Source organism: Mobula birostris, chromosome 25, assembly GCF_030028105.1.
Source record: "Mobula birostris isolate sMobBir1 chromosome 25, sMobBir1.hap1, whole genome shotgun sequence".
NCBI lineage: Eukaryota > Metazoa > Chordata > Chondrichthyes > Myliobatiformes > Myliobatidae > Mobula > Mobula birostris.
The window spans coordinates 15,529,779-15,673,957 of record NC_092394.1 but is presented as its reverse complement, the minus strand read 5'-3'; the positions used below and the strand labels follow the sequence as shown (position 1 = coordinate 15,673,957).

Below are 144,179 nucleotides of genomic sequence, written 5' to 3'. Positions count from 1 at the left end.
CCACAGCCATCCATGAATGAATTCCACAGATTTACCATTCTCTGGCTAAAGAAGTTCCTCCTCATCTGTTCTAATGGGACATCTTCCTTTTCTGAGGCAGTACCCATTGGTTCTTAGACTCTCACACTATTGGAAACGTCTTCTCCATGTCCACTCTATCCAGGCCTTTCAATATTCACTAGGTTTCAATGAGCTCCCCCTCGGTCGTCTAAACTCCAGCGAGTACAGGCCCAAAACCATCAAATGCTCATGTTAATCCTTTCATTCCTGGGATCATTCTTGTAAGCCTCAGGACCCTCTCCAATGCCAGCACATCCTTTCTTAGATATGGGGCTGAAAACAGCTCATAATATCCAAATACTCCACCTTTTAAAGCCTCAGTATCACTTTCTTTCTTTTCTATGCTAGAACTCTCCAAACGAATGCTAACATGGTATTTGTTTTCCTTACTACCAACTCAACCTTTAGGGAATCCTGCACTTGGACTCCTTTGTACGTCAGATTTGAATTCGCTCCCCGTTTAGAAAATAGTCTACACCTTTATTCCTTCTACCAAAGTACACTTCCCGACACTGTATTCCATCGGCCTTTTCTCTAACCATTCTCCCAATCTTCAAATCTTTCTGCAGATCCCCTGCTCCCTCACCAGTATTTGCCCCTCTACTTATCTATATCACTCACAAACTTAATCACAAAGCCAGCGATTTCATCATCCAGATCATTAACATAAAAGTGAAAAGTAGCATACCCAACACCATTGGTGGTCCCCGGCAGCCAACCAGAGAGAAAAGGCCCCTGCATTCCCCACTCTGCCTTCTATCAATCCATTTTCTGTCCATGCTAGCATCTTTCCTGTAATACCACAGGCTCCTATCTTGTTTAGCATCCTTATGTGCGGCACTTTGTCAAAGTCAATATTACTCTGCCCCTTCCAATTGTCCCAAAGCCTGTAACTGAACATTTAAGCCCTCAGAGTTCAAGAAATCTCTATCCCAAATCCCTAGGGCAGCACTGTAGCATCATAGCTGTTGGCACAATGCATTACAGTGCCCTCCAGTTCTTGCCACTGTCTGTAAGGAGCTTATACATTCTCCCCATGATGGCATCGTTTTCTTCCAGGCACTCTGGTTTCCTCCCACGTTCCAAAGATGTGCATGTTAGGGCTAGTAAGTTGTGGGCATGCTATGTTAGTGCCAGAAACATGACGACATTTGGGACTGAGCAGCACAATCCTCACTCATTTGATGCAATCAACACTTTTCACTGTATGGCTTGATGTGCATGTGGCAGATAAAGTTATCTTTGTTTTTAAATCTTATCCTGAGGACCTGTACCTCCAGTGTTTGATACTTCAGGTTTATGAAACAGACCACTCATCTGCAGAGTCACCCCTTTTACAAGTGGCTTCAATAGGATCATTCAATACACTGAAGAGGTCTGAATCAGTGCATTAAACCTGTGCCTTACAATAACTAGTACATCCTCAGATGTTGAAAGGACAACTAAATAAATCTGAAGATATCTAAATTCTGTCCACTTGTGTCAAGAGAATCCTCCTCTTGCATTTGACCCCTTTAAAGATCAGCTTGTTATGCATCTCGTTTCATGAGCAGCACATCCAGCTACCTTTGGGTCTCCTGAGGGTAGGTCAGTAGATGTTGCAGGCATGGACTTTAGTAGAACTTTTGAAAAGGTTCCTCATGAAAGATTCAAGCATAGGGGATCCTGGGAGACCAGATAGATTAAAAATACACTTGGCTGTAGGAAAGTGTAGTGGTTATTCTGACAGGAGGTCTGTGACCATGGTTGTTCTGCAAGCATATAGGTGAATTGATCAGCAAAATTGCAGACAAAAAAACCCATCAGTTCTGCATAGTAAGCATAGTTGCCAAAGGATTCATCAGGCTTTAAATAAATTGGAAATGTGGGCAGAGAAGTGGCAGATGGAGTTTAGTGCAGACAAGTTATCAAAAAATGTGTATGTTATTCAAAAGGCTACTGGCTAGGAATCAGGAACAGGACTCTTCTCCCTGCACTGGGCACTGTTTAATCAAGGAACATGGAAGCTAAATAAGCACAACTCCCCCAGTGCTCAAGGGGCAGCAAATTAAAAGGGAATGTGGGGGTGGGGAGAAAAATACAAGTAGAAAGCATGAAAGACAGTATTAAAAGTAGGGCCAGTGACAAAAATTCTTGCGTAACTGATTAGGTGAAGGCACAGGATCCCGGTACAGGCTCAGACCGAAGCTGTTGGTTTCACATGCCTGCTCACTCAACGGGATGTTGCAAGTGGGAGTTTAAACTTCCTAAACAGAAGGGGTTCTGCAGATGCTGGAAATGCAGAACAATGAGGAACTCATCACACTTGGCAGCATCTATGGGGTTTGGGGGGGTTGGGGTGGGAGAGGGAGTGTCAATGACCATTTACTGTATTCCCCTCCACAGATGCTGCCCAGCCTGAATTCCTCCCAACACTTTGTGCTGGACTGACTAACCTTATTTGTCTAATTTTCTAAGTGTTCATGCAGATGAGGTTAACTTAATGTGACCAGGGCAACTTATTAACCAAGATTAATGCCAAGTAACCTTTTTCTGAGAAATGCTAAGTGGCAGGTGGAAAAATTCCATTTCGTTTCTCTCATCCAGTGTTGCAGGGTCTGATTCAATGTGATGTGGCACCATCTTGTGGCAGTAAGTGTGATTGCAGCCAGTGAACCAGAGTCAGTAACACACATCAAAGTTGCTGGTGAACGCAGCAGGCCAGGCAGCATCTCTAGGAAGAGGTACGGTCGACGTTTCAGGCGGAGACCCTTCGTCAGGACTAACTGAAGGAAGAGCTAGTAAGAGATTTGAAAGTGGGAGGGGAAGGGGAGATCCAAAATGATAGGAGAAGACAGGAGGGGGAGGGATGGAGCCAAGAGCTGGACAGGTGATTGGCAAAAGGGATATGAGAGGATCATGGGACAGGAGGCCTAGGGAGAAAGAAAATTGGTGGGGGGGAACCCAGAGGATGGGTAAGGGGTATAGTGAGAGGGACAGAGGGAGAAAAAGGAGAGAGAGAAAGAATGTATGTATATAAATAAATAACGGATGGGGTACGAGGGGGAGGTGGGGCATTAGCAGAAGTTAGAGAAATCAATGTTCATGCTATCAGGTTGGAGGCTACCCAGACGGAATATAAGGTGTTGTTCCTCCAACCTGAGTGTGGCTTCATCTTTACAGTAGAGGAGGCCGTGGATAGACATATCAGAATGGGAATAGGATGTGGAATTAAAATGTGTGACCACTGGGAGATCCTGCTTTCTCTGGTGGGCAGAGCATAGGTGTTCAGCAAAGCGATCTCCCAGTCTGCGTCAGGTCTCGCCAATATATAGAAGGCCATATCGGGAGCACCGAACGCAGTATATCACCCCAGCCGACTCACAGGTGAAGTTTCGCCTCACCTGGAAGGACTGTCTGGGGCCCTGAATGGTGGTAAGGGAGGAAGTGTAAGGGCATGTGTAGCACTTGTTCCGCTTACAAGGATAAGTGCCAGGAGGGAGATGAGTGGGGAGGGATGAGGGGAGGAAACAAATAGACAAGGGAGTCATGTAGGGAGCGATCCCTGCTGAATGTAGAGAGAGGAGGGGGAGGGAAAGATGTGCTTATTGGTGGGATCCCATTGGAGGTGGTGGAAGTTACAGAGAATAATATGTCAGAGTCAGTAGACCAGGCCCTTCAGCCTGAATTTTACACCCGCCCTACATCAATTCCATCACCATTCTGCACTACACAAACAGGAATTCTGCAGATGCTGGAAATTCAAGCAACACACATTAAAGTTGCTGAACGCAGTAGGCCAGGCAGCATCTCTAGGAAGAAGTACGGTCGATGTTTCAGGCCGAGACCCTTCGTCAGGACTAACCGAAGGAAGAGACTCTTCAGTTAGTCCTGACGAAGGGTCTCGGCCTGAAACATCGACTGCACCTCTTCCTAGAGATGCTGCCTGGCCTGCTGCGTTCACCAGCAACTTTTATGTGTGTTGCTACCATCCTGAACTATATCATTTCTATTGCTCTACTAGGAGCGATCCATAAATAACCAAGCCACATCTGTATTGGTGCTCATTGGAGTTTAGAAGACTGGTGGGGAGGAGGATAATCTCATTGAAACCTATTGAATATCGAAAGGGCCAGATAGAGTAGATGCGGAAGGGCTGTTTCCTGTAGCCGGGGGAGTCCAAGACCAGAAGGCACAGCCTCAGAGCACAAGGACATCTCTTTAGAACAGATGAGAATTTCTTTAGCCAGAGAACGGTGAATCTGTGGAATTTATTGCCATAGATGGTTGTGGAGGCCACGTTACAAGTATATTTAAAGCAGAGGTTGACAGGTTCTTGATTAATAAGGGCATCAAACATTTATAGAGAGAATGATGTTGACAAGGACAAGTCAGCCACAACCAAATGGTAGCACAGACTCTAAAAGGCTGATTGGCCTAATTATGCTCTCGTTATGGTTTTGTGTCTGAGAGGAGCCTGGACAGATGGCAGAATCTCTGAAGTCACAGGCAAATCATGGAAACAGGATTAGATGTCAGGACTGGACAATGGTGGTATGTAGCAGTGGTACCACTAAGTGTGTGTGGTTACATCACCTTGTAATAAGCTTCAAGTTGTCTGATCAAGTGGGTGGGTAACTTAGCAACCAGTGGTAGAGGCAAGAGCTCCTATTCAGTTGCAATGCCCAGGTGTACAAGTCAGACCTAGCTAGTAACCTCAAAGTATTATTTTGTATGACAGTAGTTACACTTAGTGGCTACTTGATTAAGGAGAGAATGTACCTAACCTAGTGACCACTGAGTGCATGTTCATGGTCTTCTGCTGCTGTAGCCCATCCACTTGTGCATTCACAGATGCTCTCTACACTCCACTTGTAATGGAGTGGTTATTTGAGTTACTGTTACTCCTGGCAGCTGGAAGCTGTTCAGCCATTCTCCCATCACTTCTCTCAAAATGTTTTTGCCCATAGCTGCCATTCACTGGATATTTTATGCACCATTCTGCAAACTTTAGAGACTGTTCTGTGTGGAAAATCCCAGGTTAGCAATTTGAGATATTCAGACTACCCCATCTTGACCCAACAGTCAAAGTCACTTAGATCACATTTCTTCCCCAGTCTGATGTTGGTCTGAGCAACTGAACCTCTTGACAATGCCTGCATGCTTTTATGCATGGAGTTGCTGCCACATGATTGATTGAATACTTGCATTAACAAGCAGGCATACCTAATAAAGTGGCCACTGATGGTATTACTAGTTAAATACATTGGAGGAACTCTATTAAAACAGCTTTGAAATAAAGTACCTACACTCCAATTAATCCTACTGTAATTGAGGAAGCTAGCTGGCACACATGAACAGCTGCAGTCCATCTTTCCACCACCTGTCTCAAGCTTCTACCAATACAAGTTAGTGGAAAGTCAGCATAGCACATTTCAAAACAGTGCTTAATAAGACAAAGTGGAAAACTTGCCCTTTTGTAACAAATTCTGATGTACAACCAAATTCACCCCCACCAAGATTTAAATATCAAGCCAAACAAGAATTGAGTTATGAATTTATTTGTTCTTGGTAACACAGTAAACACAAATCCAAAATACCAGAAGTATACTTCTTAGGTAACAATATAAAATGTACAAGTCCCAGAGGATATCACCTTGTAGTTACAGAACAAGTTAGCACTGGCATTTGATCTTGGCAAAGCCAGTCAAGGCAGTGTCCGTCCATTGTGAAGAAAGCAACACCATATTTAGGAACTGAAGAGCCTCAACTTGCATATTAGAACACAAGCTCCAATTAAACTACGATTTGTGGAGTTGTTTACAATTCCAACACACAGCAAGTCCAGTTATCAAGGACAATACAAGCAATGTCACAGCCACTGCAAGCAGGATACTGTCACCTACAGGCTCTGCAAAGAAATAAGAGGTTTCAGTATCTACACCCAAACTTGAACAATTGCCTTTATCTATCCTTGAGGAATTGTGAATGTCATATCTTCAGAAATAATTCAATTGAATGAGTTCTGAATCAGCTTACCATGCAACTCCATTTCAGGTGACCAGTGATGTACATATGGCCGTGTTGCAGACGATTACAAAGTACAACTAGAGCATTTGCAGCATACTGCCATCTAATAATTGGCTCATTTAGTATGGAGGCAGATAGGGCTTAACTAGCCATAATTTAAGTTGTCAGAAAGTGCAGTTATGCACCCACTGATGACCTCATTAGCTTGGCATTTGTAATTAACTGTCTCCCAGCAAACTTTAAACAATCAAGATTTCAACTATTGCAACAATATTTTTAGACTGGTAATTGCAACACCAGTTTAGGATCTTCTTGTAAGCCTGCTATACTTTAATACAGAGGAAAGCCTTAAAACTGAAAAATACTTCAATTTTAGTTAAGCATTCTAGGCTACAATGTGCTTGCTTAGGAAGAGATAATATTTCTTACTATTTTCCTGGTAAGAGTCTGCAACATCACTTTCCTCAGGAGTGAAGATTATGGGTCTCTCCAGTGTCACCAGTCCTTGGTCGAGGGCTTCAATAGACCCACGAACATCTGAATTTCTGATCATTCCTGGCAAATGAGAAAAGGTTTGACAGCAGGGTAAAGTTCGCTGGTTTGTGAAGAGTTTGACAATTTTTGTGGAAAAAGAGATCCCTTCACAAGCTTAAAAAAGGAAACTAGGAGAGCCAGAAGGGGCCATGAGAAGGCCTTGGCAGGCAGGATTAAGGACCCCCCCCCCCCCAAGGCATTCTACAAGTATGTGAAGAGCAAGAGGACAAGACATGAAAGAATAGGACCCATCAAATGTGTGGGAAAGTGTGTATGGAACCAGAGGAAACAGCAGAGGTACTTAATGAATACTTTAAGTCAGTATTTACTATGGAAAAGGATCTTGGTGATTGTAGTGATGACTTGCAGCATTCTGAAAAGCTTGAGCATGTAGATATTAAGAAAGAGGATGTGCTGGAGCTTTTGGAAAGCATCAAGTGGGATAAGTTGCTGGGACCAGATGAGATGTACCCCAGGCTACTGTGGGAGGCGGGGAAGGAGACTGCTGAGCCTCTGGCGATGATCTTTGAATCATCAATGGGGACAGGAGAGATTCTGGAGGATTGGAGGGTTGTGGATGTTGTTCCATTGTTCAAGAAAGGGAGTAGAGATAGCTGAGGAAATTATAGATCAGCGAGTCTTACTTCAGTAGTTGGTAAATTGATCCTGAGAGGCAGGATTTATGAACATTTGGAGAGGCATAATATGATTAGGAATAGTCAGCAGGGTTTTGTCAAAGGCAGGTCAAGCCTTACGAGCCCGATTGAACTTTTTGAGGATGTGACTAAACATTGATGAAGGTAGAGCAGTAGATGTAGTGTATATGGATTTCAGCAAGGCATTTGATAAGGTACCCCATGCAAGGCCTTCAGAGAAAGTAAGGAGGCATGGGATCCAAGGGGACATGGTGTTGTGGATCCAGAACTGGCCTGCTCACAGAAGGCAAGAGTGGTTGTAGACAGGTCATATTCTGCACAGAGGTCAGTGACCAGTGGTGTACCTCAGGGATCTGTTCTGGGAGCCCTACTCTTCGTGATTTTTATAAATGACCTGGACGAGGAAGTGGAGGGATAGGTTAGTAAGTTTGCTGATGACACAAAGGTTGGGGATGTTGAGAATAGTGTGGAGGGCTGTCAGAGATTACAGTGGGACATTGATAGGATGCAAAACTGGGCTGAGAAGTGGCAGATGGAGTTCAACCCAGATAAGTGTGAAGTGGTTCATTTTGGTAGGTCCAATTTGAAGACAGAATATAGTACTAATGGCAGGACTCTTGGCAGTGTGGAGAATCAGAGGGATCTCGGGGTCCAAGTCCATAGGACACTCGAAGCAGCTGAGCAGGTTGACTCTGGTTAAGGCGGCATATGGTGTATTGGCCTTCATTAATGGTGGAATTGAATTTAGGAGCTGAGAGGTAATGTTGCAGGTAGTAGGACCCTAGTCAGACCCCACTTGAAGCACTATGCTCAGTTCTAGTCACTTCACTACAGGAAGGATGTGGAAACCATAGAAAGGGTGCCAAGGAGATTTACAAAGATGTTGCCTGGATTGGGGAGCAAGCCTTATGAGAATAGGTTGAGAGAACTTGGCCTTTTCTCCTTGGAGCGACAGAGGATGAGAGGTGACCTGATAGAGGTGTATAAGATGATGAGAGGCATTGATTGTGTGGATAATCAGAGGCTTCTTCCCAGGGCTGAAATGGCTGCCACAAGAGGACACAGGTTTAAGGTGCTGGAGAGTAGGTACAGAGGTGATGTCAGGGGTTAAAGTTCTTTTACTCAGAGTGGTGAGTGTGTGGAATGGTGAGTGCGTGGAATGGGCTGCCAGCAACAGTGGTGGAGGCGGATACGATAGGGTCTTTTAAGAGACTTTTGGATAGGTACATGTTTGGCACAACTTTGAGGGCCAAAGGGCCTGTATTGTGCTGTAGGTTTTCTATGTTTAAGTAGCATTCTGGCCATCTCTCAGGTATTGAGAGCAGCTTGTGAGGCTGCACGAGGGGGAACTAACTGACTAGAGCCATAGGCAAAACAGGTTCTGAGAAAGGATACCTTGATTACTGATTAGATACTTACTTCTCCCAGCATTGCAAGTTGTAACACACTCCATATCAGACAAGGGGCACACGGTTGCACTACAGTGGAAGTAAACCTACAAAAGATAAATTACTAAGTAACATGCCTTGTACTGTGTAATGAATAGTGTACACAAAAACCAGCCCCAACCTTGCCACTCAAAAACACTTGAGCCTTCCGATTCCAAAACTGGAATGTTTTCACTTCAAACCGTTTGTGATGTGTTGGGAATGGCACACTGGAGGTTGCATTGACCACATGCAGCTGGGTCAGATAGTTGTCCCCATAAAATGGACACCTACAGGAATGGAAAACAGCTTTGATCTTCATGCTCCAAGTATGATGTTGATGCTATTAGTTCACACTGCAAGATGACTGAACCAAAAGCAATACATCCCAAACTTTGACAGACTTATTAACAGAAGCCCAAGCTCAGCATGTGGCAAGTAGATGTAAACAAGCCCCTCCAGGGAAATGCAATGGAAAGAATGGAATTATACTTGCCCATTCACAAGAATGCTCCATTGTTTGCCAAGATGAGGGTCTTGTGTTTGAGTTGCCCAACAGTCATGCAGCACTAACGCAATATTGGCATCCAGTCTGTGGAGAAGACGGACTTCCACATACACTGGCTCTCTGAGATATTTCACCAGTGGGTAGTCTCCATCAACAAACCAAGCACTGTACGACTGGTCTGCAGAAATAAGACTCCAGTCAGAACAGGTATACCAGAATGAGATTACACGTGCAAGGTTTGCATTGTTGAATTACCTTTAGCTATCCTCATTTCTAAATTAAGGATGCCATCACCCATCACAGGAGATGGGGGTGAAGGAGTGTTCACCCTCAGCGTTAAGGAAGTGTCCCTGTTGCTGCTCAAGAAGCATTTCACACGCAACCTGTAAGGCACAATGAAGGTTTCAGCTAAAATGAGGAAGTAACTCGAGGCTAGTAACTAGCAGCCCTTAGTAATGGACCAATAAGAATTTAATGAAAATTGAGACAAGGAGGGGGCAAACTTCTGCTGGCAGATGTTTTGGCTGGATAGGTCAGGTAGCTGTGTATTCTGATTGTGTTAATAGCAGTACAAGTAGACAACTGTTATGAGAGGTCCTGCAGAAGCTAAATCCAGAAAATAGGACACTCAGTGCTGGATGTGCTGAGCAGGTCAGGCAGCACCTATGGAGAGGAATAAACAGTCGATGTTTCAGGCCAAGTCCCTCCATTGGGACTGGAAAGGAAGGGGGCAAGGGAAAGATGCCAGAATTAGGTGGTGGGAGAGGGGAAGGAATACAGGCTGGCGGGTGATTGGTGAAGCCAGGTGAGGGGGAAGGTGGGCAAGGTGAGGAGAGATGAAGTTGGATGCTGAGATAGGATAGCAAAGGGCTGAAGCATTCTGATAGAAAGGACCATGGAGGAAAGCAGAGGGGAACTGAGGAAGGTGATAGGCAGGTTAAGAGAAGTGGTCTCCATCTTCTTATTCTGGCTTCTTTACCCTTCTTTTTCCCCAGTCTTGAAGGGTCTTGGGCCAAAACACTACCCGTTTAATCCCCTTCACAGTTGCCATCTGCTCTGATGAGTTCCTCCAGTATTTAGTCTGTTACATCGTCGGAATATGTTTGGTAATTGTGTTAGCACAGGGTTGGGAGCAATGAGGAATGGTTTATGGAGCTCAAAATTTTTGAGATGCTGGTGATGACAATATGGTATTCAGTCAGCACAAGTCTCCACACGTAGAATCTGGCTCCAAACTCACATCAGCTTTGTGTTCAGAGTTGAAGTTGATTTGGTACTGTGCAAACCCAAGAGATTGGGCAGATACTATAAATCCAGAGTTACATAGTGTTGGAGGAACTCAGCAGGTCAGGTGACATCTATGGAGGGAAATAAACAGTTGACATTTCAGGCTAAGGCCCCTCATCAGGACTGGAAAGGACGGTAAGTCAGAATAAAGTGGGAGAGGGGAACGAGTATAGGCTGGCAGCTGATGGATGAAGCCAAGTGAGACGAGTGATTGGGGGGGGGGGGGGGAGGAGGTGATAAGTGGAAAGGGTAAAGGGCTAAAGGAAAGGTCTCTGCCTGAAACAACTGTTTATTCCCTGATGCCGCCTGACCTGTCGAGTTCCTCCAGCATTTTGTGGCTGTTACTCTGGTCCACCGCAGGCTGCCAGTCCAGGATTCACAAGCTCACCTGAAAGTACTGTCCCTGGTTATGGAGCCACGAGCACCTTTCAGGGTTCTCCTGTGAGACGCTACATCCACTTGGTAAGTTACATTCGGCCCAGCCACCTACAAACACACAGAAACCGTGAGTGCCTGCCGTGTGTGATCTAACCCAACCACCACCTCAGGAGAAGAGAGACTTACTGTTTGCACACTCCCACAGGCATTAAGTGGAAAGCTGAAGACAACAAATTCAGCTGTCCTGATTACAGGGACACACTCAGAACCTGTGCTGTTCACCAGGATGACAGAGTCCAGCTCAAGGGAGGGCACTGTGGCAACCTTGGGGACTACAATTGTAAATAGTCCTTTGCTTGTGCAATCAATGTAAGCTGGGAATAGAGTTGTGGACAGTTAGCAAGTGTTCACCTCTGAACGAAGCCATCAGTCTAGTTCATCACATTAAAAAAATCTACCCCTCATCTTAATGCAGGAAGTTTTTAAAAACACCCACCCAAAAAAAAAATCCTACAACCACTGTTTGCAACTTTGATCACACAAACCAATCTTCCGTCCTTGGACTCACTTTACACGGCACGCTGTCAGAGCAGTGCTGCCAGGATAATCAAGGACACGACCCACCCAGCCAACACACTTTTCATCCCTCTTCCCTCCGGGAGAAGGCTCAGGAGCTTGAAGATTTGGGAACAGCTTCTTTCCAACTGTGCTAAGACTGCTGAACGGATCCTGACCCGGATCTGGGCCGTACCCTTCAAATATCCAGACCTGCCTCTCGGGTTTTCTTTTTTTTTTTTTTTTTGCACTACCTTACTTTCCATTTTCTATTTATGATTTATAATTTAAATTTTTAATATTTACTATCAATTTGTACTCCCGGGGCAGGAAGCGCAGAAATAAATATCGCTGTGATGATTGTACATTCTAGTATCAATTGTTTGGCGACAATAAAGTATATAGAAACACCAAAGTTTAAAAACTAACCAGTTTTTCCATAAAAGCAAGGGGTTTCCTTGTTATCTGGATCATAACAGCATCCTTTAGCTTTACATGCCTTCTCACCCAATGGGATATCAGCACAGCACACACGATCCTCTGCACGGACAGCACAGAACGGCGTTCTGTCTGCAATAGAGTCAACGATAAACATACACACACACACACAAAATGCTGGAGCAACTCAGCAGCATCTATGGAAATGTTTACTAACAGTCCCAGACGTTTCGGGCCGAGACTCCTCATGAGGACCGGAAAGGTGGGGAGAAGTCAGAATAAGGTAGGTGTCTGTGTAGAGAAGAGAAGTAAAGGTGATAGGTGGAACTAGCAGGGGCAATGAAGTAGAGAGTTGGGAATTTGATTGCTGGAAGAGATAAAGGGCTGGAGAAGGTGCCAATCTGATAGGAGAGGACAGAAGACCATGGAAGAAAGGGAAGGAGGAGGAACACCAGAGGGAGGTGATGGCCAGGTAGGGAGACAAGTTGAGGGGAAAAACAGGAATGGGGAATGGTCAAGGGTCAAGGGATGAGGGTCAAAGACAATTACTGGATGTTTGAGAAACCGGTGTTATTGCCAGCAGGTTGTATGTTACTCAGACGGAACAGAAAGTGTTGCTCCTCCAGTCCGAGTATGGCCCCCCCCGGAGCAGTAGAGGAGGCCACAAACAACAACAAACACCACACATAGATAGCGAACAAGGCAAGTCAGCTGAGGCATTAATCCTGCTGTACTTTCAGTTAATTTTACTGCTGAGAAATTAGAAACACAAACTTTAGACATTACGATGCCAGTAACTTGGCCGTGAAGTTCGGAAGAATCCATGCAGTTATCATACACCGGCACTCGCTTAGAAAGACATTTCAAGCTAGATGAAGCATGCTGGAAGCCCAACAATGAATATGCAGAGTATGGAGTGAGATGACGTGAAGGATTAGACACAATGTGAAGGGTTAGTTTAGTAGGCTTTTAATTAGTTCAACACAACATCACAGGCCGATGGACCTATCCATGTTCTAGTTCACAAAGTACCCAAATGGAGACAGTACTTTATTTCAAGACATTATAAGAACTTGGATGTAGTTTTTCTCTCTCCAGTGTACACTAGCCCATTGTTACTGGTGGCAGAACAGAACCAGCTGTTCCAGAGTCTGCACTGGAGCAGATTTTATTGATTCTAATGTCAAGACATATTATACCTTCAACAGATCTTTGGTTTGGGAGAGTGGCGTTGGCTGGCTTCACAGGTGCTGATGTGACGGGTCCGGGAGCAGTGCTGGGTTTGGCTGGCTGAGTGACAGGTCCGGGTGTGGTGGTATCTTTGGCCGGCTTCGCAGGCACTGGTGTGATGGGTCCGGGAAAGGTGGTGCCTTTGGCTGGCTTCACAGGCACTGGTGTGATGGGTCCGGGAGCAGTGCTGGGTTTGGCTGGCTGAGTGACAGGTCCGGGTGTGGTGGTATCTTTGGCCAGCTTCACAGGCACCTGGCTGACTGGTCCGGGAGCGGTGGTGCCTTTGTCTGGCTTCACTGGTGCCTGGGTGTCAGGTCCAGGAGCTGTTGTGGCTTCAGCCAGCTTCACGGGCGCCTGACTGACTAGTCCAGGAGCCGTGGTGGCTTTGGCTGGCTGAGTGACAGGTCCGGGTGTGGTGGTATATTTGGCCGGCTTCAGGGGTGTCTGACTGACAGGTCCAGAAGCTGTGGAGGGTTTGTCCGACTTCACAGGTACCTGGGTGACGGGTCCAGGAGCTGTCGTTGCTTTTTCTGGTTTCCTGGGCACCTGGGTGACAGGTTCAGGAGCAGTGGTGTCCTTGTCCGGCCTCACGGGAGCCTGGGTGACAGGTCTGGGAGCAGTGGTGGGTTTGGCTGGCTGAGAGACAGGTCCAGAAGTGGTGGTGCCCTTGTCCGGCCTCACGGACTCCTGGGTGACAGGTCCGAGAGCAGTGGTGCCCTTGTTTGGCTTTACAGGCACCTGGGTGACGGGTCCGGGAGCGGTGGTGGGTTTGTCCGGCCTCACGGGAGCCTGGGTGACGGGTCCGGGAGCGGTGGTGGGTTTGTCCGGCCTCACGGGAGCCTGGGTGACGGGTCCGGGAGCGGTGGTGGGTTTGTCCGGCCTCACGGGAGCCTGGGTGACGGGTCCGGGAGCGGTGGTGGGTTTGTCCGGCCTCACGGGAGCCTGGGTGACGGGTCCGGGAGCGGTGGTGGGTTTGTCCGGCCTCACGGGAGCCTGGGTGACGGGTCCGGGAGCGGTGGTGGGTTTGTCCGGCCTCACGGGAGCCTGGGTGACGGGTCCGGGAGCGGTGGTGGGTTTGTCCGGCCTCACGGGAGCCTGGGTGACGGGTCCGGGAGCGGTGGTGGGTTTGTCCGGCCTCACGGGAGCCTGGGTGACGGGTCCGGGAGCGGTGGTGGGTTTGTCCGGCCTCACGGGAGCCTGGGTGACGGGTCCGGGAGCGGTGGTGGGTTTGTCCGGCCTCACGGGAGCCTGGGTGACGGGTCCGGGAGCGGTGGTGGGTTTGTCCGGCCTCACGGGAGCCTGGGTGACGGGTCCGGGAGCGGTGGTGGGTTTGTCCGGCCTCACGGGAGCCTGGGTGACGGGTCCGGGAGCGGTGGTGGGTTTGTCCGGCCTCACGGGAGCCTGGGTGACGGGTCCGGGAGCGGTGGTGGGTTTGTCCGGCCTCACGGGAGCCTGGGTGACGGGTCCGGGAGCGGTGGTGGGTTTGTCCGGCCTCACGGGAGCCTGGGTGACGGGTCCGGGAGCGGTGGTGGGTTTGTCCGGCCTCACGGGAGCCTGGGTGACAGGTCCGGGAGCGGTGGTGGGTTTGTCCGGCCTCACGGGAGCCTGGGTGACAGGTCCGGGAGCGGTGGTGGGTTTGACCGGCTGAGAGACAGGTCCAGAAGTGGTGGTGCCCTTGTCCGGCCTCACGGACTCCTGGGTGACAGGTCCGAGAGCAGTGGTGCCCTTGTTTGGCTTTACAGGCACCTGGGTGACGGGTCCAGGAGCGGTGGTGGGTTTGTCCGGCCTCACGGGAGCCTGGGTGACGGGTCCAGGAGCGGTGGTGGGTTTGTCCGGCCTCACGGGAGCCTGGGTGACAGGTCCGGGAGTGGTGGTGCCCTTGACCGGCCTCACGGGAGCCTGAGTGACAGGTCCGGGAGCGGTGGTGCCCTTGACCGGCTGAGAGACAGGTCCAGAAGTGGTGGTGCCCTTGACTGGCCTCACGGACTCCCGGGTGACGGGTCTGGGAGCGGTGGTGCCCTTGTCCGGCCTCACGGGAGCCTGGGTGACAGGTCCGGGAGCGGTGGTGCCCTTGTCCGGCCTCACGGGAGCCTGGGTGACAGGTCTGGGAGCGGTGGTGCCCTTGTCCGGCTGAGACACAGGTCCAGAAGTGGTGGTGCCCTTGTCCGGCCTCACGGACTCCCGGGTGACGGGTCCGGGAGCAGTGGTGGGTTTGTCCGGCCTCACGGGAGCCTGGGTGACAGGTCCGGGAGCAGTGGTGCCCTTGTCCGGCCTCACGGGAGCCTGGGTGACAGGTCCGGGAGCAGTGGTGCCCTTGTCCGGCCTCACGGGAGCCTGGGTGACAGGTCCGGGAGCAGTGGTGCCCTTGTCCGGCCTCACGGGAGCCTGGGTGACAGGTCCAGGAGCAGTGGTGGGTTTGATCGGCTTCACATTGGCAGAAACAGTAACATTGATTGGCTGTTTCTCCTCTGTGATTGACTGGGCTGTTGACAAAGATGAGACAGATTAAATGCACTGTTACAGGAGCAGGTAAAGCAGCAGCAACAACAGGTACAGAATTGTTATGCTATACTCATGTTGTAGCTTTGACCAAATGGAACATTTTCTGGTTGTTTCTCATTCAGAAACATTAGCACCATCTAAAGTATAAACACAAAATGCAGGAGACCTCAGCAGGCTAAACAGCATCTATGGACAAGAGTAAACAGTTGATGTTTTGTGCCAAAACCTTCATCAGGAGCCTTGTTAGCACCATCTAGATGAGTTTGTAGAGTACTACAGCACAGAAACAGTCCCTTCAGCCCATCTAGTCCACGCTGGACTGTTATTCTGCCTAGTCCTATCCGCCTGTACCTTGACCATAGTCCTCTGTACCCCTTCCATCCAAGCTCCTCTTAAATGTTGTAATCCGACCTGCATTCACCACTTCAGCTGGCAGCTCACTTCACCTCAGTGTGAAATTCAACTCAACACCCTTAATCCACGAGCTCTAGTTCTCTGTCTCACCCAACCCCAGTGGAAAAGTTTACATTTACCTTATCTATAAAGTACAAGACTCAGCTGGCACCATTTCATATTCTATTGTTGCTGTGCCTTCTACTACCTCAATGCAATGAGGAAACAAATATAATCAGTTTGGATCACATCCAGAACAGCTTTTCAGTGTTCTTCAGTACAAATGACAAAAAGGCCTCCATCGGTATCCTAGTTGTCTATGTGATATGCAAGCTGGGGTAGTAGGACAAGGTGATCAAGCTGTTGCGCCTTCTCTGCGCAGCTGACAAATCCAAAGGAACGACAGACACCAATACAGTCTGGCACCAGCAGTGTCCCTCGAGTTGCCAGTCAGCATTAAACTCAACGTGGACCGCTTTAGACTCCAGCTCTGGATTGTCCCCTTTGTTTACTCCCAAAAGCCTCACCCACAAGTGGATAAAGCCACAAGGCAGTGGAAGTTTGAGATCAAAGTTTTCCTTCTCCTTGATGAGCTGCTAGTCTTAGCTGATGAGCAGCGACTGGTTTTATGGCACCAGTAACCCACCTTTAGCCCTTCCCCTGTCAATAGGAACAGTTCAGCCAGGCTTAATAGCTAAGCCACATGTGAAGGCTAGGAGCTTTGGTTGGTCAGATACACACAATTTAATAATAGGTCAGCTTATCCTCACTGTGGGCACATGGCCAAGTGGTTAAGGCATTGGACTAGCTACCTGAAGCTCGTGAGTTCGAGCCCCAGCCGAAGGAACGTATTGTGTCCTTGAACAAGGCACTTAATCACACATTGCTCTGCGACGGCACCGGTGCCAAGCTGTATGGGTCCTAATGCCCTTCCCTTGGACAACATTGGTGTCGTGGAGAGGGGAGACTTGCAGCATGGGCAACTGCTGGTCTTCCATACAACCTTGCCCAGGCCTGCGCCCTGGAGAGTGAAGACTTTCCAGGCGCAGATCCATGGTCTTGCAAGACTAACGGAGGCCTTTATTTATCCTCACTACCTCTCCTGGCCATGACAATCTTAAGGAACCAAATTATAAGTGACAATAAGAAACCAAGTTACAAGTTTTGGCTTAAAAAGTGCAATGTAGTTTGATGTTTAAGACTACCCAAATTATAAAGCAAATGAGATTTCATTAACATGAAATGATTTCTCCAACCACCCCACCTACAGGTGTGTGTGTGTGTGTGTGTGTGTGTGTGTGTGTGTGTGTGTGTGTGTGTATTTATCTATTTTTAAAAACATACAAGATCCCACATCATATTAAAGTGTCAAGCTGAATGATCAGCCAGCATTCTTCTGGTGGTATTCATAAGTATTTAAATACTTACCAGTCACTGGAGTCAGTTTAGCTGGCAAAGAGCAGTTAACTGGGATGCGTTCTATAACAGTGATCCTCTTTGATTCATCAATCCCATCGATCCGCAGTTCCATGCTCACTACGTTATTCTGGGTGGGGTTAACAACAGATAAAGTTGATGGGTGGCAAGTGTTCTTGCGTGAATGAAATCACCGGACAGAGTTACTGGTAGATACAAAGCAGCTTCTTTATTCAACTAAACAAGCTACAGCGAGCATCATACTGAGATGCTTTCAGTGGAAAGATCTCCTAGCCCAATGTGGGGCTCAGTATTTATTTGCTAAACACAAAGGACAAGTCCATATTTACAAGTATAGACAATGCTTTCTTTTGAAGTTACTTACAAACTTCACACTTTTTGGTTCACATCCATTCCACAGGCGCCAACAGTGTCTGGACTGGGCTTTCAGGAATCCATTGTTCCAAACTGAATCCACAATACATTTATTTGGTATTTTACATGCTTAACATGAAGGACAATCCATATTTACAAAGTATAGATAATGCTGTCTTTGAAACTACATACAAACTTCACACCTTCTGGTTCACGTCCATCCCACAGGCACCAGTGTCTGGACTGGTATTTACAGCTTTTAGGAAATGCATTGTTACAAACTAAATCCATAGTACATTATCAAGGAGCAGAAGACTGGTAGCCAAACCCATTTGCCAAGTGTAAATGACCTAAACCCAAAAATCACTAACAGCAAGATTGACAGACAGCTGATAGCAGCCAGTCCATAGTTACTATACACATCAACGACCATACTCACCACTACATTTACAAAGCAGCCATCATACGGAGTAATGAAGAGCAAGGACCCATTTGCTTCTGGAATAGTTTCAAAGGTACAACGGTGATACAGTGACTGCAGGTCCCTTGGCTCACCAAAGTCATCTGTAAAAGATGGTGCGAAGAAATGCACTCTTATTTCAGCCATTAACAAAAAAAAACAGTAGAAAATGACTACACATCACACCAGAAGGGTTTCAGCCCAAAACGTCAGCTGTACTCTTTTCCATAGATGCTGCCTGGCCTGCTGAGGTGGGGGGGGGGGGGGGGGTGTCTGTGTTTGTTTTGCTCGGATTTCCAGCATCTGCAGATTTTCCCTTGTATGTCACATCAGGTTCTTTAATTTATTGAGATAAAGCACAGAACAGGCCCCTCCAGCCCTTTGTGCTGCACCACCCAGCAATCCTCTGATTTAACCCCAGCCCTTAAAAAAAAAGGGACTATTTACAATGACCTATCAACTGTTACATCTTTGGAATGCGGTAGGAAACCTGAGCACCTGGAGGAAATCTACACAGTCCTGGGAGAATGTACAAACTCCTTACAAGCAGCAGCAGGAATTGAACCCAGGTCGCTGTTACTGTAAAGCATAGTGCTAATGGTGCCACCCCACAGTTCTAGTGGGTAGCTGGTTCATTAGGTGCCTTGTCCTATGATGTGGGTGATCATGGTCTTTCGAAGGCTGTGATTATTCTTGGCAATTTCCACCCCCCTACAGAAGTAGTTTGCCATTGCCTTCTTCTGGGCAGTGTGTCTTTAAAGCATAGATTTACAAAGGGGAAATCGTGCTTGACTAATCTTCTGGAATTTTTTTTTTTTTTTTTTTTTTTTTTTTTTTTTGAGGATGTAACTATGAAAATGGACAAGGGAGAGCCAGTGGATATAGTGTACCTGGACTTTCAGAAAGCCTTTGATAAAGTCCCACATAGGAGATTAGTGGGCAAAATTAGGGCACATGGTATTGGGGGCAGAGTATTGATATAAATTGAAAATTGGCTGGCTGACAGAAAACAGTAGCGATTAACGGGTCCCTTTCAGAATGGCAGGCGGTGACCAGTGGGGTACTGCAGGGTTCAGTGCTCAGTCCGCAGCTGTTTACAATATATATTAATGATCTAGATGAGGGAATTAAAAGTAACATTAGCAAATTTGCCGATGACACAAAGCTGGGAGGCAGTGTGAAATGTGAGGAGGATGTTATGAGAATGCAGGGTAACTTGGACAGGCTGGGTGAGTGGGCAGATGCAGTTTAATGTGGATAAATGTGAGGTTATCCACTTTGGTGGTAAGAACAGGAAGGCAGATTATTATCTAAATGGAGTCAAGTGAGGAAAAGGGGATCTGGGTGTTCTTGTACATCAGTCACTGAAAGCAAGCATGCAAGTACAACAGACAGTGAAGAAAGCTAATGGCATGCTGGCCTTCATAACAAGGGGAGTTGAGTATAAGAGCAAAGAGGTCCTTCTGCAGCTGTACAGGGCCCTGGTGAGACCACACCTGGAGTACTATGTGCAGCTTTGGTCTCCAAATTTGAGGAAGGACATTCTTGCTATTGAGGGAGTGCAGCATAGGTTCACAAGGTTAATTCCCGGGATGGCGGGACTGTCATATGTCAAAAGATTGGAGCGACTGGGCTTGTATACGCTGGAATTTAGAAGGCTAAGAGGGGATCTTATCGAAACACATATTATTAAGGGATTGGACACGCTGCAGGCAGGAAACATGTTCCTGCTGATGGGCGAGTCCAGAACCAGAGGCCACAGTTTAAGCATTAGGGGTAGGCCATTTAGAATGGAGTTGAGGAAAAACTTTTTCCACAGAGAGTGGTGGATATATGGAATGCTCTGCCCCAGAAGGCTGTGGAGGCCAAGTCTCTGGATGCTTTCCAAAAAAAAAAAAAATGGATAGAGCTCTTGAAGATAGTGGAATCAAAGGTTATGGGGATAAGGCAGGAACTGGATACTGATAGTGGATGATCAGCCATGATCACAGTGAATGGCAGTGCTGGCTCAAAGGGCTGAATGGCCTACTCATGCACCTATTGTCTATTGTTTACAAGATGGGTGACCTCAGCCATTATCACTACTCTTCAGAGATTGTCTGTCTGGCGTCAGCAGTCGCATAACCAGGACTTGTGGTATGCACCAGCTGCTCATACGACCATCACTGCTTAGTCCCATTGCTTCACGTGACCCTGATCGGGGTGGGCAAAGCAGGTGCTACACCTTGCCCAAGGGTGACCAGCAGGTTACTATCTCCTTTGGAAGGTGGGCATCTCCACCCCTTCACCCAGAGATCAAATTAGTGGCATCCTGTTTATTGAAAAGGCTAGCAAAATTTAGCACATTCTCATCATAAATAAAGTGCACCTTAGCATCCTAGCTAGCTTGGCAAGGCAACCCCTCACAGACCTGAAGAAACTGCATTGAGTCATGGACAAGGCTCAGCACGTCACAGAAACCAACCTCTCCTCCGTGGACCGTCTACTTCTGTCAGAACACAGCTAACAATCAAAGACTCTATCCACCCCCAGATATTCTTTCCCCCCACCCCCATCAGTGAAAGGTACATAAAACTGAAAGCATATACCACCAAGCTCAAGGATAGCTTTTCTCCCATCGTGAATGGTCCCCATGGTACAATAAAATGGCTCCTTGACCTCAGTCCACTTTGTCATGGTCTTGCCCTTTTGTCTGCCTTCACCCTCTCCTCTGCCACTCTAAGTGCAATTATTCCCCTTTATACTCATTGCACTAGGGGATAATGAGGTGTATGGGTGGCATACAAAATTAAGTCTCCCCCCCCCCCATTGTTCCTCAGGCCTAGAGATAACTATTAACCAATTTAACCAAGCAGAAATATTTTATAATTTTTAGAAACACGGCAGATCTATGACTTGATCAATAAAGTACACTATTAATTGACAGCTGGTTAAAAGCACAACATTCAGTGAATATTAAGTGCTTTTCACTAATCCATTTAACTCCACCCTGGACGGTCCCAAGCCCGGATACAAAAGGAGGGTTGGGCACAGGGCTAGCAACCCCATCCTGTTAAAGTAAAAGCCAAAGCCATAGAAACACCAACAGAAGATCCTAAGACCTCATCCCTGAGAGTGGAAAGATCAGTAGTGGAGACATCTGGTCAAAATAGGCCCAGACAGGTACCAGAAGTACACTGCCTCATGGCAGGCATTGAACTCATGGCTGCAGGGGAACAAAATAATGGATAAAGCTCTATCTACCACAGGCAAAGCCCTCCCCAACATTGAGTGCATTTACAAGGAGCACTGCCACAAGAGAGGATTATCCTTCTAATACTCTCCACCATCCAGGCTATGCCCTCTTCTCACTACCACCGTCAGACAGGAGGTACAGGAGCCTGAGGTCCCAAACCACCAGGTATTACCCAATGATCTTCACACTCCCAGATACCCTCACTCACCACTACTCTCAACCCAATTTGTGACCCACAGACTCACTTTCAAAGTCTCCTTCTCAGTATTATCTTTATTTGGACAATTTGTCTTCTTTCATACATTGGTTGTTTATCAGTCTTTGCTCATGTATAACTTTTCATAAAATCGTATTGCATCTCTTTTCTGTAAATGCCAGCAAGAAAATGAATCTCAGGGTAAGGTACAATACATCCACTTTGAAATTGGAAGTTAAGGCCCTTGCTGAGAACGAACATTCCACCACGGGGCGGGCAAGAGTTCAGAGGAGCAGGCAGTGGGGTGGTGGATTTAGGAGGGGGTGGGAGCTGGGGTCGGGGGAGGATAGAGGGGTCAGAGGAGAAAGGAGTGGCATATTCAGGGAAAGTGGGGTCAGAAGAGTGAAGGAGGGGAGAGTGGGGGGGGGGGGAAGAAACCTTAGGAAACCAGGACTAGAAGGGCGGCAGGGACGAACGAAGTGCAGTTGGACCCAACTGCAGAGAGGAGCCGCGACCTGAGACAGACACGGCTGAGAAAGGGAAGGGCGGGGCGGGGCGGACAGTCGTCTGGCGGCCGGGGGCCGAGGTCAGAGCCGGAGGCGGCGGGATGGGAACGTCCTGGCCTTGTATTACGTTCAAAGGAATCACAACTAATCCACTTGAGGAGCCAGATTTTAATTATATTTAGAGTAAAGGTTAACTACTACCCAAGTTACTTTCCCTCAGTCACGTCGCTCATCATGCCTTACCCACGATTGAGAGTCTAACGGACATTCCTTGAAAGGAATCATTCCGAATCCGCACCATAAGGCCAGTCGGCGAGCAATTAATCTCCTCGGGATAGTCGTAGTATTGTACGTGGCTCCGATTCTGGAGCGATTGATCCGAAGTTGCTACCCTGAAGACCTGTCCCCAAAGGAACAGGAGCATTACTAAGAACCCCATCTCGAATGGTCAGCCTACTCCCCGAGCAGCACCGTTGGGCTTTTGAAGGGAGCACGTCTCCCTTTTTCAGTGGCTCTCCCGATAATGGATTGGATATCGTTAACAAGCGAGACGCGTCGACCACGCACACATACAGAGTGCAATTAATTTTCGGCGGCTGATAACAAATCCACGAGGAAAGCGTTTAATAAAATGACGTTTCTTGGTGAGACTGCATATCCTCAGATGAGGCTTGTAGGTGTGAATACAGGCGAATCGACATTCTAGATTTAACCCGCCCGTTTAAGGTGGTCAAATCAGCATTTACGATTAACATTTAACAATTAAGTTTAAAATTATTCGAATAACACAATCACAGTGCTACCTGCAATTTTCACCGTGTACATCAGGATAGGGTGTTACTGAATTGTTGGTGACGTTGTCACGCTGGAGAGTTAATATGGGATAGTTGATGTTTACTAAAACAAAAACACGAGTGTAAGAGACCTTGGGATGGCTGGAGTTCCTTGGAAGCAGCAAGAAAGATGATCAAAGCAACCCAGTCAGAAAGCCTTGAACACGGGAATGGACACTGCGCGGTAATGTGCCTGGGCCTCCCAAGTTCAGACCAGACAGTGGACACTGTGGGCTCTATTGCCAGGGCTCCCTGCGTGTGGACAGAACAAAAGGCAGCGTTGGTGATGTGTGCTGTGATTATTTGAGGTTATCTGGTTTTCTTATTGATACCATTAGTGTAATTTGTTATCATTTATGTGTAGGCACCTGGGAGAAATAGAGTGACCTGCCAATCCTTGCACTCTAGGCCTTTTTGTTTTGCGTTGCCTTTGGACTGTCAACTTGTACTAGTTGACGGGGAGTGAGATCTCTTTCTATGTTGACTTTCATTACAGAGATTTTGAGTGCAGGAGGTCTTGTTACACCTGTACAGGGACCATGCCTGGAGCATTCTGCGTAATTGTAGACTCCTTATCTAACGAAGGACTTGCCAGACTAGATGCTGGGACTGTTGTATGAAAAGAGAATGTGTTAACTCTTCTGTTCTAAAAGAATGAGAGATTGCATTGAAATATGAAATTTTGACTGGGCTTGAGAATTTTTTTTTTACTTGGAGCATAGCAGGCTGAGGGGTGACCGTATGGAAGTTTATAAAGTCATTTAGGTGAATAACCAAAGGTTTTTCCTCAGGATAGTGAAGTCCAGAACTAGAAGGCACAGGGTTAAAGTGAAGAGGAAAAGATACAAAAGGGACCTGAGGGGCAACTTTTTCTTAGAGATCGGGGAGAATATGGAACACGTTGTAAAACGCGTTTGGACAGGTACATGAATAGGAAAGTATTAGAGGGATATAGAAACATAGAAAACCTACAGCACAATACAGGCCCTTCGGCCCACAATGCTGTGCCGAACATGTACTTTAGAAATTACCTAGGGTTACCCATAGCCCTCTATTTTTCTAAGCTCCATGTACCTATCCAGGAGTCTCTTAAAACACCTTATCGTATCCACCTCCACTACCGTCACCGGCAGCCATTCCACGCCCTCACTACTCTCTGTGTTTTAAAAAAAAACTTACCCTTCACATTTCCTCTGTACTTATTTCCAAGCACCTTAAAACTGTGCCCTCTCATGTTAGCCATTTCAACCCTGGGAAAAAGCCTCTGACTATCCACACAATCAATGCCTCTCATCACCTTATACACCTCTATCAGGTCACCTCTGATCCTCCGCTGCTCCAAGGAGAAAAGACTGAATTCACTCAACCGATTCTCATAAGGCATGCTCCCCAATCCAGGCAACGTAAATCTCCTCTGCACCCCTTCTATAGTTTCCACATCCTTCCTGTGGTGAGGCGACCAGAACTGAACACAGCCTCCAAGTGGGGTCTGACCAGGGTTCTATATAGCTGCAACATTACCTCTGAGCTCTTAAACTCAGTCCCATGGTTGATGAAGGCCAATGCACCATATGCCTTCTTAACCACAGAGTCAAACTGCGCAGCAGCTTCATTGAGTGTCCTGTGGACTTGGACCCTAAGATCCCTCTGATCCTTCACACTGCCAAGAGACTTACCATTAATACAATATTCTGCCATCATATTTGACCTACCAAAATGAACCACCTCACACTTATCTGGGTTGAAATCTATCTGTCACTTCTCAGCCCAGTTTTGCATCCTATCGATGTCCTGCTGTAACCTCTGACAGCCTTTCACACTATCCACAACACCCCCAACCTTTGTGTCATCAGCAAATTTACTAACCCATCACTCCACTTCCTCATCCAGGCCATTTATAAAAATCACGAAGAGAAGGGGTCCTAGAACAGATCCCTGAGGTACACCACTGGTCATCGGCCTCCATGCAGAAAATAACCTGTCTACAACCACTCTGTCTTCTGTGGGCAAGCCAATTCTGGATACACAAAGCAATGTCCCCTTGGATCCCATGCCTCTTTACTTTCTCAATAAGCCTTGCATGGGGTACCTTATCAAATGTCTTGTGCTGAAATCCATATACACTACATCTACTGCTCCACCTTCATCAATGTGTTTAGTCACATCCTCAAAAAATTCAATCAGGCTCATAAGGCACAACTTGCCTTTGACAAAGCCATGCTGACTATTCCTAATCATATTATGCCTCTCCAAATGTTCATAAATCCTGCCTCTCAGGATCTTCTCCATCAACTTACCAACCACTGAAGTAAGACTCACCAGTTTATAATTTCCTGGACTATCTCTACTTCCTTTCTTGGATAAGGGAACAACATCGGCAACCCTCCAAACCTCTGGAACCTCTCCTGTCCCCATTGATGATGCAAAGATCATTGCCAGAGGCTCAGCAATCTCCTCCCTTGCCTCCTACAGTAACCTGGGGTACATCTCGTCAAAAGCTCCAGCACATCCTCTTAATGTCTCAAGCTTTTCAATCCACTGTCAGTCATCCCTACAATCGCCAAGATTCTTTTCTGTAGTGAATACTGAAGTGAATTCTGTAGTGAATACTTAAGTATTCATTAAGTACCTCTGCTACCTCCTCCGGTTCCATACACAATTTTCCACTGTCACACTTGATTGGTCCTATTCTCTCACGTCTTATCCTCTTGCTCTTCACGTACTTGTAGAATGCCTTGGAATTTTCCTTAATCCTGCCCACCAAGGCCTTCTCATGGCCCGTTCTGGCTCTCCTAATTTCATTCTTAAGCTCCTTCCTGCTAGCCTTATAATCTTCTAGATCTCTATCATTACCTAGTTTCTTGGACCTTTTGTAAGCTTTTCTTTTCTTCTTGATTAGATTTCAACAGCCTTTGTACACTACAGTTCCTGTACCCTACCATCCTTTCCCTGTCTCATTGGAACTTACCTATGCAGAACGCCACGCAAATATCCCCTAAACATTCGCCAGATTTCTGCCGTACATTTCCCTGAGAACATCTGTTCCTAATTTATGCTTCCAAGTTCATGCCTGATAGCCTCATATTTCCCCTTACTTCAATTAAACACTTTCCTAACTTGTCTGTTCCTATCCCTCTCCAATGCTATGGTAAAGGAGATAGATTTGTCATCACTATCTCCAAAATGCTCTCCCACTAAGAGAACTGATACCTGACCAGGTTCATTTCCCAATACCAGATCAAGTACAGCCTCTCCTACTGTAGGCTTATTTACATACTGTGTCAGGAATCCTTCCTGAACACACCTAGCACATATGTAGGCAAATGGGACAACACACACAAAATGCTGGATTAACTCAGCAGGTCAGGCAGCATTTATAGAGAGGAATAAACAGATGATGTTTTGGGCCAAGACCCTTCATCAGGACTGGAAAGGAAAGGGCCATAATCCAGAATAAGAAGGTAGGGGGAGATGTAGAAATAGAAGCTAGCGGGTGATAGGGGAAACCAGGTGAAGGAAAAGATAGGTAGGTGGGTGAGGGGAGGGAATGGTGAGAAGCTGGAAGGTAATAGGTGGAGGAAGTAAAGGGCTGAAGAAGCTGGAATTTAATAGGAGAGGAGAGAAGAGGGAAACCAGGGGGAGGTGATGAGCACTTGAGGAGAAGAGAAGGGGAAATGGAAAAGAAGGAAGCAGGGCTGGCTCACTTAGGCTCACAGCCAAATTGGGGCCAAGGTGCATAGCTGTATGACTCTTATGTTTCTAAGTTACAAATTTGAGAACTGAGAGCCGTGAGAAAATTTGTTGGATTCTGTCTGCAGAATCTCAAGTGTGAAGAAACATGAACAGCCATTTTGGGATTTGTGTATCCAACTGGGTGCATGGACACACTCCTGATGTTGCTGTTAGGTCTCTCATTACGGTGGAGGTGCCTTATTCCTCTCTGTTCTCCTCACTGTAATGCATCACTAGTACGGAAGGCAGAAAAGGACGTCTTGACGGAACGTTAGCAGCAGTCAGTCAGTATCATACAGGCCGTGTTGCTCAACTGGTACATGACATGATATGCCTGGATACATGGTGCCCAGAACACCCCCTCTTCTCATTGCTACCATCAAGGAACAGGAACATGAAGAAACACACTTAATGTTCTAGGAACAGCTTCTTTCCCTCCATCATCAGTTTTCTGAATGGTCCGTGAACCCATGTATGCTACCTCATTTTGTTTCCTTTTTTTTTTGTTCTCTTTTTGCACAACTTATTTAATTTATATAATCTAGACACTATATATTCTTATTGTAACTTATAGTTACTATTATATAATGCATTGTGTGATGGTTCCCTGACAATGACAGGAAACCTGTGCAGGAGGATTGTTAAAGTGGAAAAGACATTCCACTGGGGCAGTTCCACTCTCTCGACCTGGGGTCTTCCTTGGTTGCAGTGGATGACCATGATGTCTTCTGTGCCTTGTCATGCCCTCGGCTCTGCATGAGGCGTTGCAGTACTGCCTTCTTGGCCGTTGGACCTCACTGTAGATCTTATCCACCCAGTCCTCTGGAGCTGACATTGAATGCTTGGACGGGCATGTCCATATCTCACCGGGGTATGAGGCCGCCGGCCACCCTCACCGGGTTTAGTCTGCCTGCCGCAGCGGTGTACCGGGGTGTGGCTGTTGTCGCATGCAGACAGCTACTCAGAGCCACGGGTGAGAGCTGAGTGTCCGGTGGGGACCAAAGGTGGGTGAGCTTCCTCAGACTGGACTGGACACAACAAGCCCCTTGATCAGAGGCGCTACCCCTCTCTGGAGCGAAACAACAAATTTCACAACATGTACCAGTGATATTTACGGATCTTGGTTCTGAATCTGATTCTGATTCAGGTAGTTTGTAGCATTGGTAAATCCCCACATAGCAGCTATTTGTATTACTGCCAACCCAGTAAGGTCAATATGCTGCAGGCACAAGTAATTAGTCAAAAAACCAGCTCATGGCAGATGCAGACCTCCATTATTATCGATGTTAGACCTAAATGCAGAGAATTCAAATAATGCTGTATGTGGGCCATGTTCAAGATTCAAGTTTATTTATTATGCTTACATCGAAACATACAGTAGAATGTGTCGTTTATGCAATAAAACCTTAAGACGTAGGAGCAGAATTATGACATTCTGCCCATTGAGCATGCTCTGCCATTCCATCATGGTTGATTTATTATCCCTCCCACCACATTCTCCCCGTCTTTACTAATCAAGAACCTATCAGCCTCTATATACAAGAGAAAATCTGCAGATGCTGGAAATCAAAACAACACACACAAAATGCTGGAGGAACTCAGCAGGCCAGGCAGCATCTGTGGAAAAAAGTACAGTCGACGTTTCAGGCCGAGACCCTTTGACAGGACTGGAGAAAAAAAGGTGAGTAGATTTAAAAGGTTGGGGGGTGCAGAGAGGTTGATAGGTTCATATATATATCTGTTTTAAAGGGACATCTTCTATTTTGCATCTGTGCCCTCTGGTTCTAGCCTCCCCCACTGTAGGAAAGATCCTCTCCATGTCCACATTATTTAGGCCTTTTAATATTCGATAAGTTTCAATGAGATCCCCACTCATTCTTCTAAACTCCAGTGAGTACAGGCTCCGAGCTATCAAACATTCCTCATGCTTAAGTGTTTATACATTTTTGGGGTTTTGCCAGCACTGTTAGCATTTATTGCCTATCCGTAATTGCCCTTGGGAAGATGATGATGAATCACTCCCTTGAATTACTCCTGTCCTTCCAGTGAAGGTACTCCCATTAAACCATTGCAGAGGACTATGGATGTACTGACAACTATAAAACCAAGTAATCTGAAGGCCAAAGCAAATTGTGACAATCTATAACCTTGACTCATTGGCTACCCTCTGAAATAACCATATTAGCCAAGGGCAATGAATGATAGCCTCTGTATACATCACAGTTGTCATCAGCTTCGTTTGGACCTGTCTGAATGAGTGTGTGCCTTTGAGAACATAGCAAAACCAAAAACCAGAAGATTCAAAGTCTGCTGAGGGCTAGATCTGTGGCATTCAAGACCAGTGATCAAAAACTATACCATAAGTCTAGGTACAACCTACAGAAGTCTATTATAAGAGCAAAATAATATAATTCTGATTGAAGTTAGAGGCAGAATGGATGCACATCAGCTCTGCAAAGGTTTGCAGGTCATTATATTCTGCAGGCTCTGATGCTTCACTCCCAGATAAGCTAAATGCATTCTGAGCACACTTTGAAAGGGAGAATAAAATACACCCATGTGAACCCCTGCAATATCTCGTGACCCTGTGATCTCTGTCCTGGAGGCCGATGTCAGAACATCGTCCATGAGGGTGAACCCTCGCAAGGCGTCAGGCCATGATGGTGTACCTGGTAGGCCACTGAAAGTCCATGGCAACCAACGGGCGGGAGTGTTCAAGGACATCTTCAATCTCTCACTGCCGCAGTCAGAGGTCCCCACCTGCTTCAAAAGGGCAACAATCGTACCAGTGCCCACCAAGAGCAGGGTGAGCTGCCTCAATGACCATCGCCCAGATGCATTCATATTTACTGTGAGGAATTGCTTTGAGGGATTGGTCACGGCCAGGATCAACTCCTGTCTAAGCAAGGATTTGGGCCCGCTGCAGTTTGCCTGATGCGACAATAGATCTACAGCAGATGCAATCTCACTGGCTCTCTACTCGGCCTTGAATCATCTAGAGAATAGCAATACCTATGTCAGGCTGCTGTTTATTGATCACAGCTCAATGCTCAACACCATCCTTCCCTCTGTACTAATCAACAAACACCAAAACCTGGGCCTCAGTACCTCCCTCTACAACTGGATCCTTGACTTCCTCATCTGGAGGCCACAGTCAGTGTGGATCAGAATTACCATCTCCTCCTCCTCTCTGACAATCAACACTGGCACACCTCAACGATGTGTGCTTAGCCCACTGCTGTACTCTCTCTACACCCACGACAGTGTGGCTAGGCGCAGCTCAAACGCCATCTATAAATTTGCCAGTGCCACAAGTATTGCTGACATGGTGACGAGGCATATAGGAGTGAGATAGATCAGGTGGTTGGGTGGTGTCACAATAACAGCCTCGCATTCAATGTCAGTAAGACCAAGGGATTGATTGTGGACTTTAGGAAGGAGAAGTCGAGGGAATATACACCAATCCTGATCAAGTGATCAGCAGCGGAAAGGGTGAGCAGTTTCAAATTCCTGGGTGTCAACATCTCCGAAAATGTATCCGGGGCCCAACATTTTGATGCAATTACAAAGAAGGCACGACAGTGTCTGTATCTTATCAGAAGCTTAAGGAGATTTGTTAAGTCACCAAAGACTCTCACGAATTTCTACACATGTACCGTGGAGAGCATTCTAACTGGCTGCATCACCGTCTGGTACGGAGGGGCCACTGCACAGGATCGGAATAAGCTGCAGAAAGTTGCAAACTCAGCCAGCTCCATCATGGAAACTAGCCTCCCCAGCAGCGAGGACACCCTCAAAAGGTGATGCCTCAAAAAGGGTAAATATAAATCCATCATTAAGGATCCCCATTACCCAGGACATGCCCTCTTCTCACTGCTACCATCGAGGAGGAGGTACATGAGCCTGCAGACACATTAGATTATGAGGATATGCAGTCCTCTTTTATTGTCATTTAGTAATGTATGCATTAAGAAATGATACAATATTCCTCCGGTGTGATATGACAGAAACACAGGACAGACCAAGACTGGAAAACTGACAAAAACCACATAATTATGACATATAGTTACAACAGTGCAAGCAATACTGTAACTTGTTGAAGAACAGGCCACGGGCACGGTAAAAAAAGTTCAAAGTCCTTTGAAAGTCCCACATCTCATGCAGATGGGAGAAGGAAGAAAACTCTCCCTGCCATGCCCAACCACAGTTCGACTCTGAGTTGTCCGAAAACTTCGAGCCTCCGACACCGAGCACCATCTCTGCCGAGCGTTTCGACCCCGGCCCCGGCCACCAGCAGCAGGCAAAGCCGAGGACTCGGGGCCTTCCCTCCGGAGATTCTCGATCGCACAGCGGCAGCGAACTGGGCATTTCAGAAGTTTCTCCAGATGTTCCTCCATGCTTCTTATGGCTGTCTCCATCAAATCAGAATTGTGCACGGCCCTTATTTAACAGATGCGATATCACTTCACCAGAGAGGTTGTGCGCGCTGCGTCATTCTCAACATTTTAGGAACAGCTTCTTCTCCACCATCAGATTTCTGAATGGACAATGAACGCATGTACACTACCTCACTATCTTTCTTACCCTCTTTTTGAACGACCTATCTAACCTAAATTTTTAATATATACAGTATATTTCTTATTGTAATTTATAGTGTTTTTATTATGTTCTACCATGGACTGCTGCTGCAAAACAACATATTTCATGACGTATTTATTATTTAGAAATACAACACAGAACGGCCCCTTCCTGCCCAACGAGCCGCAGCGCCCAGCAGCTCACCTATTTAACACCAGACTAATCGCAGGACAGTTTACAGTCACCGATTAACCTACTAACCAGTACTCCTTTGGACTAGGGGAGGAAACCAGAGCACTCGGAGGAAACCCAAGCGTTCATGGGGAGGACGTACAAGTTCCTTACAGAGGATCCTGCAGGTGTTGTCTATCTACGCTGCACTTTCTCTGTGACCGCTACCCTCTATTCTGCAACGTTTTACTGGGAGGTGTTCTGGATGCTAGAGGCAGGGGTGGGTTGAGTTCTTCGGATGGCCCAAGAACCATCTGATGGGAAGGAGGCCTAAAATTGGGCTAGGGAGTCGACTGTTTCTCCTAGTTTGGAATATGGAGCCCCCCCCCCCAAATAAAATCTATTTTAGCATCGGAAAAGTTCGGAATTCATTGAGGTGGGCTTCATTTCCGTAGACACGGGCGATGGTGACTGTTTGAATCGGTACAAGTTAGAAGTGATATTAAACCTGATTCTGATCCTTTTGAAATGTGAAAACATTGTCTCACTTTTCTTTCCTCGTCAATAGATCCTGAGGTAAATACAGGAGGGGAGAAAGACTCACAACACGCTGGAGGAACTCAGCAGGTCGAGCAGCATCCGTGGAAACAATCAATCGACGTTTCGGGCCGGAACCCTTTGTCAGGACTGTAGGAGGAAGGGACAGGGGCCCTATAAAGGAGGTGGGGGGAGGGTGGGAAGGAGAAGGCTGGTAGGTTCCAGGTGAAAAACCAGTAAGGGGAAAGATAAAGGGGTGGGGGAGGGGAAGCAGGGAGGTGATAGGCAGGAAAGGTGAAGAAGGAATAGGGGAAAACACAATGGGTAGTAGAAGGAGGCGGAACCATGAGGGAGGTGATAGGCAGCTGGAGGAGGGGGCAGAGTGAAATAGAGATAGGGGAAGGGAGGGGGAGGGAATTACTGAAGTTGAAGAATTCTATGTTCATACCAAGGGGCTGGAGACTACCTGGACGGTATATGAGGTGTTTGTTCCTCCAACCTGAGTTTAGCCTCATCATGGCAGTAGAGGAGGCCATGTATGGACATATCTGAATGGGAGTGGGAAGCAGAGTTGAAGTGGGTAGCTACTGGGAGATCCTGTCTGTTGTGGCGGACGGAGCGGAAGTGGTCCCCCAATCTGCGGTGGGTTTCACTGACGTAGCGGAGGTCGCACAGGGAGCACCGGATGCAATAGATGACCCTAACAGACTCACAAGTGAAGTGTTGCCTCACTTGGAAGGACTGTTTGGGGCCCTGAATGGTGGCAAGAGAGGAGGTGTAGGGACAGATGTAGCACTTGCACTTACAGGGATAAGTGCCGGGTGGGAGATCCGTGGGGAGGGACGTGTGGACCAGGGAGTCGCGGAGGGACCGATCGCTGCAGAAAGCGGAGAGGGCTGGAGAGGGAAAGATGTGCTTAGTGGTGGGGTCCTGTTGAAGGTGGCGGAAGTTGCGGAGGATAACGTGCTGGATCCGGAGGCTGATGGGGTGGTAGGTGAGGACAAGGGGAACTCTGTCCCTGTTGTGGTGGCGGGAGGGTGGGGTGAGAGCCGAAGCGCGGGAAATGGAGGAGATGCGGGTGAGGGCATCATTGATGACGGCAGAGGGGAAACCACAATCCTTAAAGAAAGAGGACATTTGAGATGTCCTGGAACGGAAAACCTCATCCTCGGAGCAGATGCAGCGGAGACGGAGGAACTGGGAATAGGGAATGGCAGTTTTGCATGTGGCGGGGTGGGAAGAGGCATAGTCGAGGTAGTTATGAGAGTCAGTGGACAGTCTGTCTCCAGAGATGGAGACCGAGAGATCGAGAAAGGGGAGAGAAGTGTCCAAGATAGACCAAGTGAATTTGAGGGCTGGGTGGAAGTTAGAAGTGAAGTGAATGAAATTGACGAGCTCAGCATGGGTGCAGGAAGCAGCACCAATGTAGTCGTCAATGTACAGAAGGAAAAGCATCTGCAGATTATTCTCTGTAAATACAGGAGGGGGGTGCCACCCGGGCAACTTTAAGCCAGTCCTCCTCCACATCGAAGTGTTTCTTTGGAACCTGTCAGGGGTGGGAGAGAAGTAAAGATGAAAGATTAGTAGCTTTATTTGTCACATGTACACGGAAACATCTAAACATACAGTGAAATGTGTCTAGTGTCAACGACCAACACAATCCAGGGGTGTGCACCAACACAGCATGCCAACAACCTACTGACCCTAACTCATATGTCTTTTGGAATGTGGGAGGAAATCAAAGTTCAAAGGTGAGTTTATTATCAAAGTACATATATGTCACCATATAGAGTCTTGACATTCATTTTCTTGCGGGCATACTCAATAACTCTATAGAATACTAACCATTACAGAATCAATGAAATCCATACATTCATGGTGAGAACATACAGACAGCAGTGGGAATTGAATCCTCATCACAGCCACTGTAAATCATTGCACTAAGGTGCCACCCTTAAATTCTTCTGTGTTCCTGCTGTGCTTCAAATATTCTTAATATGTTTACTTATTACTATATTTGTTACATGTGGGAATGTGCATAAACACATCCTGGCCATTGCATTTGCCTGATGTATAGTTGGCTAACAGTGGAACTCAGTGACAAGACAAATAAGAGACTGTATGAAGGCAAGAATTAGTGGCAATAAATTCACTAGTGATGATTATTAGAGAACTCAAGGGTGAATACGCTGAGGTTGAGTTACAGTCAAACTAATAAATGGAAATATATATCACTACGGCACGACATCTTGTTCAACTAAAAACATGTTTTCAACTGCAAAATATATAATTTTAGCAAGTTTATTCAGCCACCAGAAAATCAGCTAATTTTCATGCAGATAATATTCCATCACTTGAATTATTAATTTCAAAATCCCCTTAGGGATTTCATAATAGAAACTCTAAATATACGGCCATTAATCCTCTGAAATAATGAAGACAAAACAGAGTTAAATTCCCATAAATCAGGCAGTACCTGGCTGCCAGTCTACCAGGGATTAAATATGTTGGCACTGCTCTGCGGAGTTGGGGAGTCCTCAATTCCTGCAGCGAAGGCTTGGCCACTGAGCACATCCAAGAGCTGGGGGCAATTAATTTTCGGATATTGAGGAAATCAAAAGATAGAGAAAAAGCGTGGTCTCAGTATAAGATTGGTCATGATCAGACATAGTGACAGCATGTGCTGCAGGATTGAATTGTCTAATTATGTTTTAATTTGATGTATCAATGGGCCCACATAGGCATTGTGGGGTGAATTGAAATTGGTTTATTGTTATATGTAGTAAGGTACAGTGATAAGCTTATCTTGTGTACTGTTCATATGCACTTTATTCTGCATACTGTTAACAACAGAATGCAAAATATAGTATAAAAGCTACCAAAAGAGTGTGGTGCAGGCAGACGATAACCTGTAATTTCATAACGAGGTCGACCGTGAAGTCAAGGGTCCATCTCATTGGCTGTGTGCTTAGTCCCCTGAGCTGCTCACTTTACATTTATCACTGTGCGGCTCAGCACAGCTCCAGTGCTACATTCAAGTTTACTGATGAATCAGAATCAGGTTTAATATCACCGGCATATGTCATGAAATTTGTTAACTTAGCAGCCGTATAATGCAATACATGATAAATATAGAAAAAATAAATTACAGTAAGCATATATGCATATTGGTTACATTTAAAATAGTTCCAAAACAGACATAGTAAAAATAAGTGAGGTAGTGTTTATGGTTCAATGTCCATTTAGAAATCGGATGGCAAAGGGGTAGAAGCTGTTCCTGAATCACTGAATGTGTGCCTTCAGGCTTCTGTACCTCCTTCCTGACAGTAACAATGAGAAGAGGGCGTGTTCTGGGAGATGGGGGTCCTTAATAATGAACACCGCCTTTCTGCAGCAGCACTCCTTGAAGATGTCTTGGATACTATGGAGGCTAGTACCCATGATGGAGCTGACTAATTTTAAACTTTCTGTAGCTTCGTTTGAACCTGTGCAATAGTTTCCCACCCCATACCAGACAGTGATGTAGCCAGTCTGAATGCTTTCCATGGTATATCTGTAGAAGTTTTTGAGTGTTTTAGGTGACAAACCAAATCTCTTCAAGCTCCTAATGAAATATAACTGCTGTCTTGCCTTCTTTATAGCTGCATTGATATGTTGGGACCAGGTTAGATCCTCAGATATATTGACACGCAGGAATTTGAAATTGCTCACTCTCTCCACTTCTGATCCCTCTGAGAACTGATATGCTAAAGAAAGCTTTTGTCACATTGGCCTCCATAAATTTTGAGTACAGGAAATGGGATGTTATGTTGAACTTGTACAAGACATTGGTGAGGCCGAATTTGGAGTATTGTGTGCCGTGTTAGTCACCTACCTACAAGAAAGATGTAAACAATGTTGAAAGAGGACAGAGAAAATTTACAAGGATGTTGCCGGGTTGGAGGACCTGAGTTATAAGGAAAGATCGGATAGGTTCGAACTGTATTCCTTGGAATTTAGAAGATTGAGAGGATATTTAAATGTAGTATATCAAATCATGAGCGGTATAGATAGGGTAAATGCAAGCAGGCTTTTTCCACTGAGGTTGAGTGGGACTACAACCAGAGTCGTGGGTTAAAGGTGAAAGGTGAAAAGTTTAAGGGGAACATGAGGGGAAACTTCTTCATTCAGGGGGTTGTGAGGATTTGGAATGAACTGCAAGTGGTGCATGCAAGTTCGATTTCAATGCTTAAGAGAAGTTTGGACAGGTACATAGATGGTAGGGGTATGGAGGTCTATGGTCTGGGTGCAAGTCGATGGGAGTAGGCAGTTTAAACGGTTTCAGTGTGGACTAAATGGGCCAAAGGGGCTGTTTCTGTGCCATACTGTTCTATGACTAAGCAGGACATAATTCCAAGTAGTGATTTATCAACGTTTTTATGATGCCCCCCCCCCCTTATCACGGAGCTAGATACACTCAGTTGCCACTTTAATAGATACCTCCTGTTATACCTAATGAAGTGGCCACTGAGTGTATGTTCATGGTCTTCTGCTGTTGTTTACCATCGACTTCAAGGTCTGATGTGTTGTGCAGTCAGAGATGCTCTTCTGCACACCACCGTTGTAAAGCACGGTCACGAGTTACTGTCGGCTTGGCTATTCCCCGACCAAAAATCAAAGCTTTTTTTACCCACAGAACTGCAACTCACTGTTTTTTTTCTCTGTGTAAGGGGTTTCTTCTTTTATGTCACTGTGTATGTTAATCAAAATGGCTTCCTTGTTATGTTAATCTTTTATGTTACTGCATATGTTAATTAAAATGGCTTCTTTGTTATGTTAAATGCTGATAAAGTCTCTAACTTGCAGTTTGCTTGGGTTATATTATTGATAACAGAGCGAATGAACCAATGGGTGTCCGTGTTACTCTTTCTCGGGGTGATATGCTGTCTCATATGGCTGGGAAACGGGGGTTTTGGCAGGGAGTTGGAGGAGAGACCGAGAGGACGACCGACATGCTGGGAGTGCTCTGGTCCATCACTTTGGGTGGTCACGAGCTGCGAGTCGAAGGGGTCAGAGTGGATCGCAGAGGAAAGAAAGGAGGTCCTGAGCTCCAACGTGTGCATGAAGAAATTGAACTTTGGTAAGTCTGGCGTCTTTTCCATTACTTTTTGTATTGTACCTCTATTAATCTCCTAGACCTAGTAATATCTATAAAGTGTAATTGGTAAAATGTACATTGTGTGCTGGCTGATGATTGATGTTTGAAGCCAAATCAGGTGGCATTTGTACAGCAACCGACCTAACCGGGAGACAGGGTGGATGGTGGACAGGGTTTCCCCTAGATAAATACAAGCCAATATAGCTGAGCGTTACCTCTGTTTTCAGCACCATTCTCTGTAAACTCTAGAGCAGAGGTTCCCAACCTTTTTTTTTAAATGCTGTGGACCCCTACTATTAACCAAGGGATCTGTAGACCCCAGGTTGGGAACCCCTGCTCTGGAGACTGCTGTGTGTGAAAATCCCAGGAAATCAGCAGTTTCTGAGATGCTTAAATCATTCCACGGTCATAGTCACTTAGATCACATTTCTTCCCCATTCTGAATTTTGGTCCCAACAATTCAGCCACTTGACCATGTCTGCATGCTTTTATGCATCGAGTTGCTGCCACATGACTGGCTGATTAGATATTTGCATTGATGAGGTGTACAGGTGTACCTAATAAAGTAGACACTGAATGTACATACATTGTGTCTCCTATTACCTACAATATGGGAAAGGTACGTCTCTTTAGTGAATTTTAGTTAATTTTTGCAGATGTCTGGTTACCGGCTTTATAATAAAAAAACATCAAGCAACTACAGGACACTGCAGAAGTTGTCAGTAGTTGTGGAAACACTGAATGAAGTAAATCAATCTTGTTTTGTTAATTTGGCCTCAAAGTGTCCCATAGTACTTCATAAACAATAGGTTCTGAGGAACTTTAAGAAAGATGTGAAGATTCCAGAGAGTGCAGAAGAAATTTATTGGAATGGTTGCATCTTAGTGAAAACTGGTCGAGTGTCTTCTTACTGCCCAAACTGTTTGTTTTAAAACACAACTGATTATCTCTTAAAAACTAAACTAAAACAGTGCTGACGCTGGAGAGGGTTCAAAGGAGGTTCACGAAAATGATCCCAGAATTGAACGCCTGGTCATATGAAGAGCGTTTGATGGCTTTGGAAGAATGAGGGGTGACCTCATTGAAACCTATCAAACGGTGAAAGGCCTCGATTGCATGGATGTGGAGAGGATGTTTTCTATGGTGGGAGAGCCAAGGACCAGAGGACACAGCCTCTGAATAGAGGGATGTCTTTTTAGAACTGAGATGAAGAGGAATTTAGCCAGAGAGTGATGATTCTGTGGAATTCATTACCACAGGCAGCTGTGGGGGCTGATAGATTCTTGATTGCTCAGGGCATGAAGGGATACAGGAAGGAGGCAGGAGATTGGGTCTGAGAGGAAAAATGGATCAGCCATGATGAAATGGCAGAGCAGACTCAATGGGCCAAATGGCCTAATTCTGCTCCTCTATCTTATGGTTTTAAAAACATTTAAGTTTTGAATACTGTACAATAGCTCAGCATCAGCAATAGTCTGTTCAATTTTGGCGACAATTGTTTTTTCCTGAAGGAAATGAAAGGTAGGTGACTTAAAGAGAATTGCTGTAGATTGGCAATTGTTAAGAAAGTCTAAAGGAATTCAATTTCATGCTGTAATATGATTGTGAACAACAGAATCAGTCACTCTCAGGAAGAAAGTGAAACCAGTGAATTGAAGACTAATTCAATCAAGGAATTACAACCAGAAATTGCTTTTGATTTACTCGATTTCAAGATTCACTGTTTCTTATCCTCGGATATAATTATATTTTGTCAAATGCTATGGCATTTGTGAAACATTTGCTGGTATGTCTTAAAATAAAGGATTTAATACTAAATCATCTCAAACACTGATCAACGAGTGACCGCCACAAGAGGGCGCTCACAGCACAGAATATTTTCATCAAGAACTAATGAACTCACTTGAAAAACAGGTCAGACATTTTAATTAATTTTGTGCTGGAGGCAGCTGGAATAATAAGTGTCTTGACTTGTTTGCTCTTCTTTTTCCTCTTCTAATTTTCTTCGTTGTCACTGGGGTATGGAGGGCACGTTTCTGTGAGTAGCAACTCTCTCAAAGTTTCAAGGCAAAAAAAAATGCAGAGGCTGCATGCCCGAAATAAAACAGAAATTGATTTTTAACGTGTGAAATTCTGCAGATGATGGAAATCCAGAGCAACACACAAAAATGCTGGAGGAATGCAGCAGGTCAGGCGGCATCTATGGAAATGAATAAACAGTCGACATTTTGGGCCGAGACCCTTCTTCAGGACTTCTCATGATTAAAAACTACCTTCCCTTGAACAATATTAACAACATTATCATCTAAATTTTCTTGGCCTCCACCCCATCTTTCACATACTTTTGTTCTCTCACCCCTCCCGCTTCTCTGGATCATTACAACTTGTTTTCTCATTTTTCCAGTTCAACCAACCCAAAACGCAACACACATCAAAGTTGCTGGTGAACGCAGCAGGCCAGGCAGCATCTCTAGGAAGAGGTACAGTCGACGTTTCAGGCTGAGACCCTTCGTCAGGACTAACTGAAGGAAGAGTTAGTAAGAGATTTGAAAGTTGGAGGGGGAGGGGGAGATCCAAAATGATAGGAGAAGACAGGAGGGGGAGGGATGGAACCAACAGCTGGACAGGTGATAGGCAAAAGGGATACGAGAGGATCGTGGGACAGGAGGTCCGGGAAGAAAGACAAGGGGGGGTGGGGAGACCCAGAGGATGGGTAAGGGGTATATTCAGAGGGACAGAGGGAGAAAAAGGAGAGTGAGAGAAAGAATGTGTGTATAAAAATAAATAACAGATGGAGTACGAGGGGGAGGTGGGGCATTAGCGGAAGTTAGAGAAGTCGATGTTCATGCCATCAGATTGGAGGCTACCCAGACAGAATATAAGGTGTTGTTCCTCCAACCTGAGTCTGGCTTCATCTTTACAGTAGAGGAGGCCGTGGATAGACATGTCAGAATGGTAATGGGATGTGGAATTAAAATGTGTGGCCACTGGGAGACCCTGCTTTCTCTGGCAGACAGAGCGTAGGTGTTCAGCAAAGCGGTCTCCCAGTCTGCGTCGGGTCTCGCCAATATATAAAAGGCCACATCGGGAGCACCTGACGCAGTATATCACCCCAGCCGACTCACAGGTGAAGTGTCGCCTCACCTGGAAGGACTGTTTGGGGCCCTGAATGGTGGTAAGGGAGGAAGTGTAAGGGCATGTGTAGCACTTGTTCCACTTACATGGATAAGTGCCAGGAGGGAGATCAGTGGGGAGGGATGGGGGGGACGAATGGACAAGGGAGTCGCATAGGGAGCGATCCCTGTGGAAAGCAGAGGGGGGAAGGGAAAGATGTGCTTAGTGGTGGGATCCCGTTGGAGATGGCGGAAGTTACGGAGAATAATATGTTGGACCCAGAGGCTGGTGGGGTGGTAGGTGAGGACCAGGGGAACCCTATTCCTAGTGGGGTGGCGGGAGGATGGAGTGAGAGCAGATGTACGTGAAATGGGGGAGATGCATTTAGGAGCAGAGTTGATAGTGGAGGAAGGGAAGCCCCTTTCTTTAAAAGAGGAGGACATCTCCCTTGTCCTAGAATGAAAAGCCTCATCCTGAGAGCAGATGCGGCGGAGACGGAGGAATTGTGAGAAGGGGATGGCGTTTTTGCAAGAGACAGGGTGAGAAGAGGAATAGTCCAGATAGCTGTGAGAGTCAGTAGGCTTATAGTAGACATCAGTGGATAAGCTGTCTCCAGAGACAGAGACATTAACATTAACTCTATTTTTCACTCTACGGATGCTGCCTGACCTGCTGTGTACTTCTAGCATTTTCTACTTTCTATTCTAAACTCGGCCTAAACTCTTGAATGGGAAATCTTGCCAGACAAATCTGTTCGGAGTGCCAGATGCAATAATGACTCCAACAGACTTGCAGGTGAAGTGTTGCCTTACCTGGTAAGACTGTTTAGGGCCCTGTTAGGCTCTTTACCTCATCTACCTATCATCTCCTACCTTCCCTCATCATTCCCTTTCATCTCCCCTCACCCACCTACCTACCTTCCCCCTCCTCCCACCTTTATATTCAGGTTTCTAGTCCTGACGAAGGGTCTCAGCCTAAAATGTCATCTGTGCCTCTATAGACGCCACTTGACTTGTTGAGTTCCTCTAACATTTTGTGTACGTTTGTCAAAATTTCCAGCGTCTGCAGAGTCTCTTGTGTCTCAAGGAATTGAGTGTTTTTCACTCCATTTAAGAACAGTAAAATCCTGGGTAGCAAAGAAAGTGTTTTAACTCACTGAAATGGATGTTTGGGGACCAAAACCATGTAATAGAAAAGTAGAAAAAAAGTTGCCATTAACAATTCTCCACAAGGCAAATTTCACCATTATTCCCTACAAAGAGCGCTGCCACAGGAAAACAGCATCCACCATCCAGGCCATGATGTCTCTTCACTGCTTCATCACGAAGGTGGTCCAAGAGCCTTGTGCCCCACATCACCAGGTTCAGGAACAGTTATTACCCTCCAACCGTCAGGCTCCTGAACCTCACAACACTGAACTGATAATTGTACACAACCTTTGGACTCACTCTCAAGGACTCTGCAGCTCTTTCTGTTTTATTTATTATTTTGTTTCTTTATATACTGTATTTGCACAATTTATCACTATGTGTAGTTTTTGTTGATTCTACTGTAATTCTTTGTTCTGTGAATGCCTGCAAGAAAATAAATTTTCAGGGTAGTATTTGGTGACATATACATATTTTAATAATAAATTTACTTTGATGGTCTGTCCATTATTCTATCTTGATGCCTTGTTTTGAAAAGACACTATATCAATGATAATTATTCAAAACAATTTTGGACTAAAGGCAACCTTTTAATCCTATATTGGTTTTCTTGCCAGGTTATAGTAGTGGCTGTCACTGTACCCTACTGTGGCATTTGTCAGCAATGTCAGATATATTATTGAAGAAGAAAACCTGGATGATCTTTAAGACCATAAGTTATAAGAGCTAAATCAGTCCATTCAGCCCATCAAGTTTGTTCCTTCAATCGTAACTGATTTTATTCAACCCCATTCTCCCCATAGCTGTTAATCTCCTTACCAATCAAGAACCTTCCGATCTCTGCCTTAAGTGCACCAAATAACTTGGTCTCCACGGCCTCAGAATAAAGGGACACATATTCACCACCATCTTCCAGCTGAAGAAATTCTCCTCATCTCAGTTTCAAAGTACGTTTAATATCAGAATACATATTCAGTACACAACCTAAAATTCGTCCTCTTCACAGTTCATGAAACAGAAACCCCACTGAACGATAGAAATATCAAAGCCCCGAAGACCCCTCTTCCCCCTCCCACTGCACAACAGAAAAAGCATTGGCCCCCCACCCCCCATCTCCATCTGTGCCAGCAGAAGCACTGACCTCCCCTCCCCACTGTGAGAGCAGCAGCAGCAGCTTTATAGGAACAGCCCTTTATTCTGAGCCCATGCTCCTCAGATTCTAGACTATCCAACCAATGCAAACATCCTCTCCATGTCCATTCTATCCAGTCCTCTCAGTATCTGGTAGGTTTTAATAACTTTCATTCTGTACAGCCCAAGAGAATTCAAGTGCTCCTCATATGTTAAGCATTTCAATCCTGAGATTGTTTGTGTGAACCTCTGCTGGGCCCTCTCCTGGGAGATAAGCGGTCCAAAATTCCTCAATGTACCAAATATGGTCAGACCAATGCCTTATAAATCCTCAGCAGTACATCTTTGCTTTTTCATTCTTGTGAAAGGAATAGTGCATTTTCTTTAGCACCAACTCAGCCTGCAAGTTAACCTTGAGGAAATCCTTTACATGGACTCCAAAAACCCTATGCAGCTCTGACTTCTGAGGTTTCTGCCCAGTTAGAAAATAGTCTACACCTTTATTCTTACTGAAGTGCATAACCGCACACCTTGCTATGCTGCATTCCGTCTATTGCTTTGCCTATTCTCCCTCTTATCTATAAACCTGCCTTAAGAACTTCACATTGTGACCATTTTAGTTGCAACCAACCAGTTACTCTCATTGTTGCTTTTATGTTCCAGCAGTGCAGATTCCTCCACTGAATTAGTCTTGTCCAATGACAATATAAATGACTATATTAGTGAACTTCAATAGTTTTGTCTAAGTTTTATTTTGGTTTAAAGATTAGCTTTACTTGTCATGTGTACATTGAAACATACAGTGAAATGCATTATTTGTGTCAAATCAAATGTGAGGATTGTATTGGGCACCCTGCAAGTGTTGCCATGTACTTGGCACCAACAATAGCATGCTTACAATTTACTAACCCTAACCAGAGATTTTTGGAATGTGGGAGGAAACCAGAGCACCTGGAGGAAACCCACGAGGTCACGAGCAGAATTTACAAACTCCTTACAGGAAGTGGCAGGAATTGAACTCCAGTCAGTGATTGCTAGGCTACAGTGCCACACTTTTAGTTAAAGAATCTTAATTGCAAATTCTGCAGATAACCAAGGTCCTCCTGTATTTATTATGCTTCCAGGTGCACACCAAACCTGTAGTATTGCACTCTGATGGGCACTAAATGCATTCTGGTGCACACTTAAGATGTTTTCAGCTCCACTGGATTTGCCAGATTGATATCGTTAATCAGAATTAAATCTTTTAAGCTGCCAAATTCAGAGGGAGCTCTTTGTTTTCAAGTAAACTGTTTCTGTACCAGTTTCACGTTGACAATGTGTTTCAGAAAAGTCTTAAGGTCATTGATGCCATACTGTTTGTGCAGAGATCAAATTCCCACGATGAAAATATTGTTTGTCTCTTCCTGTGCTGCTGACTTCCCACTGCCATTGTGTACTCCAGTTTACACCTCCCCTTATGGGCTCACTTTCAAGCACTCTACAACTCACCTTCTTGGTATTATTTATTTTGCATTTGCAGTTTGCCTTCTTTTGCACATTGGTTGCTTTTCATTGATTTTATTGTATCTGTTTGGTGTATTTAGTGTATCTGTTTAGTTTGTATTTGCACAGTTTGTCTTGCCAGTCTGTGTGCAGTTTTTCGTTGCTTCTGCTGTATTCTTTTGTTCCACTGTGAATGCCTGCATGAAAATGCCCGCCACTACCTGTAAGAAGCTTGTTACGTTCACCCCGTGGGTTTCCTCCGGGTGCTCCAGTTTCTCCCACAGTCCAAAGATGTACCAGTTGGTGTGGGTTAATTGGTCATTGTAAATTGTCTCGTGATCAGGCTCGGGTTAAATAGGGGGTTACTGGGCGGCATGGCTCGAAGGGCGGGAGGGGCCTATTCCGCGCTGTCTCTCATTAAAATAAGAAAACATAAAAATGAATCTCAGGTAGTATATGGTGACATACATGTACTGTGATAACAAATCTACTTTAGATGAGTGTTTCTCTGCACTCATTTTTCTTTCTGCCTCAGGTTATTTGCATCATACACTTCACTCAGTAACATTCCGTATTTGAATACAGAACAGCCTTGATGTTAACAAAGAGAAAATGCTGAAAACGCTCAGCAGTTCAGGCACTGTCAGTGAAGAGAAACTGGGTCAACCGTTCAGTCTTGTAGACGGAAGGGAGAGAATAGAGTCTGTATATTAATATTTCACATCAGAATATTTTTCAAACTTTTATTATCAAAGTACATATATGTCACCATATACAACCCTGAGATTTATTTTCTTGTGGGTATACTCAACAAATCTATAGAACAACAACTATAACAGAATCAATGAAAGACTGCCGACCAGGGCATTCAACCAGAGTGCAGAAGACAACAAACTGTGCAAATGCAAAAAGAAAAAACAAACAATAATATAAATAAGTAAGCAATCCCCTTTGGTTCAAAAGCCTGATGGTTCAGGGGTAGTAACTGTTCCCAAAAATGGTGGTGTGAGTCCTGAGGCTATGTACCTTCTTCCCGATGGCAGCAGTGAGAAGAGAGTGTCCTAGGTGGTTGGGGTCCCTAAAGATGGATGTTGCTTTCTGCAAGAGTGTTTCATGTAGATATGCTCATCCCATGGTGAGCTTTACCCGTGGTAGACTTGGCCGTATCCATTACATTTTGTAGGATTTTACGTTCAAGGGCACTGGTGTTTCCAGACCAGGCTGTGATGCAGCCAGTCTATATACTCTCCACTACACATCTACAGAAGTTTGCCAAAGCTTTGAATGTCATGCCGAATCTCTGTAGACCCCTTAAGGAAGTAGAGGCACTACCCTGATGGGGTAAATTAAATGCCTTAGAGTAAAATCAGTATTTTTAAGAACCAGGAAAACACTTTTACATAATATAGGGATTATTAACACTTTGGTTGATCAATATATTTTTGTATACTACCGGTATCCTGTCACAGGGGATTATTCTATTGATCTGTCACTCACTTCTTCTTGGTCTCCGCCCAGCCCAAATAAGACATCAGACACAAGAGATGGCCGCTGCTTGGATGCGGAGTATAAAACAATCTCCTGGAAGAACTCAGCAGGTCAGGTAGCATCTGTGGGGGCAGAAGGTTGGTTAACATTTCAGGTCAAGACCCTGCATCAGGACGCAAGACACTGCTCACTTAATAGGGTAAAACCATCAGGGCTCCTGAACCAGCGTGGATAACTTCACTCACATCAACACACTGAACTGACTCCACAACCTATGGACTCACTTTCAAGGATTCTATGACTCAAGTTCTCAGTACTATTTATTTATTTATTTGCACTGTTTACCTTCTTTTGCTCATTGTTTGTTTCACAGTCTGAGTAGTTTTTCATTAAATCTATTACATTTCTTTGTTCTGTGAATGCCTGCAAAAAAAATAAATCTCTGGCTATCATATGGTGACATACATGTACTTCCATAATAAATTTAATTTGAACTTCAAAAATATCCTAGCAGCTTGAGATAAACATTTTTGTAACCCATTGTTACCAACATCTAACACATTGAATTGTGAGATTAACCAATTTCTCAAATTAAACAACTTCACTTACTCAAAACTGAAGTTACTGGTATCTTTACATGTTGTGTGCAGGACAGTTGCAATGGCCAATGGGAGATGCTTTTATAGTCCTTTTACACTTACATGGCTTTAATACAATAAACACCAGAGTATCCCAGCGACAGAATGCACAAGTTTTAAAAGACATTTTGGAAACTAAGATGAAGAATGGGGGTGTTGGGGAAACTTAGAAGAGCTGTCAGAACAGGACAGCAGCTGGAGGACCTACGGGCACACTGGGCAAATGGGAGAATCTGGTGTGGGGTACAGTATACTGAAATATCCAAGCTTTTGGATCAAGATTTGAAGAGATTCAGAAGTCCTTGTCCTCAAGCATGGGGAGCTTGGAACACAGTCACGATAGATATAGAAAGCTCAGGTTTGGAAGTAATGAGAACAAGACATTTTTTCTTCCCTTATTCCATCAGCTGCTGAAAAAGTGGCCGATGTGATCAAGGGACAGACTCTCGGGCAATGCGCATATTGTGTTTGAAGTTTAGATCTGTGCCCACCCAATGAGCCAATAAGGTTGTAGGACAGCAGAGAATTAGGATTTTGATAAGAACTACAATTTTCAAAGCCACTGAATAAACCAATTTGCATTGTCTAATGTTTAGTACAGTTCCGGTTCACTAATCACACTTACTTTGTTGTTTGTCTATGGTAATATTTTAATTATTGCCAAGAAAAGAGGCCTTACTGAGCCATTCCACTACATTTGTGGAGGAACTGGTGAAACTGCTGCCCACACAGTTCCAGCAGGGTTGATCCTGACCTCCTATTTTGTCTGCATGGAGTTTGTGTGTTGACCCTGTAGACACAAGGTTTCTCTGGGAGCTCTGGTCCCCCCTCATATCCCAAAGACATGTGGGTTGTTAGGTAAGTGGCCACTATAAATTAACCCCAGCGTGTAGGTGAGTGATAGAAATGTGGAGAAGATAAAATGGGTTCCGGTAGAGATAGTGTAAGTGGGTAATTGATGGTCGCTCTAGACGGGATACTCAGAAATGCATGAGGAAATGCAACTCATCTGAGTTGATCAAGATGCCCATCTATTCTAGTCCTATTTGCCTAAATTTAATCTACACTCAGTGGCCACATTAATCAGTCCACCTGCTCGTTAATGCAAATATCTAATCAGTCAATCATGTGGTTGCAACTCAGTGAATAAAAGTTTCTCAGAAACTGCCGCTCTCCTGGGATTTTCACGTGCAGTCTCTTAGAGTTTACAGAGAATGGTGTGAAAGACAAATAAAAACATCCAGTGAGTGAAAGGTGAAAGCCTATGGATGAAAATGCCTTGAGGAAACAAGAGACTGGACAGAAAGGTTCAAGCTGACAGGAAGGTGACAGCAACTCAAATAACCTCACGATATGACATTGCTGTGCAGAAGAGCATCTCTGAATGCTCAACACTTCGAACCTTGATGTGGGTGGGCTACAGCAGCTGAAGACCATACTGGGTTCCACTCCTGTTCCCAATGAACTAGCCACTTTGTAATCTCTCTAAACATTTCCCACCCATGTAACTCTTCAATTGTGTTTTAAATGTTAGTATTGTACCTGTCTCAGTCACTTTCTCTGGCAGCTCATTCCATGTACTCACCACCCTCTGTGTGAAGTAGCTGCCCCTTGTGTCCCTTTTAAATCTTTCCCCTCTCACCTTAAACCCACATTCTCTACTTTGTGATTCCATTTTGCATGGAAAAAGACTTTATACACTCACGTGACTGAGCTGAAGAGCCTGCATACATAAACACAACCTCTATTCACTAAGTCTCCCTTCCAACTGATTGAAGACCACAGAATAAGTGTGTGAAAAAGTGAGATGAGAAGCAAGAAAATAAGTGAGAATGAGAAAGATGTTCCAAATAATAAGACCATAAGAAATAGGAGCAGATTTAGGCCATTTGGCACAGAGTAGGCTCCACCATTTTATCATGGCTGATCCAATTTTCCTCTCAGCTCCAGTCTCCTGCCTTCTCCCTGTATCCCTTCATGCCCTGAGCAATCAAGAATCTATCAACCTCTGCCTTAAATATGCATAAGGACTTGGCCTCCACAGCTGCCTGTGGCAAGGAATTTCTCAGATTCATCACTCTCTGGCTAAAGAAATTCCTCTTTACCTCTGTCCTAAAAGGATGCCCCTCTATTCTGAGGTTTCGTCCTCTGGTCTTAGACTCTTCCATCACAGGAGACATTCTCTCCACACCCACTCTATCTAAGCCCTTCAACATTCGATAGGTTACCCCTCATTCTTCTGAATTCCAGAACGTACAGGCCCGGAGCCATCAAATGTTCTTCATATGACAAGCCAGTCATTCCTGGAATCATTTCCATGAACTTACTTCGAACCCTCTCCAGTTTCAGCACATCCTTTCTAAAATATGTGCCCAAAACTGCTCACAATACTCCAAGTGAGGTCTCACCAGTGCTTTATAAGGTCTCAGCATTACATCCTTTCTAGTCCTCTTGAAGTGAATGCTAACATTGCATTTGCCATCTCACCACAGAGTTGACCAGCAAATTAACATTTAGGGAATCCTGAACAAGGACTCCCAAGTCCCTTTGTGCCTCAGTTTTTTTTTTGTATTTTCACTCCATTTAGAAAATAGTCTACCCTTTCATTTCTTCTACCAATGTGCATGACCATATACTTCCCAACACTGTATTCCATCTGCCAGTAGTTTGCCCATTCTCCTAATCCAAGTCTTCTGTAGCTTCTCTACTTTCTCAAAACTACCTGCCCCTCCACCTATCATGTATTGTCTGCAAACTTTGTCACAAAATCTATCAATTCCATCATCTAAATCATTGACATATAACGTAAAAAGAATCAGTCCCTACAGACCACTAATCAACTAGAAAAGGCTCTCTTTATTCCCACTCTTTGCCTCCTGCCAATCTGCCACTGCCTTATCCATGCTAGAATGTTTCCTGTAATACCATGGGCTTGTAGCTTATTAAGCAGTCTCATGTGTGGCACCTTTCAAAGGCCTTATGAAAATCCAAGTACACAACATCGATTGATTCTCCTTTGTCTATCTTGCTTATTCTTTGAATTCTTCAAAGAATTCCAACAAATTTGTCAGGCAAGATTTTCCCTTGAGGAAACTAGGGTGACTACAGCCTATTTTATCATGTTGCTCCAAGAACCCTGAGACCTCATCCATTAATAATAAACTCCAACATCTTCCCAACCACTGAGGTCAGACTAACTGACCTATAATTTCCTTTCTTCTGTCTTTCTCCCTTCTTGAAGAGTGGAGTGACATTTGTAATTTTCCAGTATCTAGTGAGTCTTGAAAGAACATTACTAATGCCTCCACAATCACTTCAGCCCCCCTTTAAGAACCCTGAACCCTGGGGTATATACCATCTGGTCCAGGTGACTTATCTATCTTCAGACCTTTTAGTTTCCCAAGAACCTTCTCTTTAGTATTGGTAACTTTACACACAATTCATGAGCTCTGATACCTGGAACACTTCCCACTAAGCTTTGCTCTATTATATGCCCTCCCTTTGGCTTTAACTTCTCTTCTTAGCCAAGGTTGTATCATCTTGCTTTTAGAATACTTCCTCTTTGGGATGTATATATCCTGTGCCTTCCGAATTGCATCCAGAAATTCCAGCCGTTGCTGCTCTTCCATCATTCCTGCTATTGTTCTTTTCCAATCAATTCTGACTAACTCCTCTTTCATGCTCTGTAATTCTCTTTACTCCACTGTACAACAAATACATCTGACTTTAGCTCCTCTTTCTCAAATTTCAGGGTGAGTTTGATCATATCATGATCACTTGTTCCTAAGGGTTATTTTACTTTAAGCTCTCTAATCAATTCAAGTTCATTGCACAATACCCAATCCAGAATAACTGATTACCTAGTGGGCTCAACCACACGCTGCTCTAAAAAGACATCTCGTAGGCATTCTAGAAATTCCCCCTCTTGGAATCCAGTACCAACCTGATTTTCCCAACCTACCTGCATATTGAGATCCCCCATGACTACTGTAACATTGCCTTTTTGGCATGCATTTTCCATCTCCCGTTGTAATTTGTAGACCACATCCTTACTACTGTTTGGGGGACTTTATACAACTCCCATCAGTGTCTTTTTCCTCTTGCAGTTCCTTAGCTCTACCCAAAATGATTCAACACCTTCCCTAACCCTATGTCATCTCTTTCTAATGATTTGATTTCATTTTTTACCAACAGAGCAACGCTGCCCCCTCTGCCTTCCTGCCCTTTCAATACAATGTGTATCCTTGGACATAAGGCTCCCAGCCATGACTGAGTGATGCCGACAATGTCATACATGCCAATACGTAACTATGCTACAAGTTCATCTACCTCATTCGGTATACTATGTGCATTCAAATATAACACCTTCAGTCCTGAAACTCATCCTGTTGACTGCAATTTTCCCTATCAACAGCCTCTCCTCACTATACATTGCCTCTGTGTGTAAACCAGTTACCTCATCTTCAGCACTATCATCTGTCTTTCCTACAATAACATGAAGAAAGGTTGAAAGTTTTTTTTAAATTGCAAAAGAAATGTGGAACACTAGTGGTGATCACTGGTACCACTAGGAAGGAAAGGAACTTTTAAAAGTTACAGGTTACTCTGCACAAGAAACTCGCCAGGTCACTGTGAACTTGAGCAAGACTTTAGTGGCTCCACCAGTTTCTCACCACTTGCAAGGACTCAAGAAAACAGAACAGAAACAATATAAATAACACCATTCTCAATAATATGTATTTTAAATCAAACACAATTAAATAGGTACGATTTTAGATTAAGTACAGGAATACTTATGCATCTGAAAACATAGAAATGGTACATAGTACCAAAACTTAGACACAGCCTTAATTTGTTTGTTTCTGTAATAAATCTCAATCTCAACACAATTAGGTAACATCTGAGGACCTAATCACCACTTATCAAATACTATACAGAAACACAAGATTTCCAATCCTTTTACAAAAGTCATATTTATATATAGATTTTTTCCCCCACCTTGTGTCACATTTTTAAACAAAAATCCTGAAGTTACCTAGAGGCTGGACAATGAAACAGACAGCGACAAACCAATGGAGTGGTGTTTAGAGCACAGCACAGCTCGATGATAAGTCACTGCAAATGTACTAAATCCATACACCCAGAACCCAGATTTAAAGAGCGCTTTGAAATCCTTTCAGTGCAGAAACTTCATGAGAAAACCCTTCATAGTACCCTGTCTTCTAGAGCCATTGAAACGTGTGCGCATCTTGAGGCCGAAGATCCTGGAGTGCACAGTTTTCTTCTTACAATTAACGGAGTAACATCAGACTGTGTAATTCACGGCACTGCATCACGGCTGTGTCAACAGAAGGGAGTCCTTTTCTGGATGTGGAGGGAAGCCACTTGAACAGGAGAACACATGAACCACGTTTTCCTTTCACTAGTCATAGCTACAATTAATAGAAAAAAGAACATGAATTAACGTTGAAGCTTGCAAAGAAATAAACTGATCTTTCTTTAGGGAAAAAGTAAAAATCCTGAATACAGCAATGGCTAATACAAGAAGGCATGTTTTTAAAGTAATTGAAGTATGGGGTGGGGAATATGACAGAACCCATCTTTTTATGCAGAGAGTGCTATGTATGTGGAAGGCTCTGCCAGGGATAGTGATTTAAGAAACTCTTAGATAGGCACGTGGATGCTGAAAATGGAGGGTTACATAGGAGGAAAGGGTTAAATTGATCTTAGAGTAGGTTAAAAGGTCAGCACAACATCATGGGCCAAACAGCCTTTACTGAGCTGTAATGTTCTATATTGTACCTGTGTATTAGCGTGTACAAGATATACAAAGAATTACCTAAATTTTACTTAATACAGTCATAACAGATTATTATATTTTTTATTTAGAGATACAGCATGGCAACAGGCCCTTTTGGCCCAATGAGCCCATGGCACTCAATTACGCCCATGTTACTAATTAACCGACTAACCAGTACATCTTTGAAGTGTGGGACGAAACCAGAGCACCTGGAGGAAACCCACACCATCTCAGGGAGAACGAACTCCTTACAGATGCAGTGGGAAATGAGCCCAGGCCGCTGGCACTGTAAAGCATTACACTAACTGTTACACTAAGGTGCCGCCCTGTGCTGCTGTTTAGTCTGTCCATATCTTACGCTCTCAAAGTTAGTGAAGCCAACTCTCAGAGAAGGCCATATCAGATGGACAAATAAAACTTCTCCCTTTCAGTTCCTTCTGTTTTGTGCATCAATTGTCCACCACTTTGACTCCAAGACCAGCAAAGCACCTGTTCAGCTGGCCCCGAAGGTTAAGGTAATCAGACTCAAAGGGAGTTGCCTAACTGGATCCAACAATGGCTTGGTGATAAGTGGCAAAGGGCAGTGGTCGGAGAAACTTTTCTGACTGGAAGTCTCAAACCTATGTTGTACTGTGGGGAACAGTGCTAGGACCCTTGTTTGTGATATCAATAATTTGGACATGAACCCAAGAGATATGATGCATACAATTGTGGATGACGTGAAGATTGGTGGTGCTGTGGACAGTGAAGGTTGTCTAAGGGTAAAGCAGGATGTTGATCAGATGGAAAGTTGGGCTGAGTGTAGGCAGATGAAATTTAACCCCAACTAGTGTCAGGTTAGGAAATAAGATGGGAAAGAGCATATATTGTAAATGATAGGGCATTAAAAATAAGGTGAAACGTGTTCCTTGAGGGATTAAGTCATTTGTTCCCTGAAAGTAGCACAGAGGTAGATAGGGTGTTGAAAAAAATACTTTGACCCATGAAGGCAAGAATATAAAAGTACAGATGTAACTTTGCAAATTTCTATAACACTGGTTAGACCACACATGGAGTATTGCCACAAGTTGCAACACTACAGGGAGGATGTGGTGATAATAAGGAAAATGCAGAAGAGATGCACCAGATTCTTGTCTGGACTGGGGTAGAGATTGGCAGAAAGTCTCTCTCAGTGACTCCAAGCTTGGCAGGTTCCCTTTAAATGCATCAACTGCTTTAAGCACTACCTGTGGGGCAGAGTTCCACGCTCTTATTACTCTTTTGAGTACAGTAATTCCTGCTAAATTCCTCAAATGCATTTCTTGTTGATTTTCTTATAAAGACAGCTTTTAGTTATGTTCCACCCAAGTGGAAATATTATTTCTGCCTCCAATCCATCAAAACATTCCATAATTTTAAACACATTATTTGGTCACCTTTCAACAGATAAAGAACCCAGCCTTCCATCTTTTCCCACTGTGGATACCCTTGTACCCCTAGCATGGTCTGTATAAATTTATCCAGTCCATCTCTGTATCCATGATTTATATATATGCAAATATACAAGTTAAAAGCAGCAGTAGGCTCTGTTTCCCCTCAGGTTTGCTCCAACATTTAGTAAGACCATTGCTAATCTATTTGTATCCATAACTCTGCAGTCTCACTGGGTATATTTGAAGCAGAGGTCGATAGGTTCTTGATTAGTAAGGGTGTCAAAGGTTATGAGGAGAAGGCAGGATAATGAGGTTGAGAGGGATAATAAATCAGCCATGATGGAATAATGGAGCAGACTCGATGGGCAGAATGTCCTAATTCTGCTCCACTCTAACATATGGCTTTCTGGTTTCATCTAGCAATCTTTCACCCCGTGTTTATCAACACCATATCTACTTCTGCCTTAAAAATATTCAGTGCTTCTGTCACCTAAGGTTTCCCACTACAGAAAATGATTTCTTCACATTTATCCTGTCAAAACACTTCTGGATCTTTTGTTTCAGTCAACTCCTCACTCCAAGCTCCAGCAGATACAAACAGAGCAGAAGATAAAACATTTCTCATAAAACAACTTGCCTGTTCCAAGTATTAGCCCAGGTATTACATAGATTAGGAAGTTGCTGTGGTGTGTTGGTCAGTGCACGACATGCAAAAATAATCAACATTCAACAATTTTAAAGAATAAAGAATAACATAGAAAATAAAGTTAAGAGTTTAAAGTTCTTCTTTGAATTACTTCCAACACACTAATCACAATCAGTATATTATTCATGCATCTTAATATCAGTTCCTTTGCACCTTAAGATTAATGTCAGAGCTCAAGGTGTTTCACTGCAACTGTTGCTGACCCCACTCATTCACTGATACCTTGCACTAGACAACCGAGCACGTGTACTAGCAAGGTATGCTTGAGAAAACCGATCATGGTTAAAAAGAAAACGGCACTGAATTTTTGAGTTACAATATAATCCATGTACATCAGAGAACTCCTGTGAGTGCTTAAGATTTGCATGAAGCTCTCAGAATGTGTTGCAGTCATCAAACTCATTATGTTCTTGTTTACAAAGGTGTTACCAAGATGGTGGAGCATTAAATAGCTGAGGGTGTGATATTAAAAGAGCAGATGCATAGAAAATCTTAACTTGCTTAACAGCCATAAAACAAAAGACCAAAAATCATTTAGTCTGACTTTCCTGCTTTTTATTGTTGCTTTCATTCCGCACAATTTAAAAGCAAAATATGAAGACAATAACTATTTTGTTCATTCGTACGGAGTGTACTGAAAAAGTCACGAACAGTTCAATCAGCTCTCACTATATAATTATGAATTTACAATTGTTAGAATCACTTTCAACTGTTTTTACACATGGTGCACACGCTAATGGCAAGGATCAAGGATCAACTATATTCACCGTGTACACTTACATTTATGAGGAACTTGCAGTGCTGTGTTGGTCAGGGCACAATATGTAAAACTAAACAACAACATTCAATAATTTTAAAGAATAAAGAATTATATAGAAAATAAATTTAGAGGCTAAAGTATGTATATGGAGTAACAATTGCATAAGTACCAGCATGTATTTACAATGTAAACAGTATTATAAAAAGATGTTTAAAGTATTTACAGTGCTATGGCTGGGGTTCTAGATAGATGGGAGTGTGAGGCTAACTAGAATGGATGACTAGATTAACTGCCCGGGGAAAGAAATTTTTAAAATGGCGTGAAGATTTTGCTTTCAGAAGGGAGCTTTTGGAAAAGGCAGTTTACTCAGTGGGTAGTGTCCACAATGATTTTTGCTGCCTGCTTCTTTGTCCTGGATACATTAGAGACCTGCAGAAATGGAAGACTGCAGCCAATGACCTTTCCTGCTGACCTGATTTAACAAGAACATTCTTGTACATCATTATTCCAAGCCCCATGCAAGGACAGTCCCTAAAGAAAAAAGGATATTAAAACACACTGGAAGCCTTTTAAATCATCAAGTGTGTAGATTACAAAAGGGAAGCAAATTTACTAATACTAAAGACTCCTTCCACTGTCACAGCACCTTAATTCACTTTAACAAAGTGGTAGCCTCCTTAGAACAAATTGATGAAGTCACTGGATCTTTGAATGGTAAAAAAAGTTATTAGTTATGAGAAACTATTTGCAAATTTAAAAATGTCTACTCGTCTGCATTGACATCACTGACCTTACAAATTAATAATTCACTTAACTATAGAATACTAATCAACATTTCTATAACCAGTTCACATTAAAAACATCTCCAGACAAAAGACATCTGAGAAACATACAAGAACAAGCAGGATAGAAAAAGGAGAGTCAGTAGATGTTTACTTGAATTTTCAGAAGGCCTTTGACAAGGTGCCGCACATGAGGCTGCTGAACAAAATAAAAGCCCATGGTATTACAGGAAAGATACTAGCGTGGATAGAAGATTGGCTGGTGGTGACTACTAGTGTTCCACAGCGGTTCACATTGAGACCATGTCTTTTCACTTTATATGTCAATGACTTGGAGGACAGATTTGATGGCTTTGTGGCCAGGTTTATGGAGATAGGTGAAGGGGCAGGTAGTGTTGAAGTAAACAGATTAGGAAAAAGTGGCAGGTGGAATATGGTGTAGGGAAGTATATAGAAGGAATAAAGGTGTAGACTATTTTCTAAATGGAGAGAAAATTCAAAAATCAGAAGTGCAAAGAGACTTGGGAGTTCTCGTGCAGGATTCCCTAAAAATTAACTTAAAGATGGAGTTGGTGGTAAGGGAGGCAAATGCATTGTTAGTATTCATTTCAAGAGGATTAGAATATAAAAGCAAGGATCTGATGCTGAGGCTTTATAAGGCATTGGTCAGACTGCACCTGGAATATTGTGAGCAGTTTTGGGCCTCTTATCTAAGAAACGATGTGCTGGCATTGGAGAGAGTGCAGAGGAGGTTCAAGAGAATGATTCCAAGAATGAAGGGTTAAAATATGAAGAGCATTTGATGGCTCTGGGCCTGTACTCGCAACAAGATAGAGTGGATGTTGAGAAGATGTTTCCTTTGGTGGATGAGTCTAGATTCAGAAGGCACAGTCTCAGAATAGAGGAATGTTCCTTTAGTACAGAGATGAGGAGGAATTTCTTAAGCCATAGTCTGGCAAATCTGGAATTCATTGCCAGAGATGGCTGTGGAGGCCAAGTTATTCGGTATTTTTAAGCAGCAGTTGTTAAGTTCTTGATTAGTAATGGTGTCAAATATTATGCAGAGAAGAAAGGAGAATGGAGTTGAGAGGGATAATAAATCAGCCATGATTGACTGGTGGAGCAGATCCAATTTGCCAAATGGTCTAATTCTGCTCCTATGTCTTATAGACAATAGGAGCAGGAGTAGGCTATTCAGCCCTTCAAGCCATATGGTTGAAGATTTGGGTGGTGAGGGTCATAAACTGAAGTCATCTGCTCTGCTGACATCTCTCCCTTAAGTATGTGCTTTAATTCCTTCTGCATAGAATATAGATATTGGAAGCAATGAACAAAAAAATGTACAGTGGTAACAGATTAGGGTGTACGAAGCTTGATCATCAGGCTCAGTGTGGTTGAAGATGGAGGTGAAAAGTAGTTTAAAAAAAAACAATGAAAGACATGTCCTGGAAAGTAAGTGGGAGATGAATAAATGATTTGATACATATTTATTATATTTCTTAATTCATACTGCAGTGACCAAATATTGACACTTTAGTAAAAATGAATGGAATTAGAATCAGACATTTGCCGTATAGGAGATCAGCTCACTGTTTATGTCAGTTAATAAAGATCTACTGCCTTCAGTCTGTAATCAAGTGATCAAGCCAGCCACCCCTCTGGTCACTTACTAAAAAATATTATTAGGGCTCCTGCCTTCTCTACCCATCAGATGGTGCAATTGAGGCCTCCACCACCCACACTTTGTAAAGATCTCCCAATTCCCTTTAAATCTTTTGACCAATTTAAAATTTATAATCTCTGGCTATTGCAATACCTAATGGAAATAGATCCTTCTTATTCATTGTATATACAGTACATGGTTGCATCTGAACTGCAAGGTTTCAAGTATTCATTTGTTTGCAAACAAGGTTACAAAGAAAATTTGAACTCACTCACTTTGTTCTGTGCAAGTTTTGAGTAGACTAAAATTTATTGCCAACAACAATTGTACGCTCAATTGAATGGGTGTTCCAGAGAAACTACAAATCTTGAGGTTGGCATTTTGAAAACGCTGACCTGCATTATTGCAATCATCTTTCCAAACTGGTCAGTCTTTTGAAAACATCAAATTCCAGCTTAATTATCAATCACTAGGCTTAGAAGCATTAATCAGCCTCAGTCAAGCTTTGGTGGGTGGGTAGGAAAGTTTACACTGCATGACAGACTGGGTTTAACTTTCATATCCAGGCAGCCAAACACCCATCAGTCACTGTCAAGGTCACAAATTATAAATAGGATGCTATGAGTGCAAATATGAAAGACAGAGAGAATGAGCAAGATCAAATGAGATATTATATGACAGAATGGGGGAACAAATTCATGAGGTTATGATACCTGAGCAAGGGAGAGTAGAGAACTCCCAAATACTAAGTTAAAATTGTGATGTGATCTGTGGACAGGATTTGTAAAAGGACCATTCCATTACCATCACATAGCTCTCACAACTGTATGAAGTTCAGCAATCATTCAGTTATTTTCCATTTGTTGTAATTTTCAATTATCATATTCTCTTGATTGGCGAAAAATAATCACTTACCCAAGACACAAATGTTTCCTTTACATTCTGGTCCACTGCGAACAACACAATACATTATTTCAGGAGTTCTTAAATGGTAAAACTGTTAAAGATACAGTGATTTAACACGACCAGTTCATTACCTTTGTGGACTTCACAATGTGAGGCTCACTTTGTGCTTGTTGTATGACATCATTGACAATCATTTTGGCAATCTTCCATGCCATCTCTTCCTGGGCCTAAAAAAGAAACAACCTTAGACAATCAACAACACCAGCCTTTGAAAAGGTGGAGAATCTAGTGCAGAGTAACTTCCTTGCCAACCTCTCCAAATGGCAAATTCCTCAAACCCAGACGAGTCTGAAGCATCTCTCAGTAAAGGGAACTAGGGGGTGCTGCAGACTAGAACGGGGTGGAATAAAGGGAGCATCTCACATCCTGTGTTTGTCCTGGTAGCAGAACTTTACTCTGCTTTGAAAACATGGGGTATCACATTGTTAAATAATTAATTGGATGCCAAGTGCTTTGGAAAATTTGTTAAGTTATCTGGATGCAAATCTTTGCATAAAAGGCTACTTAATATATCCTCTCTACCATCTACCATGTCAGCAGCTTTCAGCTGGATAGAATTGCTTCTCTACATACTATACAAGTATTCAGGACATCAAACCATGCGGCTAGTTTATCCTTCCTCCTCAAAATAACAACAAAAATAAAATCAGCAGCTTATACAATCTAAATTATATTTTATCCACATTTGGCTGTGGACATTTTCAATTATGTCAGATAAAAGCAATCAGGAGGAACAAATTAATTGTTTCAGAACTCTAGAAGCTGGGGCAGGATTTGTGGAGAGGCAAGTCAGAACCCAATAGAAAAGTAACATTGCACTTTTATGATATCCTTTTATTTAGATTGTTTCAATAAGCCTGGGGATGGAAAGGGTACAGAACTATATAGGATGGTTTAATAAAAGTGGAAAGAACATTGACTTGATATTAAGAATAAATAATGGATTTATTTCAATGCTCATGATTATAAATAAAGTTGCCATTGGCCTTTCCAGATACTGCTCTTTAGGTATGCTACTAAAATTTGTGTGAGATCTCCATCTACTCCAGGAGACTGAGATTTTTAAATCCACACTTCAAATGCCAGTGAAAAGAAACAACTAATTTGCCTCTTAGGTTCATTGCCAACATCGGGAAGAGGGTATGGGAGCCTTAGGTTCCACAACACCATGATCAGGAATAGTTATTACTCCTCAATTATAAGGCTGCATGGATAACGTCACTCACCTCAACACCGAACTGATTTCACTATCTACAGACATGAAAATTTTCAAGGACTCTATAACCCATGTTTTCAGTATTCATGTATTTATTTGTATTTGCAGTTTGTCTTTTGCACGCTGATTGTCAGTCTTTGTACGTGGATTTTCATTGATTCTATTATATTTTTTCATGCTACTGTGAATGCCTGTGAAAAATCGATGTCACCGTATGTGCGTACTTTGATAATAAATAAACTTAGAACTAAATGCAAAATCCCATGTTTTTCAAGTCATGATATATACTTATCCCTTTAACCTTAAGAGATTATTTGACATTACTATCCTGGGGAAAAGTTTCTGATGGTCTAATTTATTCAAACTTCTTGTAATTTTACAAACCCCTAGAATGTTTTTTTAAAACCCTCACCCCATAGTTTCGACACTCTAAGGAGAATGACCCAATTTGTCCAATCATTCCTTATAGCTGATTTCAATTTGACATTATTTTCCATTTCCAAATCTACAATAGCGATGGAGCTCAGTGACTTTCCCCAAGTTTTAATGTGAGAAAAGCAGAAAGAAAGTAAGCAACTCAGTGACTGTAGTAGTGCCAATGATCAGTAACTGTGAAGATTAAATTGTTGACCTCCAGAACTTGAGGAATTACAGTTGTGTACATTAAAGAAAGCAGTGATTAACTGAATCGATAAATGCTATGATTTTGGGACACTTCACACTTATCACCTGAAGCAGTCCAACAGAGCTGAGGATTGCTTAGCAAAATTGCAGGTCGATGATGTTTCTGGGTAGTAAATGGGTCAATTTAAAATTATAATTGTTTTTAAGTTTAGGTTTAATATTTACCTCATCAGTGTTCCCCTGTACCCATTTCTTCATGGCCTGTGAAAACATGGAACCTGTTTGAAATAATTTAAAAATAAGTTTAATACATGTATTTGTTGTCTCTGTGAGCTGAACATCTTTGTTTCAAAAATATGTAAACTTCAACTGAGTAAATTGCCATTTTAAGAAAGCCTGGATACAATTTTGTGTCCTCTTTGGCACAGTTGCTGATTCAATAACTGCTTCACCGACTGCTCATTGCAGTGAACATCTGGCATCACTGACTGCATCACCACCGCATGGTATGGCATCTTCATGTACAGGATTACAAGAGGCTGCAGAGGGTTGCACTTTCAGTCAGTTCTAACACAAGACACAACACTATGCCAACAAGGACATCTTCAAGAGGATGTTCCTGAAAAAAATAGTGTCCATCATTAAGGACCCCCATCATTCTGGACATGATCTCTTCACATTACCAGTATCAGGGAGGAGGTACAGGAGCCTAAATATGTTCAATGTTTTAGGAGCAGTTTCTTCTCCTCCGATTATACCACCGATCCATGAAGAATGCTTCATTATTCGTCTCTTGCATTACTTATTTACTTTGTGACTTTTAGTATTTTTATGCTGCAAAACAACCAATTTCACAACATATTTCAGTAATAATAAACCTGATAGTGATTCTGAACACAAGGCATCACTCAAGTGAAATTCAGCTGGTTTCAGGGATGTGATCATTGGCAAACAATATTTTTGACATTGTCCCTGTTAATTCATTTATTTCATTTTAGGATTTTTGCAAAATACATAGAACGGGCTATTTATCAGGTCTTTTATTTGCATTTCTAAAATGGAAAGCCCGTTCTGCTGGACTGTAAATCTGAACACTATTTTCTCAGAACACATCTATGGAATGCTAATAATAACAATTTTTATTTATACAGTGCCTTTTATGAAGTAAAAATATCTCCAAGCACTTCCCTGGAGCACAATTAGACAAAGACAGACACTAAGTCAATGACTGAATAATAAACTGGGCAGGTCTTTTCTCAAGTGAAAACAACCAGGGTGGATATTTACCTTTTGATTTTTTCACATCTGGCTCTGGTTCAGACTCTCTTATAAACTGGCCAAGTTCATTTATCTTCCCAAATGTCATACGCCTACAAAAATAAATCAAGAAGAATTCTGAACTTGTAATAACAATTGACTGCTTGCAGTCCATATTCATTTATGGTTGGGACCAATGATACAAGAGTCTGTATTACACAGTTCATTACTGGAACTGAGAGTCTCTGCAGTATAACAAGTTGGAGTCAACGCAAACTGAAAGATTGAATACATACGAAAAATATATGATATTGTACAACAATTAGGATAGTTAAATGGGACCTAATTCAATAAATATTTAGAATTCAAGAAAGCAAGACTAAAACTAATGAAACACAACTTAACACCCAACTACTCTGATCATCATCATTATGTGCTGTGTTGTGTGATGTGGGCAGTAATGGTCTCATGACCACGATCGTTCTTGCCAAATTTTTCTACAGATGTGATTTGCTATTTTTCTGGGCAGTATCTTTACAAAACAGGTGACCCCAGCCATTAATAGTCTTTAGAGATTGTCTGCTACCTGGCATCAGTGGTCACGTAACCAGGACTTGAGAAATGCATCAGCTGCTCATGTGACCATCCACCACCTGCTCCTATTGCTGCATCTGACCCTGATCTGAGGGGGTAAGCCGGTACTACACCTTGCCCAAGGGTAACCTGCAGGCAAGCAGAGAGAAGGAGTGCCTTATACATCTCCACCCTGCCACCCTAACTACACTTGCACCCAATTTGTACCCAACTACACTAAATGACTTACACCCAGCTACACTTTGGCCATACATTAGTTAAATAACTCAGTTATAACAGAAGAACTATGGTAACTTTGAGTAAATTACATACAAAGTTCCTGCAATGTCCAGTAAAACATCGATATCTATCCTCAGCTCATTCCCCAAGAGATTATGTTTCTCTGAAGGTGTGAGAAAACAAGCCTGACTTGGAAACTAAATGAGAAACTTCCACTTGACCCAGATTTGAAATTAGTCTAGAAAATGATTCCGGCCTGATCAATCACACCATACACAGTTTTTCCTTGCATCCTGTTTTAGCCTGAGTATTTGGTGACAAGACAGCTTCAAGTTGTCATAAGTTGTTCAGCTTCAATATCTGCAGCAGTGACTCACTCTGCAAAAGCACAGTGATATAAAAACCAGCAAGTCACCCAGCAAGAGTGCTGTGATAACAGACTTCAGTTCTCTGCGACCACCATTGGTCACCGTTGCTCATCAGATAATATCATTTCTCACGAATGGACGGAAAGTGGAAAAGCCAGAAGAAGATTGACAGCCTGTGGACAGCTATAACAAGCACAGGTGTTGCACTGCTGTCAAGGCCATATATGGCTCAAGCACCCAGGAGCCCATCACAATGAAAGCAAAGAATGAAGGCAGTCTCATCAAGGACAGGAAGGTAAGTCAATATTGGAAGAAATAATTCAAATACCTCCTCAACCATGATTGGACTTTGCCAATTGCACTACCCTCTGAGTGAAGAAGATTCCCCTTAAATTTATTTATTTAAGGAGATACGGCACAGAGTAGGCCCTACCAGCCCTATGAGCCAACAATTCTCTAATTTAACCCCAGCCTGACCACAGGATAATTTACCATAACCCATTAGCCTACCAACTGGTAGATCTTTGGACTGTGGGAGGAAATCCACATGGTCAGGGGGAGAAGGTCATTACAGGGAGCAGTGGAAATTGAACCCGGGTCACTGGTACTGTAAAGCTTTGTGCTAACTGCTATGCTACCATGCTGCCCCAAATAACTTCAGCTTTCTCCCTAAAACCATCACCTCTGGTTCAAGTCTCACACAACTCCTGCAGGGGAAAGAACCTGCATACCACTCAATTTTGTATACCTCTATAAATCTCCCCTCATTCTTCTATCCTCTAAGGAATAAAGTCCTAACCTTTTCAACTTTTTCCTATAACTCAGTCAAGTCCTGGCATCATTCTTTTAAATTTTCTCTGCATTCTTTCAAGCTTATTGATCTCTTTCCTGTAGGTAGACCAGAATTGCATACAATACCTTAAATTTGGCATCTCCAGTGTCTTATACAACTTTAGCATAACATCTCAAATCCTGTACTTAATGCCCTGATTTATGAAAGCCAATATACTTGATACAACCCTTCTGCGGACCTTGTCATTTTCATATTTGAAATGAAATTCCTGAATCTAAGATGAGTCATAGTAAGACGTGTCATCAGGTGACAGAAGAAAAGATCGGAGGATGTTCTCACAGCCTCCTTTGGAACAAAAAATTATCCACACCTTCATGTACTGCCTGATCCACAAATGCTCAAACTTGAAGGAGCATTCAGGATGGCCCCAAGACCCTCAGATCTGTGTGTGGCAGTACACCGAAGCCCACCATGAGGGCATCAGAATTACAAATCACCCACCACCATCAGACCCATCTATGGAAGAGAATGCAATTCCCACAATGACTAATCACTTCAGTACCCACAGGTCCAGACTAAAAGCTCAATCCTGACAGAATACCCAAGATGATGAAACATCTTCCTCATCTTAATTTCACTAAATATTTAGCATTAAGACAGCAGAACATAATCTACTCAGCCTCAATATTTGCAGCAGTGACTCACCCTGCAAAAGTCCTGTGATATAAAGACTCTGGTTCCAAGCTTGCAGCGTCAACTACTATTGCTTCATCAAAGTTTTTTAGGATCTTTATTGCTGTCTTTCTGACACCATGCTGATTAAAAAATCAAAAAAAATACAAAATTAGTACCAATATTTTAAAGTTACATCACTTGGCATTGCTGTTGGTTGATGCGGTCAGTGTGGAAATTAAATATTACACTTGACAAAAGAAGTTTAAAATATCTGAGTAAAATAAACTTGCCTGTGCAGTATAAATTCTGCTTGACCAATATTCAAAAATAGCAAAATAACAAATTATTCTTTGTTTTGAACCTGATTGCCCATGTGGGTTGGGTAAACAAGATGACTGGCAGGAAACAATTGTGTTAAACGACCCATTTCTATTAACTATCTAGTAATTAAAATTTGATTCCAAACAGAATTAGAAATTCCAACTCTAATTAGAATTAGACCATACGATATAGGAGCAGAATTACGCCATTTGAAAATCCAAAAATCTGAGATGCAAAAGGACTTGTGCAGAACACCCTAAAGGTTAACTTGCAGGTAGAGTCTGTGGTGAGGAAAGCAAATGCAATGTTAGCATTCATTTCAAGAGGTCTTGAATATAACAGCAGGGATGTGATGCTGAGGCATTATAAGGCACTGGTGAGGCCTCACCTGGAGTATTGTGAACAGCTTTGGGCTCCTCATCCCAGAAAAGATGTGCTGGCATTGGAGAGGGTCCAGAGGCAGTTCACAAGGATGAAGCCGAGAATTAAAAGGGTTATCATACGAGGAATGTTTAAAACAGAGATGAACTTGTGGAATTTATTGCCACAGGCAGCTGTGAAGGCCAGGTCGTTGGGTGTATTTAAAGCAGAGCTGGGTAGGATCTCGATTGGACACGGCATCAAAGGTTACGGGGACAAGGCTGGGGAGTGGGGCTGAGGAGCGAAGAAAAGGATCAACCATGACTGAATAGCAGAGCAGACTTGATGGGCGAAATGGTCTAGTTCTGCTCCTATGTCTTATTGTCTATTGGGTCCATCAAATCTGATCTGCAATTCTACCAAATCAGTCAGGCATTAGGCTTAAATCTTAAATTAAATGACTTCCTAATTCAAGTTCTATTAGCTTTTACAGTGGGCCTTGCTTATCAATGCTCATTTTGCTCATTTCTCAAGCAACTTTGTGCAGTCCATGATAAAGCTATTAACATTAGCACAAGCATTCCTCCTTCACACAACAGCAACAAAGATGAACTGGTCATTCATTTCATTTGCTGCTTATTGTAAGGTGTGCACAATAGGCTGATGCAGTTGGCTTTAAAACCTTAGTATATAAGGACATGCTAACATTAGTGAGGGTTCAAAGGAGGTTTACAAAAATGATTCCTAGATTGATGGCTCTGAGCCTGTACTCACTGGAATTCAGAAGGATAAGGGGTGACCTCATCGAAACCTATCGAAAGTTGAAGGGCCTTGATAGAGTGTATGTTTCCTATGGTGGAGGAGTCTTGGACCAGAGGACACAACCTCAGAATAGAGGGGCATTCTTTTAGAACGGAGATGAGGAGGAATTTCTTTAGCCAGAGAGTAGTGAATCTGTAGAATTTGTTGCTGCAGGTAGCTGTGGAGGCCAAGTCATTGGGTATACCCAAGACAGAGGTTGATAGATTCTTGATTAGTAGGGTCTGAAGGGTTACAGGGAAAAGGCAGGAGATTGGGGCTGAGAAGGAAAATGGATCAGCCATGATGAAATGGCCTAATTCTTCTCCTACATCTTGTAATATTATTTCAAAATTCATTGGCAGTGATGCATTTGAGATACAATAAAGATTTTTAGCAGATTATGATCAAGTTTGTCATTTTATATTATATCTGCAATGGCGTTCATTGGATTTTTACCCCTAGATTTTTAAATATGGAGTAGATATTCTAAACAACTGAACTATTAATGCTGATACATGCCAACATGTTCTTTCTTACCTGTGGTGTACTACTATCAGGGGTGCCCGTGTTTGACTCATGTTCGTGAGGGCTGTTTGGTCCTTGGCCAGGAAACGAAGTGAAGGCTTTTGCAATATCATTGCTTCGTACTGAATGGATGAGATCATTCAAGTATTTGTAGTACAAATTACTAGATAAGAAACCAGGTAAGTAAACCTGAAATATATAAAATGTCAGGCTATTTAATACTACAATGGAAATCTTAAATGCATCAATATCAATGTTTTCAAATACAGTAAAGAGGCTCCCTCAACCCGAAACATCGACTGTTTATTCACCTCCGTAGATGATACCTGAACTGCTGAGCTCCTTCAGCACTTTGTGTGTGTTGCTTGAAAACCAGCTGATCAGTTAATAATATTTCTAACAATGAGCCCCATTGGACTCATTACATCATTTAGGCTTTCATAATTCTTACTTCCTGCTTCTATGTGCTCAAATGCAGACAAGCCCTTCTGCTCAGATAATAAATCTACATATACAAGTTAATCTGCAGGGATGAGTTTCATCAGGATAGTCCTCTCACATTTTGCTGGACAAATTGGTCAGGGCATGTTATCACTAGTGTTTAGTGGGACTCAAAAATGGGCTAAAAGAAAGAATGTGCTTAACTGGGTGCTTGACAGTCAGCACCGACCCAGAGCGCTAAAGGCCTGCTTGCTTGTTGTATGACTGTGAAGTTCATCACTAAGCCAGGTTCTGCAAAAGTTATGAGTCTGAACTAAAAATAAATATGCACATGGTGCAAAAAGAACTAATTTATATTTTAATTTTCTTTTCAATTCTCAAATGATCTGATACCTATTTAATAACATTTGAAACATGTATTTAAAATCAATAGTGCTCAATGGAAGTCAAGAACAGCTTGCTCACTTTTTCCATTGTTGTCCAGGCTTGCCTTAATGGAGTGGTGAAGCAGTTGGGAAGTGGTCCACCTTCTCTGCAGATATTTGACTCGATTTCTAATCGAACAGAATCATCAAATCCTAAAGGGTGTGTAGCTTGCAAAGAAAAGTACCTGAAGACAAACAAGTGGTATGAAATGACCACTTCAGTTCAAAATGCATCATAGAATTGCTACAAAAAGACTGTAGGGATAGAGATTCTGGGGAAATAGTGTGCAGGTGAAACCTCATTACTGCCAGGATGCAATAGAAGTTACAGATACAAATGCCATGGAATTATTATACTGGTTCACCATATCCACCATTAATTGCCTTGAAATCTGAAGACAAAGAGGGTTGAATAGAAACACCTATTGAGACCACTTTCTGCATACACTCGACCAAAATGTTTTCTCTTACTAAATGAGAAGTAACATGTTACACGTATATTGCAAGGCTTCTTATGATCATCCTTGATATCACTGCTTTAGCCTAGAAATTTGGAGATGAAAGATTCAGTTTCATAAACTTTCCAAATGAAATGTAATGCCCCATCGAACACTGGCCTATACACCATAAGTAGCATAACTCACTTGTCATACAAGATCATGGCATCATTCTGTGCTTCTTGACCATCATACTGCCCGTTTTTAGCAGCAAGGTGAGCCTGGAAATTATCTGCAGCTAACCAAAACTGCAGGATATTTATAGCCTCTTCTTTCTCCATGTACTAGAAGGGAAAAAGAAAGCAGAATTCTTAAAGGCTTTCCAATACAAATCCTATGGTTGTGTAAAAATTGTTGTTATTAAATGGAGGAAAGCAGGAACCATATATGCACAAAAGAAAAATCATTGCAGTAAAGAATTAACTAATTTCCTACCAGGGTGTAGAAATCTAGAACAACAGGAATTCTGCAGATGCTGGAAATTCAAGCAACACACATAAAAGTTGCTGGTGAACGCAGCAGGCCAGGCAGCATCTCTAGGAAGAGGTGCAGTCGACGTTTCAGGCCGAGACCCTTCGTCAGGAAGGGTCTCGGCCTGAAACGTCGACTGCGCCTCTTCCTAGAGATGCTGCCTGGCCTGCTGCGTTCACCAGCAACTTTTATGTGTGTTGTAGAAATCTAGAACTTGAACTTCATGCCATTTTATTTGGTAAAATTAATTTACAGTACCTTCTGTAAGGTGGCACCTTGAAAACTGCATTTTCTTAGTACTATATTAAAGTCTCTTCCATAAGATGTACAATACCCATACAGTAGGTTATCTACAACTTTTAAAACCTGATGCGAGGATCAACCCTTCTTCTCATTTCTCATTGAAAGGAGTTACAAGGGCAAAAGACATTCTTTGCCTCCACTATCAGATTTCTGAATAGACAACGAACCCACGAATTTTACCTTACGGTATTTGCACTACTTCTTTAAATTGACATAAATGTACATGTGTATATATACAGTATTGTGCAGAAGGATACATACAGTGTCTATGACCTTTGCCCAGTACTGTGGTAATATTAAGTATTGCATTGTACTGCTGCTAAAAGAAAACACAAAACAAACTTCATGATACATGTGGGTGATGATAAACCTGATTCTGATAGGGGTCATATTGTGGACTGAGAGTGGGAAGGCGACAGGGAGAGGGAAATCATGATTGGGAAAAGTAGAAGGGAGAGGGGAGGGAGTAGAAAGCACCAGAGGGACATTTTGTAATGACCTAATTGTTTGGAATCAAATGACCTTGCCTGGTGTCTCACGGTTAGGTGCATCTGTACCTGCACTACTTCTCACCCCAGCACTCCCCTGCCACATGTCCCACACTCCTCCCACAGCGCTCCACCCTTGCCATTCCCAACATCCTTTGCTCCTAGCAGATTTACAAACTCGCACTCTGCTTCATGTTGACAAGTACAGTATTGTGCAAAAGTCTTAGGCACCCCAGCTATATGTATGTAAGATTTTTTGCACAGTACAATATATATGTATATATAGTGTGCATGTAAATACAAACAATTGTACTACTTCTCATCAATACTGAGTACTCCATTTAAACGCAATATCCACCACACTGCACACAGTTCTCTCTCACTTGGACAACAAAGACACTTATGCCAGAATCCTGTACATTGATTTCAGTTCAGCGTTCAATACCATCATCCCGCAGAGACTAGTGGAAAAACCGTTGCTGTTTGGCCCTAGCACTGCCATGTGTCGCTGGATTCTGGATTTCTTGACAGAGAGACCACAGTTAGTCCGTGTTGGCAGGAACATCTCTGACTCCATCACACTGAGCACTGGATCCCCACAAGGCTGTGTGCTTAGCCCATTGCTGTTTACACTGCTTACACATGACCGTGCAGCCAGATTCAAGGAGAACCTGATCATTAAATTTGCAGATGATACCACAGTGGTGAGGCTCATCAGCAAAAATGATGAAACTATGTACAGGGAAGAGGTCAAACACCTAGAGAGCTGGTGCAGGGATAACGACTTGATGCTTAATGTCACCAAAACTGAGATGATCGTCGATTTCAGATTGTCTCAGCCTGAGCACACACCCCTCAGCACCAGCGGCTCCACAGTGGAGAGAGTGGAAAACATCAAGTTCCTTGGAGTGCAGATCTCGGACAATCTCACCTGGTCCAGGAACACCACTGGGATTGTGAAACAGGCCCAGCAGAGATTGCACTTTCTGAGGAAGCTTAAACAAGCATCACTCCCCACTAACATCTTAACTACATTCTACAGAGGTGTGGTTGAGAGTGTGCTGACCTTTTGCATCACAACCTGGTACTCCAGCTGCAGTGCTGTCGACAAAAAAGCCTTGCAGAGGGTGGTTAGGGGAGCAGAGAAGGTTATTGGGGTCTCTCTACCTTCTGTCCAAGACCTCTTTCAGAGTCGATGCCTCCAGAAGACACAGTACATCATTAAAGACCCCTCACACCCTCTCCATGAACTGTTTGTTCTTCTGCCATCAGGCAAATGTTACAGGAGCATCAAAACTAAGACCACAAGGCTACTAAACAGCTTCCTCCCACAGGCAGTCAGACTGCTAAGTAGCTGCTCCACCTGATTCTGCTTTGGACACTTTTAACTTGCACTGGACACTTATAACTGATTTAACTGACGTGTGGCTGTTGTGTTTTACTATTTATTGTTACGTTTATTATTTAGTGTTGCGTTTGTTATGTTATGATTGCACTGCCCCTGAGGAACGCTGTCTCATTCTGCCCTGCAGAGCTGATATATAGTTAGATTGACAATAAAATTTTTTGAATCTTAAATCTAAACAATCACATTCTAGGCTCAAAGAAGTATGTGAACCTCAGGAGTAATGCCTTCTACAAAAGCTATTTGGAGTCAGGTATTCCAATCAATGACATGAGATTGGAGGTGAGAGTTGTAGAGGTGCCCTGCCTTATAAAAAAGACACACAAAGTCAGATTACTGACAGAGCCTGCTCTTCTCAAGAAAGATCTATTCATGTGCACCATGTCACAATCAAAACAACTTTCAGAAGAATTGTAGAAATGCATGAAGCTGGAAAAGCATTTATAAAGATCTGAATGTTCATCAGTCTGACAAATGGAGGAAATTCAGTACTATTGTTACTCTCCCTAGGAATGGGCATTCAGCAAAGATCACACCAATGTGCAATGCTGAAGGAGGTGAAAAAGAACCCAAAGGTAACAGTGAAAGGCCTGCAAAAATCTTTAAGACTTGCTAAGGTCTCTGTACATGTGTCCACTATAAGAAAAACACTGAACATGAAGGGTATTCATGGAAGGACTCCGAGTAGGAAACCACTGCTCTCCAAAAAAACAACAACATTGCTGCATGCCTCAAGTTTGCAAAGACCACCTGGATGTTCCACAACATTTCTGGGACAATGTTCTGTGGACAGATGAGACAAGGTTGAACTTTCTGGCAGAAATGCACACTATGTTTGGAGGAAAAAGGACACTGCACACCAACACCAAAACTTATCCCAAATGTGAAGCATGGTGGTAGGAGCATCATGGTTTGGGGCTGCTTTGCTGCCTCAGGGGCTGGACAGCTTGCAATCGTTGAGGGAACAATGAATTCACATTTGTATCAAGATACTTTACAGGAGAATGTCAGGGTAGCAGTGCGTCACCTGAAGCATAATAGAAGTTGGATGATGCAACAAGATAATGATCTGAAACACGAGTAAATCAGCAACACAATGGTTTAAAAAGAAGAAAACCTGTGTTTTGGAATAGCCAAGTAAGAGTCCAGACCTTAACCCAATTGAGATGCTGTGACATGGCCTGAAGAGAGCGGTATCCCAGAAATATTGATGAATTGAAACAGCTTTGTATGGAGAAATGGTCATAAATTCCTCCTCACCATTGTGCAAGTCTGATCAGCAGCTAAAGGTAGAGGTTATTGCTGCTAAGAGGAGGTTTACATAATTTTTCCAACCTGGACTGTGAATGATTAAACAATGTGTTCAATAAAGACATGAAAAATACAATTGTTTGTGTTATTAGTTTAGACAGATTCTGTTTTGTCTAATCTTGTAACTTAAATAAAGATATATACACACACACACACACAGTATGAACATTTCATCCATTATAATTTATAGCAGATTTTATTATTGTACTGTACTGTTGCTGCAAAACAATATATTTTATGGCATATATCAGTGATAATAAACCTGATGCTGACTACGGTGCCCACCCAGCTAGTCCAATTTCCTGCACTCAGTCCATATCCCTGAGCCCCACCCCTCCATGTACCGATTAAAGTGCTTTTAAAATAATACTATTGTATCTGCCTCAAGCATTTCCTTTGGCAGCTCATTCTGTATACCCAGTACCCTCTGTGAGAAAAAGTTGCCTCACAGGGCCCTTTTAAATCTTTTACCTCTCACCCTAAACCTATGCCCTCTAGATACGAAGTGACAAGGGACACAGGCTTCTGGGGTACATGTCCTCAAATGGCTGAAAACAGCAAAAGAAGAAAACAATGGTTACAAAGGCATCCAGGATATTTGTTTTGTTTGGTATAGACCAGGGATGGCCAACCTATGGTGCAAGTGCCAAAAGTGGCGCACATTGGATGATTAGAAGTGGCGCATTGCACCCCAGTGATAATAATAAAAAGGTAAGCCTACTCATGCAAAAAAGTATTAACCAAAAACCGATTTGTAGAAAAACAAATCTATAACAGGAATTCAAGTAGCTTAGAGCTAGAAATGGGTTTTACTGAGAATAAATTTAAAACTTAGCAAGTATTTTTAGCGATTTTATTATTTCGTGCACATCTTTTGGCGAATGTTATCTTCTTTCACATTAATCTGTTTTCAATTTTAAAAAAATTTTCAATGAGTTGAACTAGGAAAGAAGGACTTTTGTTCTGCAGTCGTTCCATTAACTGTTGAATACACGTTTGATACTTGTTTGATCCTGAGGTGCCAGGCGTCTGCACCAGTGGTGCGTCGCAGGTTTTGGCCAGTCAGTTTACGATTGACACTCGTGCACTACGGAGTTTTGCTGTGTTCATCCTTTGTGAACATTTGCAGCTTTGTACTTTTTCGAAAATTAAGCCTTGTTTTTACATTCAGTTACCCATCACAGAGCAAAAGAAAATGATCAAAAGAAAAGCAGAAAGTGATAGTAAGCGTAAATTCAATGAGCAGTGAGAAAATAAGTTCTTATTTATAGCAGGTTCATCAGGAAAACCATTGTGCATTGTTCATGAAAACACTCTCACATAATAGAAGACATGATCTTAACAGACTATAAAACACAACATCAGACTGAAATAGAAGGAAAACTGAAGCTTGTGCTTGGGTCCGAGTTACGGAAAGAATATGTGATTAAGAAAAAGGAAGAAATCAAAAGACAACAAAATATATTTGTTAAAAGTAGTCTCATTAAGGTAAGTAATGTTTATCTTGCTTTTATATTAAATCAATATATCATGTAAAAATGCTAAATATGTCTATATTAACATATTTTTACAAGCATTGAATGGGGGTACAAGAGTTGTATGGTGCATCTGAACTCATGCGTAAAAAAATTGACGCATGGAATGTAAAAGGTTGGCCACCCCTGGTATAGACATATCAGTACATAGTGCAAGCAGAAAACGTCCAATAACAAAACACAGACCTAAATACAGATCATCAATGGGAAATCTAAACAGATCCGATTTCTCAAGTCCAATTACAGTGAAGTAATCTCCAGCTGTGGTCAACTTCCAGCACTGGTGAGTGCAAGGCATATCGATAACTCCCTTCTTATACTTACTGATGAAGCGCCATTTGCCAAACAATAAACAGAAAGCATGGTACATGCATGAGGTATGTCCAAATTAATCTTGAGATTATGAAAATGCCTGCTTAAATCTCCTGAAACTAAATCTACACTTTTATCATTAATAGTTGAAGGGAAAGATTGAAGATGGGTTAGAAAAGGATGAGTTGATTTTTAATAGTCTTGGGGAAGCTTTAACGTTACAATCTGAACTTCTGTGTAATGACAGTGAAGGTCGATAAAGCAAGTCTTATATTTGGAAGCAGTAAATGGTAGGTCTATTGGGATGAGACAAAAAAGTCTTATCCTGAGAGTGGAAGGCATGAAGGTTGATATGACCCACGGCACAAATTGCAGTGATTTTGGAGATGAAACACACAATCATAGTGTCTTTAAATATTGTTTACAGTAGTTGTCTGTAAATTCCATAAAATAGCATTAATCCTTTTTAAAATTCTAATTTTCCCATTAGATACTTAACACTATCTGTACAGTGACATTAAAATGTTCTGATTTTAGAATATTTCCCTTAAAAGAATCAATTTCTGCCTCTATATTTTCAAAGATTATCTATATTACCTTTATTACATTAAGTGGTCTCGACTCCCAACTTGAATATCACCCTCTCTTTTCAATGCAAACAAACCTCTGCTCTCTCTTGGAAATAAGTAAACCAGAAATAACTTACAGGAATTTATCACTCTACATCAAGGAATCTACATTAGGTATATTGGCATCTCTCATATTAGTTGAAACAACTTTGCCTTAGGTTCAACTCATCATCCAGGAATGCAAGCACACAATCCAGGTCAATAATACCAAAATTGCTAGCATTTGGATGAACCATTATTCTGACATCCACCCCTTATTCATATTAAAGGTAAGATGGAGATTAGCTTTATTTGTCACATGTACATCAAAATATACAGTGAAGTGCATTGTTAGTGTTGAGGTTATGCTGGAGGCAACCCACAAGTGTTGCCCACAACCTACTAACTCTAACTCATACATCTATGGAATGTGGGAGGAAACTGGAGCATCTGGAAGAAACCCACAGTCACGGGAAGAAAGTACAAACTCCTTACAAAACCCTGATCTTACAGCTGGTGCTTTGAAGTGTGATGCTATGCTACCTTAGCACCATGACTTTTAAAGTCAGTTTTGTACAATAGCAGCATTATTTCCATAACTTTGTGCATGAACTTTTCTCAAGCTGCTGTCTAACATTCCTTTAGTCTTTTCAATTATTTTTTTACCTGCCCCACTAGTGTCTGGTGAATTATGTACACAAACCTTAAAATCCTTTTGTTTCTCCTCCTAGAATTTACTATGTCATTGAACTTCACATGATTATGAAATTTGGGAAACCAACTGACCAATCATTTAGGCCATTTGTAAACATGATGAAAAGCAGTATATTCAGTAAATTGATCTGTTCTTTCATTATAATCAAGTCTAAATCACAGAATTGCTTACTAACAGTATTGCAAGAGTTAGTTCATAACATCTTCAATCATATAATCCATGCTCTACCCATCTTTCACTCAACCCATTCACAACTTAAACTCATCTAAAAATACACAACCTACAATCTATGTCTTTCACCCAACGCTAATATCATGGCCTAATTTGTTTACGGATGTCAAAATTATAAATATCTATCTTTTTTTAAATGCACTAGGTACTTATCACTTATATTCCAATAACATTATCAGATACCCCACCTTGTCCCTCAGACTCCAGAATATGCTCACATGTAAGTATTGGCAATTATGGCTTCATCCATACAGCCTTGCCTTCTGGCACTACTTCTGAAAATCCCTCCAGCTTTCCACCTCTCCTCAAAATCCACCTCACTGTCACCAATCATTTGATCACCCTGCTTAGGATTCCTTTAGGTTGCATTACGTTACAAAAATAATGTTAAGAGAAATCTAAGCTATGGTTATTTTAAGCAACATATTTCTTAGACATGTATCTTGCATCTCTTGTTGGGTTTCTATCTTCCACAAATGACACAAAACACTTGACAGCTTTGCAAATATTCATAAATATCTGCTACACACGCTTGATGAATGATAGTTTAATTCAAACACAGTTTGCTGTTCCTTGAACAATTCATGACTTAAGCAAAACATTAATATTGAATCTTACCTCTGAAAAATAGAACAGTGCTGACTCATTGAAAAGAATATCAGCCAGGTAAACAGTACCACTTGTCAACACTTCAATTTGATATTTACAAAAATGGTGACTCCGTAAAAACTCTGTAAAGTGCCTGCAGGAGAATGAGAAATAAAAACAGAAGGTCAGCATATATTTTTACACTGTATGTGAAGAATAATGCCTGAAACTTCAGCCTGGATAAAAGCCACCTTAAATTGATTACTTTCAATACTTTAAGGAAATTTTTAATTTTAAAAATGTAAATTTAGATACAATACAGATCAACGCATCAACACCACCTTAAAATAAAATCATTCAACTTTCATAGCATGTCATTTAAAGCTTTTCATTTTAAATTTTGCTAAATTTTGTCTCTTAAAAGCTCATATTTTACTCATCTAGTTAGGTTGAAGACTAAAGTGCAAAACACCTGCATGAAATAAATTGTCCTTCTCTTCTACTGCAGCTTAATAACAAATATCTCCTTATCATTTACAGGAGGCTAATTGTGACCTTCTAACAAAGCTGTTTGCAGTGTGGTTTATCAGATATACTTGGGTGAAATGGTCAAAAGATTTTATGTGTTGTAAGTTAGATCGAGTACCAGCCAGCTTTGGGACCAAAATGTCTAATTAAAAAACTGATGTTCCAGTAATTTAACCCTAGGGTAAAGGTCAGTTGTACATTCTTTAACATGAGCTCATTTTACTGTAAAATCAATAACTAACAAGGTATTTTGATTATTGGCAAGTCCTAGTTCAGAAGAATTGGAAAAAAATCCAAAAATATGGAAAAACTGATATGAAAAAGCTGACTTATTAATTTTCTATTGCCCACAATTTTAAATGCAGCTTTCAACATCTGACCTGTAAATTGCAAGTCTAAAAAAATTTCCAAAACTTAATGAATGTCAGCTAAACTGTGGTCAAGTTACATAAACAAATTGGTTGGGTATATGCAACTGAAGAGATATTAAAGATCAGAGTAATTTAGTCCCCAAGTCCTATAAAAAACATGCTGAAAATACAAAGAAAATTAATGAAATTTTCAGCATTCTGCTTCTTAACAGTCAGAATCATAGATGATTACAGCACAGAAACATGCCCTTCAGCCAATCCAGTCTGTGCCAAACTGTTGTTCTGTCTAGCCCCATCAACCCACACCTGGACCAAAGCCCTCCATACACCTCCCATCCATGTACACATCCAAACTTCTCTTAAATGTTGCAAGTGAACCCATATCCACTACTTCTGCATTTCTGGTGGCTCCTCACCCCCCCCAGGTTCCCGTTGAACATTTCACCTTTCACTGTTAACCTATGACCTGTAATCCTAGTCCCACCAACCTCAAGGGAAAAAGCATCTACTCTATCTACACCCCTCATAATTTTGTATGCCTTTATCAAGTCTCCCCACATTCTCCAATACTCCAGGGAAAAAAGTCCTAACCTATTCCACCTTTCCCTATAGCTCAGGTCCTCAAGACCTGGCAACATCCTTGTATATTTTCTCTGAACTCTTTCAATCTTATTGATATCTTTACTGTAAGTGTATCACTAACTTCTGAAACAAAGGTTCGCTACATTTCTAAAAAAGCAATATTTATTCTATGGTAATATGAAGCATGGAGCAGCAGGAAAATGGAGATGAAATATTATAAAATTAAATGGTAAAATATAAACACAAAAGAGCATGACTGAAAGTCACTTATTATTGCCATTTTTAAATAACTGATTAGATATCAGACTATATAACTTCCACACTTCTATAAACACACATACAAATCCTTGGACTGTATTGGTTGCTGACAAAAAAAACGATGCATTTCATTCATTGTATGTTTTGCTGTACCTGTGACAAATAAAGCTAATTTTTATTCTTGTAAGATTTCATTTCATCATTGGGGACTATCTGCATTGCAATGCTAAACCATTTGGAAGAACAGGGGAAAGATTTATTTTGAAAGTGAGCAGTGAGCGAAGACTGCTCAATGGTGATTGCAAATTCTGTTCTTTGAATTCATAAATTATGACACAGGAGATAGAGTGCATAAAACCACAGCTTAAATTCAGTCTAGCATTTAACCACAAGATGGCAATAAATCATTAGGATTTTCTCAGGCCTTATTCTCAAACACACTACGTTTGAATGGGAAACTGAAATTATAATACAATATTACAAACTAACACAGGTAATGACAGAATTTAAAAAATCTTGACGTGCCTGGGAAGAGCTCTGTACCTGGGCAAAGGTAATGAAAATCAAATTAAATTGCACATCTATCCAACAGTGCAGGAGAAATTTTTTGGGAGTAGTTACAGTACTTAAACATAGAAAAGTACAGTGCAGGAACAGGCCATTTGGCCCACAATGTCATGCCGAACCAGCTAAAAAGCAAATCAATAACACCTAAACACTAGTTCCTCCTACCTACAGGATGTCCAGATCCCTCCATGTCCATAAATCCATGTGCCTATCCAAATGTCTCTTAAAAGCCTCTCACGTATTTGCCTCTACCACCATATGAGCAACACATCCATTCTTGGCATCCACAACTGAGTAAAAAACAAACTTACCCTTCACTTCCCTCCTGAACCTACCCCCCAACCCCACCTTCAATGCATGCAAGGTTTTCCCAAATGTATACACAGGTTAATACAACCTAATTATATAGGTTGTATAGGCTAATACAGCAGGATACACTGGTATCAAGTATTTCTGTGTTACACTAGATTAATGTAGTTAATACTCCCTAATTTTGAAATTAGGGCCAGCCAGCGGTCCAGTGGCACCAGCACAGGACTTTGAGGCGGATGGTCCTGAGTTCGAATCCAGCCGGGTCCCAATCTGGGCAGCAGCAGTATCTGCACAGAAGAAAAGGCCTGGCGACCTACTTCTGTATCTTGCCACGAAAACCCTATGGACAACTGCACTATCCATAGGTTCCCCATGACAACTTGATGGCACTCAACAACAACAAATTTGAAATATGGCTTAAGAAACACTGACAAATAGGCATTAATAAGCTCAGGTTTGTTGTGTTGAAGCCTACATGCATGCAAATACAAACTGTTTGTTATTCATGCAAGGAAACAGTGCTGGAAATGCCTGCAATTGTCCACAAAAATCAGGCCTTCCTGTCTCTATCACTTATTGAAAGATTAGGCTATTCTGGATACTTTCATTACAACATGCTAATGGTGAGCAGCTACACTGTGGCTTTAACAATGAACCAGCAAGCTGGGGATTTAAGTTTAAATTCATTTAATAATACCGGGTATTTCAGGACAGAAGCATGAAAGCACTTGGATGTCACAATAGCCTAAACAGTTTAATGATGTCCTTAAATCAAACATCCTGTTGCTCTGTCAGGTCAGGTTCAGGAAATAGAGTTATGCTGCAGGGAAACAGGTCCTTCAGCCCAATGGCCATCATTTTGGTATTGCTTTAGTATTGTCACATGTACCAAGATAGAGTGAAAAACTTGTTTGTATATTGCTTATACAGATCAAATCATTACATGGTGCACTGAACTAGAATGAGGTAAAATAATAATGCAGAATAAAGTGTAAAAGCTACTGAAAAAGTGCCATGCAGGGAAATGATAGAGTACAAGATCATAACGAGGAAGATTGTGAGGCCAAGAGTCCATCTTATTGTACAAGAGGTCTGATAACAGTGAGATGGCAGCTAATTTCCCAGCATGGGGCCTGCACTATGCTACCGTATTTCAAGTACGCATCAGACACTTGCGAGAGTAGTCACCTCTACCACCTCCTCTGGCAGTAAGCTTCATATTCAACCATACTTTGGGTGAAAATGTTCTTCCTCAAATCCTCTTTTAATCACCATCTGTCACCATAAATCTGTTTTTATTTTCAACTCCAATAGGGAGAAAAGGTTCCGTCTTTATCTTTCTATGCCTCTCATAATGGAAACAGTTTGGATAGTTGAGTCAGGTACACCAAATCCCCACTCCTCCAAGTGCACTCTTCTGTACTGCAAGAAAAACAAGCTCATTCTGTCTAGACTCTCCTCATAGCTGATGCACTCCATTTAACGCAACATCCTGGTGATTTGCCTCTAAGCCTGCTTCAGTGTAATCACATCCTTCCTATAGTGATTACAACTGCACATTGTACTCCAGCTGTGGCTTAATTAGCATCATGTATATTGGCACACACAAAATGTTGGAGGAACTCAGCAGGTCAGGCAGCACCTATGGACAGAAATGAACAGTAATGAACAGTTGATGTTTTGGTTGAGCTACTTCATCAGAATACTCCCAATGACCCTTAAACTTGTGCATGATGGTTCTTCTGTGTCACAGTACTTCTAGGATCCCACTGCACAGATCCTGATGCTAGTCTTTGTAAAATGTTTACCTCACACTTAACAGAATTAAATTCTGTTTATTTATTGAGATACAGTGCAGAATAGTCCCTTTCGGCTCTTCAAACCATGCCACTCAGCAATCCCCCAATTTAATCCTGGCTTAATCACAGGACAATTTACAATGACCAATTAACCGACCAACTGGTACATCTTTGGACTGTGGGAGGAAACTGGAGTAGCCAGATGAAACCCACGCAGTCACAGGGAGAACATATGAACTCCTTACAGACAGGCAGCCGGAGTTGAACCTGGGTTGCGCATCTTGCATCCAGAGAAGATTTGAGAAGCCTCTGCAATCACTTCCTCTTACTCCTTAGCATACATCTCATCAAGCCCAGTGGACATATCCACATTTAAGATTGCTAAAATATAAAATAGAGGCACCTTTTTGATTTTCAATTGTTCTGTTCTCCCCCCACCAAAAAAAAATTCCATAACCAAAACATCCTTATTCATGGTAAATAGAGAATAGTGTTTATTTAAAATCTCACTTGTGTCATCAGACTTCAAGAGCAAATTGCCTCATTAATCCTTAATGAGCCCTGTTGTTTCTTATGTATGTCATCCTTAACAATGAGGTTATTACTGGAATAAGCAGCACAATGTTTTGTGGTTGAGGGGAAAGAGCAAATGGGCTTCAATGAAAACTAAATCGGCAGGAATTCCTCTTCCTCCTCTCCTGAATCACCAGAATGAACCATACCTCTGTGCAGTGAGAACAAAAGGGACCGCTATATATATGGTAAGTGGCAGACATTTGCACAGTGAGAGAACAATATTGAGAAATGTCATGTGCCTAATTATATTATCAACCAAATTTGCTTATGGCACTTTTTGCTAGTAATTGGGACACGAGGGTAACAATTTATTTTATATAAAACAAACATGCAGAGCTACACCAGCTGTCTGGACAGTGATTGGATTTGGATCTCTGACAAATTTTATTTTTTCTGTTCCGCGCGACTTGTGAACTTACACACAGTGAAACAGTGAACTTACAATAGGCACCAATGAATTTGCAGTCCTCACATCTGTTTTTCATATACTGGACAGTATTAAATGTGCAATGGACAGTCCCAAGCTCACCTGTGAGAGGAGGAGGGTTGGGCATGGGGCTAGCAACCTCATCCCATAAAAACCCAGAGCTATAGAAACACCAAAAGAAGCTCCCAACACCTCAGTCCTGGGAGAGGAAGGATCCTTGACACCAAGATGGGCTACACCTGGGGACCACTTGAAAGACTGGCCCAGGACAGAGGTCATTGGTGAGCCGCTATCGGCAATATATGCCCCAGTAGGGGCAATGGCCTTAAGCAAGCAAACAAACTAGGCGATATTAAATGATATAATGCAGGACTAAATCCACTGCATCTCTCTACATTTTACCATTGAAAACATTAGTGCTTTTTTTTTGTTTCAGCAATTATACTTTCATGTTGTATATCAATACCTGGTTACAGGTTCCACAATTCCAGAACATTAGAATGCCGTTAGTGTTCTTTAATCAGCTAAACTCTTGTTGAATTAACAATTTCCATGAAATATACTCACTCTTTTTCCATTATAATGTACATTACAGCTTGTGCGGAAACAAAACAGTTGGGATCTACTTGTCCATCTTCTCCACATATCTTAGCTGTTAAAATAAAAGCACAGTTTAGATTAGATTAGATTCAATTTTATTGTCATTGTGCCGAGTACAGATACAAAGCCAATGAAATGCAGTTAGCATCTAACCAGAAATGCAAAGAATAGTGTTATTTACAAAATAACTGCGAATAAAAAGTAAGTGCTACAGCACACAAATAGAAAAGTACTGAGACAGTACAATATGGGTGCAATACTGCTTAGCGCTGTGATGTGAGGTTCAGCAGGGTCACAGCCTCAGGGAAGAAGCTCTTCCTGTGCCTGCTGGTGTGGGAGCAGAGGCTCCTGTAGCACTTACCGGATGGGAGGAGAGTAAAAAGTTCATGGTTAGGGTGAGATGCATCCTTGATAATGCTTTTTGCCCTGCCCAGGCAGCGTTTATGGTAGGTGTTCTCAATAGTGGGTAATTGGGTGCCGATAATCCACTGGGCAGTTTTCACCACATGCTGGAGTGCTTTGCAGTCCGATACAGGACAATTGCCATACCACACTGAGATGCAGTTGGTGAGTATGCTCTCAATGGTACAGCGGTAAAAATCTGTAAGTATCCTGGGACAGAGGTGAGCTTTCTTGATGCTCCGCAGGAAATAAAAGCGCTGTTGCGCCTTTTTGATCAGGATGGAGGAGTTCAGGGACCAGGTGAGATCCTCGGAAATGTAGATACCAAGGAATTTGAAGCTTGATACATGCTCCACTACAGCTCTGTTGATGTAGACGGGGATGTGAGTGTGGTTCCTAGTATGCCTGAAGTCCACAATAATCTCCTTGGTCCTCTGGGTGTTAAGGGCCAGGTTGTTGTCAACTCGCCACCCAGCCAGGTGCTGGACCTCATCCCTGTAGGCTGTCTCATCATCCCCTCTGACCAGGCCAACCACCGCGGTGTCATCTGCGAACTTGATTATGGAGTTAGAACCATGTACAGGAACGCAGTCATAGGTGAAAAGGAAGTACAGAAGAGGGATCAGCACACAGCCTTGAGGCACGCTGGTGTTCAGGGTGAGAGTGGAGGAGGAGAGGTTGTCTAACTTAACTGATTGGGGTGTTTGTCAGTTCCAAGATTGTTGCAACTTCACAATGATGAACTGCAACTAGAATTGCATATTTTCAACCACAGTATCAGAATGGCAATCTTTTAAGAAAAAATAACTTTGACATGGGTAAAAGTGAAAGTAAGACATGAGTGCAGTTTCAATCACTTGTACCAGCTTCTGGGCTTCGACTATTTGTTGCAGAGGATCTGTGCAAACCCAGCATGAACAATTTTAGATGAATATTCTGTAAAATACAGTCTGGATGACTAATTTCCAAAAATATGATTAATTCTTTCTTTGAGAGAAAGTCAGTCATGCAAGTCAATTAACAAGCAGAGAACTTCAAAATTCAAATGAAAGTAAAATGAACTAATTTTAGCATTGCAACAAACTTTACAGTAACAGGAAGTTAGGAGATCAAAGTTCAAAAAAACTGAAGTTCTGTATTTGCGGCGAAGGTTGAAGAAGAAAGGAAGTTTCACACAGAGAAGGCAGAGGAAGGATGTAAAGATGAAGTAATTATAAAGAATACTTAATGAGAAACCATATTTAAAATGGATATTTCATAGGCAGTCCAGTAATTCGATTTGAACATTCAAGAGTACTGTAAAGGAGGCAAATAGAAGTATCACATTGACCATGAGCAAGTCAGGCATTTTCCAATTGTGAATAGTTTATGCTGTCTCAGTTAACAGAGAAAAAATAAATGTCAGTACTGCTAATTCTCTGCTTGATAGCTTGTTTATTAGGGAAAAATTATGTTCCGGAACCACAATTGCTAGCTGCCAATTTGTATAAATATAAATTGCCCAAAAAAAGAAGCCTAAAAAGACAAAGCAAAAAAATAGCCGCACAAGTCATATTTAATCCTATGAATACTTGCATCTGTTGACATTTGCTTTGCTAAATGGTTACATCTTTAAGATGGCTCAGAAGGTTGATAGAATTGGAATGCAAATTGGAGATTTTCATTTTCAAATTAGAAACTACTGTATTTTGGTGCCATTAAATTATGGAAAGCAATAGTCTTAAATCAGATGTCACTGCGCATCTGCACATACTTTGACTTGAGATGCCAAATCTAACTTTTTCCCAGTTTCAACTGAAATGATGTTCTTGCTTCAGCATTGATCAGATTTGGATCCAGGCACTTAGAATACTCTTTCTCTTCTAAGTCCTACTGTTCTAATTTGTATCAGATTCATATGCAAAAGAAAATTCCCTAATTTCAATACAACTCTTGTAGCAAAGTCAGAAACAGAGTACAAATATAAAAGAGACAATTTACCAAATCTTAAGAATGCAAACAAAATTGAAGTGTTTTAATGGATTCACTTTCAATAATTGCAAGCCAATAGATCTTTGAATCTATTTCCTCTTACAGCTACATCATGAAGTTTAGTACGTTGTAGATCAAGGTTTCACAACTGAGCAACCATAATGCTGTGCTTAGAGTGACAGACACACAACTGCATCCATGAGTCTCTAGTTGTAGTTACTGATGTCAGATAGGCACTGTCAGTCGTTAACCAAGCAGATGTTTCCTACAACATAGTCAAAATAAGGAGGTAGAGAGTTGTTAGACCTGTGGGAACAGAATCACTACAAATTTGACATGCACTGGATAACTGGTAGAGGACAGAAATCTTAAAATTTGTGAGAAGTTACATAATGAAAGAAGATGCTGATCATGAGCAAATAACGTGGAAAATGAGGGAAGAGGGCCAAGAAAATATCACTGGCAGACAAGATTAAGAAAAATCCAAAGGTATTTCATAAATATATTAAGAGCAAGAAGGTAACCAAGGAAGGCATAGGGCCCAATAGGAACTTAAAGGGGCAATCACGTGTAGAGTGAGAGGACTTGGGTAATGTATTAAATGAAGACTTTCCATCTATCTTCACCAAGGTGAAGAACATTGCAGATTTTGGGGAGAGGAATGCAGTATTCCAGAGTACATTAATGTATCCTAGAATGAAAGGAGAATGCTGGGGCACTGACTTGAGTTTTTAAACCTTTGCTAACTATAGGTGAGGTAAAAGGTGAATGGTGGATGGCAAATGTGGTATTTTTGTAGTATTGCACCTCTAACTCCCTCCAAAAGAAAGGCAGAAGTAAGCCTGGCAGTTATAACCCTGAGAGTCTAATGTCGGTGCTGGGGAATTCAGAACGGAAGAAAAATCTGTGAGACACTAATAATCAATACTTTGAAAAGTAATTGATCAAAGATGGTGAGCATGGTTTTGTTGAGGACAGTCCCTGTTCTAAGAGCCAACATATTTGCACTGATGAAGGAAGTGCAGCTGATGAGATTTACATGGACTCTGACAGAGTCCCACATGTGAGGCTGGTTCAAAACATTAAAGCCCATGGGATCCAAGGCCAGCAGGTAGACTGGATCCAAAATTAGCTAGTGAAGTGAGAGGCCGAAAGCTTGGTGAATCATTGCTTTGGAGACCAAAGCTGTACCACAGGGATCAGCACTGGTACCTTTATTATTTGTTATATACATTAATGTTTTGGCTACGAATGCAAAAGATAAGATTGTAAGCTTACATGCGATAGAGAAAATAGTGGTACCGTTGATTGCAAAGAGGACAGTCCAGGTTACAGAACAATTTTGATCAGTGGTCATTTAAATGGAAAAATCGCAAGTGGACCTTAGGTGGAGAAATGGCAGAGGGACCTTAATCATATTAAGTTTCGGAGATCTAGTACGGATAGAGCATATATCCTGAATGGTAGGGCACAGGGAATACCGAGGAACAGAAGCACTGTGCTGCACAAGACCAGATTTCTTACTGTGGTAACACAGGAAGACAGGTGGTAAAGGCATACAGGAGATTGGTTAGTATGGATGTGGTGGGCCGAAGGGCCTGCCCTGTTATACAATTCTATGGTTTAATATCATTTGCCTTTTACCCTGACACCTCCCACTCCTTTATCCACTTTAATCTTCTGACTTTTTGATCACATTCTTTTTAAGTATTTGTTTTCCCACTAAGCCATTTGATGGTTTTCCATCATATTATAAAGATCTTCTAAAAACCTAATTCATTGATCATGCCCATGAGGTACCTACCCTGTCAATACATGATTGTTAATAATAAAAATACATGAAATTAAATGATGGACCAGTTAGCTACTCTGGGAAAGGCAACTTGATAAATACACCCTGTCCAGGAAGGCTCCAAGAATTCATAAGCACAAAACTCAAAACCTATGCTATTCTGACCTTGTGATCACCATAAAACTACTGAAGTTATCAAGTTGAATTAAATGACAAAGTAGCAAAGAAAAATTAGATTTAGTATAATGACAAGAAACCCCAGGAGAGAAAAATCTTGATTTTGTTACCCTCCAGCTTGCTTTGCTTATTAATACAAAGACTATTCAATATACAGTATTTTGCCAAGTTAGGCAAAACACAGTCATCCCATTTTAATAACAACTCAGCTGACTACTTACCAACTATGTCATTTCTCACTGCTTCTACAATTGGAATTGGTCTGGAAGCATCTGGTGAAATATATTTAGTAAATATTTTAACTGCATCACGTTCTATGCCTGAAAAGAAGAAAAATAACAATTTAAACCAAGAAAAGTAAAACCCTTGGGTGTATTAGTATAATTTACCCCCAAAGTGATTACATTTTCATATATAAATAGAACACAGAATTAACCTATTGATCAGCACTACAGAAGACTAAAGGTTAGAAACAAACACCATTGGTATTACTGACCTCCTCTGAAGTACAATCTCCACAGCATTGCTGAGCAATCCCAGTGGGAATAGCAACTCACTGTACCAGATGAAATAGAGGTTGTTGCCATAATAAACTACTGCACATTATGCCAGGACAAATAATTTGAAGCAATCAGAGTAAATCAATGAAACCTTACTGCTGGGACTGCGGAATGACTGTTGCAAATGCATTTTGGTATTGAACCTCCGATTTAGCTCTTAGAAAAAAAATCAAGATTTACTATATATTTTGTACGTAGAGTAGTGTGTGGTAAGAATAAGAATGTTTCTGGATTCAGTTAAGGTTTCAAGTCAAGTCACCTTTCTGGATTCTGCAGACATCACTAAACTAGGGATGAAAGGAAAACCCTCCATTAAAATGGGGATTAGAAGCCCAATCACAGAAATTTAAGAGAGATTAGGACAGCATGGTGGCATAGCAGTTGGCATAATTTATTACAGTGCCAGCACCCCAGGTTCAATTCCACCAGTGTTTGTAAGGAGTTTATACATCCTTCCCATGACTGTTTGGGTTTCCTCCCATATTCTAAAGATGTACCAGTTACTAGTTGAATTGGTCACATGGGTGCAATTGTGCAGCTCAGGCTCATTGAGCCGTAGAGGCCTATTACCTTGCTGTACCTCTAAATAAAATAAATCACAAATATTTAAATCGCATGAGAGATGAGACATAAAATTTCAGGTTTTAAGCATTACCCATGCTCCTTGCTCCAATTGTAGAAAAGTGTCTCTTACTAATCCCATTTTTGTATTTGCTTAGTTTGGGGATTTGCTTCTGAAAACTGAACGGGAAGAACACACGAGGAATTCAGTGGGTCAGGTGGCATCTATGGAAGGGAAGTGGATAGTTGATGTTTCAGGTTGAGAACCTTTTATCTGGACTGGAAAGAAATAGGGCAGAATCCCGTAGGTGACAATGTCCAGTAATTTGCCATCCAATGATTCAGGAATCCTAATGATTCAACAGCTGGCTCAGCATATGTGGTTTCCTTGAGCTCCTTTAAACACACTGGGAATCCATCTCCCATGTTCCATACAACTGTATGACATAGACTCTTTGATTCCATCATGGCTGATTTATTATCCCTCTCAGTGCCATTCCCCTACCTTCTCCTTGTAAGCTTTGATGTCCTAAGTAAGAACCTATCAACCTCTGCTTTAATTATACCCTTTAAATGCACCAGGGTTCCATTTCCTGTGCTCCCTTTAAAGCAGGAGTTCCCAATTTTTTTAAGCTACAGACCAATACCATTAATCAAGGGGTCTGTGGATGCCAGGTTGGGGAAGACCTGCTTTAAAGCCTACCAGGGTCACTGGAAAATGATGTAGCCATGTTACATCTAAAAACAATGAATTAAATTTGTGCTGGAGCATTCCTAGTAGTAATATTCAACAGCCCTGAAAATCAGCTAGATTGCTACTACTCAGGCCCTGAGGGTACCAAACTATCAGAGTTTTGCAGTATATTGTTATATTTACTGAGAAAATTGCTTCCAAGTTGCAGCAACTTATAAAAAGAATTGTGTCAATAACACAGCGTAATATATTTCTTATGATCAGTTATTCTGTTTTCAGTGGTGCTGGTTTAGGAAATAATACTTTGCAATTACTGCAAAGGTTACTTAATGGTTTTAACTGAGGGAGGAACATTGACCAGGATAACCAAGGTAACTTGCTGCTCTTCTAGCTTCATAGAAACTTTGCATACAATTAAACATTGAGCTATGTTCTAATGCCTCGTCATAAAAGAGATTGTGATTGTAGCATTCCCCCTGTAATGTGGTGAATTATCTGTCTAAAATCAGATTGTTCTACAAATCCTGATATCGAAGCTGAAGTTCCACTTCCTTACTCCAATTATGAATTATACCAGGTTGTTCTCATAACAAATTACCATGCTTTATGAGTCATCAGAATTTGAGGTGAGCTACGTCTTTACATACAAACACACAGACAGTTACAGGCATATGGATGAGGGTAGTGCAGTGGATGTGATTTAAATGGATTTTAGTAAGGCATTTGACAAGGTTCCACACGGTAGGCTTATTCAGAAAGTCAGAAGCCATGGGATCCAGGGAAGTTTGGCCAGGTGGATTCAGAATTGGCTTGCTTGTGGTGGAGGGAGTACAGTCAGATTGGAGGATGGTGACTAGTGGTGTCCCACAAGGATCTGTTCTGGGACCTCTACTTTTCGTGATTTTTATTAACGACCTGGATGTGGGGTAGAAGGGTGGGTTGGCAAGTTTGCAGACAACACAAAGGTTGGTGGTGTTGTAGATAGTGTAGAGGATTGTCGAAGGTTGCAGAGAGACATTGATAGGATGCAGAAGTGGGCTGAGAAGTGGCAGATGGAGTTCAACCGGGAGAAGTGTGAGGTGGTACACTTTGGAAGGACAAATTTCAAGGCAGAGTACAAAGTAAATGGCAGGATACTTGGTAGTGTGGAAAAGCAGAGGGATCTGGGGGTACATGTCCACAGATCTCTGAAAGTTGCCTCACAGGTAGATAGGGTAGTTAAGAAAGCTTATGGGGTGTTAGCTTTCATAAGTCGAGGGATAGAGTTTAAGAGTCGCGATGTAATGATGCAGCTCTATAAAACTCTGGTTAGGCCACATTTGGAGTACTGTGTCCAGTTCTGGTCGCCTCACTATAGGAAGGATGTGGAAACATTGCAAAGGGTACAGAGGAGATTTACCAGGATGCTGCCTGGTTTAGAGAGTATGCATTATGATCAGAGATTAAGGGAGCTAGGGTTTTACTCTTTGGAGAGGAGGAGGATGAGAGGAGACATGATAGAGGTGTACAAGATAATAAGAGGAATAGATAGAGTGGATAGCCAGCGCCTCTTCCCCAGGGCACCACTGCTCAATACAAGAGGACATGGCTTTAAGGTAAGAGGTGGGAAGTTCAAGGGGGATATTAGAGGAAGGCTTTTTTTTCCCCACTCAGAGTGGTTGGTGCGTGGAATGCACTGCCTGAGTCAGTGGTGGAGGCAGATACACTAGTGAAGTTTAAGAGACTACTAGACAGGTATATGGAGGAATTTAAGGTGGGGGGTTATATGGGAGGCAGGGTTTGAGGGTCGGCACAACTTTGTGGGCCGAAGGGCCTGTAATGTGCTGTACTATTCTATTCTATACTGCCATTTGCAAGCCGAATTCTTCACTAGGAAGATGGAACCTTCTGAACTGCAAACCTTTCTTAGTGTTCCACAAAAAAAGGGAGGCCAATTTCAAATTACACATTTTGTTTTACAATGAAGAAATTATATGCACTGTGATGTATGCTACAGTGACTTTAAAAATTATTAGGACTAGATGGAAATTTAAGACTGAATTCTCATCCTTGTTTCGCTCCAAGAAAAGACTTGCAAATTACACACATCTTTTCCACTTCCAACCAAACTCAAGACTAGGAATGGCAGAGTACCTTGCTTAGGTCCACTGCTCACAGATCAAATCAAATATATGGAAAGTGGGTATTTTGTTTTAGTCTTTCCACATTCACTTCACTCACTACAATTCTAAAACATACAAACTCATTTTCAAGGACTCTGCAACTCATGTTCTCAACATTAAAAACACAAACACGAGGAAATCTGCAGATGCTGGAGTTTCAAGCAACACACATAAAAGTTGCTGGTGAACGCAGCAGGCCAGGCAGCATCTCTAGGAAGAGGTGCAGTCGACGTTTCGGGCCAAGACCCTTCATCAGGACGTTCACCAGCAACTTTTATGTGTGTTTCTCAACATTATGTATTTTTTAAAATTTGTACAATTTAGTTTCTTTTGTACATTGGCTGATTGCCAGTCTCTGTTTATGTATAGCTTTTCACAAATTCTAAGGTACTTCTTTATTCTTCTGTGAATGCCAGATCAGCGGCAAGAGTCGATTTCACTCGTTCTCCACAATTTTCTCTCCAGGGTGCATGAGCCTTTTGCTGTTCGATATAAGTGACGGCCCAGACAGACTGAAAAGACAGGGGGTCAGTCGGGATGAGCGCCAATTTCACTCGTCCTCCATGATGGTCATCTCCATGGCGCTGAGGTTATGAAGACTGGCCCAGCTGCTGTGCTCAATGCCAGCTAATATGATGAACTGATAACAGACATCTCACCCTGCAAAAACTCATTTCAGGGAGGTAGCACCATCAATTTGCGGGAGACTTCCGGGAGAGGTGGGATGTCTGCAATAGAGTAGCTCCTTAGCAGCTGGCCAGCTAGTTTAAATAACGTTAGCTATGCTAATGAACGAATGACACCTGTTAAACTCACCTCAACATGTCTTTTACAGTCTTAACCCACCATGGGCATAGAAAAGTCACTGTTGCAAACAGTGCAGTGAGCAACACTGTCATTATTTTGACCCCTATTAGGCAGGGGTACACTTTAGTGTAGTCTGGGTGATGTACGTTTTATATTTTTCTGGAACACTCTGCCATGGCGCACTTTCACTCGCGTGCTCTCTCTCTCACGGTCGCTTGCGCGCTCTCAAGCACTCTCGCTTGCTTTCTCTCTCGCTCGCTCTCTCTCCCCCTCTCTCGCTTTCTCGCTCGCTCGCATGGTCGCTCTCTCTCTCACTCTCTCTCTTGCTTTCTCGCTTGGTCTCTCTCTCTCATGGTCGTTCTCGCGCTCTCTTGTTTTTCTCTCGCTTGCTCTCAAAAAAATTGATTTTCGTGATATTGTATATAATTTGCGGGCATCAGGGAGCCATTATTAATATGCGGCAGGCTCCCAGAAGTTCCGGGAGAGGTGGGATGTCTGTGATAAGAGGCTTTGGGCCTACTCTGGGCTGCTCAAGGGGTTCAGATGTGAAGACTCAATTTTGTTTCGGAGTGCAGATGTTCATTTCAATTGTTTGCATGATTTGTGTTTTTTTACTTTCTCTTGCATATTGAGTGTTGGTCTTTTATTTTTATTCTTTTTTTCTTTAATCGGGTTCTTTCAGATTCCTTCCTTTGTGGCTGCCTGTGAGTAAGCAAATCTTAAAGTTGTATAATTTATACATTCTTTGATAATAAATGTACTTGAATCTTGAAATGCCTGCAAGAAAATGAATCAGAAGGAGGTATATGGTAACATACACATAATCTGATAATAAATTTGACTTTGACCTATGATTTCAGAAGCTTATTACCAACGGCAATGTGAATTGTAGCTTCAAGAAGGATATAGCACGGAAGAGAAAATGGAAGTAATGATTTTTGAAGGAAAGTGATACAAGCACACTTACTTTTCATCAGCCTGTCTGAAAGTCCTTTAAGCTCTGTTGAATGTGGATGTACCATGGATGTAGATTTGATCGATTCTTCACTTGCATCCTCTGTCTGAATGGTTATTGTTTGCGATGTCCCAACATGTGACAGATTCAGATCACTGCCACCCTGGTTAAATGAGTGATCTGGAGATGCCTTAGTTCTATCTACACAGTCCAAACTTATGGGATTAGTGATACAGAGTTTCTCACTTTGTGAAACCAGATCACCCTTTGCCTCCAGGTCAGGTGAGGTGCTGGAGTCAAGCAATACTGGCCCATCAACATTATGACGTCTGCTTGAAGGAGAGGGAGGTTCTGCTAAAGAACTATGTTTTACTATGTTGAGACTGTGGGCTCTAATGCGAGACCAGCTTGTTGAACGGAAACTTTCTGCTTCCAACCAGAATTTAAGTATATGTCCAACTCCTTGCATCTCCATATACTGGATGATATATGGAAGGGCAACGCTGTCCTGCAAGACTTGCTCAAGGGTCTTTGAAAGTCTGGAGTTAGTCTCTTCGGTTCTGTAGTTCAGAGAAGAGTGACCTATTTGAAATAAACAGATTAAAAGGATGGACATTTTATTCAGGACAATAATTCCATTACACTAAAAGATTTGTGTCATAACCAGAGCATCTTGTAGGAAACAAAAATCTATTTCAAACATATTATTGTGGACCTCCATTTGAATGCTGATTAACTCATCTGTTGACAATTTTCAGATAATTTTTTTTACAAATTTCATTTTTTTTAAATTGTTGGACATAATACAAAAATTACAATGATCCAGAATGGAATAAACCTATTTAAACAGCAAATCTTATCCTTTTCTTCCCCACCCCAAAAATGCAGCATGGCCTAATTATTCTGTTATGCACTGGCAGTAGTTCTATGCATGGAATGACATAATATGTTGAACTCTTGCCATCTGCCACTCTGCTGATAACTAAACCAAGTTAAGTCTTTGGGAGAACTGCCAAAATGATGGTAACACATTTGGTGAATTCATGTTTCGTCCCTGATACGTTTTTACATTGATACATTGATTCCTGGGATGGCAGGACTTTCATATGATGAAAGACTGGATCCACTAGGCTTATACTCTCTGGAATTTAGAAGATTGACGGGGGATCTTATTGAAACGTATAAAATCCTAAAGGGATTGGACAGGCTAGATGCAGGAAGATTGTTCCCGATGTTGGAGAAGTCCAGAACAAGGGGTCACAGTTTGAGGATAAAGGGGAAGCCTTTTAGGACCGAGATTAGGAAAAACTTCTTCACACAGAGAGTGATGAATCTGTGGAATTCTCTGCCACAGGAAACAATTGAGGCCAGTTCATTGGCTATATTTAAGAGCGAGTTAGATATGGCCCTTGTGGCTAAAGGGATCAGGGGGTATGGAGGGAAGGCTGGTACAGGGTTTTGAGTTGGATGATCAGCCATGATCATACTGAATGGCGGCGCAGTCTCGAAGGGCCAAAGGGCCTACTCCTGCACCTATTTTCTATGTTTCTATGTTTTGCTGTGGGTCCAGACAGCAACAATCATCTAGTAATTCTTCAACGTCTGACCTTCTAAACAATACACTGCATCCTGCAACGTTGACGCCTGTCTACATGCATCTCCAATTGGAAAAGGAACATATCCTGTACATCAGTTGTACAAACACCTGGTTGCACAGAAGCATAAAGTGCGCATTCAGGAATTCAGAGAATGCAGCACTGCTTAGTGGGGAAGATGAAGGTTAACTCTGAATGTATTGTTGCGTTGCCTGGGCACATGCGTCAGTACTTCAGCCTGATCTGCTGAGTACTTCAACATCTTTTGCTTCATTTTCAAACTTCTATGGCTCATCATTAAATGCCTTCTAAACAATAATGCATAACTTGAAATATAATGAATCTTTAAAGCAAGCCAAATACACATAACAGAAACTTCCAAAACATGAATTACCAAGGTCAATAATGGAAAAATTTAAACACGAGGAAATCTGCAGATGCTGGAAATTCAAGCAACACACATAAAAGTTGCTGGTGAATGCAGCAGGCCGGGCAGCATCTCTAGGAAGAGGTACAGTCGACGTTTCGGGCGGAGACCCTTCGTCAGGACTAACTGAAAGAAGAGCTAGTAAGAGATTTGAAGTGGGGGGGGGGAGATCCAAAATGATAGGAGGAGGGGGAGGGATGGAGGAATTACTGAGGAAATGCCTGGTCATCAAGAAATTCATACTGAATTTTGCTCCTAGTTGCCTCACAGGATCAGTTTAGTTGCTGCTTTGTACTGGGTGTGTATTCTGAACATCGGTAATGTAGCACAACCACAGATACTTGAATAAGCAAAGCATAGGGAAACATGGAATAAATAAATGCAGGCAATTAGAATTAGAATACGCAAACACAATGGTCAGCACCGATATGGTGGACTGAAAGTAACACATATTAAGTGGATTGGATACCAAAACTAAAACATGATAAGTTAGAAACAGATGTCAAAATCGAGTTCGAAAATCAGTTACACAATTGTGGCTTTGCCCACAAGCCATCCAAACTAACAGACTATGCATCAACTATTTTTTTTTCTGGTCCCCAAATTAAATCAAAATGTCCCATGGTACTCAAAAGAATGGGTAAAAGGTCTTTAGAAAAGTGAGACTGCTTTCAAATAATTGGCATTAATGTGAAATATTACACAAAGTAACTTTTTAATGAGCTCTATGTTTAAAAGAAAACTTAGGGTAGAAGCTAAACATAAAAGAAAATGGTACAAATTATTTCTAAACAAGATTATTTAATATTGAGCGTTCTGATGATCTTTCAAGTTTAGAACCCAGTCAGAAAAATGTGTGGGAGCGGGTAGAAGATGCTTTGATTATGGCTTGTCATAAGAAGACAATGATATAGATTTATGCTGTCATATACACTCAGTAGTCACTTTATTAGATATACCTGTACACCTGCTCATTAATCCAAATAGCTAATTTGAAAGCAACTCCATGCATAAAAGCATGCAGACAAAGTCAAGAGATTCAGTTGTTGTTCAGACCAAACATCTGATTGGGTAAGAAATTAGACACACATGACTTAGACTTTGGAATGATTGTTGGTGCCAGGCGGCGTGGTTTGAGTATGTCAGAAACTGCTGACCTCCTGGGATTTTCACGCACAACAGTATCTAAAGTTAACAGAATGATGGGAAAAACAAAAATCATCCAGTGAGCAGCAGTTCTGTGGGTTTAAATGTCTTGTTAATGAGAGAGGTCAGAAGGGAATGGCAAGACTGGTTCAAGTTGAAAGGAATATGACAGTAACTCAAAAAGCCACACATTACAACAGTGCTGTGCAGAAGAGCATCTCTGAATGCACAACATGTCAAACCTTTAAGTGGAAGGACTACAGCAGCAGAATACTATACCGGGTCCAACTCCTGTAACTAATAAAGTGGCCACTGAGTTTATATGAAATTGCACATGAACATTAACTGGTGAAGGCTCGCAAAGGATGCCTCCTCAATTTTGACAAAACCTTTGAGCACATTTAAGAGTAAATGTAAGGTGCAGTTTACAACAGTTATATTGGGATAGCTAGTTTTACACGTACCTTAATTAAAGATGCAAATCTATCAACACTAAAAGGAAGATAAGATCTGCTCCCAAAGGCATTTGGAATGTGTTGCAAGGGCTGAACAAACACAAAAGCAAAGTACTTGAAGATCATCTTGCTATCTTGAACAATTTGACATGTTGTTAAATTATCTACGATCTCAAAAGCTTTCAAACTGTTGAGGTTATTTGCAATTATAAAATCCTATGGACAATAGTGGCACGACAACTTCGAAAAGTTGCATCATGTTCCTCAGCAAAGGACATCCATGGAATAATTTCATTGACTTAAAGTAAATCATCACCCTTACCCAAGTCTCCAAAATGAGCGGCTTCCATATGAATTGGCTGTTGCTTAAGAACTGCGGTTCTGCCACGTGCAAATGAGTCCATGTTGGCAGAGATGGCATTGATTGCCACATTGCTTGGTCCTGCAGCTTCCAAAAGTGCATGGTTTCTGCTTGGTGATGGGGTCGCTACTGAAACGGAAGCTGGGACTGCAATGGAAACAAAACATCTCAGGAATGAAGTACAGTCAGTAACTTTGCAAAATTATTGTGATGTAATTAACATCCATTTTAAAACATAACAATAGAGGGAAGTATGGGACTTTGTTGCCACCTTCCGAATGGTTTAAATTCCAAGTCTTTCAAACTTACAGATTTTTGAAAACAATTAATGAAGAAAAGACAAAGGTTTGTTCCAAAATCAGTCAAAGATCTTATATGGACTGAATTTGTAAAGTCTAAGCCTTTAGATGGATGCTCCTCATGCACTATCGTTCCGTACTTGTGACCCTCCAGCACCATTAGCCTATAATTTTGGAAAAAATAAATGTACACTGTACTTGTAGCAGGAAGCTGTTATTGCAACAGGATAGATAGCAATTCTTATAACTCAACAAGTTTCTTGTTACATATTATATATAATCTTTAGTTCAGTTACTTCTAGTCTAATTTAACGGCCTAAAAACATTAATGTGTATTAGGGATTCATAACATATCAGCTATGTATCGGCCATTTAGCGGTGGTATCTGTAGTTCAGCTAGTTTTGATATGAGCTGAAGTGAACATAAAAATTTACTAATCTTATTTTGTAAGTTCTGCAATAATTTTAACAGACAACATCTGGGCAGCATTACTGATTATAAAACTGTGCACAGCACAAAGTTTTCTAAAACTCTCCCGAATATATTGCAGTCATATAGGAAAAGATAGAGAAAAAAATCTATCACAGCTTTAATTTCCAGTGAACATGTTATCTTGTACTAACCTACTTTGTTCCTACAAATAAAAATTAATTAAATTTTTTGCTACACAGCAAAATATTATAACTTGGGTAGACTGATAAATCCTTCTCAATTATGATTGCAAGAGTGATGATCGAGTTACTGTCATTGCAAAGCCAGAAATAAGATTTGACATTACATTATAAAAGGGAAGTAAAATAATATGAACTAGAACATAATTTATTAATACAAGCTCCTGGAAGAGTCAAACAATGCAGCTTAAGCTCCACCATTAGCATTCAGGAACAGGCTCCAGGCCAAAGTACTAGTATGTTTCACTATCAGAACAAAGGATCAGAGTATCTGCCACACACAAAAACTTCCTTGTATTCTAAAGTTAATGAAAGTGAAGTTGTAATAGCAACTTTACATTCGCCACTACCTTTCGTAACCATTAACCCACTTGCTAATCAAATATCTATCTTTGCCTTAAAAGTAATGAAGAAACTGCTTCCACTGTTCTTTGAGAAACAGATTGCAACTTCATAATCTTAAATGGTCAACCACTTCTTTTCTGTGACCCCTTAGTTCTGCATTCTTTTGTAAATGAAAACATTCTAGTCACGTCCATCTTAAGACAATCAAGATCTTGTATTTTAACAGATGACCTTACTCAGACATTTCTTCACAAGGCACCCTGTCCATTCCAGGAAATCAACCTCCTCCAAGCTACTTTCATTGCTTGAAAACATTCTCCTTGAAATTAGACAAATACCAAGCACAGCACACCAGATGTAGTCACACCAATGCTCTATGTTACTAAGTTAAAACCTCCTTACATTTATATTCAAATCCTCCTCAATAAATTGTAGCAGTCTGTTAGCTTTCCTATTTATTTGTTGTACTAATAACATGTAGCAGACACCCAAATCCTTCTATATCATAACACTGCAATCCTACACCATTTAGATAGCATGCTTCATTTGGAGCAACCAACAATCTGCTGGAAGAACTCTGAGTTGAACAGTGTCCATGGGAGGAAAGGTACTGTCAATAAAAGGTACTGTCAATATTTCAGGTCTGAACCCTGCATTAGGGCCAAAACATCAACAATTCCCTTCCTCCCACAGTTGCTGCTTGACCTGCTGAGCTCCTCCAGCAGGTTGTTCGTTGTTCTGGATTCCAACATCTGCAGCCTCCTGCGTCTTCTATGCCCCTGTTTTCCTGTCCAAGTAAATAATTTCATATTTTTGTACATAATAAAGCATCAACATTATGGACCATGCATATGACATGGGGGATCATGGTCTCTGACTGTGATTGTTTTGGACAAATTTTTCTACAGAGTTGGCTTGCCATTGCCTTTTGGGCAGTGGCTTTAAAAGACGGGTGGCTCCAGCCATTATCAATACTCTTCAGAGATGGTCTGCCTGGCGTCAGTATTCACATAACCAGGACCAAGTGCACATACAACCATCCACCTCCTGCTCTCACAGCTTCATGTGACCCTGATCAGGGAGCTAAGCAGGTGCTACACCTTGCCCAAGGGTGACCTGCAGGCTAGCAGAGGCAAGGAGTGCCATACAGTAGAGACACATCTCCATTCCTCCACCCAATACAACATACATAACACATTTGCCAGATCTTTGCCTACTTACTTAACCTATTGGAATTATAGCCCATGTTCTTCTTAAATAATTTTCTTACCTGGTTTTGTATTAAAAATTTTAGCAACTACAGTTTTGTTGTCTTTAAATCGCAAAACCAGAGGCCCTATGTCACATTACTTGTTATATCCTGCTGACCAGATAAAGACCCAGTTAAGCTAACTACATCCTATTAGTCAGCCAAACGTTTGACCATAACAGATTATTACCCACAACATGAATCCTTGATATGGCTGCTTATCAAATGCTTCCTGGAAATTTAACCACAGAATATCAATTGGTTTCCATTGCACATAACATTTCTTCAAAGAATTCCAATTGGTCAAACATGACTTGCCTTTCACAAAATTATGTTGATTTGATTGAATGTTTCCTCTGTATGAAAGGTGCTCTGCAGTATCCTTTTTAATAATATTTTTACCCAATGAAACATTAAGCTAATTAGCTTCAGGTATCCTATTATTTTTGTTTCCGTCCCTCTTTGAAAAACGGACTTACATTTGTTATTTCAAGATTTAATGAAACTGGCCCCAAATGTAGGGAATATCATAAAATGCATCAACCTTCTCACTAACCACCTGTTTTAAAGCTCTAGAACAAAGTTCATTGGGAACCGGAGCCTAGTTAGCCTGTAACTGAATTAACGTGTTTAGTATCTTTACAATTCAAAACTAAACATTTTCTGGGATATTACTTGTAAGCTCTGTAGTGAAGATGGTTAATATTAGTATCAGCAGCGTTCTTGCTGAAATGCTGGGGACACAAGAGACTCTAATCTGGAGCAACAATCTGCTGGAGAAACTCAGCAGGCTGAATTAAGGAATTATATAGGATAAGGAATTGTTCTATTTCAGGATTGATGCCGGGAATGTCAACAATTCCTGCACCCCCAACAAGATGCTGCTCAACCCACTGTGCTCCTCTAGCAGATTGTTTGATGAAGTCCTATTGCTTAAAATATTTCGCATTTTTAAAAGCTTAGCTAATTAACCTTGCAGGAACTCTTTGCTTCACACCCCAGTTACAATCTTTAATCTCCCACATCTAAAGACATGCTTGTTGCTGGGCTGATAGAGTGAATTACTCCTAAAAGCAGCAAGCACAGAATCACAGTACATGACTGATGCTAGTTAGAAACTGTTTGGAAAGTCTCCTGGAATCCATTGCATAGATTTCTTATCGTAATTTATAATGTTTTTTATGTATTGCATTTTACAGCTGCCACGAAACAACAAATTCATGACATACAGTACTTCAGTGATATTAAACCCGATTCTGATTTGGAACCTAAATTCAATTAATAGCCCAGTTAGAGTGCTGCCTCCAGTTTAATTTAAAGCAGTTGCAAGGTTTGATTACAAATGCCTGCAATTTAAACAGGTGCTGTAATTGTTCAATTAAAGTGAACAGATGATATTTCATCATGTTCACAGTAACAAGTTTCTGCAGCTTTAAACAGGAAATATTGCCAACACGAGTGTAATTGATAGTGTAAATTTACCATGCAGCAGCTAAGTTTGTCACACCATCAACCCTTGCTGAAAGGATGCAGAAATCCAATAGTGAATTTCCATGCAACAAAATCAGAGCTTCTGAAATCTAACAGCAAGAACATTCCAAAAGCATTTGGAAGAGCATCATTTCACTACATTGGACATAGGACATAATTGAAAGTAGACAATCATAAAGTCATTCTTCAAATCACAAGTTATCAAAATAACTGCTACAACACGACACCATAATGGTATAATTTGAATGGATGAAAAGGTCAAACACAGCAAGATATGACATTCTGAATTGGCAGGCATTCCAAAACTGAGCCTTACATCCTTCCAGGTTTCCTAAAGGCACTTAATCACCATACATTTGACTTGAAGCTATTACTTAACAACACAATTAACCCTGTCAACACAAGTTTAAATCCACCTGAAGTGAAACATTAAATCAAAAGCTTGGACAGTTCAAACTGCAGCATTTTATTTCCATGTAAACTAATTATAGTTGTCAAGCATCACTTTATTGAATCAAATGATGGATTGAATGATAAACACAAGAGATTCTGCAGATGCTGGAAATCCAGAACAATACACACAAAATACCAGAGGAACTCAAGAAGTTAGGCAGCTTCTTTCAAAAGGATTAAACTATCAACATTTTGGGCCGAGGTCCTTCATCAGTTCCTGAGTTTGTTCAGCATTTTGTGTGTGTGTGCTATGATGGATTGAATAAAATAAAATTACTAAAAGAAAATACTTTTGTAAATGCTTCACTACATCAATATATCCCATTGCAATTTAGAGGCTATTAAATACCTCCCAAAAGTGGTCACATATAATGTGGGAAATAACAAAATCAATTTACAGATAGCAAGATCCCACAAACAACGAGATGTGCAAGTAATCTGGTTTAGGTCTGGCTGAGGAATAACTATCAAAGAGAAGGCTGAGGCACACCCATTTTCTTCAAATTATTCTATGGGATATTTTTCTTTCCTAGGCAGCCAGGAAAATGCTTTAAATTCGCAAGCAAGAGATATCACCATCAATAATATAGTATTCAACTGATTCTGAAAGGAATTGCTAAAAACAAAAAATCATGTGCCCAAGTCTCAAGGGACTCAAGCCAAGACATTGACTCAGAAACTACAGTGTTACCATAAACCAAAGCTGACAGTTATATAAGTGGTAATCAACATTTATGGAAAATTAAATCAGCTTCAGGCAAAGCAAAACATATTTTCATTTTCAACATTACAATACTTGTGAGAAATGTTGAAAATATTTTTCTGATGTTGAATTTGTAACTTTGGTATTGTGTTAAAATTTACACTGATCCATCCTTTTCAATTGACCTGCATCATTATCAACATCACTTTTATTTTATAACACGAAGCTCATACTGACTTGATGTAGTTAACTTTTACATTAATACAAATAATGTTAAGTCACCTGAAATGCACTTCAAGAGGCTGGAGCCAGCTCTAGAAAAATGTCTTTATATTTTTAGCTTCACTACAATTAATACTAGGCCAACATGAAGCAGTGTAGCTTCCTCCACATATTTTACAGACAAATGGATTTTCAATTCAATTTATTTTATTTTATTTTTTTGGCGTGTGCGTGTGTAATGTTGGCAGGATGATGTCTTTTTCAAGCCTTTACAAGGCGCGGAGCGAGAGCGAGAGAGCGAGAGACTGTGTGACGCGCCACTCCCCACACAGGCATTACGCAGCACTTTTTCATCTTAGGAGGTCGAGTTGTGATCTTGACACTCTACCCAGCAGGGATGGAAAGCGTACTCGGGAGCAGCCCCAACTGGGTTCGAACCTGGGAACCTCCGTTCCAGAGTCCAGCGCTGATGTCATTGCGCCACTAGCCGGCCCTTTGATTCAATTTAAATTTGGTATTTGCTTTATGTAGGGGTGGGAGGCAAGAATAAGGAGAAGCAGCAAAAGTACATCTCCATCTCCCAGTCAAAAATAACAAGGAGTAGGCCACTTAGCCCTTCAAGCCTTCCCTGACATTCAGTATCATAGCTGATCCATAGTGGTCTCAACATCTCTTCTGTGCCACTTCCCCATAATCCTCAACTCCTCGAATCATTGGCTGGAAGCCTCAATGTTCTGATAGGCTGAAGTTCTACCACCAGCAATTGTAACGCACTTAACTTTGAGAATCCCCGTTTCATGCACATCCTATAGTCAACAAAATCCAAAGAATATCACATTTGTCCATTGTGTGAGCACTCTTACCTAAGAAAGCAACACGTTCTGGTACCACTGAACCACTGGTACCACAAATATGTAGTTTGAAACTCAGGAGAACTACATTGTCTCAATGCCATCATTAAAACAAAAGGGCCCAGTTTCCTTCCTCAAAAGGGATGTAAAGGATCTCAAAGGTATCCATCAATTAACATCAACATAATTAATTACCTTATGAACATCACAGCTATTTGCAGGATCTTGCTTTGTACCAGCTTTTATTGTCCTTGTTTTGTTTAACTTCTGCAGTGTATGACATTTCAAGCATTAACATCAGTTTCAACTGTTATACTGAATAATTGTGCTGCAGAATTAGCCCTTCCAATACAGTTGGAACATCAGCATCTACTTGTGGAAAATTGAGCAGGAATGCCCAAACACAAAAAAAATAGGGCTAATCAAACCTGGCTGACCACTGCCCAATCTGATTACTGTAATTGGCACCTGGCAGCACCTGTCCTTCCGTCACTACTCACCGATGCCCAGTTTGAGTATTTCCAGGATCACTTGAGAGTGGACTTCCATCACAACATAGGACACAAAACTGAATGCTGGAGGTGAAGTCACCGTGATTCCTCTTGACATCAAATCAGCATCTAAAATCAATGAGCATTAAAGATGCACTCTAGTTGTTGAAGCCCAAGTTGAACACAGGAAGATGGCAATAGTTGTGGGAGGTCAATCATCCCAGCCTCAGGACATCACTACAGGAGTTCTCCATAGCACCAACCATCTTCAGCTGACTTTCTTATCATCGCTGATGATTACACAATGTTCAATGCCATTCACAACTTCATAGCAAATGAAGCAACCTATGATAAGAAGCAGCAAGATCTAGATATCAGAAATAAGCAGAGAAGTGGCAAGTAACATGTACACCAGAATACCAGACTTTGACCATGTCCGACAAGAGTCCCACCACTGAAATCCTGGGCCTCATTACTGACCCAAAACTCAACTGGACAGCCATACCAGAACCATGGCTAGGAGGGCAAGTCAAAGGCTGAGCACCTGTTGTGCAGTGCCCCACTTCACTCGCATCCTACCAACCATGTTAAACATTCATTCCCTCCATCATTAACGCAGTTATGCCATCAACAAAATAAACTGCAATGCCACCTTCCAAACTCATGACCTCTACCAGCGGGGGAAATGGACAGGAGGGGCATGGGGACGTACCAACTGCAGGCTTTTCCCCCAACATCACACACCATTCTGATTTATAAATACATCACAGACCTCCAGGCAGAGGGAATGTAGTTGCTCACCATCACCTGCTCAAGGGCAATTAGGTGAAGGACAATAAATGCATGTCTTGCAGGTGAAGCCCGGATGTTAAAAGCAAATTTTTAAAAATTAGTCATGGCTACAAATTGGAACTGTACAAGTCTTGTAATATCAGAAGTGTTGCCTTTCAAATAAAAATATCCAACTACTAAAGTAGATAGAAGTTCTCAGGAATTTCTTTTGATAAACACACACAAAATGCTGGAGTAACTCAGCAGGCCAGGCAGTATCTATGGAAAAAAGGCACAGTTGACTTTTCAGGCCGAAACCCTTCGGCAGGACTGGAGGAAAAAAAGCTGAGTAGATTTGAAAGGTGGGAGGGAGGGGAGAGAGAAACACCAGGCGAAAGGTGAAACTTGGAGGGGGAGGGATGAAGCAAAGAGCTAGGAAGTTGATTGGTGAATGAGACAGAAGGACATGGAAGAAAGAAGGGGGGGGGGGAAGAGAGCACCAGAGAGAGGTGATGGGTGGGCAAGGAGCAATATTTATCTTTTAGCTAACATTATTCAATTACTTACTTGCTGTTAAGAAAAGTTCAAAATCTGTTACCATTACATGGTCCAACAATAAATCAAACTTTGTGTATTGCTAATAAACTCGAAAAGTCACACTGAAGCCAATATGCTTTTACACAACATATATTTATGCCTGGGTCATAATACTGTGCCCAATCCAAGAACAGACCCCTCAAATCAGGCAAACATTTGGTGCAGCATTGAAATTGTGGAAGTCAATGTGGGGCAAGGATGGCCCGGGGCAGTTGTAGCCAAGCGAGCCCTTTCAAGTGAGACTGCTGGAGATACCTCTGCTTATTACAGACAAGATAGTGTAGTATTCAAGCTAAAAACATGAGGCCTTTGTAGTGAGACTTTTACAAAAAGGACTACCTAAAGTATAGCATCCCTTTACACAATAGGGGGTGCAGGAAAAAGTTGAGATACAGAAGGATATTAACTATACTAACACTAATGCTCTATTGTCTTTACTAAGATCAAATAACTTCAAAATACCATAATATTTTGATTGATTTTAACACCTCTTACTGTAAATGGCAATTGATCATGCAAGTTAAGAAATAAAACATAATTTGCAATAATCAATATCTGTACTGATAAGCCAATTCTGTATAAAAATAGCAGTTTTCTATTCCGACTTCAGAACAGTGTTGGTGACAGGGGCCCATGCTGTTCTCCTTGTGCACAAGTAAAATAAAAGGGAATGCTTGAGTTGTAAAAGTGCTGTATTCTGGGCCTAGTCATTTTATCATTGGTGCTGACAGTAATTTTAACAAGATGATACTACATTTTAAATAGAGATGTGAAATTAAAGATTCACCCATCTAAAGGATTCCATATCGGTACCTTAAGACCATATGAGATTCATACCTCACTCCCACCAATGTTGTTTATGGGTGACTTCTACTAATTAACCAGTAGCAGCAAGTGGTCATTCTATTAAACATGGATTGCACTCTTGTTATTCTGCAGATAACAAAAACAACATGAACATTATTGTAGGCTCTGGCAATGGCCCCTCTGGAAATAACAATGTTGGTGGAAGTTTACATTTACAATTTTCAACTTATAACTAGCTGAAATACCGCATAGCTGATTCACACTCTGGATGAACCAAACAAGTACAGGTGTGTGTGTGTTCCTGCTCTTTTGGTGACTCTGAAACAAATTGGAGGTTTTAAGACCATATGACAGAAGGAGATTGAGGCCAATTAGCCCATTGAGTCAACTCTGCCATTTGATCATAGCTGATTTATTTTCCCTCTCAACTCCACACTCCTGCCTTCCCACAGTGACTTTTGACACCCTTATTAATCAAGAACCTATCAAGCTCCACTTTAAATATACCCAAATGAATGAGGCCTCCACAGCTGTGGCAATGAATTCCACAGATCCATCTCTGGAAAAAGAAACTCCTAATTATCTGTTCTAAAGCAACGTCATTCTATTCTGAGGATGTGCCCTCTGGTTCCAGACTCTCCCACTATTGGAAACACCTCTTAGGCCTGGGGTCAGCTTGGTAAAACTCTGACAGTTTTCCATATGACTCTTCAGCTGTTATGCTAGTTGAGCGTCAGACCAGGTGATATTTGATGCACTCATCTTCTGTTCACCAGGTTTCCAGCTCCCTCACTGCCATTCTGTTCCCTGGTCTGTCAGTTCCCTTTAAACCAGGTTCACAGAAAACTTATGTACTGTGTAACATTTATGAGTTAAAAGTTGGGGTATTAATAACGGTAATGCACCATTAAGCTGGATGCCAACCGCCGTAAAACAAGATACAGACAGACAGACAGAACATTAGTCCAGAAAATCTACTAGTCTAGCAAAGTCTTAACCATGCCTTATTCAGAGTTTTACTGTGGAGAACAAGACGTCAGATTTCAAGGACATCCTATATCAAGCCTCTATTACATGCCATATTTGTCTACATCTCAGTGGCCGCATGTAAAATAATTTATTACCTGTGAAGTAGTTTCAAACATCCTGCAATTCAATTATTACAACAGAAATACAAAATCATGCTGTGAATTCAATGGTGACCAGTTTGAATTCAGAATTTATAATATGGTATTTGATAAATTATATTTATCATTTAAAGTAATGGAGGAAGCAGAAGAATGGGGTTGCAAGGGATGATGGACTAGTGTTGAAATTGCAGGGGCCCTGGCAGATATATTTAAAATGTCGGTATCTATGGGTGAGGTGCCGGAGGATTGGAGGATAGCTCATGTTGTTCCGTTATTTAAAAAAGGCTCTAAAACATAATCCGGGAAATTATAGGCCTGTAAGTTTGACATTAGTAGTAGGTAAATTATTGGAAGGAGTACTAAGAGATAGAATATACAAGTATTTGGATAGACAGGGACTTATTAGGGAGAGTCAACATGGCTTTGTGCATGGTAGGTCATGTTTAACCAATCTATTAGAGTTTTTCAAGGAGGTTACCAGGAAAGTGGATGAAGGGAAGGCAGTGGATGTTGTCTACATGGACTTCAGTAAGGCCTTTGACAAGGTCTCGCATGGGAGGTTAGTTAGGAAGATTCAGTTGCTAGGTATACATGGTGAGGTAGTAAATTGGATTAGACATTGGCTTAGTGGAAGAAGCCAGAGAGTGGTAGCAGAGGATTGCTTCTCTGAGTGGAGGCCTGTGACTAGTGGTGTGCCACAGGGATCAGTGCTGGGTCCATTGTTATTTGTCATCTATATCAATGATCTGGATAATAACGTGGTAAACTGGATCAGCAAATTTGCTGATGATACAAAGAATGGAGTGTAGTGGACAGTGAGGAAGGTTTTCAAAGCTTGCAGGGGGATTTGGACCAGCTGGAAAAATGGGGTGAAAAATGTCAGATGCAGTTTAATACAGACAAGTGTGAGGTATTGCACTTTGGAAGGACAAACCAAGGTAGAACTTACAAGGTAAATGGTAGGGTACTGAGGAATGCAGTAGAACAGAGGGATCTGGGAATACAGATATAAAATTCCCTAAAAGTGGCATCACAGGTAGATAGGGTCATAAAGAGAGCTTTTGATACATTGGCCTTTATAAATCAAAGTACTGAGTATAAGAGTTGGAATGTTATGGTGAGGTTGTACAAGGCATTGGTGAGGCCAAATTTGGAGTACTGTGTTCAGTTTTGGTCACCAAATTACAGGAAGGATATTAATAAGGCTGAAAGAGTGCAGAGAAGGCTTACAAGGATGTTGCTGGGACTTGAGAAACTGAGTTACAGAGAAAGGTTGAATAGGTTAGGACTTTATTCCCTGGAGCATAGAAGAATGAGGGGAGATTTGATAGAGGGATATAAAATTATAATGGGTATAGATAGAATGAATGCAAACAGGCTTTTTCCACTGAGGCTAGGGGAGAAAAAAACCAGAGGACATGGGTTAAGGATGAAGGGGGAAAAGTTTAAATGGAACATTAGGGGGGGCTTCTTCACACAGAGGGTGGTGGGAGTGTAAAATGAGCTGCCAGATAAAGTGGTAAATGCCGGCTCACTTTTAACATTTAAGAAAAACTTGGACAGGTACATGGATGAGAGGTGTATGGAGAGATATGGTCCAGGTGCAGGTCAGTGGGACTAGGCAGAAAAATGGTTCGGCACAGCCAAGAAGGGCCAAAGGCCCGTTTCTGTGCAATAATGTTCGATAGTTCTATGAATAGCAGAGCAGACTCACTGGGCCAAAATGCCCAAACTGTTCCTATCACAAACAAGAGAAAATCTGCAGATGCTGGAAATCCATGCAACACACAGAAAATGCTCGATATATCACTTATGGTCTTATATTGTCATCAGTGATAGAACAGCAATCACTTGCAGTTCACTTGTGTTATGGTTTCATAACATCCAGTCTTGAAGGATTAACTCAGTTTTATCACACGAGTCTGATAGTTTTGTACAGTATGTCCTTTAACATCTGTCGGGCGACGCTGAGGATATTCTACAAGTCTGTGGTGGCCAGTGCAATCATGTTTGCTGTTGTGTGCTGGGATAGCAGGCTGAGGGTAGCAGACACCAACAGAATCAACAAACTCATTCGTAAGGCCAGTGATGTTGTGGGGATGGAACTGGACTCTCTGATGGTGGTGTCTGAAAAGAGGATGCTGTCCAAGTTGCATGCCATCTTGGACAATGTCTCCCATCCACTACATAATGTACTGGTTGGGCACAGGAGTACATTCAGCCAGAGACTCATTCCACCGAGATGCAACATAGAGCATCATAGGAAGTCATTCCTGCCTGTGGCCATCAAACTTTACAACTCCTCCCTTGGAGGGTCAGACACCCTGAGCCAATAGGCTGGTCCTGGACTTATTTCCTGGCATAATTTACATATTACTATTTAATTATTTATGGTTTTATTACTATTTAATTATTTATGGTGCAACCGTAACGAAAACCAATTTCCCCCGGGATCAATAAAGTATGACTATGACTGCCCTTACACTTTGATGTATACACACAGTGGCCACTTTATTAGATACAGGAGTGGAATTCAGATTGCTTTTCTGCTGCTGTAGCCCATCCACTTCACGGTTTGACTTGTTGTGTGTTCAGAGAAACTCTTCTGCACATCACTCTTTGAGATACTGTTGCCTTCTTGTCAGCTTGAACCACTCTAGTCATTGTCCTCTGACCTCTCTCATTAACAAGGCGTTTGTACTCTCAGAACTGCCGCTCATTGGATTTTCTTTCTTTTTTCACACCACTTTCTGTAAACACTAGAGACTATTGTACATGAGAATCCCAGATTACCAGTTACAGAGATTCTCAAACCATCTTGAATGGTACTAGAAATCATTTCATGGTCAAAGTCACTTAGATCACATTTCTTCCCCATTCTGATGTTTGGTCTGAACAAGAAATGAACCTCTTGACCATGTCTGCATGCTTTTATGCATTGAGTTGCTGCCACAATTGGCTGCTTAGATACTTGCCTTAATGAGCAAGTGTACTTAATGAAATGGCCACTAAATGTACATCACAATGAAAGGAAATGGCTGGACTAGAATTGAATAACGATATCACTTCATCTGCACCTGACTGAAATGATAGTGAAGATGCTGAAAGAACGACTGGCAGCTATGCAACTATGGGCCAAGAACAATTTATCAGGCAGCTCAACTGGAAGCCAATACTTGACAGAATCTAGTTCAAAGAGTCTGGTATTCTATTTTAAGTTCTTTTAATGAGAGAAATGTTCATGCTCCATTTACAAGTTCTATTAAAAAAATCCTTTTGAGGTTAAGAAATGATCTTTGCTCTCATGAGCGAGTCATCCACCCCAATATCCACAAAGAAAAAGGTTAAATCAAATCAGAAGTGGAGCAGGACGCAATGTTCCAAATAACATTTGCAACTGTATCCTGCTATCATTCACTTTGTAGAGAGAATTAAATGTATGAAAAGGCACTGAATAATTTAGCTAACACTTGAATCACTGTGCTAAAAGGTTTATAATTATTCTATTTTAATACTAAAGTCACAGATGTAATTGTCATGACTTTCAAATAATACATTTGAATGTGTAGTCAGTAATATTCTGAAGATGCAAAAATAACTAAGTAAAACAACTAATAAGAAAACTAAAACAGAAATGCCGGAAACACTCAGGCCAGGTAGTACCTACAGAAAGAGAAATAGTCACCTTAAGGTAAAAGATACATTGTCAGATCAAAACTATCTGTGCCACAACTGAGATTAGGAACATCATTAGTTAAGCAGTCTATCACAATGACAACACAGCAAACATAGGAAATCTCAATTCAAATATTACAATCTAAATTTGGATTACAAACTACATTTTATTCAAATTTGAATGCTAGTTCCTGTGTCATCACTGTTATCTGTGACAATAGCTTCCAGTAACAGTTCACTGAACAAGTAATTGAGCAGATAGATCAAAACAAGCTCATTAAAGTATATGGAAAATAAGAACTCTAAATGATTCTGGGCTGACAATGGAACTTGATACAGATTAATTCAAGGGTAAGACAACAATTAAATAAGCAGAGTTGTTCCAAACTATGAAAAGCAAGAATAATGGCAGCATAACGTTCAAAGAGTAAAACCCCACATTATAAAAACTTTAGAATGCAGGCCTTGCATTTGAATAGGGACCAATGAACATTAGGAATAGACACAACTGTACACTATTGGCCCTCTGGTGCCAACTCCCCAATTCAACAAGATCTTAGTGTGTCGTATACTTCAGCACAACTTTCCAGCACTAATCATAAATCTTTCAATTCCCTTAATATGAACAAATATTCACATGATCACACAGAGTCGACTCGTCCCTAAAGTTTTTTCTGGCCTTTTTAGAGAATGGTTGATTTGATTATAACCTTTACTCTGTCCTCTCACCTACTCTTCCACTTGCTCATCACAAACCTATCTGCTTTTCCCTCAAGAGTATTCCAAGGTTCTGCTTCCAATGATTTTTGAGGAAGACGGTTACAAACCTTAAGACATTGACAAGAACCTGAAAAAGGCTCTAGTGCTTTCCCGGTGTATATGACAAATAAACTCTTCTCGGACTTCCAGCCAGGTACAGATATCAATTATAACCGACGTCTTGAAAACAAACTCTGCCATCCTCATCAGGAATGGCACGGTTTGTCATCGAGACATCGATTATAATTGACACCTGTACCCCCTGTAAGCCTGAGAAGAATTTATTCAGACAACTTCTTAGTTTTAAGCTCTGAACCCTCATTCTAGATTCTTTCACAAGGGGAAACATCCTCTCTACTCTACAAACTATTCTTAAAATATTATGTTTCAATCAAGTCACCTCTTAGTGTTCTAAATTCCAGCAATTACAGGACTGGCCCCATCCAATCATCATTTCTCATAAGACAAACCACCCATCTCAGCTGTTAGGGTGTATTCTGGAGTTAGGGTATATAGTAAATAATAATTTCATAGCAATCAGCCCTCAGATCTGAATATGGATGGAAGGTTGAATTTAAAATGCAGCTCAGAATAATGGTCTTCCTGAAGATTCAGGCTACGTCCACACTAGACCGGATAATTTTGAAAACGCCAGTTTCACGTAAAAACGGTAGGCGTCCACACCAGGCACTTTTGAAAACACCTCCGTCCACATTAAAATGAGTATTTGGGCGAATCTCCTCCTACTGGGCATGCGCAGGACACATCTACAGAATTCACCCACTTCGAGGAGTACACCCGACTCCGACAGTTTGGACCAAGCAACAGGTGATGGCTGCGACATGTATGGTGTGGAATCTCACCGTGAAAGACTTGGTGCGCGTTTGTCCAGTTACAGACTAGAAAAACTTAAAAGGAAATTGCCAAACGACAGACAGCTGTTGGCTCAAGCACAGGAGGACTTAAAACGAAAAAAAACACTGGAGCGTAAGCATGTTGATATTATGGGAGAGGAGGTGTTGGAGTTGTTAAAATACATTAGGACGGATAAGTCCCCGGGGCCCGACAGAATATTCCCCAGGCTGCTCCATGAGGCGAGGGAAGAGATTGCTGAGCCTCTGGCAAGGATCTTTATGTCCTCGTTGTCCATGGGAATGGTACTGGAGGATTGGAGGTCGGCGAATGTTGTCCTCTTGTTCAAAAAAGGTAGTAGCGATAGTCCGGGTAATTATAGACCAGTAAGCCTTATGTCTGTGGTGGGAAAGCTGTTGGAAAAGATTCTTAGAAATAGGATCTATGGGCATTTAGAGAATCATGGTCTGATCAGGGACAGTCAGCATGGCTTTGTGAAGGGCAGATCGTGTCTAACAAGCCTGACAGAGCTCTTTGAGGAGGTGACCAGGCATATAGATGAGGGTAGTGCAGTGGATGTGATCTATATGGATTTTAGTAAGGCATTTGACAAAGTTCCACACGGTAGGCTTATTCAGGAAGTCAGAAGGCATGGGATCCAGGGAAGTTTGGCCAGGTGGATTCAGAATTGGCTTGCCTGCAGAAGGCAGAGGGTCATGGTGGAGGGAGTACATTCAGATTGGAGGATTGTGACTAGTGGTGTCCCACAAGGATCTGTTCTGGGACATCTACTTTTCATGATTTTTATTAACGACCTGGATGTGGGGGTAGAGGGGTGGGTTGGCAAGTTTGCAGACGACATAAAGGTTGGTAGTGTTGTAGATAGTGTAGAGGATTATCGAAGATTGCAGAGAAACATTGATAGGATGCAGAAGTGGGCTGAGAAGTGGCAGATGGAGTTCAACTCGGAGAAGTGTGAGGTGGTACACTTTGGAAGGACAAACTCCAAGGCAGAGTACAAAGTAAATGGCATGATACTTGGTAGTGTGGAGGAGCAGAGGGATCTGGGGGTACATGTCCTCAGATCCCTGAAAGTTGCCTCACAGGTAGATAGGGTAGTTAAGAAAGCTTTCATAAGTTGAGGGACAGAGTTTAAGAGTCATGATGTAATGATGCAGCTCTATAAAACTCTGGTTAGGCCACAATTGGAGTACTGTGTCCAGTTCTGGTCGCCTCCCATAGGAAGGATGTGGAAGCATTGGGAAGCGTACAGAGGAGATTTACCAGGATGCTGCCTGGTTTACACAGTATGCATTATGATCAGAGATTAAGGGAGCTAGGGCTTTACTCTTTGGAGAGGAGGAGGATGACAGGAGACATGATAGAGGTGTACAAGATAATAAGAGGAATAGATAGAGTGGATAGCCAGCGCCTCTTCCCCAGGGCACCACTGCTCAATACAAGAGGACATGGCTTTAAGGTAAAGGGTGGGAAGTTCAAAGGGTATATTAGAGGAAAGTTTTTCACTCAGAGAGTGGTTGGTGCGTGGAATGCACTGCCTGAGTCAGTGGTGGAGGCAGATACACTAGTGAAGTTTAAGAGACTACTAGACAAGTATATGGAGGAATTTAAGGTGGGAGCTTATAAGGGAGGCAGGGTTTGAGGGTCGGCACAACATTGTGGGCCGAAGGGCCTGTAATATGCTGTACTATTCTATGTTCTATGTAAGGAAGCAACCAACAGGGAGTTCACAGACAATATGACCCAGCTGGCAACGAATATTGAAAAACTGACTAACTCTGTTGCAGAGGGATTTGCAATGATGAGGAATACGATGGCTCCCCCTCCCCCCCGCCAGTACTTTTCACCGCCACAATACCAGCCTCACAGCCACTACAATAGATACACATACGGACACACAGAACCCCAAGTGGCCCCACCAATATCTTCCCCACTCCCACAGAGGGGTCACCCTGGAAACATTTCCTACAGCCATAGTCTCTTCACCGATGAAAGGGACAACAGCTACAACTAAATGCAATAAGGCTTGTTACTGGGCAAAAGTGAAATTTGCTGTTACCTCATTTGTTTGCCTTTACTCTTGCCATGTCTTTCTGTATTATTTTGCTGTATTTAACATGTGCAATAAAACGAGTTACTGGGCAAAAGTGATTTTACTTTTACCTGAGTAAAAGTGAAACTTACAATTTTCCTTGTTTGGCCTTAACATTTTCACGTCTATGCCAAACATAAGCTACTACTTAAAGATGACATTTTGGAAGTAGTGACAATGGCATCTATTGAATGTTTGCACAGCAATACATTAATAAAGCACCTTGTTAAATGTATAAAACATGTCTGCATCAGTGTTGTCTTGTATTTCCTTACAATGTTACATTAGGCTGTTACACATCTATTGTCAGAGGAGTACTTGCATAAATAGGTAAACCACCTCCATACATGCAAGGACAGAAAACAGGGCAAAGTGAGTATACTTATTTATTCAGTAAGTTATGGGTCAAAGTATTTGGTGAGTACATTTCTAACTCTTCTGGCTTCAGTCTTGTTGCTGTCTGTTCTGAAATTGTTAGGTTGTGTGGGGGGTTGAAATTAACATAGACAATAAAGTAAACAACACACACATGAAGCCGTCCGCCATTGTTGTTGTGGTGTTGGAGGTTGCGTTCGAGAAAACAATGAAATGCCGTGCTGCTGCCACCATCTGTTTCAGCACATCATGACAGCGTTTTTAAAAGGAGCCAGTTACCCCATACACACCACACCAGCCATTAAGCGTTTTCAGATTTATTCACTCTGGAGAGCGTTTTTAAAAAGCTCCGTTTTCGGGGGAGGAAAATGTCATTTCACTATGGACGGAGAGTTACGGATTTATCTGGTCTAGTGTGGACGTAGCCTCAGTTTAGAGTAAATTGCAGACCAGGAAACACCCAAATGGCTATGTCTGCATATGCATGAATGCAATTAACGCCCCACTGCATGAATATGACCACAGTAATTAACACTCATTTTGGGGTGTGTTGGTGGGAAGACTCAAGAATTTGAAAAATTACACGCAACTCAAAAGAAGCATTGAGAAGGCAGTGTAACTATAGAAATGGTCCTGTTACCTTTGTTCTTTAACATATAAAAATGTGCTTTAATGTTGGATCCGGGAACATCCCTCTTGGGTGACCCTAAAGGCTGTCAGCTTGTGTGTATCCCGAATAAAGACTTCTATATCTACCACCTGCATCTCTCCAGAGGCATCTTGCACAGTCATGACACCAGCTATTATAGTGGTAAACCTACACTCAACCGTTTCCAACACATTTAAGTCCTTCCTTGGATAAACATGACCAATAATAGTCCTTAACATAAGAAATTCTACGGATCCTAGAAATCCAAAACAGCACACACAAAATGCTGATGGCATTCAGCAGGTCGGGCAGCATCTATGGAAATGAAAATAACAGTCCATATTTTCGGCTAAGAACCTTCTTCAGGACCGGAAAGGAAGAGGGAAGATGCCAGAATACAAAGGTGGGGAGGGGAAGGTGATAGATGAAGCCAGGAGGGTGGGAAAGGTAAAGACTGGAGAAGAAGGAATCTGATAGGAGGAGAGTGGGCCATGGGAGAAAGGGATGGAGGGGCACCAGAGGAAGGTGATAGGCAGGTGAGCAGAGGTAAGAAGCCAGAGCAGGGAATCGAAGAGAGAAGGGGGAGGGAATTTTTTTAAACCAGGAGAAATCGATGTTTATGCAATCAAGTTGGAGGCTACTCAGATGGAATGAGGTGTTGCTCCTCCACCCTAAGGGTGGCCTCATTGTGGCACAAGAGGACAACATGTTGGAACGGGAATGGGAATTTGGCCACCCAGAAATGCTGCTTTTGGCAGATGGAGTGGAGGAGCTCAACAAAGTGGTCCAATTTACGATGGGTCTCACCAGTGTAGAGGAGGCTGCATCAGGAGCACCAGATACAGTAGACAACCCGAGCAGATTAGCAGGTGAAATATTGTCTCACCTGGAAGGACTGTTTGGGGCACTAATTGGAGCTGAGGGAGGAAGTGAATGGGCAGTGTAGCACTGCTTGCAGGGATAAGGGCCAGGAGGAAGATAAGTGGGGAGGAACATACGGACAAGGGAATCACAGAGGAAGCAAGCTCTACAGAAATCGGAGAGTGTTGGGGGGTGGGGGGGAAGATAAGGATGTGTTTGGTAGTAGATAACTTTGGAGACAGTGGAGGTTGTGGAGAATGTTGTGTTTGATGTGGAGGCTCATGGGCTGGTAGGTTAGGACACGAGGAACTCTATCCCTGTTAAGGCAGTGGGAAGATGAGTGCAGATGTCTGGGAAACGGAGGAGATGCAGGCAAGGGCAGCATCAATGGTGGCCTCCAATTTGATGGCATGAACGTTGATTTCTCCTCCAGTAAAAAAAAAATTTCCCTTCCCCTCCCCTCTTCTTCTATTCCCGACTCTGGCCTCTTAACCTTCTTCTTCCCTTTCTCCCACGGCACACTCTCCTTTATTAGAATCCTTCCTCTCCAGCTCTTTATTTCCCCCTCACCTGGCTTCACCTATCACTTTCTAGCTATCCTCCTTCCCTCCCTTTTTATTCTGGCATCTTCCATAGTTGCTGCCTGGTCTGGTGAGATCCTCCAGCATTTTGTGTGTGGTGCTCTTCCACCTTCCTTTCCAGTCCTGAAGAAGGGTCTCCGTCAAAAATGTTGACTGTTTAACAATTTCTATAGATGCTGCCTGATCTGAATTCCTCCAGCATTTTGTGTGTGTTGCAATAACAGTCCCTTACTCCTGACATGGTGTCACCAATATGTGACTGAGCCAGGAAATAGCAGAATTCTTTTTATTTAAACTGTAGTGTTCAGAATGGATATTACTTGCACTCTCATGTAAACTAAACCTTTATATTTAAAAATAAAATTGAAACATATGGTAATATCTCACATAAATACAAGTTGTTCCTTTGTCGTTGATTTAACCTCATGTTTCAAACATTCCAACAAGTCCAGTTATCAAGATCCTAAATGATATTTCAAATATTCCCAGAAAGTCAATTAAGTTTTTTAATTGTCCTTCAGGAAGCACATGCAGTAAGTTGATCAATCCTTTTGTAATGCCCTTGGAAGCAATCGACTAAAAATAAGTGAAATCACAGAGAAACCAGTATGCAAAGCAAATGTGCCTCAAAAACTTCCCATATTATTTTCATTTGTGTACAAGATCATAAGAGGAATACGTCAAGTGGATAGCTAGAGACTTTTTAGACACGGAAATGACTAATACAAGGGGTCATATTTGTAAGGTGATTGGAGTAAAGTACAGGGGGAGTCACAGAGGTAAGTTGTTGCTGTTTTTTTTTCCAAAACACACACACACAGTGATGACCATGAAACACCCTGCCAGGGGTGGTGGTATAAGCAGATACGTTAAGGACATTTAAGGAATTCTTAGTTAGGCACATGGGTGAGAGAAAAATGGAGGGCTAAGTAGGAGGAAGGATTGGATTAATGTTAGAATAAGTTAAAATGTTGGCATAACAAAGTGGGCTGAAGTGCCTATATATGCTGTTATGATCTATGTTCTATTAAGGTTTTACAAGTCTGCTATTAACGATTTTGTTAGAGGAATAGAACCTTATTCTTCCTGGGTAGTAACAACTCTAAGACATGAATATGGAATTCCCTAATTTCAGGTAACCTGCTTCCACCCTCTCCCCCTCCCCCCCAACACTATCCTTTTCTCTCCTTCCTTCTGATCTACTCACTTTCTCCTAGATCCACCTGCACCATATCCCCAGAGTACCCAATCACAACTTCTTTCCCTTCCTCAATCCCTCCATCTGCCCATCACCTAAACACACCTCTCACAGGGTTCCCTTCCCCTCACTGTCCAACCTCCCACATTGGTTCCATGTCCTACCTTCCTTTCCTACCTGGTTCCATCACCTGCCTCCTTCCTGTCTCCACCTGTCATTATTTCCACTTCTCCCTCCTCCATCTACGTATCACCCCTAATTTACTGCTGGACAGCTCCTGCTCCACCCCTTCCCCTCACCTTTTTATTCTCGCCATCTCCCTTCAGAACCCAAAATGTCAACTGTCCACTTCCCTCCATAGGTGCTGTTTGACCCTCCATAGTAATTCCTCCAGCAGCTTGTTTCTTGACGCAAACAAGAGAAAATCTGCAGATGCTGGAATTTCAAGCAACACACACAAAATGCTGGTGGAATGCAACAGGCCCGGCAGCATCTATAGGAAGAAGTACAGTCGATGTTTCGGGCTGAGACCCTTCGACAGGACTAACTGAAAGAAGAGATAGTAAGAGATTTGAAAGTGGGAGGGGGAGATCTGAAATGATAGGAGAAGACAGGAGGGGGATGGATGGAGCTAAGAGCTGGAAAGTTGATTGGCAAAAGGGATATGAGGCTGGAGAAGAGAGAGGATCATGGGACGGGAGGCTTAGGGAGAAAGAAAGGGGGAGGGGAGCACCAGAGGAAGATGGAGAGCGGGCAAGGAGTTGTGAGAGGGACAGAGAGAAAAAAAGAAATAAATAAGGGATGGGGTAAGAAGGGAAGGAGGAGCATTAACAGAAGTTAGAGAAATCAATGTTCATGCCATCAGGTTGGAGGCTACCCAGACGGAATATAAGGTGTTGTTCCTCCAACCTGAGTGCAGCTTCATCTTGATAGTAGAGGAGGCAGCGGATAGACGTATCAGAATGGGAATGGGACGTGGAATTAAAATGTGTGGCCACTGGGAGATCCTGCTCCTCCTCCCTTTCTTACCCCATCCCTTATTTATTTATTTCCCCCTGTTTTTTCTCCCATGATCCTCTCCCTTCTCCAGCCTCGTATCCTTTTTGCCAATCAACTTTCCAGCTCTTAGCTTCATCCCTCCCCCTCCTGTCTTCTCCTATCATTTCGGATCTCCCCCTCTCCCTCTCAAATCTCTTACTATCTCTTCTCTGTTAGTCCTGACGAAGGGTCTCGGCCCGAAATGTCAACTGTACTTCTTCCTCTATATGCTGCCTGGCCTGCTGCGTTCCATCAGCATTTTGTGTGTGTTGCTTGTTTCTTGATTAAGTTCTGCTTCATTCATAACATTACTAATGTTTATTCTCCCCCAACATGCCCACTCTTAAACTCCACAGTAAGTCAGAACCTTCCTGATTCTGACTAGTGGATTCGAAGTATTTACAAATTAATGCAAACACTCTTGGATAGTTTGCACAAAGCAAAGATAAACCACACAGTGAATAATGCTAGCAAAAGCAAGGGGGAAAAAAAATTCTTTTCAACACACACAAGATGCTGGAGGAACTCAGCAAGTCAAGCAGCATCCATGAAAATGAATTAACAATCAATGTTTCAGGACAAGACTCTTCTCCAGGAGTGGAAAGGAAGGGAGAAGGCACCAGAATAAAAAGGTGGGTTGGGGGGCGGGGGGGGGGTGGGGGAGAGAGAGAGGGGAAAAGAATAGCTAAAAGACGATAGGTGAAGCCAGGTGGGTAGGAAAGGTAAAGGGCTGGAGAGGAAAGAAACTGATAGGAGAGAAGAATGGACCATAGGAGAAAGAGAAGCAAGAGGGGACTCAGGGGGACGTGAAAGGTGGGTAAGAAAAGGTAAGAGGCCAGAGAAGAAGAGGGGAAAAGGAGGGAATTTTTTTTACTAGAAGGAGAAATTGATATTCATATCATCAGGTAGGAAGCTACCCAGATAGAATACAAGGTGTTGTTCCGCCACCCTGAGGAACTGGAATGAAACATGTCGGAACCGGAATGAAAAAAAAAGAGAATTAATTGGTCACTGGGAAGTTCCATTTTTGATGGATGGAGCAGTGGTCCTCGAAGAAGCAGCCCCACATTTACAACGGGTCTCACCAATATAGAGGAGGTTACATTGGGAGCACCGAACACAACAGACAAACCCAGCAGATTCGCAAGTGAAATGTTTCCTCATCTGATAGGACTGTTTGAGACCCTGAATGGTGGTGAGGGAGGAAGTGAATGGGTAAGTGTAGCACTTTGCCTGCTTGCAGGGATAAGTGCTGGGTGGGAGATTAGTGAAGAGGGACAAATAGACAAGGGAAACATAGAGGGTGCGGTTCCTGCTGAAATGAAAGGGAAAGGAGTTAAAGATATGTTTGGTGAAAGGATAACTTTGGACTTGTCAGAAGTGGCGTAGATTGATGTGCTGAACGTGGATGTTCGTGGGACGGTAGGTGAGGACAAGAGGAAATCTATCATTTTTAAGGCAGTGGGAAGATGGGCAGAGTATGGATGTTCAGGAAATGGAGACGCAAGGAGAAACTCTGTTCTGTGAAGGAGGAGGACATCTCTGATGTTCTAGAAAGGAAAGCTGCATCCTTCGAACAGATGTGGGGGAGATGAAGAAACTGAGAGAAGGGAATAGCATTTTTGCTGGAGACAAGGTGGGAAGAGATATAGTCAAGATAACCATGGGAGTCAGTAGGCTCCCACTGTTACCTTAACTATACCTCTTCTCACCCTGTCTCCTGTAAATATCCTTTCAGATGAGGCAACACTTCTGCAAATCTGCTGGAGTTGTCTTCTACAAATGGGTGGTTACTGCATTATATAGGCCAACTAATTTATCGCTGGACACCCAAAAGCATAAATAACCTCCAGTTAATACAGATACACACATCACATTTGTCTCTGAATATAGCCATATAAAAGAAAACAATCACAATTGTTGCTGATGAACAAGTGTATTGATCATGATTGCACAAGGAATGCACTTTAAAGGCCAAGTCATACAACTGTACTACTCTTCAGCCTTCCGTCATCAATAACAATATCAATTGTTGCAAATGATACAATCTTGGCTGGCACAACATCACAGGCCTAAGGATCCATACTGTGCTGTACTGTTCTATGTTCTATGATACTTTAACTTCACGAGTATTACCACACATTTTTAGCATTTCACTTCAATTCAGAACAGATTATAAAAATCAAATACAGGTGACCCCCACATTATGAATGGATTGTGTTCCTAGAAAATTGGATGTACCACAATTTTCTGTAACCAAAAAAAACTATTTCCATTTAAATTCCATCTTATGAGTGGAGATGCATTCCTATGTGTTTTTTCCCTCAAAAGTAATGATTGCACCGCAGCTGCTGGTTCAAGCCAGGGTGCCATTTATGACATTGCTTTGTCAGCTTCCAAAGCAGAAGACTTAACTGGATGCCAGCTGCGTTTGGAAACACAAGCAACTACAGATGCTGTAAACCAAAACAAAAGAAAATAACAAACTGAAGGCTGAAAAAGTGGTAGGTAGAGACAAATAAGGAAATCATGAATCACTGATTCCATTTATCACCTTCAGCATCTGCCACCTTTTGCATCTGCGCTTATTGCTCTTCCAATATTGTTGGAAGTTTAACTTGGACTTAAACCTGCGAGCCCTTTTCCAAAATACCTTGAAGGTAAATAATCAGATAGTCTGACAGTGTATACATCTTTTGCAAACCCTTCAGTAGTTGCATAGACACCTGAAGAGCAGACTATCTGTTGGATGGAAGTGACCAACAACTCTGATAGAGGCAGATGCCAAGTTTTTAAGCTCACCAGTGGGAGGTGGTGCTTTAGCACTGCTGGCCCACCACCTCCAGGGAGTCTTGATCATAAGCGGGCCGAAACTCCTGAAGACAGGTGGCAGATCAACTGATGATCCCACTGGTGATAGCACAGGACAGTTAACATCTTAGTCCACGTGTATTTTGTAACTATGGAAAACTTAATTTTCTTTGGAGGGAGGGAGGGAGGGGGTTGGGAGAAGACTGTGCTGTAGCAATGTGAACCTACCATGTATCAAACATGAGAATAGAAAATAAAAAAATATTGTTTGCTTTGTATCTTGTTTAATATTCCCCCATATGAAGTCATGAGGTAATACAGCACAAAAACAGGCCCTTTGGTCCATCAATGCCTGCCACAGCATTCTCCCTGCTAATCCCAATTTCCCATGTTTAGCCCAAGACCCTCCAAGCCACTCCCCTCCATGTAGCTACCCAAATCCCTCTTAAATATTGCAATTGTACCTACCTTGACCATTCCATCTGGGAGCTCATTCCAGGCATTCACTACCCTCTGTGTTAAGAAATTAACACTCAGGTCTTTTTAAAATATCTCTCCTCATTTGTATCTGTGCCCTTTAGCGTTGGACTCATCACCTCTAAAGAAAATAATATGACCATCCGCCCTATCCATACCACTCATGATTATAAAAGCTTCTACAAAGTCACCCGTTATATTCCTACCCTACAGGGAACAAAGGTCCAACGTGGTCCATCTCTTCCTATAACTCAACCCCTCTAGTCCCAGCAGCACCCATGTAAATCTCTTCTATACCCTCTACAGCTTAACAATGCCTTTCCTATAACAGGGTTCCCAAAATTTATACAATGCTCCAAGTGCAGCCTCACCAATGATTGAAATTCCAATATATTGCCCCTGTACCTACATCTGATGCTGTAACTGATGAAGGCTAGCATGCCAAGTACCTTCGTCACCACTCAGTTCACTGAAAGTAGACAGTGCACTTGTACTCCAGGTCTCTCTGCTCCACAATACTTGTGAAGGCCTTGTCATTCACTGTACAAGTTTGACTATCCAAAATGCATCAAAATTGAAATCCATTTGCCATTCATCTCCCTTAACTTATCAAGATCTCTTCCAATTCATTATAATCTGCTTCACTATCAATAACACCCCCTAATTATGTATCATCGGCCACCTTGCTCATTATACCATGCATATTCATCTTCAAATCTTTATATAAATAATGATAACAGAGTTCCAATACTAATCCACTAGTCACAGGCCTCCAGTTGGAGACTCAATCTTCAACCATCATCTACTCCTTCTTACCACTGAATATGAATTCTGGAAAAGCAAATTTTTGTTCTGTATCACAGATTTTTGGATGGTGATTTGCAAATTCTGCATGGGTGAAATTCGATAACTATGTAGTTGTAACATGGGGATCACCTCTGCACATTTCAAAGACTTTACTTAAAATTTAGGTGGAATGGATCCACTGTTGATAGCACTAATGTCAGCTTTTTCCATTAAAGCACAAATACTAATTATACACTTACGATATAAGAAAGAATTTAAAGAAATAATGTACAAATGAAACTATTATTAATATTAACAAAAGACTGTCATTCAGATCAAAGGGCATATATTAAAATTCAAGCAACATTTGTGTTCCTGGATTAATCACATAGCACCACTCTGTGGAAAGACAAGTTCATTTTCATCCCCATCTTTGCCAAAACCTCCTTCGTACCCAAACATTGTTAACACACATTTAAATAAAAATTACCTTTATTGATTTGTGCCTCTATTATTTTCTCCTTCTCCCCTTTGGCTTTACCTGTATAAAATAAAAATATATTCAATAATTGCACATTTCAAACAGTATGTCCAGAACTATCATTGAGTTTTATCTTAGTATATGCATGCATTTTTAAATCAATGTTCAGTGGTGAGGGTGTGATTTAACTACATTCTATTACATCATTAGCATACAAAGATCATATAACAATTTTTCAAACATGTAGACTTCAAATTTATGTCCTTCCATTTCATAGTCCTATTTACAATAGGAATAACAACCATAATTCACTGAAGTTTGTCCCACTAATAACTGATATAATTACACTAGCCAGTCAAATCATTGAACCAGTCAGCTCACACTGAGCTGACCTTTTTAATAAAAAGAGCAAAGAACACAAATTTAAATAAGGCAATGAAAGACAACAGAAAACGATGATCGCTAATTGCTAATACCTCCCACATAGACATGTCTCACATAACAATCTCACTGGCCCAGATATGCAATAACTAAGAGGTTGTCAACACACTTCTGATATAGAAGTGGCAATCAGACAGCAGCATACTGTGACTGCACAGAAAAATCAAGAACTTTGCAGATAAGCTTTGGTTGTATAAATTGGCTTAATGATCTAATCAAATGTAAAAATGCACAAACGATATGACTGTGATTGAACACTGGTCTCCCAGATCCTGAATGATAATTTGATAGACAGACAAGGAACTGCACAGGTGTTACTATTATGAGAAGTCCATCAAGTATGCTTGCAAATAAAGTGCTCAAAATACTCCACCGTAGCATACATTTTCTTTACTGTATCAGATATTGTTACTACAGCCAAATGTCAGCTCTCAGACATTCCCTCACAACATCCTCTGCACCAGAGAATGACAGACTTCATTTCCTCAGATCTTCTCTCCACTGCTTTCTACCACCACTCACTCCCCCACTCCTAAACTTCTTCCACATGCAGAACTCTCCAGACAAACCACAACACACTTAGGTTTTCCTACTTTGGCTCCATCATTTGGTCTAGTCCTTTCAAATGTGTACCTCCGATATCTCTGATATTTTCTGCCATTTCGACAACTCCCAATTTCTTGGTACCAAATGGCTCACTTGGAGAAGGCATAAGGAAAACACAGTCATGGGCTCTATCAACTATGGTGGAGGACAGGCCACAGTTCAGAAAGAAAGATATTTCAACCATCTGTGTGGAAAGTTTTCTCATATTTACACTTCCATCACACACAAGGATGGCCTTCCACTTGGTAGAGCAGACACCCAACCTGTCCCTTCCACCCACAAACACACTCCCCTACTAACCTTGTTTTCATATTGAACAATTTGTTTTTCAACTCTCCTCACTTTCTCCAGATCAAAGGGGAATTTACACTGGCCCAAACCAGGTTGCTCTTTTTGTCGGATATACAGAACGCCTTCATTCAGTCCTATTTAGAGCCCTCCCCCTTCCCGCACATTACTAGCTGTATTAGTGCTGTTTCCTGCACTCATACAGAAATTAAAAATTATTTTTACTGCATATTGATCTCACTTTCAGATTGTCCATATTTGAATCTTCTGTTCCTTTTCAGGATCTCTCTACTTCAGGGCACAGTTTAGCAAAATATTGATTGCAAGGCCAGAGTGTCCTACAGCTATATTGTCGATATTTCCTTCTACCCCATTTCCTACAAGGACTCTGGTTCCCATTCCTCTGTTGCCAGGTTATCTGTTTCACTGATGAAACTTTCCAAACAGATGCTCAAGATGCCTTCCTTCTTCCTGCACATGGACTTCCCTTCTCTTATAATTAAAGCTCTTGACTGCATCTGATCTACCTGCCCTCACCCTCTCCCCTCATAGACAGAAGAATGGAATTCCCCTGGGCCTCAATTTCTATCTTACCAGTATCCACAGTCAATAGACCATTCTTTGCAATTTATGTTATTTCTAACGAGATTCCACCACCAGACATATGCTCTCCTCCTTTCTAGGTTCAGCATTCCCTTCACAACTTCCTAAATGCTCATCCATCTCTGAACTTATTATAACTCATTCGTTCACAAGAAATTATTTTTTTAACCTCTTTCCCCCAACAGCTTAAGCAGTTCTTCCAGGTGAAACAGCAATTACTGTGTTCACTATGTGACTTGCTCAATAATGCAGAAACCAAATAAACACAGGTTAGGTAACACCTTTGCCAAACACCAGTTCTGCGGGGCACTGTTGATCTTTCTGTCGCCAGCCACTAAATTTCCATTGCACTCCTATGCTGACCTGCCAATCTGTGGCATCCAACACTATTACAAGGTCCAACATAAACAGAAAAAACAGCGTCATATCTTCTGTCTGGGAACACTGCTTTCTCTGTTAGTATCAAAACTGGCCAGTTGTGCAATAGATCATCCATCGGCAATATGTGGGTTTCTCTTTACACAGACACAGCCTAATGTACCACATATTTCCTACTCTATATTTCATAGTGTTTACATTCCTTTGTTTGCATTCTCTCTCTAAAAATCTTGGATAACCTATCAGGGATATACAATATTCGCCAGATATATTTACATGTAGTAGGAATTTGTAGTGGTATATTGGCATGACATGCAACAAAAACAAATTATAAAGTATTACATAAAATATAAAGTTAGAGATTAAAGCATGGAATAAAACGTACATAAATGCCAACATGTATTTACAATTTAAACAACATTATAAAAAGTGATTTAAAGTGTTTACAGTGCAGTGATAGGGGTAATAGATAAAGGGAAAGAGGGGTTAACTAGAATGGTTCAACAGATTAACTGCCTGGGTAATCAACTAGATTACTTCATCTACAGTTCATCCTCTTAATGTCCATGACATCCAGATATCTGAAGACAAAGATTCTGCAGATGCTGGAAATTTGGAGCAATGCACACAAAATGCTGGAGGAACTCAGGTCAGGCAGCATCTATGGAGGGAAATGTCGACTGTTTATTTCCCTCTATAGATGCTGCTTTACTTGCTAAGTTCCTCCATCATTTTGTGTGTGTTCCACTAAGACATTTCCTTTATTCTAATCATTCATCCTCCACCTTCTCTGCAACTTGGAACATAAAAAACTTATTTTTTCTATTTCTCAGTTCTGATAAAGGGTTTATTGTCATTAACTCTTTCTCTTTTCATAGATACTGCCTGATCTACTTTTAGTTCAAACTTACAGCATCTGCAGTTCTTTGACTTACTGTTCATTTTGGAAGGCACAACAGGCGCACTTAGGGCAAAGTTTAACAATGGCACCTAACTCAAGTTCAACTGGAAGATGGAAAAACTAATTCATTGTAAAAGTATCATATCTTTTTATATAATTGTCACACTCTGAGCAGTTATTCCACTTAACACCAGGTAATTATACACTTGTACATTTGCAACATTCATAATCACATATCCATAACAATACATTACACCCCCATGGATAATGTCAAAATCATAAAAATACTCTGACTGGTAATATATCAGAAAATGAATCATAAGCTGTCAAACCAGTTTCACTGATGAGGCAGATTTAGTCAATTAATGGATTGCACAACTGTCAACAAGAGCCAATGTGCACCCACTCTTGCAAATTTATACGATAGCTATAAATCCAGAGACAGAATACAATTTGCAATACTGTCACACTGCAGTAAAATAAAAACTAATCCAGAAAAAAATGCTAACATCATGTGGTGCTCCCAGTAAATAAAACAAAAAAAAATTTCCAGCATAATAGCTTTCCACTGCAAGGCCAATCGTTCTGCCCCTTGTACTGGCTACTCAGTCCCTACCATCACCAGAGAGAAAATTATTTCAGGAACAGGAGGAAAATTCACAAAAGATTATTTAAAAGTAACAGGGAAATTGTCTCATCAATACTTCCAAAGCATTAACAATAGGTACTTTAATTCAACATATAACTTAAGGTTCTGGAAACATTTGAGAGGGAGCCTAAGATGATGATGCTTTGAATTGCTATTGACTAATCTGTAAACATTCACTCAGTGGCCACTTTATTGGGTACACCTGCTCGTTAATGCAAATATCTAATCAATCAAGTGGTAGTAACTAAGAGATCCATTTGTTGTTCAGACAAAATATCAGAATGGGGAAGAAATGTGATCCAAATTACATTGACTGTGGAATGATTGTTAATCCCACACAGGGTTGTTTGAGTACCTTAGAAGCAACCAAATTATAATGGGTAACATCTTAAACATCACAGCATGATGCTGCTGGGGTAGCTAGTACAAAATATTTGAAGGAAACTAGCTCAGTATATGGAAGATAAAAGGATTAGATGAGGAGGGATGAGGGTGAAACATTAAACCCTCCATTGATCAATAGGGCAATTGACTGTTTCTGTGCTCCAGAGTCCAGGTAATTCAATGTAAGGCTTCAGTAACCAGTTCAAAACACTGTTGCACTTTTAATTACATCCTTTCCATCATTCAGTCTGAACTGCAGCCATTTCCAATGAGAAACATTGCTCCTAATTCAATCTATTTGGTTCTTTAATCAATGAGTTGCAGAGGAAATGACAGTCAATCAAATGGCTGGAATAGTTTCATTTTTGTTTCTTTCCACCCACCCCACACATACATACACACACAATTACACAAATGCTAGTAGAAACTATCAGTCTTCATATCGATGATACAATGATAATGGCAAGTCCGATTCTAATGGTGGTACTACAAATAGATTTGGAAGCTCTGACATACCAAATGACACAGCGCTTTCAAAATCCATGCAGTTTACATCCCAAATCAGGAAGATGCGTGTATCACCTATTTCAGGCATAATGTAAGGAACCCCGTGCTCAGATCAGGAGAGGATGATACCAGTAGCAAGAACATTCAGCATGTCTTATCAATGGGACTCCACTGTGCCAAAACCAACAAATATATTCAGTTGAAAGCAAGCATCCACTAGTCACAGTGAGTAAGTTAGTTCACATTCTTAAAGAAAAATAACTACATAACTAAATTCTAATTTGTTGTATTCATGGAAAACGGAGAAAGCATTCCAATTACTTCAGGAAATTTTTCACTGCAGATTTGGATAAATATGGTAGCATTAATTTCATGGCGCCTTATTTTTTGATTTTACAAAATATCAAGACTGACAAATTGGAAACAAATCCCAAACTCAACCTGCAAACCAAAATGCTTCAGTTAACAACCTTTATATCACATCACATTTCATTAAAAAGCAATAGAAAGATCACAACTACTTCTTTTCCTTTAGCTTATAAATTTGCAATCCCATGTGAGATAATCAGTCAAATGACTGAGTGGTCTTTCATCTTTTATTATACCAGTTTGATGCACAAAAACCACTCTCTAGGTTATCAAAGCAATTAGATGTGTACTGTGAAACAGAATCAGAGTTCACATCTTTGAGAGGGCTCTGCAAGCCACAAGAAAAGCAAACTGTATAGATTCACAGAAGCTCCAGGATAATCCTGGAAGGATTCATGCACGTGCCTAACAAATCATACTTTCAGAAAGGGAATAATTACCACTGTATTATCACATTTTATTTCTTGCACTGCTATAATTTGGTGGCCTGGAAAATGTTCCACAAGAAGATTGCACATCCTACATGAAACATGCACGTCCACCTCTCTTTAATGTCAATTTAAACCATCCTATTGAACAGAAATGCAAATGAGCTAAGACAAATAATCCTAATGCCTACTGTTCCAAACCAATGCTAATTTAGTAGTAACACACATCAAAGTTGCCAGTGAACGCAGCAGGCCAGGCAGCATCTCTAGGAAGAGGTACAGTTGACGTTTCCGGCCGAGACAAAGGGTCTCGGCCCGAAACGGCGACTGTACCTCTTCCTAGAGATGCTGCCTGGCCTGCTGTGTTCACCAGCAACTTTGATGTGTATTGCCTGAATTTCCAGCATCTGCAGAATTCCTCGTGTTTACCAATTTAGTAGTAGTATCACTTCAAATATTTTTTTTAAACCACAGTTTTGGAACACTCACATTATTGTGGTTTCCAACCATTAAATATCAATACATTTTCTGCAATTATTTTAACTAAATAAAACCACAATTAGGAATCAAGAGTCATGCAACAAGGTAAGATATCCTGGTCATTAGGTACCACTGTATACGAATCCCAGGTCCAGGGCTTGGTTTTTAGTCTTCTATGCCCTTGCCTACATCATGTGACACAATACAAAACAACAATGATGATGATGCCCTAGCATTTCAAGCACATCTAAATACTTCTTAAATGTTGTGTAAGTACAGTACATGCCTCCACTATCCCTCAATGCAGTGCATTCTGGATCTGAGTGAAAAATTCTTTATTCCCTTTAAATCTACTACACAATCTTAAGCATAATTCCTAAGAGAAAAAGTTTAGCATCACATATTTTAGCTCTGCACCTCATAATTTTGTAGATGTTAATAAGGTCACTCCTGCGGCCATCTCCACTGTAAACTTCACCTTTCCAGTCTCTGAGCTATCTCAGGTAACATTTTAGTGTATGCATTCCGGTATAATTGTATCCTTCCTATAGTGAGGCAACCAAAATTAATGTCATACATAATCTACCTGCTCTTTTATTCTACACCTTCAACTAATGAAGGTAGGAATACCATAAGGCAGCTCAATCACTTCTATCTGCTGCCTTTGTTCCTCAGTAATTCCTAGGACCTTACTGTTCAATATACATTGAACTTATTTATTTTACTAAAATACGAGGGGTGATTGATAAGTTTGTGGCCTAGGGTAGACGGAGTCAATTTTAGAAAACCTAGCACAATTATTTTTCAACATAGTCCCCTCCTACATTTACACACTTAGTCCAGCGGTTGTGGAGCATATGGATTCCTTCTTTGTAGAAGTCGGCATCTTGGACCAGGGGTGATTGATAAGTTCATGGCCTAAGGTAGGAGGAGATGAGTTATTAACTTCAAGCTTTCTGCATAATCACTCAAAGAGTTGAACTGCATGTGCATGTAACGAGAGCTGTATAACTCATCTCCTTCTAACATAGGCCACGAACTTATCAATCACCTCTGCTGTGGACCACTTTCTGGAATCCAAGATGCCGACTTCTACAAAGAAGGGATCCGTATGCTCCACGACCGCTGGACTAAGTGTGTAAATATAGCAGGGGCCTATGTTGAAAAATAAATGTGCTAGGTTTTCTGAAATTGATGCCTTCTACCTTAGGCCACGAACTTATCAATCACCCCTCGTATATTATCTCCCACTTTTCAGAACTAAATTCTCTCTGCCATTGCTTTACCATCTCATCAAATATTGTTCAGTAACTACAGAAAACCATTCGCGCTATCAGCAACATGACTAACTGCAAACTTACTAAGAGTACCTCCTACAATCACTTCAAGTCAACTGCAAACTTACTAATAGTATCTCCGACAATTACATCAAGATTACTAACATATACAAGCAACAATAGTTCAGCACCAATCTACAGTTCCATATCGCTTGGGAGGCTGTTTTGGCTCACTGAATCTATACAGGCTCCCACTCTTATTTTCCCTATAATTTATTCTGCACACATTCCAATCAAACCCACCCCCCCACCACCACTGCCAGAGATTTTATCCTTTGCCCATATACTAGGTATATGCTAATTACCCTACTAAACCACATATTTTTTTGGATGAGGGAGGAAACCAGAGAACTTGGAAGAAACAAACACGGTTACAGTGAGAATGTGAGAACGCCAGACAGCATTGAGGTCTACCACTGAATCGGGTTCAATGGAGCTATGAGATAGCAACCCTAATACCTGCACAAGTAACCACAGACTTTTAAGTGCAAACAGAGCCCTCCTGTAACCAAGACAACTTTGGATCTAATTAGATAAGTTGGTCAGGATCTCGCGGTCCCTCACCTTTGCACAAGATTTTCACGTAGGGCCTTATCAAAGGTTCTACCCAAGTCCACATGGACTACATCAAGCACACTAATTCACTTTCAAGGTGAAGTAGTAAACTGGATTAGATACTGGCTTTGCAGAATAAGCCAGAGAGTGGTAGTAGAGGGTTGCCTCTCTGACTGGAGACCTGTGACTAGGGGTGTGCCGTAGGGGTCAATACTGGGTCTGTTGTTGTTTGTCATCCATATCAATGATCTGGATGATAATGTGGTAAACTGGATCAACAAATTTGCAGATGACACCAAGATTGGGGTTGCAGTGGATAGCGAGGAAGATGATCATGGCTTGCAGTGGAATCTGGACCAGCTGGAAGAAAAGGCTGATGAAATTTAAAGCTTTTTATGCTGAGGTTGCTTGAGACTCCAACTAGAGGTCGTGGGTTAACAATTAAACGTGAAATGTTTAGGGGGAACATGGTGGGGAACTTCTTCACTCAGAGGGTGGTGAGAAAATGGAACGAGCTGCCAGCACAAGTGGTGGATTTCAACATTCAAGCAAAATTTGGATAGGTACATGAATGAGAGGGGTATGGAGGGCTATGGTCCAAGTGCAGGTCGATTGTTTTAGGCAGATTAATGGTTCTGCACAGACTAGATAGGCCGAAGGGCCTGTTTCTGTGCTGTAGTGTTTCGTAACCACTTCAAAAAAGGCAAATTCATCAGGCAAGATCTCCCCTTAAAGTTATGCTGACTATCCATAATTAATATCCATCTCCCCACACTCAGATTCATCCTATATAGTCATTTCCTACCAATGTTGTGCTCAGCAGTATGTAATTATTGGGTTTGTCTCTGGTGCCCTGCATGACTAAAATTACAGTGTTCACTATCACCATACACCTCTCCTGTGGCCAGATAAGATCTTTAAATTAACTGCAAGTAATTAGGTGAAATTTACAAATTGCAAGGCTTCTCTTTTTTGTAAACATATCAATTTGCTCAATTGTCTGCGAAGAAATAAATCCAAGATATTCACCAGTGGGACTATTTTCCTGTAAACTCCAAAACATAAACTATGTTGATTCAACAATAAACTGTGGTATAGTGCTTTCTTTTAACTCTGTATATATTTTTAATTGCATTCACCGGCCAGCTCAATATTATCGCCCATTCACATCTCCCAAATCAGGGCAGCCTGTGCAACAAAGGAATATTCAAATGCTATATTGATAAGAAATGCCAGTATTTGGGGTCAATGATGTTACAAGATCGGCAATATATTTCCAAATGAGACTATTTCCTGAAACTGAAGGGAATCTTACAGGCTTTGGCGTTCTACTGCATCAACTGCCTTTGTCCATCTGTGTCTGGAAATACTGAATCAGGGGATACTATCAAAGAACCCCTGTCAAGATGCTACAAGGCATCTTGTAGATTCCAGTCTAGGCTCCATAGTGATGCACAGAGGGAATGTTGAAGATAATGGATAAGGATAACTTCAAGCTTCTCTTATTTTTGAAGCTACATCCATTAAAGCACGTGGGGAGTATTCAATCTCTCTTTCCCTCTTTAAATGTAGAAAGGTTTTGGGGTATTGAGATGAGTCACTTACTTCAGAATGCTTCTTGTAAGTTGAATTACTCTTCTGGTTAATGGTGATGTCTGAGGTACTGATACTGGAGGAAACATCACAAAGTAACTGACTTTCTTGTTGGAGATGGACACTATCTGAGACGCGTGGCAGAAGTGGTGGCAGCACAGTGGCATAATGCTAATGTAGTGCCAGTGAGCCAGGCTGAATTCCACCATTATCAGAAAGGAATTTGTATTCTTTTTCCCATGATCACGTGGATTTCCTCCAGGTGCTACGGTTTCCTCCCACATTACAAAGACGCATGGGTAAGGGCTAGTAAGTTGTGGGCATGCTACGTTGGCAGCACAGCAACATCCTTGCACTATGCTGGTCGTTGACACAAATGACACATTTCACTGCATGTTTTGATGTGAGATGACAAATAAAGCTAATCTTATTTAAAAATATAGGACTGAACATAGTTGAGGCCTTCTTGCATGGCTTCATTGAAGAACAGTTTTGAAGTCATCAGTGAACATTTGTTTTTCAACGTAAAATGAAGGAAAAGATGTTGAAGCAGAAAGCTGAATAACATTGTTGAAGGAGTTCTTCAGTGTAGATTTCTAGGTACAAACTTCAGGGAAATCGTTTGGTTTGTAAGGCAACTGCACATACTGTAAATACTCTCCTCCAAACTTAAAAAACTGAGAAATTAACACCATCACAAATCGGCTCTGTTGCTTTCAAAATAGCACATGGAACAGCTGCTATTTCTGTTATCTACATATACAGTATGCCAAAATGCAAGAAGTAATAATTAATGAGGAATAAAAGAAAACTATTGATGTTACTTGGAATTTGAAATAATAGCTGTAGTGTGAAGTATTGGAACTTCCACAATATTCATCTGTATTTCTATAAAAGACAGATCTATATCAAGTAAAACACAGCCACAGAGCTCACATGGAAATACAGAAAAGACACAAGCTGCAGAGGCACATACTTATCAACCATTTCAGAACAAAATCAACTTCAGAGCCTGGGCTCTTCTGTATCAACAAGAGGCAAATGAAAGGGAATCTATTAAAATAGAAAAGATTGGTTATAAGAGAAAAAACTATTTGTAAGCACTTCTATAATAACTAATGGCTCAAGGTACAGGGATGTGGTTGGAAGATGGTAAAAGAATGCTTCCAGTTAGAAGCATTTCTTCAAATAAGCAATAACACTTTGTAGGAAGAAGGTTGGAATCAAAGTCACAACTGAGGGGACGCTGATGAGCAGGGAAAAGTACAAGTTTTCTGCATCTGGGTTTAATGAGAAATGCATTAATAACAGACGGTTATACCACAATCCATAGCTTTCCAAAACAGATTCTTTCCCAACTGACCTGGTCCCTGTTTGCCATTTATATAATTTGGACAAGATTTGTTAATAAGGTATGCAATGGTATTCAATTGTGTTCACATCATGAGGTTAGGTGTTAATTTCCACCCCCCCGCCCACCCTCACAGTAACAATTTCAGAACTGCAGGTTTCAACATTTTGTTTACAGCAATCTAAGCAATTATTTTTGTGAAAATAAAAATTAACTGTCAAGATCCTTCACCATTTAAAAATTGAACAATTTATTCGGTTCTGTTTTACTGCTTGAATTACCTACCCACCCTAGAATTTACAATGACACATTTAGCTACAAGGTCATTGTGCACTATATTTGTGAAGCATCTGCCTTGAGCAGAACCACGTCATTTCATTAGCACCCAGATTCAGTGCATTTGAGCGTCTGATATCATAGGAAACGGAGTTCAGAAAGCACAAGTCAAGGACACTAAAGTGACCACTATATTACAAGGGCTAACATTTCTCTTTCTACATCAAGTAGATTGTTATAACACATCTTAAAGAAAATAAAACATACTTGGTTCTCCGCAACAAGCAGATTTCCTGGTGGCAAACCATTTTAATTCCAATCCCCACTCCCAATCCAACATGTCAGTTCTACCTCCAGAGTTGCCATGATGAGGCCACTCTCAGGGTGGAGGAGCAACACCTCATTCTGTTTGGGTAACTCTCAACCTGATGACAACAATTTCTCCAACCCAGTAATTTTTCTCCCTCACCCTTCCTCCTTCTCCTATTCCCCAATCTGACTCCCCTCTTACCACATCTCTTCTGCTCACCCGCCTATCTTCTTCCCTTTCTCCCATGGTCCACCCTCCTCTCCAATCAGATTTCTTCTTCTTCAGCTCTTTAGCTTTTTCACTCATCACCTACCAGCTTCTCAATTCATCCACACCCCCATTCCCTGCCCTTCCAAAACCCACCTGGCTTCACCTACCACCTTCTAGCTTATACTCTTTCCCCTCTCCCCATCTTATTCTGGCACCTTCCCCTTTCCTTTCCAGTCCTGATGAATCATCTCAGCCCACAACGTTAATTCTTTATTCATTTCCATAGATGATGTCTGACCTGTTGAGTTCATCTAGCATTGTGCGTGTGTTATTCTGGATTTCCAGCATCTGCAGGATTTCTTGTTTTTATTCTTCGTTCAATTTATTTTATAATCCTGTTATTGTTTTATTGTATTTACTATACTCAATTAATTAAAGCAAGCTTCATGATTTATATTATTTAGTATACTGGATTCTGTTCACTTAATTCACTGTAAATGAACAAAATCAGCACAGACACTTAATGTAGATAATGGACTGCCTTCATACAATGCTACTGATTCCATCCTCCAAATCTTCATTTTCATTATAACATTCAAGGTGGTTGTCGAAACCTTCAAATTCTTTGTAGTCCCTGACTTGTTGAAGTAATGAAGTTGTTTCATTTTCACTCCTGGCCATTTCTGGCATCTCCAAGCCTAAATGCTTGAAACCACAGAGATAGAAATGGTTCTGAATTGTCTTACTGCTTATTCCTCACAACTATCAGTGACAAAAATCGCTGCTTTTTGAAAACAAGCATACACAACTGACACAATTTAAAATCTGTTCACTCTAACCATGGTATAATGTCTATCGGCCACAGAAGTGCACGCGTGTGGCGCTAGTTATAATTGTTCAGCAACAGTCTCCAGCCACAATTAAGCAGCACAGTGTCCCAAATAAACCAAGGATATCCTGGCTATTTTCTCAATTAGTTTTTGTTCTTTAACAGTTGTCCCAAATAAATGGCTGCATCAATTAACCAACTGTCCTATTAACCGGAATCCACTGTACTTTAAATGCCTCTGGTTACTACATTCTCTACAACCGTACTGCTTCAGATACTGTTACAGTTTCGCACTTAATAGCATCAGTACACTAATCTGTTAACCTTTTGACTTTAGATGGAGTATAGATCATTACAGCATAGTACAGGCCCTTTGGTCCACAATGTCGTGCAAACCTTTTAACCTACCCTAACACCAATCTAACCCTTCTCTTCTACATAGCCCTCCATTTCTCTATCATCCATGTGTCTCTCTAAGAGTTCCTAAATGTCTCTAATGTATCTGCATCTACCACCACCCCCGACAGGGTGTTCCATGCACACACCATGTTCTCTATAAAGAACTTAACTCTGACATCCTCCCGATACTTTCCTCCAATCACCTTAACATTATGCCCTCTCGTATTAGTTAATTCCACCTTGGGAAGAAGTCTCTAGCTGTCCACTTAAACTATCTTACCATCTTATACGCCTCTCATCCTCCTTTGCTCCAAAGAGAAAACCCTACCTCACTCAACCTCTCCTCATGACATGTCTTCTAGTCCAGACAACAACCTGGTAAATTTCTAAAGCTTCAAAATCCTTCTTATAATGATGTGACAGGAACTGAACACAATAGCCCAAGTGTGGTCTAATCAGAGTTTCATCAAGTTGCAACTGTACCCTGTGGCTCTTGAACTCTACAAACTATGGACCCATTTTCAAGGACTGTTCATCTCATGTTCTTGATATTTATTGCTTATATATTATTACTTTCCTTCTGTATTTGCAAGTTTATTGTCTTCTGCACACTGAATGAACACCCAAGATTGTGCTGTATTTCAATGATCCTGTTATGGTTATTTTTCTAATGGATTTAGTCAGTATACCCACAAGAATATGGTGACATGTGTAACACGCTGTAAGGTTTCACTGCTAAAGCTAATGTAATGGCTTCTATGTAATGTTCCACTGTTAAGGTAGTGATTTCTCTGTAGCAGCAATGTTTGGGTTATGACTAGAGATAATGAGGCTTTGGAATGTACGGGTTAGCCAATCAGGAGTCTGTTGCCCTGTCTTGTGAATTTGCGGGCTTTGGCCAGAGAGAGAGGGAGAGATGAAGAGAGAAGACATGAATGGAGAGATCTGGTAGACCGCCAGACGGGGTGGACTCGGAACGGGGGTCCGAAGGTCGGCAAAGCTCGGAGGGGACCGATGGTGGAAGGAAGACTATTGAACTGCGCGAGCTCCAACTTTTGTGCACAGACTGTTTATTATTAAATCTTATGATGTAGGCCCTTTTTCTTTTATATTTTCTCTACTAACCATATAGTCAAAGTAAGAGTTATAGAGCTTAATCGTTTAATCACATAATGTGTACTGTTTGTTATTTCGGGGTACTGAACAGGGGACATATCATGCAGCATCCACCCAAACGAGGTTTCTTAAGTTTGGCCGGGCAGGGGGTTATCACCCCCTATATTAAGCCACCAGGCGAAGCGAGTTTTACACGTTTTGTCAATAAATTTACTTTGAACTTAACCTAGGTAATGAAGGCATATTTGTTCAGTTTCTGCCCAGGAAAGCAATTTGGTAGCAACCAGAAGACTTCCTAACCATTTCTGACATTTCTGGTTGTTCATGGCTCAGATGGTTCACACAATGGTCTGAGTCAGATCATTATAGGTTTGTTTAGGTTTCATTCTAGAAAATTGAGAAGAAAATGTTATGCTGGTGCTTCAGTGGAGGAGGCAGTATTAAACATTGTTTAATGATTTGGATGACAGAATTGATAGCTTTGTGGCAAAGTTTATGGACTATGCAAAGATAGGTGGAGGGACAAGTAGGTTTGAGGAAGCAGAGAGGCTACAGAAGGACTTAGATTAGGAGAATGGGCAAATAAGTGGCAGATGGAATACAGTGTCAGGAAGTGCAGAGTCATGCATTTTGGTAGAAGAAATAAAAGGGTAGACTATTTTCTAAATGGAGAGAATACTCAGAAATCTGAGGTGTGAAGGGACTTGGGAGTCCTTGTGTGGGATTCCTTAAAGGTTAATTTGCAGGTTGAATCGGTGGTGAGGAAGGCAAACATAATGGTAGCATTCATCTTTAGAGGACTAGAATATAAAAAGGATGCAATGTTGAAGCTTTATAAGGCACTGGTAAGACCTCTCTTGGGAGTATTGTGAGTAGTTTTGGACCCCTTACCTTAGAAAGGTTTGCTGACATTGGAGAGGGTGCAAAGGAGCCTCAGAAAAATGATTCTGTGATTGAAAGGCTTGTCGTATAAGGAGTGTTTGATGGCTCTGGGCCTCTACTCACTGAAATTCAGAAGAATGAGGGGTGACTTCATTGAAACATATTAAATGGTGAAAGCCTTGATATAGTGGATATGAGAGGTTGTTTCCTATGGTGGCAAAGTCTAAGAACAAAGGACACAGCCTCAGAATAGAGGGGCGCCCTTTTAAAATGGAGATGATGAGGAATTTTTCTTAGCCAGAGAGTGGTGAATCTGTGGGATTTGTTGTCACAGGCAGCTGTGGAGGCCACATCATTGGTTATACTTAAGGCAGAGGTTGACAGATTCTTGATTAGTCAGGGCATGAAAGGATACAGGGAGAAGGCAAAAGATTGGGGATGAAAGGGAAAAATAGATCAGCCATGATGAAATGGCAGAGCAAACTCGATGGGCCTAAATGGCCTAATTCTGTTCCGATACCTTATGGTCTTAAACTGTTATCTCTTTTGCTTTCTTAGAGAGATGCAAAAGTTCCATGATCTGCTTCAAAGAAGAGCAGTAGAGTTATCCTTAATTCTCTGTACAACATTTATTTTTCACAGCATGGTAGCATAGTGGTTAGCACAACGCTTTACAGTACCAGCAACCTGGGTTCAATTCCCATTGCTGCCTGTAAGGAGTTTGTACATTCTCCTCGTGACCACATGGGTTTCCTCTGGGTGCTCCGGTTTCTTCCCACATTCCAAAGATGTACTGGTTATAGGTGAATTGGTCATTGTAAATTGTTCCATGATTAGGGATTACTGAGCAGAGGCCGGCTGGTGGCGCAATGAGATCAGTGCCGGACTCCGGAGCGAAGGTTTCCGAGTTCGAATCCAGGTCGGGCCACCTCCCCATCACGCTTTCCATTCATGCTGGGTTGAGAGTCGAGCTAACCACTTGGCCTCGTAAAAAATACAAAGGTCAAGTCAGGAACATTCATAACGTGACCCGGTTAATCCTGACACCACGTGGTACAACACGCTTAAAAAAACTGGACAGAGCAGTTTGAAGGGCTGGAAGGGCCTACTTCGTGCTGTACATCAATAAATAAAAATCACGTGAGTTTCTTTGCGCAGGACAAAGACGTTCTGGTTGGTAGGTTAATTGGTCATTGTAAATGGTCCTGTGATTAGCTTTTGGATTAAATCAGGAGATTGCTAGGCGGCATGGCTCAAAGGGCTGGAAGTGCCTATTCTGTGCTGTATCTCAATAAATAAAAATAAAACTTCACAACAGTAAATTCCTTGGTCAAAGGATCTGGGTGGTTGTTGACCTTCTTTTGCATTGCAAATAAGCTGGTGCATTTCCTAAAAAAACAACCACAGCCAAAAGTATTTCATTGCCTACAAGACTACAACATACTGTACAATACAGCATCTTTCTTTTGGCGAAGACTGATCACTTTCAGAGCAAAATTAGCATTAATGAGGTAAAGATAACAAGAGACTCGCCCAGCAGTGATTGTAAGCACACTGATGAATACTGATGGGTGTTGAATCCTATCGTTTACTTGTCCTCCCTCACAACTGAGAATAAATTTCACAGCTTGTCAGAAAATTGCTAGGTTGTTTTAATCTATTCTGTAACAGCAACTACATTATGACTAAGGAAATCAATCCTTTTGGGGAAATAGGTATTGGAAAGTATTGTGAACTCAAATATTAAAACCAACCTAAAAACAATATTTTGATTTTTGTGACTAAATATACTTTCATGTGTGACGAAGAATTTTAAGTATCCTGTCACTTTCACATCAATGTAGACCATAGTATGTAGTCCTGTTTTCTTAAAAGATTCTGGAGGATTTATCAGGCATAATAAATCTTTTATGTCCAAACAGCAGGTTAATTCGATTTCAAGTTCAACCCACCTGTATATTGCCAAGAGAAACAGCTTTCCTCCAGACCAAGGTGCTTAACACAGTTCATACAACTCACACACAAACACATTAACAAATAATAGAATGCATTTATGAAACAAGTCAAAAAGTAAATAACATACGCTACTGGCACTTCATATGAGATGAGACCTGGGTGGTGGCAGTGAGTTCAGTAGTTGTACGGCCTGGGGGGTAAGAAGCTGTTTCCCATCCTAAAAGACCTTGCCCTAATGCTACGATACCTCCTGCCTGATGGTAGGGGGTCAACGAGATTGTTGGATGGATGGGTGTTAAAGGGCTCTGCAGTCCTTAACTCATTCCTGTACAGATATTAAGTGCTGCTGAATAAAAGGAGACTTTATATCCTTGATCAGATCAAACAAAAAAATCCATAGCAATATATGAAGTTATGTCAAAGGTTCATTCGTTCTGGGAAATCTCTCAAGAGGCCCTTTCACACAGACCTTGAAAAGCTGTAAAATATTAGACATACATTATGGAGTTCTAACTAAATTCACCAGGATAAAACATGATTCTACCTCGGAAACTGTTTTAAAACAAGAGGGAAATGGAGAATACTAAGGAAATAATAGTTGAAACAAGATCTATAACAGATCAATTATTTAACGGTAGACAGAGAAAACTACAGGATTGGTTTAAATGGATAAAATGTTTACAAAGCAGAAAGATTTGGGGAAAGGAGATTTGTGGGCCAAATGGCCCATTCTTCTCAGAGAGGGTGTTTGCTGTGCACACCATCCACCCACACCCTTGAGACGAACCCACAAAAATATCAAGAAGGATGATTAAAAGCTTGGTCAAAATATATTTTAATTAGCATCTTTAAGCAGGAGAGAGAATTCGAGGGCAAAGATGCTTATAGTTGGAATTCCACAGCATAAGCAGTTAAAACCAGATCATCAAAATAAAAATGAGGACACAAGAGAGAGTTGTAGTTCATAGAGGTAAGGCCTTAAAGGGATTTAAAAATACTAACAAGAACTTTAAAATTGAGGAACCGCTAGGTAAGGAGCCCAGTACCTATGCAAACAGAAGATGCTGCTGTAGAGTTCAAGTGTGTGGAGCATAAGAAATACGAGGCTACCAGTTACACTTTAGAACACTACAAAGAAATGAAAATATGACTGAGGGTTTCAGCAACAGTTGAGTAGAAAGAGGGTGGAGATTAGCCCATTCTTCTGATACAGCAGATAACTCGTTGGTTACGAGTTTATCTGGGCATTAAATATGACACTGAGTTTGCAGATGTTTTAAAAAAACTACAATAATTTAAAATTCCCAGAATTATTGCTGAAATACCCACTGCTGGATGTAGGGAAATATGATCATCCTGGTGTACATGAAAAGAGTCCATGAGGCAAATTAATGACTGCACAATGTTTTTGAAGTGATATTTCAGGTTCCATGTTCTCCTCTCTCCTAATTCTCACCCTGCTTGAGATAAAAAAAATACTTGACAAAAAAGTGCTCAATTTGCAGAGAATCAGAATCTGTTTCATCAGCATCTGATATGATATAAAATTGGTTTTGTGACAGTCATAAATAACATCCTATTGTAATAAAGGTCATCTCTCTTTTACTAATTTTCTCAACTTTGACATCGTTAAACTCAATAATCTCCTGTAAGACAACTCCACCATCATTTGTAGGGTGGGACTGCTCCCATTTAGACCCATTCTTATCTCCCCTAGCAAGATACTCAGTAGCAGTTTGTCTTCTTGTGGCTGTACCATTATCTATCCTTCCTCATCTACATTCTGTCGTCTGGCAGTGTTATTCAAATACATCAGTCACCACATGTACACTGATAATACCAATCAACACTCCAACTATACCTCCTCTGATCCTACTCCCTCCCTATAAAGTCCGAATATATTTTGCATATTAGAACTGGCTGAACAGAAATGTCCTTAACTGAACTCAGTAAAATCTGAAGCAGTTGCCTTTAGACTTAGTGTAAATCCTGTCTTCTAAACACAAACCCAATCCCTCCCTCAGGCAAAGCCTAAATCTGAACCAAACTGTTACACAAAGGTGGTGTCACATTTGACATCGAGGAGAGCTGCAGACCATATTTCCATGCCCTCACTATATTCGAGTTTAGGCTTCTAACTTCAACTAGACAGCAGATATTAGAGCGGCAACCTCACAGATCCAGTGGCCCAGGTTCAATTCCAACCTTCAGAATCGCCTGTGTGAAGTTTGCATGTTCCCCAGATATGTCACCCCTCAGTCTCAAGATCTAACCTACCCAACCTCTCTCCATAATGCAGCACCTCAAGTCCTGGCAACATTCTCAGCTTAATGACATCTTTCCTGTAACAGGGTGACCAGAACTGTGCATAACACTGCAAATGCAGCTTCAACAATGTTTTGCACAGCTGCAACATCATGTCCCAACTCCTTGACTGATGAAGGTCAGCATGCAAAGTCTCCTTCATCAACCAGTCTAGATGTGACAGCACTTTTAGTGAATGACGTACCTGTTCCCTGAAGTGCCTCTGTTCCACAACACTGCCCAGCAAGCTACCATTCACTGTACAAGTCCTCTGATTTGACTCCCAAAATTCAACACCTCACATTTATCTGCATTAAAAGCCATTTCATAATGTGCTCTACATTCTTGGTTAGTTTCCACTGTCATAGAACATTTCAGCACAATACAAGCCTGTGATACTGTGCCAAACTCTTAACCTATTCTAAGATTAATCTAACCTTTCCCTCCTGCATAGTCCTCCATTTTTTGATCATCCATATGCCTATCTGAGTTTCTTAAATATCCCTAATATATCTGCCTCTACCACCACCCCTGCCAGCATGCCCCATGCACCCACCACTTTCTGAACAAAGAACCTACCTCTGACATCCCCTTAAAATTCCTCCAACACGTTAAAATGATGGCCTCTCATATTAGCCATTTCCACCCTGGGGAAAGGTCTCTGGCTATCCACTCAATCTTTGCTTCTTACCTCTTGTACACCTCTATCACGACATCTCTCATCCTCCTCTCCAAAGAGAAAAGCCCTAGCCTGCTCAACATATCCTCATAAGAGATACTCTCTAATTCAGGCAACATCCTAGTAAATCTCTGCATCTTCTCTAAAGCTTCCACATCCTTCCTATAAGGCGACCAGAACTGAACACAATATCCGAACTGTGGTCTAACCAAAGTTTAATAAAGCTGCAACATAACCTCATGGCTCTTGAACTCAATCCCACCCCCACCTGACTAATGAAGACCAACACACCTCATGTGCAGACCCACCTGATTGGAAGAGTATTATATAATTTGTAACAGGGGAAGGGCAGAATTGTGCTCGAAATCTTTTGGCATCTGCAACCATAGATTAGTCAATTTATTATTTGTTTCTCCACAAACAGAGATATTATAATTAAATTCAAGGTCTGTAATCAGGTGAAGTATGGAGTGCACCACAAAAAAATCCTAATTGAAAATATTTGACTATAAAGCTCATGCATTTCTTCATCATTACTTATTAAAACAGTAAAAAGGAGAAAACAAGTTTATCTTAGTTCTACCTTGCACAGGTGAGGTAAGTAACTTGAACAAACAAGCAAACCAAGTTTCGTTTAACGTTTTGTGCAATCCAGTCTTAGCTGAGAATTTTGAAACTCCCAAAATCTGGTACCTTAACTCATTACTCGGTTCTGCACTGAACTATGGGATTTTCTCTTCAGACTGTAGAACTCTATTTGCTTGTGGTTATTGGTTTGTGTGATTTGTGTTTTTTTTCTCTCTGCACATTGGGTGTTCGAGGATCTTTTTTTTAAATATGGGGTCTCCGGGGTGTTTTTTTTTTGTTTTGTGGCTGCCTGTAAGGAGACGAATCTCAAGGTTGTACAATCTATACATACTTTGATAATAAATATACTTTGAAGTCTGAACTTTACATTTCCCCTCAACCTGCATCTTAAAGCCACAACGCTTCAGTGACTCACGTAATTACTGTTGTGATTCAAGTTGCAACTAAATAGTCAATTAAACTGCACTACAATATTGAACGGGGAATCGCAGAGACTCTGAATTTTTGAGGTGCCCAATGTGTTGAAATTTAACCTGAGAATTTTAATGTAATAGAATTGAAGGAAGGACATTTCCATTTGAGAAAAGAAAAGTACTAGAATGCACTTGACATCAACAAAAATGCAGCAGAAAGCCAGCATATTTGTAAATAAAACTGAAGTCTGCTCAGCACGCTGGGCGGGAGAGAGGGTGTTGCCTGCAGGGCTACAGCCGGTTCTGGGAGGCCTAGCCCCAGCAGTACGGCCTGTTCCGCCGTCTCCCTGTGACCAAGCCCGCCTCCCTCCTCCTTACCTTTTCGCTTAAAAAATGACATGTTCGGGACCGTGCAGAAAACCGGGCCACCACTCTTTCAGTGCATGGCCACCGGCGGCTCGAAGCTCGCTTCATTCATTATTCGAGAGGGAGCTGTCAAACCAACACTTCCTCCTCCTCATAGTCCCTGTCCGCGGCCATCCTCCGAGCGGAGCCGAAGATGACCGATTAGAAGTGAACAGAGCCGAGGGTGAGCGATTGGGACCGAGCGGAGCCGAGGGTGAGCGATTGGGACCGAGCGGAGCCGAGGGTGAGCGATTGGGACCGAGCGGAGCCGAGGGTGAGCGATTGGGACCGAGCGGAGCCGAGGGTGAGCGATTGGGACCGAGCGGAGCCGAGGGTGAGCGATTGGGACCGAGCGGAGCCGAGGGTGAGCGATTGGGACCAAAGGGAGCCGACCGCGCAGTATCATGGGAAGACTCTTGGTCCTGGAACTGCTAGAGCTGCGAGACAGAGGAAGAAGAGTTCCCATATTTTCGTTCACAACCAAGTATATTTTCAAGCATTTCACACACACATTTATTTATAGATTATGTATTTACCAATCTATTGTTAGAAAACGCTGAAAAATGTTGGAAATTGGTAGGCCCTGGTATTTTCACTTTAAGGTCCCTGCCATTTAATGATTATGTCTTGACAGTATTAGATGGTGCAAAATATATCACTCTTGCTTGGGTTAATATCCGTCTGCTACATTCTGCTCAACTTTCCAGATATTCTATATCCCTCTGTGTTTTAGACAACTATCCTCGAATCTACAAGTCTTTGTGTCATTAGCAAATTTACTAAATAATCTG

The 144,179-nt window shown here is 41.7% G+C and overlaps 2 protein-coding genes across 6 annotated transcripts; both read right to left on the bottom strand.

Moving 5' to 3' along the window:
- Positions 1 to 5,612: 5,612 nt before the first annotated feature.
- Positions 5,613 to 22,488, bottom strand: LOC140187513 (uncharacterized). 2 transcript variants are annotated; one of them, XM_072242864.1, is made up of 13 exons: positions 22,409 to 22,488; positions 18,208 to 18,332; positions 17,406 to 17,523; positions 13,052 to 15,565; positions 11,844 to 11,984; positions 11,046 to 11,233; positions 10,870 to 10,967; positions 9,450 to 9,577; positions 9,183 to 9,372; positions 8,829 to 8,976; positions 8,679 to 8,754; positions 6,499 to 6,624; positions 5,613 to 5,950 (listed from the first exon to the last, which is right to left on the bottom strand). In XM_072242864.1, the coding sequence occupies exons 1-13, from the start codon at positions 22,464 to 22,466 to the stop codon at positions 5,841 to 5,843; spliced, it is 4,020 nt and encodes a 1,339-aa protein (XP_072098965.1). In that variant the 5' UTR covers positions 22,467 to 22,488; the 3' UTR covers positions 5,613 to 5,840. The 2 variants fall into 2 exon arrangements, with proteins under 2 accessions (XP_072098965.1, XP_072098966.1); XM_072242865.1 differs by lacking the exons at positions 5,613 to 5,950; positions 6,499 to 6,624; positions 8,679 to 8,754; positions 8,829 to 8,976; positions 11,046 to 11,233 and having other exon boundaries at positions 9,312 to 9,372.
- Positions 22,489 to 50,868: 28,380 nt separating this feature from the next.
- akap10 (A kinase (PRKA) anchor protein 10) lies at positions 50,869 to 143,526 on the bottom strand. Of its 4 annotated transcripts, XR_011883161.1 has the most exons (18): positions 143,362 to 143,382; positions 122,161 to 122,211; positions 102,200 to 102,535; positions 95,376 to 95,561; positions 91,443 to 92,012; positions 85,913 to 86,011; positions 81,317 to 81,401; positions 75,360 to 75,483; positions 67,510 to 67,646; positions 66,906 to 67,050; positions 66,012 to 66,188; positions 64,023 to 64,132; positions 61,374 to 61,456; positions 60,312 to 60,364; positions 58,318 to 58,413; positions 58,196 to 58,230; positions 54,007 to 54,050; positions 50,869 to 51,589 (listed from the first exon to the last, which is right to left on the bottom strand). XR_011883161.1 is itself a non-coding variant. In XM_072243619.1 (17 exons), the coding sequence occupies exons 3-16, from the start codon at positions 102,306 to 102,308 to the stop codon at positions 58,216 to 58,218; spliced, it is 1,989 nt and encodes a 662-aa protein (XP_072099720.1). In that variant the 5' UTR covers positions 102,309 to 102,535; positions 122,161 to 122,211; positions 143,362 to 143,381; the 3' UTR covers positions 50,869 to 51,589; positions 58,196 to 58,215. The 4 variants fall into 4 exon arrangements, 3 of the variants coding, with proteins under 3 accessions (XP_072099720.1, XP_072099723.1, XP_072099722.1); XM_072243619.1 differs by lacking the exon at positions 54,007 to 54,050 and having other exon boundaries at positions 143,362 to 143,381; XM_072243622.1 differs by lacking the exons at positions 54,007 to 54,050; positions 102,200 to 102,535 and having other exon boundaries at positions 143,362 to 143,526.
- Between the last annotated feature and the right edge of the window lie 653 nt (positions 143,527 to 144,179).

Bases quoted from the DNA above. Each gene is read 5' to 3' on its own strand.
- LOC140187513 (XM_072242864.1), bottom strand. From the start codon at position 22,466: ATGGTGCGGATTCGGAATGATTCCTTTCAAGGAATGTCCGTTAGACTC. The intron at 8,977-9,182 runs GCAAGTATAATT...CCATTCCTGTAG, and splicing joins TGGAGCATTCTTGTGAATGG to GTGTCCATTTTATGGGGACA. The intron at 8,755-8,828 runs GTTGGGGCTGGT...TATCTTTTGTAG, and splicing joins AAGTGTTTTTGAGTGGCAAG to GTTTACTTCCACTGTAGTGC.
- akap10 (XM_072243619.1), bottom strand. From the start codon at position 102,308: ATGTCAAGAGGAATCACGGTGACTTCACCTCCAGCATTCAGTTTTGTG. The intron at 66,189-66,905 runs GTGAGCAAGCTG...TATATATTTCAG, and splicing joins CCTGGACAACAATGGAAAAA to GTTTACTTACCTGGTTTCTT. The intron at 61,457-64,022 runs GTGAGTCACTGC...TTATTTTTGTAG, and splicing joins TATCACAGGACTTTTGCAGG to GCGTATGACATTTGGGAAGA.